Source organism: Eleutherodactylus coqui, chromosome 2 (assembly GCF_035609145.1).
Source record: "Eleutherodactylus coqui strain aEleCoq1 chromosome 2, aEleCoq1.hap1, whole genome shotgun sequence".
In the NCBI taxonomy this organism is placed as follows: Eukaryota; Metazoa; Chordata; class Amphibia; order Anura; family Eleutherodactylidae; genus Eleutherodactylus; species Eleutherodactylus coqui.
The window spans coordinates 117,716,694-117,843,557 of NC_089838.1; the positions used below are offsets into that span (position 1 = coordinate 117,716,694).

General features: G+C 43.0%; 2 protein-coding genes across 2 annotated transcripts; one reads left to right on the top strand and one right to left on the bottom strand.

Annotated features, from left to right (window-relative positions):
* Positions 1 to 8,831: 8,831 nt before the first annotated feature.
* NFYB (nuclear transcription factor Y subunit beta) lies at positions 8,832 to 24,622 on the bottom strand. Its single transcript, XM_066591440.1, has 7 exons — positions 24,471 to 24,622; positions 18,037 to 18,130; positions 16,610 to 16,743; positions 15,190 to 15,387; positions 12,310 to 12,391; positions 10,072 to 10,151; positions 8,832 to 9,255 (listed from the first exon to the last, which is right to left on the bottom strand). Exons 2-7 carry the CDS (start codon positions 18,128 to 18,130, stop codon positions 9,223 to 9,225), a joined length of 621 nt encoding a protein of 206 aa, XP_066447537.1. The 5' UTR covers positions 24,471 to 24,622; the 3' UTR covers positions 8,832 to 9,222.
* Positions 24,623 to 43,968: 19,346 nt separating this feature from the next.
* Positions 43,969 to 116,873, top strand: TXNRD1 (thioredoxin reductase 1). The gene is made up of 17 exons (XM_066591442.1): positions 43,969 to 44,062; positions 64,722 to 64,900; positions 69,960 to 70,020; positions 84,128 to 84,237; positions 86,999 to 87,121; positions 87,236 to 87,308; positions 88,424 to 88,543; positions 91,297 to 91,439; positions 93,522 to 93,637; positions 94,412 to 94,637; positions 96,157 to 96,246; positions 96,436 to 96,512; positions 97,678 to 97,834; positions 99,930 to 100,037; positions 100,491 to 100,586; positions 105,906 to 106,040; positions 114,421 to 116,873. Exons 1-17 carry the CDS (start codon positions 43,984 to 43,986, stop codon positions 114,481 to 114,483), a joined length of 1,956 nt encoding a protein of 651 aa, XP_066447539.1. The 5' UTR covers positions 43,969 to 43,983; the 3' UTR covers positions 114,484 to 116,873.
* The last annotated feature ends 9,991 nt before the right edge of the window (positions 116,874 to 126,864 follow it).

Genomic DNA, 126,864 nt, shown 5'->3' on the forward strand with positions numbered 1-126,864 from the left:
GCGGGATAGCGCGGGATCATATGTGATCTCGCGCTATCCCCAGGACGTACCGGTACGTCCTGTTGTGGGAAGTACCAGGCTCCCAGGACGTACCGTTACGTCCTGGGGCGAGAAGGGGTTAAAGCGACCCTCCGGTTTGGGGACAATTCTGTCCCGTGACAGGAGGGGCTGAGGGGTATATTATCTGCAGTAGTTCTCTGCCACCTCTGACAACACCAGTTTTGGGCCTGGTTTTTGGCCATCCAAGATGGCTTCAGTAATTTTCTAACTACCTAATGCATATACAGTACACTGCTTTCTGATTGGCCATTGCAGATCACATGAGCAGCTGTGGCCAATCAGAAAGCAGTTATAGTGCATTAGTAGCCTAACACTACCGATGCACTGTGGGGATTAGCTAATTTGAAGATCGTGTTGGCCATATTGGAAGACCAGAAATAGGACTTAAGACCGGTCGATCGGAAGAACGGCAAAGAAGAATGATCCCCCCCGTCCGGTCCCAAGACAGAATCTCGTCCCTAAACCCGAGGGTCGCTTTAAAGTTGCATTTGTGAGGTCTTTCTAAAAGCAGCATATTCTAGTGTATTGCTGGTCTGCCCTCCGATGAGAGACCACTATAAAGACTTGGGGCTCTCTTTTTTTACCAGGGCTCAGCTCAGAAAACATTGATAGTCATGGATCAGTGATTTGAAAGTATCTCAGCTGCTTTCTTCTAGAGCCCCTTACCATCATCACCTCTTATAGACCCAGATGAGATCCCATCAACCGAAGAGCTCGTTGATGTGTCAGAAGATGGGTAAAAGTGTAATTTCCCTTTATTTTAGTGCAAATAAGTTGAGCTTCCAGCTGGATACTAACTATGCCTATAATATTCCTGGATTCTCTCATTTGTTCACATTTGCATAAAATATGCATAAAAAATGCTAATGATTCTGGGTGTTCACGTGACTTTCAGCCAGACGAGCCCTGCACATTCTGTACCTCGCCTCCTCTGCATGCTTTACTATACAGGGAATGTAGTTCGCTCCGTGGCACTTTGCTTTTGTAAAATGTAATCAATTTTGCCAAACTGTTAAGTATTTTTCCCATTTAAGCTTGTCACTCGTTTCTTTCGACCAAAATGTGCTTTGCCTATATTAAAATGTATTTGTTCTTTACCTGTTTACAGTAAAATTTACATTTTTGCTTGAACTTTAAATCTTCATTGAATGAAATAAACTTGCATTATATTGTTTAATATTTGTGATGACTGACTTGGATTCCATACTTCATAAATAAAAGTAATCTCAAGACGTTCTACATGAGGAAGCCTTAGTGGGTCAAGACTTCTCACTTTAGCTTATGTTTTCCTTGACACTGGTAATGAAGAGGGCCATATTGCTTCTCATACATACAAGGGCGGTTCAAAGTAAACGTCTGTGTTGCCTCTAGTAATCAATGGTTTTAATTTTCCTAGCTATAGACAACAGCTGTGCTTAGAATAGACTTATGAATAAGGGCCATATTGTAGTTTGCCCCACACCATGTCTGGGCTGGGTATTTATAAGCCTGGTACACTAGCAGCAAAGTGGATGAAACTTTTCAAATCGCAACTACACACTGCAGGAAAAAATATCTGCAGAAAACCTGTGCGGACATTGATTATAACACCGGATTTTTGGTGCGGATTCTCCCTCTTCTAGTGAGGGGGGTGAATTCCGCATGAAATAGTGCGGTTTTTGATGTGGATGAGTCTAGATAATATGGGCACACATTTGTATCTGTGTTGTAGAGGAGTGTCTGACTACAGCATCATAGGAATCTCTGATACGGTGAGTTAAAGTTAGTAGAGCCATATCGAGCCTGGACACTCGTCTGTAATAGCGGTGCACACAGGTGCCTGTAACAGACTCATCTGGAAGTTGCCTAATAGTTACTTATAATATCTTGAAAAATAAGATTGACACTAGCACTACATGATTTTATCGTTGAAGTGAATGTCATCCTATTTCACCACTTTTCTTACCAACTAAAGCCGCCTGCACATGGCAGAGCTGGATTCCGCAGCAGATGCCAGCTCTGACCTTGCTTACCTGTTTCTTCTGTACCGCGGACGCTCACCATCTGTCTTGTATAGAGTTCTCTAAAGGTTTTTCCCACACCGTAGCTAGACGATGCCACATGTACTTGCAATTTTTTTTTTTTTTCCCCCTCACAATTCGTTCCCATGAGTGTGAAGTAAAAAGTGAGTTCCCACTTCACTAACTCCCCTCTCCCACTCTCTGACCACAACTTCCTCTCCTTCTTCATTAGGCACCCTAACATCTTCACAGACCCTCCCACCTCTCGCAGCTCTAGGAACCTCCAGACCATCCACACCCAGCAGTTTGCCGAGACCTCACAGTCTTCTCTGTCCCCGATCTCTCTCCTCTCAAGCCCCAACCTGGCTGCTGAACACTACTCCACAACCCTCAGATGCACCCTGGATAAAGCGGCACCCCCCGTGACCCAAGCCGTCCACTGCAGACAATAACCTTGGCTCACGCCCCAAATGCAGTTCATCTGGCAATGCTCTAGGTATGCTGAATGTCTGTGGCGCAAATCCAAACAGCCCTCAGATTTCACTCACTTCAAACGTATGCTCAAAACTTACAACTTTGCCCTTTACCATGTCAAAGAAGTTTATAACTATCCCACAACCCCAACAGTATCTTCAATACCTTGTACTCCCTCCTCAGCCCCAAAGAACAGGCCTGGTGTTGGAGAGCTAGCCGCCCACTTTAAGGAAAAAAAAAAATCAAAAACATCTGCAAAGAAATCTCCGAATATTACACGGCTAGCCCTGATCCCGGTATCTTCAGCACTGCATTCATCACTCACTCACTATCTATACTAGAACCAACGACAGAGGAAGAAGTCTCCAAACTGCTTTCTGCTGCCCGTCCCACGACCTGTGCTAGGGGCCCTCTCCCCTCACACCTCCTCCGATCCCTTTCCCCAGCAGTCATTACCCACCTCACCACTATCTTCAACCTCTCCCTAACCTCAGGCATCTTCCCCAGCAGTCATTACCCACCTCACCACTATCTTCGACCTCTCCCTAACCTCAGGCATCTTCTCATTCAAACACTCCATAATATAACCTCTGCTAAAGAAACCGACCCTTGACCCAGCCGACGCTGCCAATTACCAACCCATCTCAAACCTCCCCTTCATCTCCAAACTATTTGAATGCCTGGTCTATTCCCGCCTCACACACTTTCTCTCTGAGAACGCTCTCCTCAACCCCCTCCAGTCTGGCTTCCGCCCCCTACATTCGAGCAAAACCGCCCTCACAAAAGTATCAAATGACCTGAGGACAGCCAAATCGAGGGGTGACTACTCCCTACTAATCCTCCTTGACCTCTCTGCATTTGACACTGTCGGCCATGACCTCCTCCTTGCTATGCTTCGCTCCATCGACCTAAAGGACACCGCTCTCTCCTACCTCTCTGATTGCTCTTTCAGCGTCTCCTTCACTGGCTCTATCTCCTCTCCCTCTGGCTGTTGGGGTCCCCCACGGCTCAGTCCATGGTCCCCTTCTGTTCTCCGTCTACACAACCCCAATTGGAAAAACCATCCGCAGATTCGGCCTCCAATACCACCTCTACGCTGCTGACACCCAGTTATACACCTCTTCTCGCGACATCTCTGCACGCTTCCTCCAAAAACTCACCACCAGTCTGTCTGCTGTCTCTAACATCATGCCCTCCCTTTTTCTCAAACTTAACATCTCAACAACTGACCTCTTTGTCTTTCTGCCCTCAAGCAGCTGACCTCCCTCCAACATCTCCATATCAGTCTCTGACACCTCCATAACCCCCTGACAACAAGCCCGCTGCCTTGGGGTCACACTGAATTCGGACCTCTCCTTTACCCCCCATATCCAATCTCTGACCCGAACATGCCACCTGCACCTAAGGAATATTGCTAAAATCTGGATGTTCCCTCCTGTTCATATATCACCCAGCCCGCGCACTCCGAGCTGCTAACACACTCAGGCTAAACACCCCTCTAATTCGAATCCCACATGGTCTCCAAAACTCCACTAGAGCAGCATCGATCCTCTGGAACACTCTACCCCAAAACGTCTGGACAATTGTGGACACATGGAAATTCAGACACGCCTTAAAGACGCACCTCTTCATAGTAGTATACCAAAGCTCCTCATCTAGTCCCCCACAATATGCCTCTTGCCTCTCCCTATGGCTTTTCATTGTTGCCTATCATGTACACTTCCTGCCCCAGACCTCCTGTACTTACCCTCACCCTGTTCGTGTCCTAAAATCTGTGTTTCACATTATTGTTGCATTGCTGTTACCCCTTGCTCCACTGCCTGCCCCTATACCTTCAATACTACCCCACCCCCATTGTCTCCAAATAATTAAATACCACATGTAAGGGCTCCTGTCCACTGGCGAATTTGCACTGCTTTCCTGACGCCGATAATCCGGCCGCGGGGAACGCAGTGAATGCTTTCCATAGCGTTGCTATGGAAAATGCAGTTCCCCTGTCCACGAGCAGAGAATGATAGCAATTCCCCGCTCGCGGCCGGCGAATCGCAGCATACTGCGAATTGCCGCAATTCTCTGCAGTGAGCCTGTCAGATCCGTCAGCTGGCTCCTGCTCCGCCGCGGGATATTGCAATGCCAATGGACAGGCAGCCTCCCCCTTACATTTTGTATTGTTTGTGTTCCCTATGCGCCTCGAAAGCGCTGCAGAATAAATTGATGCTATACAAATAAAGATTATTATATATTGGTTACATAGCATGCCTTGGTTGGTATTTGCTGCAGATCCTCAGTGTGGATTCCCTCGCAAAAATCCGTTTGTCTGTAGTCGGACTTATGAAATAAACTTGTTATTTGAGTAGGGAGTGCAGACAGTTCTAGGTCATTTAACATTTAATAAATGGCTATAAAGGTCTTTTTTTTGTCTACTTCTGAAAAATAATTGCATGGAGATACTATGGGTGGTGTGCTGCGCACATTTGTTCCTATTCCCCTTCCATCAAGCTGTTAAATTGTGAATAGTGTGCACCCTGCTACAAAATACCGCACTGGCCCCAGTTTATTATATTGACAAAGTACTCAGTAGTGGTACTGATCTGGGTAACCTCACCAACCATCTCTGGCACTATTTCTGCAGTCTCGCAGGCCCAGCTTCACTAATAAACATCAAGGTGTATCATAGATGCTCTCTGTTCTGCATTATAGAGGGGTGGACCCCACTATAGAATTTCCATCTGAGCATCTGGACATGGCGTTATCATCAAGAGACCAACCCTGTACAGTACAGTACAAACTGCCATGTTTCAATACCTGAGATCACCAGCCATGTTGCTTTTCGCACTGAAGTCATTGGTTCGTGCTGTATGAATGAATGCAATAAACTGCGGCATGGTATTGCAGCCTTCTCTCTCCTTATTTGTGTCTATATCATTGTCAGACTACAGATGCCCTACCTCTTTATTCACCACATCACAGAGATGGTGGTGGCCACTTTGTTGCCCTGCGGGTTGTTGCTGTGACATGAGCGCCATCTACTTTAAGTCCATATTCTTAGGATTGTTTCACAACTGGGGTTCCCCGCTTTCCTGCTCTGTTTAATAAGCCGAACGGCTCCATCTTACAACAGAACTGAACTGCGCCGACCGGACCCCATTGACTACTTCAGAAATTAACACTAGAGAGGACACGGCAGTTACAAGAGAATCTGGATAAATTGAGGGATTGGGGCAGAAAAGTGGCAAATGAGATTTAACACTGATAAATGTAAGGTTCTGCACATGGGCAGAGGAAATACATGTCACCATTACACACTACATGGGAAACCACTGGGGAACACTGACATGGAAAAGGGCTTGGGATTTAATTAACTGTAAACTTAAAGGGGTTGTCTCGCGGCAGCAAGTGGGGTTAAGCACTTCTATATGGCCATATTAATGCACTTTGTAATGTACATCGTGCATTAAATATGAGCCATACAGAAGTTATTCACTTACCTGCTCCGTTGCTAGCATCCTCGTCTCCATGGATCCGTCTAATTCTGATGTCTTCTGGCGTTTTTAGACGCGCTTGCGCAGTCCGTGCTTCTGGCTGGTGAATGGGGCCGCTCGTGCCGGAGAGCTGGTCACCGCGTCGTCATTGTAGCTCCGCCCCGTCACATGTGCCGATTCCAGCCAATCAGGAGGCTGGAATCGGCAATGGAATGCACAGAGCCCATGGTGCACCATGGGAGAAGACCCGCGGTGCACCATGGGAGAAAACCGCAGTGCATCCCTGGGAAAGGACCGGCAGCCATCTTAGGGAGAAGATTTTTATAACTCCATATTTCGTCGGATCGGTGAGTAGCAAGCGGTTTAAAAACCGCTTTAAATTGCTATTTTATGCCAGGGGGGTGACAGGGGGAATGGGCTAATGTAAAATTTTGATGTTTGCCGCGAGACAACCCCTTTAACTGGAGCAACCGGTGTCAGATAGCTGCTGCCAAGGCCAGTGGGATCATGGGGGCATCAAACGAGGTCTAGGGGCACATGCCAAGACCATTGTTCTTCCTCTGAACAAGTCACTGGTCAGACCACACATGGAAAATTGTGTACAGTTTTGGGGACCGGTACTCAAGGACATATCAGAGCTGGAGCGGGTACAAAGGCGGGCAATAAAAGTACTAAATGGAATGGGCAGACTATAACACCCAGAGAGGTCATCAAAATTGGGATTATTTAGTTTAGAAGAAAAGATAGCTACTAGGTCGCCCTTCAGCCATGTATATCAGGGGACAATACAAAGAGCTCTTCCATGATCTGTTTATACCCAGGACTGTGACTGGAAAAAGGGGGCATCCTCTACATCTAGAGCAGTGATGGCGAACCTTTTAGAGATCTAGTGCCCAAACTGCAACCCAAAACCTACTTATTTACTGCAAAGTGCCAACACATCAGGGGTCGGGGCTTATCACGATGTATGATTTTACCCCCGTCGTTGTGCAGATTTTAACTGCTTTTTGGATGCGGAAATACTGCAGAATGTCCTCAGCGGAAATTTCTGTGGAAAATTCTGCAGCATTTCCACATCCAAAAAGCAGTCAGAATCTGCACCCTGTCTATTTTGAAACAGCCCTGCCCATTTCCACCACATGTAAACATACCTCAGCGATAATAGCGACCCGACCCCCCCCCCCAGCGGCCCCCAGTATAATAGTGACCCCCCCAGCAGTAATATTAGGGACACCCTCAGAGCAGCCCCCCAGCAGTAATAATAGTGACACCCCCCAGAGCGGCCACTGAGCAGTAATAATAGTGACACCTCCCCAGAGCGGTCTCCCCAGCAGTAATAATAGTGACGCCGCCCGATCACTGGTGCACACTGCCGGATACCTCCTCCCCCTGCAGTCGCGGAACCAAGTAGGAGCCGTCGGGGGATGAGGGAGGAGGATCCCGGCTGCACACTGACGTCACAGTGTGTGCTGGGATCAGCGCAGATATCAGCGCGCTAATGAGTGAATGCCGACAGGGGAGCCGCAGCCCCTGCAGGCATTCACTAATGTGGTGAGCGGCCGATGGAGGACTCTGCATGCTGCCTCTGGCACGCGTGCCATAGGTTTGCCACCACTGATCTAGAGGAAAGAAGGTTTCTACACAGACATAGTAGGGGGTTCTTTACTGTAAGAGCAGTGCAACGATGGAATTCTCCACCTGAGGGCCTGGTGATGACAAATTTGATAGAGTTCAAGAGGAGCTTGGACACCTTTCTTGAGCACTACAATATTATATAACAGAAACCAAAAATGGCAACAGCACGCAAAAAAAATTTACTATCAGATGTATACATACATATACAATCAATACTCTAACCACATTAAATAATGCAAGGTTCTTTGTATATAATTTGATCAAATTACATTGGCCCATCCACCAACGTCCAGGTGACCAAGCTTTCAGATGGGTCTTAACGCTAATACCAGGTGGTAAATCTCAACCTGCGAAAGCAGAGTTCCTACCTCTCAGAATGCTTCTCTCTTGGGACTAAGCCTACAACTGAAACCAGGGAAGGTAGGATACCATTCATATGCTCCAGTAGGAGGGACAGAAGGTAAATGGGCAGCAGGTGAGCAAGACCAAGTGAAGGCAGCCAAAACTTAACAATATTTCTCCAAAAAAAAAAAGATCAAATAGGTCAGCACTACCCAGCGTTAGGACCCATCTGAAAGCTTGGTCACCTGGATGCTGGTGGATGGGCCAATGTAATTCGATCAAATTATATACCAAGAAGCTTGCATTATTTAATGTGGTTCGAGCACTGATTATAGGTATGTATACCTCTGATAGTAAATTTATTTTGCGTACTGTTGCCATTTTTGGTTTCTGCTTCTACTGTATGTTGCAGCCATGGTTTAACGTGCACCTATAGATTTCTATTGGGTAGTGCTGGCCTATTTTATCTTTTTCTTTTTGTACAAATATTATATGTTATAGTCATTAATAACTTCAAAAGGGTTGTTGATCCAGGGATTATTCCAATTGCCAGATTGGAGTCAGGAAGAAATCTTTAGCGATCTGGAGGAATCCTTGGGAGAGCAGAGATAGTAACCAAGCCGTAGCTACCTCAGCATTTTTCCAACCTGTCCCACAGACAGGAACGGAGTAGATGAACAGATCAGGGAGTTTCCTGCCTGGAAAGAGGCGGGCTCTCGCATGAGTGTTGGGAAAGTCCATTTATTTTGGGATGGGCTATATTGAGTAGAACGAGAGGTTTACTGGAAGAACTCACAACTCACACATCGCAACTAAGGTAATTTTTTTTTTTTATTTGATTTACAAAAGAAGTTACATGATTCAATATGAAAATAAGAAACTGTCTACAAATCTCAGACAGTAATAAATCATTAATTTACAATGCATACAGGAGTCAGAAGAACAACTCTTGTATAAAAACAAAACCAACTCTAAATGGTTTTAAAATCTAATACTTAAAATCTATGGAGGGGGGAAAAAAGAAACCACAAAAGGTGGTATTTTATCACATGCCCGAGAAAGCTACATTACAGCAACTCAATATACAAAAAATTAAGTTAAAACGAAAATGGAAAGGGGGAAAAAAAACTGAACAAAGAACTCTCACTCCAATGCAATTCAACATAGCATTCAAATATGTATAGCTTTCTTCCTGACTCATGTTTGCAGATAGTACAGGCCATTTATAATCAGGAGAATTGAATCTGTTGAACCCCAGATATCTGTGGAGAGAAAACAAGTATTAAGTTTTAGTGAGAAAATCAAGAGAATATATCGCTAACTGCATATGCAAATCAGCTAAAGTAATGTGAAAAATTCTATAATATAGGTGGCCATCCATTTATCTTGGCTAGATTATAGCGAGGGTCTTTTACACGGCAAGATAATCTTTCTAATGGCTGAAAGATTTAAATATATAGCAATATATTTGCATAAAGTGTGAATGGCTTTAATAATCTTCATTTGCGTATAAAATGACCTTAATCATCTTAAATTTTCCTTCACAAATTATTTGCTCAGCTGGGCTTGTGTTAAACACACCCCCAGCTGAGCAAATATCTGTCTGGCAGATTCCATTGTTCTCCTCCTGGCAGAGTACACCCTGTACTCGCTATGTATGCAGAGTAAACACAATTAGTACACTGTTATACTGCAGTCTTTTAAAAGATGAGCGAAATTAATTCAAATGGAACAAATTTGCTGTCTTTTAGCGGCTGAACGATGAATTTTATGCGGGCTAAAATCCATTGTTCGAGTGAAAAGTGCATGATGCCCGCATTTACATGTAATGATTATCGCTCATTTTTTGGCTGTTTGGATGAATTTTGAGCAATAATTGTTGCATGCAAAAGGGCCTTTAGACTACTTATGTAAATGACATATTGATCTGTTGATGATAATCACAATCATAATGCAAAACAGACATCAGCTTCGGAGAATGGCCTCCCATTAGCAAACGCATATATTTTCCATATGCTAAATCCATTAGTACAAATAAGGGGAAGTAAAATTACTTATACAGAGCTCCTCAAACTTACCTGTTGATAAGAGGTTGTATAAACCATAACATTTTGCTGCTGCCCATCTGTTGTTATTAAGCCAGCTGGTAATTGACCTGCTAAAAAGCAAGAAACACAAATTACACATTACTACAACATCTCAAGGAATGTACAAGCTCATGCAATGCCTATAGATGCAGCAGACCCACAGGTTGTGTGTTTTTAACAAACGTATTATGGCTACCATAGAACCAGTAGTTTCAGTTCCTTAGAATCATGTAGATTCCAGGTGTTGTGGCCATATTAGAGACCCTAAAATGCAAACGTGTGAAACAAGCTGCCTTCCAATAGCTGTATATGCATTGTGCATGAGGACCATTTATATTGTGCTTAAAGAGGGTTGTCCCAAGAACAAGAACTCTGCCATCTCTGACGATCTGAATGAAACGAACGGAGTGGCTGTGTGCACACTTCAGGATGCTGAGCCCTAGTGAGCGGACCACAACCAGTCAGCAAGTTATCCCGATCCTATGGATAGTGGAATAACCCCTTTTAAAGGAATCTGACACCACGAGTCCAACAGTGTATCACCTTCGCTTTGCTATTTCAGGTGCGCCCCTGCTGTCAGTCTGGGCTTCCCTCTCTTATGCTAAAGACAGTATTAAACTGGAACTATAGGCTGTGAAACTTTGATCTCAGTTTCACAAGATTTCTGTGAAAGTTTCCACAAGTCTTTTTTGCTAGATAGAAAATAGTCATCCACTTACTTGTCCATCCTTCTAAACTCCCCCCCCCCCCCCAAAAAAAAAGCACAGACATGGACAGGGGTGGAGCTGGAAGTGCAAGGTGAAAGCAGCCTAAGTAAGTGAATGTTGGATTCAGGGTATCGGCTACTAGCTTATACTTACTTGCCAATATGTAATAGTTTTCATTAAATCACATTATTACTGGTTGTCCCACCAAAACAATTTAGCACCTACTGACAGGATCAGTGAGAAGTATCTGATTGGGGAACGTCCTGGCGTTTAGACCAACACCAATCGTGAGAATTGGGGTCCCAAGTCCCCCTGCCGAATGGAGTAAAGGTTACATGTGCGCACTGCCACGCCATTCATTTCTCTAGAATTGCTGATGATAATCAAGTATAATCTCCAGCAGTCCCATAGAGATAAATGCAGAGGCAGCACATATGTGTGATCGCTGCTTTATTTATATGTGACACTTCAAACCTCTGTTTTCGTGACCAGTGGTGGTTCCAGTCGTCACACTATTAGCAGTCAGACACTTATTACCCATCTATAAGTTGTCCATAGGTGCTAAGTTGTTTTGGAGGAACCCTTTTAATGCCGCGTGTGCACACTGGAGTCCTCGGTATTTATGGGTAGCGGGTTCCCCTTGCTGCTGAAAGATGGACTGCTTCCTCAGCCCAGTATAGGGATAAAGCAGTCAATCAACAGTGGGAGAAGCCTGATGCTCGTAAATACAAAGACTCAGTGCTGCAGCTGATAAAGTGTGATTTTATGAAAACTACTGTGTATCGCCAAGTAGAGCACCTCTGAACTCAGGGTGTCGTCACTACTTTATGCTGCTCTCAGATAAAGAAGCAAAAGCTTGGTGACAGATTCCCTTGAAACGAAGATCAGATCCAATTTTGGTAAAATTGTCCTGCTTCTCTTTAAGGGGAAACAATCCTGTTTAACCTTCTTCCTCTCCTCCACTCTTAGTTTAACACACTAGATGTCTTACAGAATTCTGTAAGAGGAAGAGTCTAAGTCTCCAGTATGTGGCTACTCCCTTCCTAAATTATGTCATTACCAAACTATACGAGTTCTTAAAATAAAATCTCCAACGTCATGGCTTACTTATACGCAAGTAGTGTTTGAATCTTGATGCAGTCAGGTCGTCCCTTGGCATAGAAAGGAAAGAATTTTTTGGGCTCGTGCCTCAGGATTTTTTTTTAACCTTCCTCCTGATCAAGTTTTAAAACATACCCATACACCTTTCTCTTCAAACACCTCCTCTCCCATCCCCTGGTTGGACTTGATGGAAATAAGGCTTTGTTTTCTTCAACTATGCTATGTAACAGCATCTAGCACACCTACCTGTTAGGTAGCTTACTGGGGAGCATATGTATAATGAATATTTGTTCAGTGTAAGGATTCAATGACCACAGGCACAACTTATGGGTATTTGTAGATATACAAACGGAGAAAGAATTGTTTATTGGACATCTGCAGTCTTTAGCCATACGTATACCGTTATTACATATGTACTTACTGAAGGCTTCATCTGTGAGTTCTTCTCCAAGGCCATCTGCTGTTGTAACTGCCCCTCCGATGCCCTTTTCACCTTTCATTGCCTTTTAAAGCAGAATATGGTTGATCAGTGTATGCAGCTTACTACAGTTTGCAAGGACACATTTTAGATACTCCTATTGCAAAAGTTGTAATCTTGGCAACATGGGACAAGAGAAGTACAGAAATCTAATTTATTATGTCCGCCTTCAATTCTTTTCTCTGTATAATCCAAACAGCCTCCTTATCCTAAGCAATGCTGGTAACGGGAGGAGTGCAGGAATCATACCGTAGTCATCTAATGCCCAGCTAATACTGCCATCAAGTCTTCCATAATCACCGATGCCATAGAAGATAGAAAGCTGATGGATCCTTTCTAACTAGTACAGCAGATGAAGTGGACCTAAAGCTAAAGGCCTCATGCCCACAGCCGTGGCAGACGCCGCTAGCGGAATATCGCAGCGGAGTCCGCAATAGCGCCCCCCCAAACTGACCTCCCAAATCCGCGGCGCTATACCTGTCCCTGAAGCCGGTGCGCATGCGCAGTACAGCGTGTGACGCCCCGGCAGTGCTAGATGGTGTGGCCGCATTTTCACGAGATACTTCCACTGTGCTACAGCGGAAGTATAGCGTGACGGCCGGCTTCCATTGACTACAATGGAAGCCCGACACACGTATTGCCGCGGCAATTAGAACATGCCGTGGCTTGTTTCACGCTGCGGAATTCCGCAGCATGGACATTGAGCTATTAGGTTCAATAGCTCCAAGGAACACCGCAGTATATGCAGTTCCCCAATATACCAAAAGGAGGTTCACTCAGGGTAGTGGTACAAGAACAAATTTAAATAATTTCAATCAGCTTTGATTTTAATTAGAATAATCCTGAAATATGATCAATATAGAGAAAATGTATAAAATTGCAGAGTGTGCAAACACGGTGCTGGCCAGGGGCAGACCAAATTACAGACTCAGATTGTGAATACTGGCAAACAGATTCATTTAAATTGACCTAACTTTGTAGCAAACAGAGGTCAAATGCCCCTTTGGTAGTCACGTCATGACATCACTGTCCTCCTTGCTGAGAGGTATGAAGGCTCAGTAGACACAGGGGAGATTAAAGGGGTTCTGTCATTAGAAGAAAAAAAAATAAAAATTCTAAAAATTAACTATTCCTCCCCTGTCAGTCTTTTTACTGCATCTTCTCCTGGCTCCTCCAGTTCCCCTCGGTCACCTCCCCTCCAGACGGTCGGATCCTATTCTTTCTGTGACGTTACTTCCATTCTCAGCAGTCTCCTTCCTGCAAGTCAATGTACCCTACATTGCTGTGCGATGTCTCGTGGCAACAGTATATATAACACTCACGGCAAAACAGTGCACATGCGCAGTCTCGGCAATAGCCTGGCATAGGATTCGGCGTTCCCTGCTAGACAGTGAACGCTACGTCACTAGTGACTGGGTACATTGGCCTGCAGTAAGGCGAATGCTGGCAATGTACACTACATAACAGGAAGAAGAGGATCCGGACGGCTGGAGGTGACATGACCCGGGAGACTGACAGACAGGAGAAGATGTGATAAGAAGACTGCCTGGGGAGGAATAGGTAAGTATAGGATTTTTTTTTTCTTATAAGAGAATCCCTTTAATGAAACAGTCTAAAAACAGAAACTGTCTTGGCTGCTCATAGCAACCAATCGCAGTGCAGCTTTCATTCCTTACAGTGCTCTTAAAAGATGGAAAGTTGCTCTGTCACAGGAAAAAAGTTTTTTCCTCTAGACAGTTTCCATAACTCTCATTCAGGTTAATTTTCATAGTGAACCATACAGAAATGAAAAAGGGAAGAGAAAAAGGGATACATTTCCTATACAGCAAGCATGAGCTATCTGGAGAGGATTAGGATGACAAGGTATAAGAAATAGCTTTTTAAGGACAGTTTTAACCCTTTGCCATCCAATTTTGTATTCAGGGTTTCCTAGGGGGTTTTCTCTTTCTGCCATTATACAATGGCGCCATCTGCTGGCTAGAGCAACTAATGTGGTATCGGACATGCTGGAGAGGCCCTCGACAACAGAGCAGCCAGTAATCTACAGTAAGAATACCCTGCCGGACACCTTCTGACATCGGAGCTGTACAGCCTTCAAATCAGAATGTCTTTAGATGTCAGACAGTGGATTGGAGCACCCTCAAACTACAGTGATATGTGCATAGGTTAAGCAGATGCAGCGTGTAATATCGTAATACTCGCATTCCCCGGCTACGCTCCCGCAAAAGGCTGTGTGACGCATGGAGAGGACTACTGAGCACATGCACATAATGCTGAGGACTACGCCAGTCTTCGCATCAGCCCGCCGGCCGCAGCCTGTTTGGCAAGCAAGTATATAGATCAAAATTACAGACCGGAAGCAAGTGTTCTTTAAACTACTTACTGCAGTTTGGGGTAAAGGGTTCACAGATGGATTCCCTAAATGCATTTTTTATTGTTTTCAGTTTTTTTAATGTAAGATGGGTAGATCCAGATTTGTCCTTTACTGAACCTGTTTTAATATCATCTTTCCATTTCCTATTTAATGCAGCTCTGCCGTCTAGTGAGTGTTCGCAGCATATTTTGGAACACCAAGTCTGTCCCTTCTGCAGGAAGATCGGTTTGCTGGAATTAAACTATCCTTCAGTTTATGGCTCATATATGTTGGTGACAGGAAGCACAAGTGTGCTGCCAGCTATGTGCGTGCCGTACATATTACATCAGGGAAGTATGCAGAAGCGATTAGCACCTGTTACTACGCATTACTCGGCCTCTGTCCACAAGTAAGCCTCCGGTTTCAGTTACACAGGACTTTGCTGTCGTTCACACACGGACAGGACCTACCTCTCTGAATTTCTGAAGATATAACTTTAACGGTTCAACGTAACTATCGAATCCTAAGGTTGACATGGCAAAGAGAATGTCTTCCCCGTTGATGGTCTTCCGCTTCTCTTGATGACACCTTTCACTTGCTTCAGACGTTATAAAGCTAATGAACTCACTCACACATTCTTGCACGCACTCCTTGGCGTCTTTCGCTATCTAATAAAAACGAGAATAGGGAAACTGTTAAGGACTATTTGTAATGTCATGTACAACCTACAAGAGTGCATGGACAATCCTTGGATGAGAAGAAGCATAAGACAGTAGGGGTTTTGTGTTACCGGATCCATTTGCCTAGAGATTTAGGCAACAGGGTCCAGCAGGACTGCTGGCATCCAGAAGAGCGCTCCTTGTGCCATTATAGCTGAAAGATATCATGCTAGTCTTACTCAACCGGCCAATTGCAAGATACAGTCCTCTGGCACCCCAAGTTGTTGGACGTTGCAGCTAGCACTGTGTAACATCCCAGCATTGAACATACAATGAGCTGACTTCTGCAGGAAGCAGACAACTCCATGCTAACTGCAATGACCTGGCTTAGTATAACAGGGAAAGTTCCCATTGAAATGAATGGGAACTTGGCCTGCAATACCGAGCCTGGCCACTGCATAATGAACGGAGCTGTCTGCTTCCTGCAGAAATCAGATCATTGTATGTGCACACCGACCGACTGGTGTCTCGGGGAGCAGACCACCATCGATTTATTATTGATGGCTTATCCTGCTGATAGGCCAGCATTCGTTTACAAGTGGACAACCCCTTTAAATATCTGAATGCTAAAGCAGATTTTTCCCCCCCTACAGATGGTGAAAGGAAGTGACTCTTCCACAGCACAAAGACCATACTTCCATACAGTGAAGTTGTCTTCTAGTTACAGATTCTTTACAGAGCAAGCCATACACTCAGTCTACAAATGATTATGGCGAATGGCCAGCCCACCAAAATATGAGTGTTAGCACAGAGAATAGACTCCTCAGGATTAGAGAAAAGTGAATTAAAATGGATTTTTCATTTGCATTCTATGAACTGCCAATATTCGGAAGCGGATTTGCTAATCGCTACTCATGATGTACTTTCTAGAGACCGTATTGGCAAACTACAAATCTACAGCTGTTTTAAGCCAGTATCTCCAAGTCGGACATAAACCTGCTTTGAATATCATTCTCAGGGCTTTAGTTAAGACCCTGGGAGAAAAAAAGAAAGAAATGCCTATAGCCAAATGATGCCAAAGAAAATACTGAAATGGGAACGGTCTTCTCTGGTAGGGTCTCACAGAAACCACACTAAATATCTTCGCCCCTCTCCTGCCAGAAGCATAGTACTGACTGTGCAGAGTAAGGCTGTATGGTAGATAAGATAACGTGCAGTCTGTGGACATTACCTTTCCTGTTTGTGGTATGGCGTTCTTCATTATCCTTGCCACATTGGCGATTGGAAGGTAAATATCTTGCTCTCTGAAGCTCTCTTTTGAGCCATTTGTGTCGTCTGGATCGTTTAAACTGTCTTCTGTGTCTCCTGAAACAAGTAAGACAAGCCGAGTTAGTAACATTTCTCTAAAAGGCTTCTTTCACATGAGCGCATATCGGACGGCGTTTTCACGGCCAGCCGATATGCGCTGTGATCTGATGCAATGGATTCTAAAGCTTCAGATCACATGGGCGTATTGGTGAGACGTAAAAACACACTCGGCCGGCCAATATAGCGCCAGGCGTTTTTACGTGGGAGCCAAAACCTAGTTCTGGAAGTATGTTTGGGCCGGAATACGGCGACCGCTGCATGGGCTCCTATGGGAGCCCATGGCAGCGGCCGTAGGTGGGAGGGAGTTTAGCAGCGTGGCTGCTAAACTTACCATCTGTTCCCCACTCTCCCACCCGTGCAGGCTTACCCGTATTCCTCCTCTTCGTTCTGTGCAATGGGAGGGGTCGAGACGGGGCAGAGCTAAGTGCTGGTCCACCTCGCCTTCTCCAATTGATGCTATGAACAGGGGGCAGGATGGAGGTGGAGCTAAGTGCCCACCCCTTGTCCATAGCCATCAATGGGAGGAGGCAGGGGGGGGAAACAAAAAACAAAAAAAAAAACGGTGCTTGGCTCCGCCCCCTCCCGTTGCACAGAACGAAGAGGAGGAAGACAGGTAAGCCTGCAATAAAAAGGGAGGGGAATTGGAGATGGCCCGGTGAGGTCAGGAACATTGAGCCATTAGGTGTAAAGCCGCAGATTTCCGGCCCTGGGCATAAGGGCTATTCATTCACTTTGCATTTTCTTAATTGGCCAAAATAAACTGTTAACACTTCTGTTTTTGAAAGCATTCTTACAACGCTGCATTTTTTTCCACGCCTGCTGAAAACTTTTGCACAGTTCTATAGCTACAAAGAATCACAGCAGTGCTTTCTTTTTGAGCAAGAAAAAAAAAACAGGGTATATATGGCTGCTGTAGAGGGAGAAGGGGCTCATCCTGATTTTAGGCCTCGGTTCGGAAGATTCGAATGTATCATGTATTGCAGGGTGCACAATCCTGTGATAGGGTCTCCTTAGGAGCTTCAGTCACAGATTCCACTAAATCTACAGGAAAACATAGCACAGCCAAGAGCACTATATTTCACAGTAAAATGCGAGACCCTCTTATAATCAATAGGTCTGTCAGGCACCACTGGGGTCCAACATATAAGGAATCCGGAACCCCATCATTCATTGTTCTGCTCCTATGATGGAGAAGAACGAAAATGACAAAGCAGATGTGGATTCTAGACTAAAACAAAACCCGCCTGATGTGAAGAAGTGAGATACAGATCATACAGTGTCTAGACTTACCATCATGGGGCTGTATTACATAGTGGCTTCCTCCAATGTAATCAGCGGAAATTCCTAATTGGGACGTATCTGTTGTGGAGTTATCACCATCCATCTGAAAACAGAAATGGAATGGTTAAGATCAATATTTTATATGGGTCAGATCCCAATCATGAGGTCACATATGATATCATATAGACACAAGGTAAGAGAAAGGCAAAAAGAAAAAAAAAAAAAAAAAGATTTTAATTGTAGGCAAAATATTCGAGTCCTGCCCTCTGGTGTACGCCTAGTTGGTCAGGGGTTCATATTACAGCAAGACAATGATTCAAAACATACTTCTAGGTTATGTCAGAAGACAAGAAGAAGCCAGTAGGCTTCAAAGAGTTGAATGGCCTGCACAGTCTCCAGACTTAAACCCCATTGAGCTTGTTTGGGATGAACTGGTCAGAAGGGTGAAAGCAAAGCAAACTACGTGCAGCACAGTTGTGGGAGCTTCTGCAACAATGTTGGGAAGAAGTTCCTGAACAATATCTGAATTTAACTGTAGAAAGAATGCCTGGATTGTGTAAAGCTGTTTCATCAGCCAGAGGGGGTTGCTTTGTATCACCAAATTAAATCTAGAGGTTTGACTCTTCAAAATTAATCCATGATTTGTATTCATCTTCATTTATTTGTTATATTCTTTCATTTCAAAGTACATTTGAGACATTGTCCCTCGTACCACAACTAGGGTTGACCATCGCACCAGCAGTGGGGCCAATGTGCCACTTCACGGCAAAGGCAGGATTGAGGCGCTTATACCTAAGTCTCCAGACATGAACAGTACATATAGTATTATACATATATACCAGGTACACATATCCCTGAACTATACAAACACACACACAGTGCCACATACAGCCCTACGGTACTGGTGCATCTTGTCTCCAGCGGAACAATGGGTGGAGACGTGGGTTTGTCGGGGTGGAGTTATAGGGAACGCACAGAGCTGGCAATTGGCTACCTGGACGGAGGCTGAAAAAAAGTAGCTGACAGCCATCGGGGAACGGGTAGAGAGAGAGCGGGGCCAGCTCCTGGGGCGGAACAGCATGACACATTGCAGCGCTGATGGGAGTCCGGCGGTTAGAGTGACAGAAGGGGACGGGACCGGCCTGGAGTTTGTGGGAAGATGATGGTAGAGCAGCGGCAAATGTAACAGCGGGGTTCGGAGCCAAGATGGCAGGGCCGCGGGGACAGACTGACAGCGAGGCCTGGAGCAGATATGGCAGCCTGGCACAACTACACTGACAGAGCCACTAGAAACACACTAGCAGCTAAAAAATGAGCCAAGTGGAGAGCGTACATGGCAGAAGGGTGACATGCCACAACGCCGGGTACTGTTGTTAGTCTGCATCTGGGCAGGAATGTCAGGTAGCCAATCAACAGCTGTGGGCGTTCCCTATAACTCCACCAGGACAATCCCAGGTCTCCATCCATAGTTCCCGTGGAACTATACATATACCGTATTTCCCCCCCAAAAAAAGACCCTGCCTTATATTAATTTTTGCCCCCAAGGGATGCTAGGTCTTAATTTCTGGGAAAGTCTTATTATGCTTACCTTTCAGGCTCAGTCCAGGTCCCTCACGCTGCTCCGACGCGCTTCTTGCAGTCCTGGGCCGCCTACAGAAGATCACTTCCTGGTTACAGGATTTATAAATCCCGCCTCTAGGAAGTGATTGCTCTGATTGGCTGAGCAGCACTCGAGAACCAATCAATGCAGTGCTTGATGAACCAATGAGATAGCTGTGATTGGCTCATCATTGCTCCGCAGAGAAGTGGAAGGGACCTGGACCAAGCCTGCTAGCTAACACACAAACACACACGGTACATATAGGTCCTGCACTGTATATAGGCTGGGTACATATTGTATAAATATACTGGGTACATATAGCCCTGCATTGTGTATACACTGATATGTACACCCCTGCACTGTATATACACTGATATGGTATTGTATATAGTCACCGATACGAATAACCCTACACTGTATATACACAAGATATATAGTAATATACACTGGTACATATGACCCTCCCCTGTATATACACTGGTAGATGTGGTATTGTATATATACTGGTACGTATACCCCTGCACTGTATATATACACTAGTTAGTAGATATGGTATTGTATATAGTCACCGGGGCATACAGTCCTGCACTGTTTACACGGTATTGTATATAGTCACCAGTACATATAGCCCTGCCCTGTATATACACTAGTAGATATGGTATTGTATATATACTGGTACGTATACCCCTGCAATGTATATATACTGGTACGTATACCCTTGAACTGTATATACACAGGCAGATATGGTATTGTATATAGTCACAGGTATGTATAACCCTACACTGTATATACACTGGTAGATATGGTATTGTATATAGTTACCGGTACATATAACCTTCCCTGTATATACACTAGTAGATATGGTATTGTATAAAGTCACCGGTATGTATTACCCTACACTGTATATACACTGGTAGATATGGTATTGTATATAGTCACCGGAACGTATAACCCTGCCCTGTATATACACTGGTAGATATGGTATTGTATATAATCACTGGTACGTACAACCCTGCACCGTATATACGCTAGACATATAGTAATATACACTGGCACATATGACCCAGCACTGTTTATATACACTAGTGGTTATGGTAATGTATATAAACTGGTAAATATAGCCCTGCCCTGTACATGCACTGGTATATATGGTAATGTATATATACTGTTAAGCATAGCCCTGCCCTGTATATACACTGGTAGATATAAGATTAAATATTGTATATAGTCACTGCTAAATATAGCCCTGCCCTGTATATACACTGGTAGATGTGGTATTGTATGTATACCGGTATGTATAGCCCTGGCCTGTATATACACGGGTAGATATGGTAATGTATATATCCTGTTACGCATAGCCCTGCCCTGTATATACACTGGTAGATATAAGATTAGATATTGTATATAGTCACTGCTAAATATAGCCCTGCCCTGCATATACACTGGTAGATGTGGTATTGTATGTATACTGGTACATATAGCCCTGCCCTGTATATACACTGGTAGATATGGTATATATACTGGTACATATAGCCCTGCTCTGTATATACACTGGTAGATATGATATTGTATGTATACTGGTACATATAGCCCTGCCCTGCATATACACTGGTAGATATGATATTGTATGTATACTGGTACATATAGCCCTGCTCTGTATATACACTGGTAGATATATTGTATGTATACTGGTACATATAGCCCTGCCCTGTATATACACTGGTAGATATGATATTGTATGTATACTGGTACATATAGCCCTGCCCTGCATATACACTGGTAGATATGATATTGTATGTATACTGGTTAGAGATGAGCGAACGTACTCGGATAAGCACTACTCGTCCTGAAAGATTCGGGGCGCTCCGCTGCTGACAGGTGAGTCGCAGCGGGGAGCGGGGCAGAGCGGGCGGGAGAGAAGGAGAGAAAGATCTCCCCTCCGTTCCTCCCCGCTCTCCCCTGCAGCTCCCCGCTCCGCAGCGCGTCCCGAATCTTTCAGGACGAGCAGAGAGGTACTCGGATAAAGCACATTACTCGAGCGAGTAGTGCTTATCCGAGTACGTTCGCTCATCTCTAATACTGGTACATATAGCCCTGCCCTGCATATACACTGGTAGATATGATATTGTATGTATACTGGTACATATAGCCCTACCCTGCATATACACTGGTATATATGATATTGTATGCATACTGGTACATATAGCCCTGCCCTGCATATACACTGGTAGATATGATATTGTATGTATACTGGTACATATAGCCCTGCATATACACTGGTAGATATGATATTGTATGTATACTGGTACATATAGCCCTGCCCATACACTGGTAGATATGATATTGTATGTATACTGGTACATATAGCCCTGCCCTGCATATACACTGGTAGATATGATATTGTATATATACTGGTACATATAGCCCTGCCCTGCATATACACTGGTATATATGATATTGTATGCATACTGGTACATATAGCCCTGCCCTGCATATACACTGGTAGATATGATATTGTATGTATACTGGTACATATAGCCCTGCATATACACTGGTAGATATGATATTGTATGTATACTGGTACATATAGCCCTGCCCATACACTGGTAGATATGATATTGTATGTATACTGGTACATATAGCCCTGCCCTGCATATACACTGGTAGATATGATATTGTATATATACTGGTACATATAGCCCTGCCCTGCATATACACTGGTAGATATGATATTGTATGTATACTGGTACATATAGCCCTGCCCTGCATATACACTGGTATATATGATATTGTATGCATACTGGTACATATAGCCCTGCCCTGCATATACACTGGTAGATATGATATTGTATGTATACTGGTACATATAGCCCTGCATATACACTGGTAGATATGATATTGTATGTATACTGGTACATATAGCCCTGCCCATACACTGGTAGATATGATATTGTATGTATACTGGTACATATAGCCCTGCCCTGCATATACACTGGTAGATATGATATTGTATATATACTGGTACATATAGCCCTGCTCTGTATATACACTGGTAGATATGATATTGTATGTATACTGGTACATATAGCCCTGCATATACACTGGTAGATATGATATTGTATGTATACTGGTACATATAGCCCTGCCCTGCATATACACTGGTAGATATGATATTGTATGTTTACTGGTACATATAGCCCTGCCCTGTATACACACTGGTAGATATGGTATATATACTGGTACATATAGCCCTGCCCTGCATATACACTGGTAGATATGATATTGTATGTATACTGGTACATATAGCCCTGCCCTGCATATACACTGGTAGATATGATATTGTATGCATACTGGTACATATAGCCCTGCCCTGCATATACACTGGTAGATATGATATTGTATGTATACTGGTACATATAGCCCTGCATATACACTGGTAGATATGATATTGTATGTATACTGGTACATATAGCCCTGCCCTGCATATACACTGGTAGATATGATATTGTATATATACTGGTACATATAGCCCTGCTCTGTATATACACTGGTAGATATGATATTGTATGTATACTGGTACATATAGCCCTGCATATACACTGGTAGATATGATATTGTATGTATACTGGTACATATAGCCCTGCCCTGCATATACACTGGTAGATATGATATTGTATGTTTACTGGTACATATAGCTCTGCCCTGTATACACACTGGTAGATATGGTATGTATACTGGTACATATAGCCCGGCCCTGCATATACACTGGTAGATGATATTGTATGTATACTGGGTACATATAGCCCTGCCCTGTTTATACAATGGTATATATGATATTGTATGCATACTGGTACATATAGCCCTGCCCTGCATATACACTGGTATATATGATATTGTATGCATACTGGTACATATAGCCCTGCCCTGCATATACACTGGTAGATATGATATTGTATGTATACTGGTACATATAGCCCTACCCTGTATAAACACTGGTATATATGATATTGTATATACACTGGTAGATGTGGTATTGTATGTATACTGGTACATATAGCCCTGCCCTGCATATACACTGGTAGATATTGTATGTATACTGGTACATATAGCCCTGCTCTGTATATACACTGGTAGATGTGGTATATATACTGGTACATATAGCCCTGCCCTGTATATACACTGGTAGATGATATTATATGTATACTGGTACATATAGCCCTGCCCTGCATATACACTGGTAGATATGATATTGTATGTATACTGGTACATATAGCCCTGCTCTGCATATACACTGGTAGATATGATATTGTATGTATACTGGTACATATAGCCCTGCCCTGTATATACACTGGTAGATATGATATTGTATATATACTGGTACATATAGCCCTGCTCTGCATATACACTGGTAGATATAAGATTAGATCACGGGCGGTTACGCCGATGCGAGGCGGAGAGGGGAGCGGCGGGCGGAGGAGCAGTTTCCCCGGAGCCCCGGGGCCTGCAGACGGCGTATAACGGATCCCCAGCCCGCCCCGCCGGAGACAATAGAGGCCGCAGTGTCGGTGTGTGCCGCCATCACAGCAGTGCTCCGGCCCGGGGGTGACAGAGGGGCTTCCCGCACATCCCCCGCATTCTAACCGCAGCTCCCCAGCACACGCCGCCGCACACAGCGCGCACTGCTGACAAAGGACCGCCGCCGCAGCCGCCCGAGCACTGCCGCTACTGCACACTGCCGGGCGCGTTACTCCGGCGGGCGGCACACACACTGCCGGCTCCGGACATTTCATTTGAGCTACAGGGAGAATCGGTTAGCGATCATTGGCCGAAGCCAGGCACAAACCTCCAGTGCGGCCCTGGTTGGCTCCCTGCACGAATCGGCTGTTTGGTTGGACAGAAAATGGCTGCGAAGGAGCCAGTCCCAGCGCGGAGCGGCGCTTCCGGGAGCCGGCCTCTCCTCCTGCCGCTCACAGGCCAGGGCTGCTGTTCCAGAGATGGGGTCAGCACCCCTCCGCTGCTCTCACTGCGCAGGCGCCCACACTTCCCTCACACATAAACGTCATTGGCCGTAGCTCTTCTAGAAAACATCAACTCCTCCCGCCGTTAGGCTCTTCTGAAGAGTCAGCTTGTACTCCCGCTGCCATTACTCGCAGATACCACGTCAGCACTTTTGAGTGGGGTGGGGGGGCAGGCTCTTCTGAGCAGGACGTTCACCTCCCTCCTCTGCTGCCCTTCATGTCTCTGTGACTGTTGCATCTAAATGTTGCCCTCCCTCCGTGCTCCTTACAGTACATTGTAGGAAGGGGGGCATGAGGTGAAGCCGTGTGCACAGGGAGCTGAGGGCTCCTTCACACCAGCCTAAACACACTAAAGCCCATTTATGTCAAGGGATTCATTCGCAGATATGGCTATTTCATGCGACTTTTGGAAAAAAGCGCAGCATATCCTATCTTGGTACATGTAACGTACTATAGAAGCCCATTGAAATCAATGGGTGTGCATGAATACGCCCGAAATACAGGGGAGCCCTGTGTATACATGGCACTTTTAGGATAATTCCACACGGGCGAGTGCGATATCGGCTGTGAAACTTGGTCCAATATCACGCTCGTCAACATACAATATCCCCACGGATACAAGGGTTTTTTGGGTTAAAAACCATCTGTTGAAGGAAGTAGCGATCCTCCGGCACAGCTGACAGCCGCGGTGGAGGATCACAGAGTGTTTCCCATTGCTTTCAATGGGTAACCCCGCGCCGCGTGCACCTAGCACACCCTGCGATGCTGCCGCCGCCCTGGTGAAAGCAATGGGTGATGCAAGATAGGACACACTGCGATTGTTTTTCCCCGCGTCACGATGCAAAACGGGAAAAAAATTGCTCATGTGTATGACCCCCATCCAAACAAATGGGGTTCACATTCCTGCGAGATTTGTGCATCTCGAAACACACAAATGTTGCATGATTTTGTCCCCCGTGTGAATGCGCCCTTATACAAGTAAAAAGACAGCCGATAGAAAAACTCAGGGCAACAGCATATTCCAGACCATGAATATACTGCATATTCACATACCGAAATACCCATACGCCTGTGTGAGTGCACCCTACATTCTGAGCAATCCATTAGTAACACTTATACGTATCTGGGTGCCCAGTAAGTAGTGGGGTCACCATGTTGGGCAATAAAGTCGTTAACCCCCTCCCTACATTCAAACAGTGACCCCTTGCTGGATGGCGAAGGCCCACTGATCATCCGCGGCACTCATGGATGCAACAGATAGGCAACGGTACCTCCTCCGACATCAACACCGAATGGAACAATGCTCTTGGTCGTGGTCATTCTAGATCAGGGCGCTACGGACCCTCGTCGTCCAAGTGTGATAACTAACTACATTCAAACGGCTATATACTTGCTAACTGCATATGACCTGTGCAGGTAGTGCGTATCTAGCCATCCATAGCCATGTTGTGTATGGTGTAGGCTTGGGAGCCAAACCTTCGCCGTATGTGGTGGGTAACGGCAGACATAGCCACAATCTGAGATGATGCAGATGGCAGCCATTGACAATTCTAACAGCAGCATTTAAATATCCCAAACAGCTTCTTTATAATAAGATCGTGGGAATGCTGTCCAGGTGTCATGGCAGCCTCCATGATTGTCTATTAAAGGGAACCTGTCACCCCCACTATAGCACCTTATGGTGCTATTACAGGAAAAGACAAGGAGCTGGGAGATGTATTTTTTTTATACTCACCCGCGATCTCTCGCGATCCCGCACTGTCACCTGGTGAAGTGTGTGCGCCGCATGAAAATCTGACACTAAGGGCAGGCTCACGCAAACGTAATTTAATAATATGTGACATGCGATGTATGCCCGTATAATACGCGGTGAATAGAATCAATGAAAGTACCTTGATTTTCATTGATCCATTCACACTTGCGTATAAACATTGCGTATAATACACACGTAAAAAAGAACATAGCACGTTCTATTTTTCTACATATTACGCGTGATGCAGCCATGTTCTTCTCTATGGGCGCATAAGAAGTGAGTGTATATGCAACATCACTAAGGATGCCCTCTCACGGGCAAGAAAATCCTGCACGATTTGTGCATTGCGATACACACAAATAAGAACTCCATTCTTTTGCATGGGGTCATACACATGAGCGATGGTTTTGTGCATGGTACCGCATCAGTGGTTCGCTACATCCCTGAAGTGATGCCAGTCTGTTCTGACATGAAAACACCTCGATGGGCAGCACGATACGGGGGTGTGATTTATTGATCATCTTGCCACATGTACAGTCCATGTCGAGCAAAAAATGGATGAATTTTTTCAATGCACACAACGAGCTTGTGGATTCCTATAATGTCCTGGAAAAAGAGGTCTCCCGTTTACGAAAAAAAACATAGATCTTGAGAATGAGTCTCATAGAAATAATATAAAATTTTGAGGAATTCCAGAACCTGAGTACCCTGCTAATCTTCCTCACTACCTACTCCAGCTTGTCCAACACTACTTCTATCTCTATCTCCATTGGGAAATGCTACTGATTGAGCAACCAGGAGGCCTGAATTCATTTCTATCAGAGGAGAAACTCTTAAACGAGCGTAGGCAATGAGGATCTTTACTGGCCCCATATACTGGTATATTAGGGATTCCTGATCTTTCTCCACTGACTCTGCAACTTTGCAGAAAATTTTCTCCAGTTACTTCTGCTCTTTGTGGTGCTAACATCAAATATAAATGGGGCTTCCCTACTGACGGCCCATTTAAACACCACGATTCTCGCTCAAAATTCCCTCAAAGCCATCTTTTGAGCGATAACCGTTGCGTCTAAATGCACGGACATCGTGCAATTTTCGTGCACAGTTCATTCCTCGCTCAATTGTAGTTTTCTAGAATGAACTCTTATCAGTGGTGCAGGCAGTTATCACAGTCAGCTTGTGTCCTATTGGTAGTTCACAGCCGGAAGCAGGCTGTAAGCGTGGAGAATAATGCAGCTGTTTTCTTATGCAGAACAGTTGTATTGTTCGCCGAGTGATAGTGGCAGTGTCCTGCTGTGCCCGCATAGCTTTTTAGTAACTAATTAACTACTGTACACTATGGAAAGATAATCGCTCAAAACTGTCACTCAAACTGTCGTTTGAGTGATTTTTGAGCAATCATCTTTCCGTGTAAATGGGGTCTAAGCTCATTATCCCAAGAAATGTGGAATTCTATGACACAGTGTCTGTGGCAGGTGGTGTACTCCTCAAGAAGTGGGATATTCCTGTTGACCAAGCCACATCTCATTCAACAAGTAGGTCCCCACTTCAGATCACACAAGAATGGTCCTCCATTGTAAAGAATGATCGTCATTCCTAAACTAATAGGTACTTTGACAATGATATTATTCTTTTATGGGGAAAAAAATGCGTTCATAGTCAGGTCTTTAGACCTTAGGGATCCCTTCACCTCTCCCATCCACTTATGAACAGACCGGCAGTATAGCGAATTATAACTGAAGGCCTCGTTGGAAACTTTATACAGTTGGCCAGTAGATTCAAGTTACGACTCTATGTAATTGTAATCCATGTTGCTTTTATACTGCATAGTAGTGGCTCACAATGTTATCTTTCATTTTTGCAACAGGCTTCACCTGAGGTGAGTATAGCGTTAATACGTTTCGCACCTTGGTCTTATGACAATGTCAGCTGCCACACTACTGAGACTTTAATTTGCGAGTAATGGCTTGGGGACTTTGCAGCCAAGACCAAATCCCACTTTAAGGTGTAAGGCCCCCTGTCCACGACCGTGACAGAATATCGCTAGTGATATTCCGCCGTGGGGGAGCAATTTTGAATCCCGTGAATTTTGAATCCCGCGAGCGGAGAATCGCTATGATTCTCTGCTCATGGACGTCGGGGCTGCACTTTTCATAGCAACGCTATGGAAAGCGTTCACTGCGTTACCCGTGGCCAGATTATCGCCGCGGATAACGCAAAGAACTATCGCCCATGAACAGTATCCCTAAAAGGTGAGAACAGCTCTTCAAATGTTTGTTTTTTTAATACTTATTTGCACTTTGTAGCTATTCATGATGTTTACTTATATATCATGCCTATTACAATTTCTTTGCTGAATGTTAAGGGTTTGAACAGCCCATTTTAATGCAGTTTGTTCTGGCGCGAGGCGATGTATTTGTTGCTTAGGAAACACATTTTATAAAGGATAGACACCCTAAGGCCTCATGTCCGCGGGCGCATGAGGATTTCCACAGCGGGAGAACTGCGGAATCCATTTGCGGGAGATCATGGATGTAATGGTTTTTCCGTGCGAATGTACGCGGATGCATTGCAGATCATCCGTGCAGAAAAAAAATGCAACCCCCACCTTTCAGCCTTTTCCCCACCTCCCTAATTGATTTTAACCTTCAAATCCACAATGCATCCACAATTGTATTTGTGGATGCACTGTGGATCGTCAGTACCCATTGACTTCTATTGGGAAGTTCTATGGACTGAGATCGGAACTATTACCTGGTTGGATCACGCCCCAGTGTCTTTGTCATTACACAAAAGGTTTTCTCATTCCTCCTCCTCCCCTTAGAGACTTAATGAATATATTCTTTCCCACCCTGAAAACAAATCTAATCTGAAAATTGAAATGTTCTTTACTCCAGTCCTCATCAGTCCCTAGCATTTTCTTAGTATGGAATACCCACATAGCTTATTTGAGAGGCTTGTTTCTAAAGTATTGTTCCAGGGCTAAGAGAAAAAGAGAGGAGGAGCAATCTCTCCTGACTTCTGACATGAACACAATTGACTCTTTAAATAAAGCCAATCCTATGCCTTATAGAACTGAAGAGATATTTAAATTGCGTGCCAAGCTCCAAAGTCTTATAGCAGTAAAACACAATATTACTTTTCAAACTTTGAAATTGACTGTCAAAATCTGCCGCAGAAATGGACGAGATGCGGATTTCATATGAAAATTTTCTGCACCATCTAGACAAGATTTTTTAATCCACATGGCTTGACTGTAAATGCTACAGTTTTTTTTGCAGTATTTATGGCCAGTGTAAAGGCACTCATTGGTTACTCATGCATGTTGCAGTCGATTTGCTATCAACGGATCACTGCTGATTGCTGAGCGACACCTTGACACATGCAAGGAAGCAGCAACACCATGGTCTAACTACAGTGCCTAATCTGAAGTAAATAACTGGTCTCCCATTATGGGAAAGAGAGATCTCATGTCCCCCATAAGGTTTAAGAGCCTGCATCCAACTGCATTCTCCATACCTACTACAGTTGTGCCCCTATAACTACAATTTTCAGCTATTCTTCCTAGATTATAAACAAATGGATGAGACATGCCGAGCAAAGAATGCAACTTAAAAGCACAGGCCTCAGCCATAACCCCTCTACCCCACCTTTCCATCTCCAACAAAGGCATGTTTTCTGCCATTTAAAGTAGGTAGAAAGAGAGACCTGTGACAGGCCTTAATAGGAAGACATTCAATGTGCAATATACTGCAGTACTAATGTATTGCAGTATATTGAAAATGCAATCTGATCACTAGTTCAAGTTCACCTCTGAAGATATATTTCTCAATGTTTCTATACTCCTATACCATAACAACTACAAGGGGCTGCCAGTAGATAAATCATGTCACTATATACATATCTATATTGTGCTATGCAGCTATTGGCTGAAGGTGCAAGTTCAATATAATTGCACTCAGATGGGCCAGTAATTTTCTATATTATGTAAGACCGAATGGACATGACCAGGTCAGATTCTGCATGCAGGATCCCGCAGCGGAATCCCACCCGGTTTCCATCCAGTGACCCCTGCGAACCCCCTGCGTACCTATCTGTAGTGTCTTTAATCTGTAATGCGAATGTTCCGACTAGGCCAGCCAGCACATGCACAGTACAGATGACATCATGCAGTCGCTAGGTGATGACGCGGATTCCACAGTCCGTCCGCAGCTATCACTGAGGACAGGCCGTGGATCGGACAGCTTTCATTGACTTCAATGGAAGCCATCCGTGTGGAAATCGCCCTAAAATAGGACATGCTGCGATTTTTCCCCCCGCGAGCAGAAAATCACTATTGATTTTCTCGCTTGTGGATATAAAAAAGCATTTTTCATAGCATGTCTGCGGGCAGTATTTACTTCGGAATCCGGAGGTGGATGCCCGCTTTGGATTCCGCAATGCAAATACGCCGTGTGCATTGGGCCTAAGTCAAATATACAGTAATTGTTCTCCCAGCACACAGTAAACTTCTACATTGTGAATATAGTCCCATATGCAGTTCAGCTCGGCCATAGCAACAGTAATATAGAATATTGTTCTCCCATTGCTTTCAATGGGACAGGCGCTTCTGCAGCCCCATTGAAAGCAACAGGCTACCGGCAAGCCCTGCAGGGATTTTCGGGGAAGTGCTTTAAATATAAGCCCTTTCTTGAAAAATCATCCCTAGGATATATTAAAAATAAAAAAAATATATATACTTACCTCTTCGCAGCTGCCGGGGCTCAGGCGTGTCCCGCCGCGTCTTCTCCCTGCTCTGCTCTAAATCTCTTTTAGCTAAGCGCTGCCTGTGATTGGTCACAGCACTCAGCCAATCACTGGCAGCGCTCGGCCATTCATTAAATGTGACAGCTGTGGCAGGGGATTCTTTACTCTCTGCGGGGAGTACCCTTGTCACTGAACACTGTGACAGTACTGTCACAGTTTTCAGTGACAAAGGGACTCCCCGTGGGGAATATTGACATGCACCACGTACCAATGGTGTATGCATGTCCTATGTTTTACAGGTATATGCATTTGCACGGCTGTAAAACACGGACATGTGAACGCAGCATAGGGAACCAATGGTTCTAATAGACGCGTGGTCTTGTGCACACCTATGTATGCACACGCTCGTCTGAAAGCACCCTTACTATGTTTAAATGACTAGTATAGGATAGAAATAATAACAGCTATCAGATTATTAGTAAATATAGTTTATAAATAACTATTGTAGGATAGAAATATGAGAAACTTTTATTGGTAAATATATTGCATTATTGAGTTGAAATGTTATAAGTATTAAGGATTTAGAGAAATAATATCTATTGTTTATGAATAAATAGGTTAAGGTTAGGCCCTGCCAGAAGGGTCTACCTTGGCGTGGTGGCAGGCGTACTAGTTTTTTGGTCAAAGCTTTTTATAAAGGATATGTCTGCTGAGCTGTAGCAGATTGGGGCACTATAGAACATTCTAAGTGGGAAGCAATTGTATGCTTAAAGGAAACAATATCTTATAATTCTTCACACAAAACACCTTTATTATTCACCAGAAAGACAGCATGTAATGGACCTCAGAAATTATTCTGTATCTCTGTGGCATTTCCTGTCCCGACCCCAATCATGATGTCCAGCCCGCTGCACTGACAGTGGGCCGGACAAACAGCTGATCACTGGGGATGCCAAGCAGCAGCTCCCCGGTGATTACCTTTTCATAACTTATCCGGATGATAGGTCTTTAGTAGTTGATTGGTGGGGATCTGTCACTTGGGATCAGCTAATATGAGCACTATTGTTAATATATACAGAGATGAAAGCTGACAGCTCTGTCAGTAGTGCAGCAGCCCAGTTTGGTGTTGCAGGCACAAATCCCACTGAACTTAGTTGGAGCTGCACCTACAATACCAACCCAACTATGAAATGAAGGAATCAGGTTCCGAGAGAGAATAAGGGAGCCGGGTAATTGGAGTAGCCAAGTTTTTCTAATCCTGGAAAACACCTTTAATGCTGGGTTTCCAAGTGGCAGATTCTGCATGTGGCAGATCACCATGTACAGTCGCAAATTGCTTTACATGTAAAAGCTGCATGGCTGAAGACTGTTTTTGCAATTCCAAGGTAAAATGCATAGGATAATAAACTGTGTTTTAGACAGTAATTAAAAATCACATGAAAAATACTACAAAACTGCAATAAAGGCTCAGGACAAACGCCACATGGAAACCTAGCCTTATATGATTGGGCTGTAGGATCCTGATGTACATTGGCCAAATGCATGCAAAAGAACTTCTGTCTGGCACATGATTAAGTCTACGAGCATGTCAACATATACAAAAGATTTTTCCAGTTCCTATACCAACAATAAACCACAGATGTGCTTGAATTGAGCCTTAACCAGTAACTATTGGTACAATGCAGGATTGTCAACTATACAGAAGTTGTATAGTCTGTAAAAACAGGGAACTTTTTTCCAGTATCCGTGAAAGAAAATAGGCGTGTCTGTGGTTTTTTTTTTCAGGCAGTTGGTATTTGAGCAGGTTATTTTGATGGCAATTATCATTTTATCATTTACAGTAAATGCTGGTAAGGCGTTCATACCAGTATCTGACCCATAGACATGTATAACCTTATAATCGTAGTCATTCATTATGGTTTTCCAATGTTTTCGTAAAAAATGCTGGTTGTTCGTGATTTTTTGAGAATTTGTCCAGAAAAAAAGCATTCATGTTGGCAACCCCTGTACCATGGCCTATATATTGCATGTCACATCCACATATTGAAAAGTTACTGACAGCAGGCATGAGGCCAATAGATATATACTTTAGGTTTTAGAAATGTGCTATGTTTCTAAGGCTGCTTTCACATCTGTGGTGGGGTTTCCATTTTCTTGCTTCGTTCAGGAAGCAGAAAAGGGGAATCCCCTGCCCAAACAGGTCTGTCTTATGACGGGACCGAACTGTGCCAAACGGACCCCATTGACTATAACCTTGAACCTGGGACCTCCTGCTCTCTGATCGGCTGCTGATGGGCCATCCAGGCCTTTGTACAAGTTCCCCTGCATACCTTAGCCTCGTTTCTAGATCCTGCTACCCAGTCCCTGTTCTAGCTCCGCCTTGCTTCTGATTAAGCCTCCTATATAAACCTGGCCCTGTTCCCTCCTTCCTTGCATGATTATTGTGCTTCAGCCATGATCAAGCTCCTCTCTTTCTCCTTCACAACAAGCATACCTGAGACCACCTGATAGCGACCTCTGGCTTTCCTCCCGCCAACAATACTTGCCCCCTCCACTGTACTGCAAACCTGAGACCACCTGATATCGACCTCTGCCTTTCCTCCTGCCAACGATACCTGCCTCCTCCATTGTACTGCGAACCTGATACTGACGCCATGCTTCTTCTGACTACTCTCTGGACCTGCATGGTAACTACACCCGTGGCTCAATTTCTATCCAGTGCTAGAAGACGTTACGCAGGGTACGTTCGGTTTCCACTCAGCTGCCCGGCATTTTACTGGGAAAAAAAGCACTGCATACTTACTTTCTAGTTTACAAATCACAGTGGTATGAAGTATCTATATTTTTTATAGGTTGAGGCCGTCACAGATATAGAGTTAAAAAGAATAAATTTTATTAGTAATTAATTTAAAAAGTCAAAGCCTACCAACAAAAAAACAGTCACATAGAACATATAGTGACAGGACAAACAGTTAACATAAAAAGGGAGGATCTTATGGGGGGTAAGGGAGGGGGGAGTATATCTACAGTTCCCGTGTAGCCCTCCAGAGGTCCTCAGGAGTCACTTATATAAGATGGTTCACTATCAAGGTAAGTATTTAGTACTTGAGCTGTTATGATTCGCATCCCCTTGAGATGGCGATTGTTTTTTAGTGCGAACCAGACAGCCCTTTTATTTATAAGGACTCGTATGATTTTTAGTATGGTATTCAAATCAGTGTCGTTTGGTGTATTGTTTACACTGTATCATTTCGTGCATTGTTTACACTGTATTCATATTATTTTTGACTCTCATTTGTTTTTGCTCTACGCGTTTCCCTATCGGGATAGCCGATAGTTCGTCAGGAGCTGGGCAACAATACGCCCCTAGAGAAGTAGGAGAGAGTTTTCTATCAGAAATGATCACCAAAACGATGGCTAAAATGTGCCTGTCACTTTTCAATAAAGAGATTCCTAGATTCCTCAAAATTGCCTCATTTATAAATTGCGCTTGGATTCTATCTGTAGAGTGAATCCTACGTATGCTTGAAACCTATAAGGTCCAGAAAGCTATTCAACTGGATCCTATTGCCTCGCAACTGAATGCCGTATTCGCATTAGATAGTGTAACTCTAAGATAGAGTAAAGTAACTGTGCATCGTGTATTATACACGGCGACGATGCATGTGCAAAATAGCCAGAATTTTGTCCACCTCCAATCGTGTCTCAAGATCCTTGGTGATTTTCGTAGGGTTAACACCAAGAGACCTTGGCTCTTGGAAAAATGACTGTCAGGTTAAACACCTATTAGCCCAGCACAATGATAGCATGCAGGATATACAGCCCCACTTCAGGCTAAGACCTACTAGTAACTGCCACAATGGCAAAAAGCATTTTAAACTGGCTATAAGGCTTGCATTCAGTAAGGCAGAATTAGCTGTAATAGCTTATAGAGCGAGACAGAAGGTATAGAGCAGGGCAAGAGGAGTGCCAGGAGTGATCTCCAGCAGCACCTGCAGCTCTGATGGTGAGCTGTAGGCATCTGAAGTCCATGTGTGTAGGTCTGGGTTATATATCTATAACTCCTCCCAGTGGGTCGTCCTGTCAATTAGCTAGCCAATCCTAGGGGACAGGGTGTGTGTCTATCATTAGTATACACAGGTCTCTTTTAAGCTGGATGGTTACCTTAGTTTATTCCTTCCTAGGTATATACACGTTCTTCTAGGAATGGATAGGGCTATAGATTTCGCCTCCGATCGTCCTAGGAGTACGCACAGGGTGCCGTTCTAGCGACCATCGGGACGGGACTTCCGCGTTCCACAGTGGAACGCAAGCGTGTGACGTCATAACGTCGCGTCCTTCACGTCGCAGCCGGATCAGATGTTACTAGATTCCGGCTTGGGGCGTGACCGTATGACGCTGTGGGTGGAGTCATCGCATCCCGCCCACTCTTTGTTCAAACTGAATGGCCGTATTTTGGAAGCGCTGTCGTTATGCATAGGGATACAACTATAGAGGGATGTGCTCCAGGGGTGTGTCCTCAAATGTCATATGTTGTGTATGAATATATGACTCACTCATGTTCCACATCACCTGCAGTCTTGTATGCAAGGTAATGTATCGCATCGTGCTCCGGAATCTGAGCTGTATTTAGAAGGATGACTGCATTCAAAAATACTTTCGTTGCATATACGAGCACACTATTAAAGAGGCGTGCCTGGGGGCTTATCCTCCAATCATACATAATGTATATAGATGTAGTCCGTCTATTACTGCAATACCTATGGTTGTTTTGTTCATGCATAAGACAAACACCTCTTTCTCATCCAGAGTGGAAGTGTATTACGCGTAAGGGCACATTATTGGAGGGCACATCGTTAAGCGTAAGGGCACATTATTGGAGGGCATATCGTTAAGCGTAAGGGCACATTATTGGAGGAGCATGCCTGGGGGCTCATCCTCCAGTCATGCATAATATATATAGATGTAGTCCGTCTATTACTACAATACCTATGGTTGTTTTGTTCATGCAAAAGACCTCTTCCTCGTCCAGAGTGGAAGTGTACTACGCATAAGGGCACATTATTGGAGGGCACATCGTTACGCGTAAGGGCACATTATTGGAGGAGCATGCCTGGGGGCTCATCCTCCAGTCATGCATAATATATATAGATGTAGTCCGTCTATTATTGCAATACCTATGGTTGTTTTGTTCATGCATAAGACATAAACACCTCTTCCTCGTCCAGAGTGGAAGTGTATTTTATTAATACACAGAGAGTGAGAGAGGTTTGGAGCTTATGAGGCACTTATTGCCCTGATTTATAGGGTATGTCAGCCGAGTAGATAGGATATGTGAAGGCTGATCGTGCATATATACTATCATTCTGTAAATCAGGCCGATTTCGTTATCGCCTCAATTGGCGTCTTTGGAATCGTCTGCTTATTAGCTTTTTAGACCAGGAAGCGGGGAGATTGTATAGTTGAGACTAACCCCAATGGAAGGAAAAAGATGATCCGTATATATTTAGAAAGAAACCACACCTAAAAATAGAGGTGATTGGTTTCTTTAATGATAAGAGATTAATGTCCTACACATAGAAAGAAAATAATTCATTGGTATTTGTTGCTGATGTTGAGATGTAAAGATGCATTAATGATGCAGGTAGATCGTTGAAGAGGGCTCGAGTGAGATCTCTACCATCATGCACATCAGAATGATGACGGTTGCATTTAAATGTGGTAGGGATGGTCCCGATATATCCGATAGATACAAATCAGGATCAAGATTTCATAGTGATTAAAAAAAGAACCGTTTAGTATCACGTCAGTGAAAGTAGCGTCTTGTCCCTAATTCACGTAGTTTTTGCTCAAATGGGACAGCTTCGCTTGTACATGTATAGAATTTAAAGAAAACAATTAAAATTTAAAGTGGCATTGAGGCCTTTAGGAGTCAGAGTGTCCAGACGAAAAATCCAAGATGCCTCCTTTTGTAGGAGTCTTTTGTCGATATGGCCTCTTCTTATATTCGTGCGTATCATTTCGATCCCTTGGAATCTTATGGCATTTTCATCTCCTCCATGGACTGTCTTAATATGATCTGCTAAGGGGGTTGATTCTCGCCGACAGATATTCCCTATATGGCCTAATATGCATCTACGAAATTGTTGCAGCGTCTTGCCGATATAGTTCATCGGGCAGGTACAGGAGGCCATATAGATGATGTTTTTGGACCGACAGTTGATGAAGCATCTGTTGGTATAGGATTTTTTCGTACTGGCACTAACAAATGTATTGCTCTTCAGAATGAAAGGGCATGCTGCGCAATCATGGCATTTAAAAGTTCCCATGGGTTTACTGCTACCCAACCAATTGGATTGTGATACCGGGGGTGCCAAATGGCTTTTCACCAAATGATCTCGTAAATTATGGCCCCGTCTGAAGGTGATTGCTGGTCGTGGTGGAATTACATCAATCAGATCGGGGTCTTTGGTGAGAATGTCCCAATAGTGCCCCAGGATATTTCTTACGTGCTTGTTGCCTGTATCGTAGGTCCCGATAATTCGAGAGATATTAGATGTCTCACGTTGACGAGGAACCAAGAGGGTGTTCCTTGGTTGTTCTTTGGCATATGTATATGCCTTCTCGATGACATCCACTGGATAGTCTCGGTTCATAAAGCGTTGTTTTAATTTGAGGCTTTCCAGTTGGAAGTCTTGTATATCAGAGCAGTTCCTTTTAAGTCTAAGGAATTGCCCTTTCGGGATACCTTGTTTCAGGGCTACGGGATGGAAGCTGTCCCATTTGAGCAAACTATTTGTTGCTGTTGTTTTACGATACAGCGTTGACACAATCGACCCGTCATCCTTTTTATGAATGAGAAGATCTAAGAAAGCTACAGTTTTTTTCATTGATCTCTGAGGTAACTTTCAGATTGAGGTTGTTGGTGTTGAGTACATTGACGAATTCTTGGAAAGACTCCTTGGTTCCCTTCCACAGAATTAGGATATCGTCAATGTATCTCAGCCATAAGACGATATTGTCAGACCATTGGTCGTTATTGTAGATATGTTTTTCCTCCCACCAGCCCAGGTAGAGATTGGCGTACGATGGGGCACAAGATGTCCCCATCGCAGTCCCCCTGAGCTGGTGGAAGTACTTTGTGTCAAATAGAAAGAAATTGTGGGACAAAATGAATTGTAGACTGTCTAGGGTAAATTGGTTATGTAAGTTGAAATGAGAGCCCCGTTGTTCTAGAAAGAATCCTGTAGCCTTAATACCGCCGTCATGCGGGATTGAGCTATAAAGTGATTCGATGTCCAAAGTGCCCAGCAGTGTATCCGGGCTAACTGAGATACCTTCCATAAGTCTGAGGACATCCATTGTATCACGTACATACGACCTCAAGGATAGAACGAACGGTCGTAGAATTTGATCAACGTATATACTCAAATTTTGAGTTAAATTGTTCACTCCGGCACTATTGGGACATTCTCACCAAAGACCCCGATCTGATTGATGTAATTCCACCACGACCAGCAATCACCTTCAGACGGGGCCATAATTTACGAGATCATTTGGTGAAAAGCCATTTGGCACCCCCGGTATCACAATCCAATTGGTTGGGTAGCAGTAAACCCATGGGAACTTTTAAATGCCATGATTGCGCAGCATGCCCTTTCATTCTGAAGAGCAATACATTTGTTAGTGCCAGTACGAAAAAATCCTATACCAACAGATGCTTCATCAACTGTCGGTCCAAAAACATCATCTATATGGCCTCCTGTACCTGCCCGATGAACTATATCGGCAAGACGCTGCAACAATTTCGTAGATGCATATTAGGCCATATAGGGAATATCTGTCGGCGAGAATCAACCCCCTTAGCAGATCATATTAAGACAGTCCATGGAGGAGATGAAAATGCCATAAGATTCCAAGGGATCGAAATGATACGCACGAATATAAGAAGAGGCCATATCGACAAAAGACTCCTACAAAAGGAGGCATCTTGGATTTTTCGTCTGGACACTCTGACTCCTAAAGGCCTCAATGCCACTTTAAATTTTAATTGTTTTCTTTAAATTCTATACATGTACAAGCGAAGCTGTCCCATTTGAGCAAAAACTACGTGAATTAGGGACAAGACGCTACTTTCACTGACGTGATACTAAACGGTTCTTTTTTTAATCACTATGAAATCTTGATCCTGATTTGTATCTATCGGATATATCGGGACCATCCCTACCACATTTAAATGCAACCGTCATCATTCTGATGTGCATGATGGTAGAGATCTCACTCGAGCCCTCTTCAACGATCTACCTGCATCATTAATGCATCTTTACATCTCAACATCAGCAACAAATACCAATGAATTATTTTCTTTCTATGTGTAGGACATTAATCTCTTATCATTAAAGAAACCAATCACCTCTATTTTTAGGTGTGGTTTCTTTCTAAATATATACGGATCATCTTTTTCCTTCCATTGGGGTTAGTCTCAACTATACAATCTCCCCGCTTCCTGGTCTAAAAAGCTAATAAGCAGACGATTCCAAAGACGCCAATTGAGGCGATAACGAAATCGGCCTGATTTACAGAATGATAGTATATATGCACGATCAGCCTTCACATATCCTATCTACTCGGCTGACATACCCTATAAATCAGGGCAATAAGTGCCTCATAAGCTCCAAACCTCTCTCACTCTCTGTGTATTAATAAAATACACTTCCACTCTGGACGAGGAAGAGGTGTTTATGTCTTATGCATGAACAAAACAACCATAGGTATTGCAATAATAGACGGACTACATCTATATATATTATGCATGACTGGAGGATGAGCCCCCAGGCATGCTCCTCCAATAATGTGCCCGTACGCGTAACGATGTGCCCTCCAATAATGTGCCCTTATGCGTAGTACACTTCCACTCTGGACGAGGAAGAGGTCTTTTGCATGAACAAAACAACCATAGGTATTGTAGTAATAGACGGACTACATCTATATATATTATGCATGACTGGAGGATGAGCCCCCAGGCATGCTCCTCCAATAATGTGCCCTTACGCTTAACGATGTGCCCTCCAATAATGTGCCCTTATGCGTAGTACACTTCTACTCTGGACGAGGAAGAGGTCTTTTGCATGAACAAAACAACCATAGGTATTGTAGTAATAGACGGACTACATCTATATATATTATGCATGACTGGAGGATGAGCCCCCAGGCATGCTCCTCCAATAATGTGCCCTTACGCTTAACGATATGCCCTCCAATAATGTGCCCTTACGCTTAACGATGTGCCCTCCAATAATGTGCCCTTACGCGTAATACACTTCCACTCTGGATGAGAAAGAGGTGTTTGTCTTATGCATGAACAAAACAACCATAGGTATTGCAGTAATAGACGGACTACATCTATATACATTATGTATGATTGGAGGATAAGCCCCCAGGCACGCCTCTTTAATAGTGTGCTCGTATATGCAACGAAAGTATTTTTGAATGCAGTCATCCTTCTAAATACAGCTCAGATTCCGGAGCACGATGCGATACATTACCTTGCATACAAGACTGCAGGTGATGTGGAACATGAGTGAGTCATATATTCATACACAACATATGACATTTGAGGACACACCCCTGGAGCACATCCCTCTATAGTTGTATCCCTATGCATAACGACAGCGCTTCCAAAATACGGCCATTCAGTTTGAACAAAGAGTGGGCGGGATGCGATGACTCCACCCACAGCGTCATACGGTCACGCCCCAAGCCGGAATCTAGTAACATCTGATCCGGCTGCGACGTGAAGGACGCGACGTTATGACGTCACACGCTTGCGTTCCACTGTGGAACGCGGAAGTCCCGTCCCGATGGTCGCTAGAACGGCACCCTGTGCGTACTCCTAGGACGATCGGAGGCGAAATCTATAGCCCTATCCATTCCTAGAAGAACGTGTATATACCTAGGAAGGAATAAACTAAGGTAACCATCCAGCTTAAAAGAGACCTGTGTATACTAATGATAGACACACCCCCTGTCCCCTAGGATTGGCTAGCTAATTGACAGGACGACCCACTGGGAGGAGTTATAGATATATAACCCAGACCTACACACATGGACTTCAGATGCCTACAGCTCACCATCAGAGCTGCAGGTGCTGCTGGAGATCACTCCTGGCACTCCTCTTGCCCTGCTCTATACCTTCTGTCTCGCTCTATAAGCTATTACAGCTAATTCTGCCTTACTGAATGCAAGCCTTATAGCCAGTTTAAAATGCTTTTTGCCATTGTGGCAGTTACTAGTAGGTCTTAGCCTGAAGTGGGGCTGTATATCCTGCATGCTATCATTGTGCTGGGCTAATAGGTGTTTAACCTGACAGTCATTTTTCCAAGAGCCAAGGTCTCTTGGTGTTAACCCTACGAAAATCACCAAGGATCTTGAGACACGATTGGAGGTGGACAAAATTCTGGCTATTTTGCACATGCATCGTCGCCGTGTATAATACACGATGCACAGTTACTTTACTCTATCTTAGAGTTACACTATCTAATGCGAATACGGCATTCAGTTGCGAGGCAATAGGATCCAGTTGAATAGCTTTCTGGACCTTATAGGTTTCAAGCATACGTAGGATTCACTCTACAGATAGAATCCAAGCGCAATTTATAAATGAGGCAATTTTGAGGAATCTAGGAATCTCTTTAATGAAAAGTGACAGGCACATTTTAGCCATCGTTTTGGTGATCATTTCTGATAGAAAACTCTCTCCTACTTCTCTAGGGGCGTATTGTTGCCCAGCTCCTGACGAACTATCGGCTATCCCGATAGGGAAACGCGTAGAGCAAAAACAAATGAGAGTCAAAAATAATATGAATACAGTGTAAACAATGCACGAAATGATACAGTGTAAACAATACACCAAACGACACTGATTTGAATACCATACTAAAAATCATACGAGTCCTTATAAATAAAAGGGCTGTCTGGTTCGCACTAAAAAACAATCGCCATCTCAAGGGGATGCGAATCATAACAGCTCAAGTACTAAATACTTACCTTGATAGTGAACCATCTTATATAAGTGACTCCTGAGGACCTCTGGAGGGCTACACGGGAACTGTAGATATACTCCCCCCTCCCTTACCCCCCATAAGATCCTCCCTTTTTATGTTAACTGTTTGTCCTGTCACTATATGTTCTATGTGACTGTTTTTTTGTTGGTAGGCTTTGACTTTTTAAATTAATTACTAATAAAATTTATTCTTTTTAACTCTATATCGGTTACTTTCTAGTTTAGGATTAACTACAACAATCCGAACAATAGCTGAATAATTCGTCGCTGGTCAGATCTTCTGATCTCCATGAGTGGCTGGGTGGTCTGGTGTGCCCAAAGCATCAGTCAAAGCCCGATAAGAATGAAAGCTAATCCTGGAGGAAACAAAAATGAAAATGGCAAGCTGATTGGTTGGTGGTTACACGAGGAAGGCGCAGCTGCACGGCGGGGTCCATTTAAAAGGAACATGGAGACGCCTACATTGTCAGTGTGGATGTAAACACGAAGAGGCAGTGTTGCTGGAGAACTGTGGCAGATGGATACTGTTGCAGTCCATGGTCCACGGAGCTATAGCCCGTATTAGTACCTAGGTGGGATGGTGCCTTCTTACCAGGAGTCGATTTCAGAGAACTGACATGGGAGGAAACAGAGCCAACTGTTGTCTCCTGGCTGTTTTTTCTTATGGGAGTTCTAAGAACTAGTCATGCAGCCTGTGTGTTTCCCCAAGTGCCCACCTCATGAGTTCTGCCCATTTATAAACCGTTAGTGCTCGAGACATAGGTCCTGTTCCTGTTTGCTGGCCTAATGCTTGCCCACTAGCTTGTAAACCAAGACTGTACCTATTGCTTCCTTTAACCAGCATTACTACTTTCCCGTTGTTCATCCTTTATTATTAAAGTTTGCAAGCAAGTATGATGACCTCAATTTTCTATGAAACGTGGAAGCCGTTGGCTGATAGGCTCCATTGTTGGGTTGCACTCTATTTCCTGAAACAAGGAAAGGAGTTGAGCCATCGCAAGGAGACCATGGCGGCATTGCCCATGGTGAGTGCTGTAGTGCATGCAAGAGACAGGAATCTGATACTCAAGGTTGCTATCTTGTCGTTGGAGGGTTCCCCTTAAATAGGCCCACCATATTCTCTCCTGGCTGTAGTCCCCAAAATACCCTACAGCCCTTACATGAACACGGCCTAAAACTGTTATGTGATTACTCAGGTTTTCTTTGTCTAGAACACTTTGTCTAACCTTCAGCTATAACACTAATATATTGTTTAGTATAGAACACGATTTGTACAAAAAGAGAGAAAAAGAGCAGATTCCTTGTATACATTTGCATTGCAATGACCCGCAGAATCCAGCAGGGGTCTCTCTACACAAGAAAATTAAATTATTTAAAATGCTACAAACTATAAAGCCACAGCGCTGAAGACTTTCTATGAATGAGTGATGAAAAGACCTGTATCCTATTCCATGGCACATGCAACAGTGGTAAATGATAAAAGCAACCTTCACAGGACAGTCATTGCAGAACATGTCTGTAGTCAGCTGTAAATATAGTATCCAGATTCTCCAGGAAGTCATCATTACCTCTCTGAAAGTAGTCCTAACAACCGTGCTGTAATATTAGGTGTAAAGGTTTGACATGTAACACTAGAAGGAAGGGAAAGCTTTTGTCTTATTTGCTCATCACTGTGGTATCCAAGGTCAACAAACAGGTGCTGTTAAGAGATGAGAGGCAGCGGATCCTGTGTTCTTCACTCTGGCGCTGTCACCCGTGATGGTTCCACCGCTTCAAGATGGGCAATTCTGTAAGGAAAGGGAAGGTTGTCATTGCCAATGAAAGTCAGGTGAAAAGCTTGCATCTCAACAAGGCAGGTAAGGTGGCACGTTAATCAATAATACCGTAAAATATATATTTCCATGAATAAACTGTGATCCTACCTAAACAATGTATCCTATGATCAGACTGTATGGCTGCGCCTTTGAAGTTGTGGCAGAACAGACACAGCTGCAAGGCTGAAGCCTTCGTTCTTATAATATGTATCATTTATGATATTGCTGAATGTTTCAAATCTCATTTATGATCAGGACTATTATAATGAGCGATTATCGTGTTCGTAAAGATTACGGGGTATCTTCTAAAGATTTTGTATGTAGGTGTTGTTAAACTCTCTGTGTGCCGATGCCCGATTGTATCTTGTGCACAATAAGCAACATTTCCATCTAACATATTTGTCGGCTCTTCTGATCGTTAACAGTTATCATTAGTCTTCATATTTAAAGAGAAACTGTTCCACGTAGATGGGCCTAAGACGTGGTGTTCTGTAAAACTGTTAGGGCTCGTTGACATTAGCACTTTTGGGATCTGTTTTCCTGCTCCTTTATGGAGCAGAAAAGTGGCACCTAATGTCCTAATGGAACCATCAGTTCAGTTTCCGGCATTTTACAGGGCAAAATAGCGCAGCATGACGTGCTATTTCACCCTGATTTTAACAGAATTCAGCGACAAAGGTTTTGAACCTCTGAATCTGATGTCAACAAGCCCTTAGCAGTATTTTGCACAAGGTGATGTTTCCTGTCCTCTCATACGTTGTTTGCCTTTATATATACCTAGTCAAAAAAATTATATTGTTAATAGTGATGAGCGAGCATACTCACTAAGGGCAATTGCTCGACCGAGCATTGCCCTTAGCAAGTACCTGCCCGCTCGAGAGAAAAGGTTCGCCTGCTGGCGGCGGGCAAGGAGCGGCGGAGGAGAGCGTGGAGGAACGGAGGGGAGATCTCTCTCTCCCTCTCTCTCCCCCCCTCCCTCCTGCTCACTGCCGCAACTCACCTGTCACCAGCGCCGGCAGCCGAACCTTTTCTGCCGAGCGGGGAGATACTTGCTAAGGACAATGCTCACTCGAGCAATTGTCCTTAGCGAGTATGCTCGCTCATCTCTAATTGTTATGTTTAAATATTTGAAGTGTCTGATTCCAATTGGGGGTGTCTTTTGCTGGAACTTTGGGATACTGTTGTTTCAGGGGCCCATTATTATGTCAGAACCTTCTGATACTTTGATGGCCCAGTCCAACCCTATCACCACAGGCTATTTAGATTTTCTATGACCGAGTGACATAGCCTGAAGGTACTTGAATGCAATATAATACATAAGCGATTTCCCAGTGGGTAAAACAGACACTTAAAGAAGGGTTTCCTAACTGTCATGCAATCATGGTGTTGACATTAAAAATGTGTAAGTCAAGAGGAAGATTATGTTGAGAAGTGACAATACTTTCAGCTTTATGGGGTAAGTAGTTTTTTTTTTTTAGAAAAAAAATTAGGAGACCTTAGAACTTGAATGCATGTTGTACAAAAGTGGCTATAACCATAAAAAGTCTTTATGCAACAACTTCTCTCTTAATAGGAATGTCTAATGTACTTAATTTTAGTCTCATTAAAGGGGTTGTCTGGTTACAAGTAACTTTTTAAATTTAGAGCCAAATGTGTTAAAACAATAAAACAAAGGGTACTTGCCTGTCCTCAACCCGGCAATCCAACACTGCAAGCCCATAATTCTCCTGGTCTTTAGTGGAAGTCAAGTGACTGCTGCCTGCCGGTCAGAGGCCACAGCATCACCATCCCTTCTCCTGACATCAGTGCTTCCATCCTGGGCGCCGTGATGCCAGGAGTTCCAAAGAGTTTACACCGTGGCCTCTGGTTGGTAGGCAGTGGTCACCTGACATCCACTGTCAACAAAGACCAGGAGAATTATGGGCTCGCAGTGCTGGATTGCTGGGTTGAGCACAGGTAAGTACCTTTTGTTTTATTGTTTTAACCCACTTGACGCTAATTTTAAAAAGTTAATTTGCAATGGGACAACCCATTTAATTAGATATAGTATATTTATTTGGGCAGGCATATTGGAAACAAACACTTTCTTCCTGTATTGTCTGCATCTGCAGCAAACCGGGTGTTTTTGCTTCTTATCAGCTGTGATGAATGGGGGTTCATTGACAAAGACATTTCATAGACTACTACAGTCCCCAGCTCTCTCTACTAGAGAGGTATATGGGAGATGCAATATCTGTGTGTATAATTTTCCTATCCTGCCTCATGAAGACCTCCAGCAATGTGGTTGAGTGGTGATTAAATTTCCAGCCTTCTTCTGACACAGAAGACTGTCCCAGTCTACACAGCAAAGCTGACTAGTGAGCTGCAAAAAAAAGAAATGTCAGCATATTGTGTCTGTTTTAGTGGTCAGTGTGAAAACTGGACAATTTCGATATTCTACATGTAGACAGTAACATGATTTAAATACTATGTAATTTTCTAATTAGTCTTATTATAAATTAGCTTTAAAGGGTTAATGTGCATTTTTTTTATTGATGACCTATCCTCAAGACTGGCAATCAGTAGATGATCAACTTGGGTCTGCCGCTTAGGATCCCTAACCATCATCTGATTCTCAGCTCTCCTGTCAATATGAACAGTGCAGGAAGCAGATTGCACTGTCCGTAGTACAGTGTCCCAGATTGGTATTGCATTGACTTCAGTGGGAGCTGTGGCTGCAGTACCAAACTGGGCCACTAGAATGCTATCAGCGCTATCTGCTTCCAGCACTGACCACATTGACAGCAACATCATGAATCAAAAGATCATTTGGAATCCTGAATAGCAAACCCCCGCTAATCATCTATTAATGACCAATCCTGACTTATCCATTCCATACAAAGGAGATTTCTAAAATCTACTGGAAATGCCACAGCGTTCACTGATTGTGTGAAGGCAGCCTTAGTCATTTTATTTCAATGTAGACTAATTTGGGATGGTGTTCAGATTGCACTAATATGGCAAGTAATATGGCCACGGGGATGGCTTGATAGGCAGTCTGGTAAGGCAGCCCTGGGGTCTTTCAGAAGGCCCCCGGCTATCATGACACCTGCACGGCTCCCTTGATGTTAGCGCTATTGCCCGCGGGTGTCAGCTGTAATAAACAGCTGACGCCCGCACTGTATGAAGAGAGGTTGCCCAGTAACCTCTTTTCATACATACCCCGCCGCTCTATGACGTACCTATACGCCATGGAGCTGGAAGGGGTTAAACACACTGACCCCTAGTGTAAAAGGCTAACAGAGGGAAGAGGCTCTGTCACCCATTGGATCACCACGATGTGATCACGGAGTCCCAATGGGTGGTTATGGCACCCAAAAGCTTGCAGACCTCCAGGTCTGCTAGCTACCGTGGCCTATGAGGCTCAGCCTCTGGATGAGCTTCATAGGTTGATTAATGCACTACAGTACTGATGTATAGTAGTTTATTAGAAGAGTGATAAAAGATGCTGATATTCAATCCCTAATGGGACAAAAATAAAAACGTGGAAAATTCACCTTTCTCCCTTTACTATGTAAAAAAATAAAAAATACAAAAACAGTGAGGTATTGCTGCATTTATAATGACCCAGATAAGAAAGATAGTACCTGCACAGTGCATGTCATGAAGAAAAAAACAACATGTCGAAAATAGTTAATTTTGCCTCTCTTGCCTTACAAAAATCAGAATAGAAAGTGATCAAAACGTTGTATGGATCAACAAATGGAACCATTAAAAACTCATCCCACAAAAGAAAAACCCCTTTTCACAGCACCCATGCTAAAAAAAAGAAAAATGTTAGGGGTGTTTGATTGCAGCGATAAACAAAACATTTTTTTTAAGGGCTTATTCAGACGTGCGTATTTTGGCCAGGTTTTCACGCCCAGCCGATATACACTGTCCCTTTCTGCAGGGGAGGAGGTGGGACGGGCGGGGAGCAGTGCACTGAGCTCCCGCCCCCTCTTCACCCCTCACCACTGTTTGCAATGGGAGGGGTGGAACAGGGGCAGGGCTAAGTTCCGCCCCATTCCCCCCTCTCCCATTGCAAATAGTGGAGAGGGGCGGGAGCTCAGTGCCCTAGCTCCTGGCCCGTCCTGCCTCCTCTCCCCACAGAGAGGGACAGCATATATCGGCCGGGCGTGAAAACCTGGCCAATATATGCACGTCTGAATAAGCCCTTAAAGGGTGAAAAAGTTGCAAGAACAAAAAAAAAAAGAATATATATATATATATAAATTTGGTATTGACATAGTCGTATTGGCCTGTGGAATTAATTTAAGTTATTTATACTGCATGGTGAATGCTATTAAAAATAAAAATAATAAGCGTGTCAGAATTACAGATTTTGTTAATTTTGTCTGTGAAAAAATGGAATAGAAGGCAATCTGCTATATGTTCCCAAAATTAAATAAATGAAGACTAGAGTTCATTCTGCAAAAAACAAGCCCTCATAGAGCTCCATCGATGGAAAAATAAGATTGCTAGGGCTCTTGGAGTGCGGCAAAATAAAAGCTGCACTCCAAGAGCCACAAAAGTAGCAAAACATGAAAAAAACTGTATAAACTTGATATTCCTGGAATTGTGCTTGCCTAGAACGTAATGTTATCACATTAATTATTTTGTACACTGAACGTCGTAAAAATGAAATCCAAAACAAATTGCAGAATTTCTTTTTTCCCCCAATCCGGCTTTGAAAAAATTACTAAAAGTTATACAGTACATTATATGTACCCAAAAATGATGCCATTGAACAACACAACTTGTCCCGCAAAAAAACCTCTCATACAGCTATGTCGACAGAAAAATTAAAAAGTCATGGATCCTGGAATGCGGTGATGAAAATAACTGAAAATTAGTTGGACATTAAGGCGCAAACAGTCTTTGTCACTAAGGGAATGAGGAAGGACACACTCTGGGAGCTGTTCTCTCTACCTAGCAATCATGTGAAGAGGAAAAGAATGACCTATGGACTGTAAGACAAAGAGATGACTCCATGGTTCAGGAAATAGATTTGCATTAAATTTGCATGAATAGCGTATCTTCCTGTAAATGAACTGAATAACCTATATGAGCATTTGGTTGGAAAGGAAAACATGCAAAGTCACTGCATCATAAAATGTATGTGAACCCCCCAGGTGGCTTATGAAATCCCTGCTAGTTTTACCTGGCCAACTGTAGGAGTGCTTGTGGGGTGAGGAAGTCTGGGAAGAGTAAGGCTGGGTTCACACCGGACAGACTTGCCACGTAGATTCCATGCGGAATGTCTGTGCGGCAAATCCGCCCACAACTCCTAATCACGGGATTAGCCAGTCATGTGCATGAGATTTTGCAAAAATCTCGTCCACGCGGGGTGGCCAATTATTCCGCGGCAAAGACAGGCGGAACCGGAGATGCGGCGCGGATTGGACAGCCGCAGCATATCAATTCTTTTTTTCCCATTGCGGCCTCTCTCCTCTCAATGGGGAGAGAAAGCCACAACGGAATGCCGGCGGCCGAGCCGCTCAAAAAACCCCGCGGGTTTTGAAGCTGCGGCTCTCCCGGGGAAATCTTTTCGGTGCGCCCAAGCCGTGGGATTTCCATCCCATAGGAACCCAGCCTAACAGCTATGCTATGAAGCAGTGGGCAGCACAAGATCATACAGACAAGGCTGTTCTCACTTAGCACCTAAAATCTCCTGCTTGTAGATACTCTGTTTAAATGTCTGCCATTGCTTCTCATCCTGATAACCATTTATGCCTGTGTATTCAGAGAACTTTACTGTGGAAAAAGACAAATTAAATAGACAGAAGTCATCTAAACTATTTAGGGTGCATTAACCAGTTCTCGCCCTGCACCATTTACAGTGCTGGTGTTTGATACAAAGCAGGAATGAAGCTGCACCCACCCATACCATCAGCAGCAAGTGTCAGCTATATCTTTCCCCCTAAAACTAAATAAAAAGTGATCAAAAAGTTGTGTGTGCCCTAAAATTATAACAATGAAAACTATAAGTTGTATTGCGAAAAACAAAACCACATGCAGGTCTGCTGATGGAAAAATAAAAATGTTATGGTTCTTGGAACACAGCAAATAGTTACATACCAGTAATATGCTAGGCTGAAAAAAGCCATATGTCCAACTAGTTCAGCCTATTACCCCCCAATGTTGATCCAGAGAAAGGCACCCCAATGAGGTAGAGGCCAATTTTCCTCATTTAGGGGAAAAATGTCTTCCTGACATTTCCAAGTCTGGCACTCAGAATAGTTCATGGATCACCAACCTTTTTGAAGTAATTAGTGACTATAGCATATAATATTATTACATTCAAGAAAGGCATCCCAGGCTCCTCTTGAACACTTTTATTGAATTCACCATCACCGCGTCCTTAGGCAGAGAGTTGCATAGTCTCACTGCTCTTACAGTAAAGAACCCAGTTCTATGTTGGTGTCGAAACCTTCTTTCCTCTAGATGTAGAGGACTCACCCTTGTTACAGTCACAGTCCTTAGTATATAAATAGATCCTGTGAGAGCTCTCTGTATTGTCCCCCTATTAAGGCCAGGCTCACACGGCTGTAAGCGTAAAACGCTGCGTAGGTCACACAGCGTTTTATAGCTTTAGAGCTGGCAATGACCCAGCATACTGCCACGTATGGCGGGGAAATTGTATTGCGCATGACAGCGTATCTCACTCACACTGTCATGCGCAGTCTATCGTTTTTTCTTGTTCTCTATGGGAGCATATATACATGGGCCCATCTCTTAGAAATCCTTCAAACAGTTTACCCACAAAAAAAGGTAGACTTCCAGTTCGCTTTTTGAATATTGGCACCACATTGGCTATGCACCAATCCAGTGGAACAGACCCCGTCACTACAGAGTCTTTAAATAGAAGAAACAATGGTGTATCACATTGCTTAATTCTTCTAGAACCCGGGGGCCTATGCCATTGGGACCCGGTGATTTGTCTATTATTTAAAATCTTTTTAATACGACTCTGCCCTTCTTCCTGGTTAGACTGGTGGCATTTAGTGGAGAGTTTACTTTATCACTCTGCATCTCATCTGACATTTTATTTTCCTCTGTTAATACACTGGGGAAAAACTATTTAATAGATTTGCTTTCTCCTCATCAATCTCTACTATTTTTCCTAAATTATTTATTAAAGGGTCAACACTTTCAGTATTAATCTTTTTACTATTTATATAATTTAAGAACAGTTTAGGGTTAGTTTTACTCTCTTTGGTAATGAGTCTCTCTGTCTCCACCTTTGCGGCTTTTATGTTCAAATAGATTTTATTAAACATTTTCAAGATAAGTATACATTTTCGTAAACGTAACAAGGCTTTTTTAGAGGGGGGGGGGATGAGGGTGGGTCAGGGGAATAAGGAGGGAAAGGGTAGTCATGGCTTATATTGTCCAATAAAAGTGGGTGGATGGGATTATGGGATTGTCCTTTGAGTCTGTTTCCTTTGTTCCGTAGTTCGACCAGTTCACTGTCTCAAGCAAAGCCCAAACCTTAGGCCCCCAGGAGTCACTATTTGCGTGGGGACTTTGTTTTTGCTTTTTCTCGCTGGATGCTATTGGGAAGGCTCCCTGCCTTGAGATGGGGTTGATCCCAGCCTATGGCTCTAGTTAACCCTTTCTTGTCTGCTTTCTATTACCTCATTTCTCTCTGGTATCTTAGGGTAATTCTCCCCTTGTTTTCTTCACACGTTCCTATTTTTTCTATCTGGTCTGGCTTTTGGGCCGGGCTCAAAGCACGTAGATGTGTAAACTCGTAGCAGACCCTTTCGACTCGTCTTATTCCTATGGAGCGTTTTACCTGGGGTTAGACACAAGAGGAGGACACATAGGGATATGGGGGGAAGGATCAATGACTCGTGTATAGGTCAATTTTCTTAAGGATTTTCGTTTAATGCCCTCCACACAGTTTCTTACTAGTTTGCTTTTAGGGGGTCCCGGTTTCCAGCCATTTTATAAATGAGTCTGAAGACCTGAATGTTATCCATGCCTGCCATGTGTGGTGGTACTCCTCTCAGGATTTTGGTTCGTCTGCTCCTATTTCCTCGAAATGCATTAATGTGTGGATCTCTTCCACCCACATTATCCGAGTTGGAGCAACAATTGATTTCCACAGTCTTGGGATAATCCTCCTTACTGCACTGATAAAAAATCAGAGGAGGCCCTTTTAAAGTTTGCTTATTGATCCTGGTAGCATAGAGAGTAGCGCTAGTTCCGGGGTAGGGGACACCTTCCCATGGCAGACATGGTTGTATAGTTCTATCACTTCTTTCCACAGATTTGACACCCGAGGACATTCCCACCAGATATGTAGCATGGTGCTTCTACTGTCGTTGCACCTCCAGCAGGCAGGAGAGATCTGGGGAAACATCCTCTGGAGTCGATCCGGGGTTCTGTACCACCTTGATACTATTCTAAAATTCAGGTCCTGGACTTTACCCGGCGAGGAGAGCTTATGAGTCAAGAGCCATGCCTTGTTCCAGCTTTCCGCTGGGAGGCTTTTACCCAGTGCCCTTTCCCATGCTCCCACGTAGCCAGGGTTTTTGCCCTCTGCCTCCCAAGACAGCAGCATCCCGTAGAGTCTGGAGATCGTATGTTTAGATGTTATGTTGGAAAGGAGCATTTTTTCAAATTCTGTTAGGGGCTTTAACTCGTTCATTCGTGGTGTCAATGTGCTTATAAAACTCCTCAGTTGGAGGTACTGCACACACATCCCTGGTCTAGTCTCGCTGTCTCCCAGGATCTCCTGCATCGACTTCAGTCCCGAGTCTGACATCACATCTCTCACCCTTGGGATTGGGTCGTCTGGTAGTGTCGAGATACGGGAGCCCTTGAAGGTGGCCTCGAATTGGGGGTTACAAATTAAGGGTGTAAGTGGGCCTGGAATTCCCACAAGCCCTTTTGATGCTGCAAACCCTATCCAATTTTCGAGAAGCTGAATACAGAATGGAGATGGGATAGGTAGTTTTTTGATCAGTTTAGAGGGAATCCAGGCAGCTGCCTGTAAATATCCCCCTGCCCCTTCGTGTTCCGCTTCCACCCACAGTTTTGTAGATTTGTGTTTTAGTATGTCTATTATACAGTTGGAAATGTTGGCCCTATAGTAGAGTGTAAAGTCTGGGAGGCCTAGACCACCTAATTCTTCTTTCCTTGTTAGGAGTGCAAAGCGCATGCGGGGTCTGCGCCCTCTCCACACAAACATTGTTATTAGGGTTCTCAATTTTTTAAAATATGCTCTTGGGAGTTTGATCGGTATAGTCTGGCATATATATAGGAATTTAGGGAGTATGTCCATCTTGATCATGTTGACCCTTCCGCTCCATGTGAGGAACAGGGGCCCCCATTTGCTTAGCTCTCTCTCCGTTCTCTCCACGAACGGAAGGTAGTTGAGTCTAAATGCCTCTGAGACATCCTCTGGGAGTTGGATATCTAGGTATTTTATGCTGGTTTTTACGCCAATGGAAGTGGAATGATTTTTCTAGGTGGGACACCTCCTTCTGTGGGAGTGTAATGTTCAGTACCTCAGATTTTTGGGTGTTGACTTTGTAATTGTTGACCTTATTGAATTTTTTAAACTCTTCGAGGAGGACCGGCATGCCCACACGTGGATTGGACATGTAAAGGAGCAGGTCGTCAGCAAAGAGGGCCATTTTATGTTCTGTGTTTCCTATTTGAATACCTTTAATTGACCTATTGTTGCGGATGGAGTTGGCCAATGACTCCATGGTTAGGACATACAGGAATGGTGATAGCGGGCAGCCCTGTCTGGTTCCATTTCTAATTTTAAAGGTCCCCGACAGCGCCCCGTTTACCCTGACTCTGGCTGTGGGGCTATGGTATAGTGCCATTATTCACTGTTTCATCCATTCCCCCAGTCCTATGCTGTCCAATGTGGCAAAGAGGAAGGGGCAACTTACTCGATCGAAGGCCTTTTCGGCATCTATTGCCAGTAGGCATAAGGGGGTTCCATTTCGTTTGGCTCTATCGATTAGGGACAGTGTCTTTATGGTGTTGTCCCTAGCCTCTCTGCCTGGGACGAAGCCTACCTGCTCTCTATGTACAATTCTCGGTATAATACTCTGGAATCTGTTCGCTATGAGTTTTGCAAACATTTTAACGTCCAGATTAATTAATGAGATGGGTCTAAAGTTCCCACAGAGTGTAGAGTCTTTGCCTGGCTTGGGGATGACCGTTATGTGTGTTTGTAGTGCCTGTCGGGGAAAGGGTTGACCCTTGCTAATTGCGTTGAATGCTTCTAGTGCCAGGGGGGATAGTTCCTTCTGAAATATTTTGTAAAACCTGGCTGTGAACCCGTCTGGCCCTGGACGCTTGCCTATTTTTAGGTTTTGGATTATTTCTGTCAGTTCCTGGGTGGTGAAATCCAGTTCCAAGTCCTCCTTCTCGTTATTTAACATTTTTCCTGGGGCGTTGGCTTCGAGGTATGACTCTAACTCTGGGTTTCTGTTTATCCCTTTTGCTTGAGATTCGGGTTCGATAGTGTATAGTTTGCTGTAAAAGGTCCTAAATTCTTCTAGGATGTCTTCTGTCCTATGTATCAGGTGTCCTTGACGTGATTGTAGCTTAGGGACATAGGTTAATGGCGTTTTAGGATGTAGGTTTCTGGCTAGCTGTCTGCCGCATTTATCAGCATATTCAACTGTTCCTCTTCTTAGTTTATCTCTGTAAGCTAGGGATCTCTGATCTAGGATGTTAAGGATTTGCTGTCTAAGGGTCGAGATTTGGGCTTTTAGTGTGTCAGATTGTTGGCGTTTGTTGGTTGATTCTTTGGTGTTTAACTCTGTCAGGAGGGTGGTTAAGGTGGCTGATCTTTCTTTTTTAAGGCGTGTGCCATGGGAGATCAGAATTCCCCTTATGACACATTTTAGAGCTTCCCATTTCACAGGGGACGGGGTGGTGTCGTTGCAGTGTACCTCTATGAAGTCCTGGATTTTGTTTTTAATGTCTGCAATGCAGACAGTGTCTCTGAGAAGGTTATCATTTAACCTCCAAGTGTGATTCTTATGGGCTATTCCCCCTGGGGTCAACTCTCCGAACACAGGGGAGTGGTCTGACCACAGGAAACTCCCGTGTGAGCAGCTGGGAGAACAGTCCAGGAGACCGTGGGAGACCATGATGTGATCTATTCTGCTATAGGAGTTATGTGACGCCGAGTAGAAGGAATAGTCCCTGACCCCCAGGTGAAGTATTCACCATAGATCTACCAGGTGTAGTGCATCTAGTGTTTTTCTAAGGGCCTGAATTGCCGCTCGGGAGACAGAGGACTTACCCGATGACGTGTCGAGGGCGGGATCCATCACCAGGTTGAAGTCTCCTCCCAAAATGATCTTTGAGCCGTCTGCAAATTCAGATAGTTTTCTGAGGATCCTGGAGGCGTGTGGAACCTGGTTCTGATTGGGAAGATAAATATTAGCAGTTGTTAGTATGTTCCCTGTCACTTCTAGTTTAAGAAAGAGGAACCTGCCCTCCGGGTCTGTACAGGAGGAGACCACCTGGTGTTGTAGGGTTCTGTGGAGTGCAATCGACACTCCGCCTGCTTTCCTCGACGGGTGGGGCTCATGAAACCAGTGTGGGTAGTTTTGTGAGTTGCATGCCGGAACTCCTTCCAATTTGAAATGCGTTTCCTGAAGCAGGGCCACCATGACCCCCTTTTTATGGAGGTGGTATAGGATTTACTTTCTCTTTTGAAGGACGTTTAATCCTTTGACGTTAAACGTGCAGAAAGTTAGTGCCGCCATGGTGACCACTGCTCCCGGACCTGCGGTCCAGATGTCCCATTTCTCTGAGCACGACTGGGGTGGGTAAGGGAAGACACACAAGGGAGGGGGAGGGTTGGGTATGGTCTGACTAGGGACAGGGGTGGACATAACCGAATAATCAAACAAGACATTACAAAACACATGGGGCCTGGGCCCCTATTCCTAACTATAATTTGCCTAATCTAGGCGGTTGACAGCTATCAACTATGCTGTCTATCCTAATTGGGTACGTGGAAACCTGTGGAGAGCCTCCCCTCCACCCCCCTGCCCGCTTTGAAGTTAAATTTAAGTTTTTACTAATTACTGCAGCAACCCGTCGCTCAAAGACCCATCTCGTCGTGCTAAACTAGCTATGTAAGAAAGGAGAAGAATAAAAGACACTTCTCTTCTGCAAAGCCACGTTCCAGGGTCAGTCTCCCGTCGGGCTTCTGTGTTCTTCTCTCCCTCTTCGTCGTGTGGCTTTACGTTGCTTGTTCGGCTGTCTTTCCACTGTCTGCCAGTGTTGTCTTGGAGGTGGAATCGGTAGGCTGCACGAGATTGGCCATTCTGGGAGCTTCACCGAAGGAAGTTCTAGTACGCTGAGAAATCCTGGAAGGTCTCCCAGACTTCTGAAGCTTGCTTGTTTTCCGTTTTTGCTGGCGATAAGTTGGAATGGAAAGCTCCATCTGTAGGGAATGTCTCTGTCTTGAAGTAGTAGAAGTAGGGGTTTCAGGGCTCTCCGCAATTGTACGTCTGGAAAGGTCCGGCAGGATCAGGATTTTTGTTCCCTTAAATGTCAGGTCTTTGATTGTTCGGGTTTTCTGTAGGATTAGGTCTTTGTCTTTATAAAAATGTATCCTACAAATAACGTCCCTTGGTCTGTTCGGGTCTGTTGGTTTTGGGCCTAGTGAGCGGTGTATTCGGTCCATTTCCATGGTTGTATCTGCCGGTCTTTTCAGGATGTTGTTGAAGAATTCTCTTGCCTAGTTTTCAAGTTGGTTTGGTTCAATTTCTTCTGTCAAGCCTCTGATTCTTACATTGTTTCTTCTGTGGCGGTTCTCCAGGTCGTCTATCAGGGTGTATAGGTCGGAGATTTGTTGAGATTGATTATGTAGTTCTTGCGTATGTGCATCGACGGTCTCAACTAGCTTCTCCTGTTCCTCTGCTATTGTCTCTACTCTTTGGCCCACTTGGCGGATTTCTTGATGGAGAGCTGCAACGTCTTTTTTGCGTTCTGTTTCCATACGCTGGAATAAGGTATCCATTTCTTGCCTGGTTGGCATGGCCCTCAGATGTTCTTTCCAGTCCCACTCCTCGTTTTCTCTTCGTGGTCGGGCGTTTCGTGTTGTTGTTGTGTCATAGTTGATGGTAGCGCTGTAGGTGGGTGGGCTGTTGGAGCGACTGTTTGGGGTTGTCAAGTGGCTCTGCAGTTCTGTCCGTTGGCGCCATATGCTTTTTTCTTGCATGTTTGGTTCTCTTTCCTCTTGCCTTTGGGAGGTTCGTTGTGGAAGCGGTAGCCAGAATGCTCTGGCAGGTCTCTGTGCTGTGCGTTGGTCCTGACTTTGTGGTGTCTGCTTCCTGGACTCGCTGTCTGGCTGAGGTGGGGAGGGAGGCTCTGGCGTTGGTGGACGGATCTCTGTTCCGGGCATATGTAGGTTAGCTTTCGCTTTTTCTGCTCCTTTCGGCGTTAATGACGATCTGCTGCGGGGGATAGGTTGTGGTTCTGCAGATTGGTTAGGGTCCCCGCTCTTCTTCCCTCCTGTGGATTGTGTTATTTGGGATCTAGCATGATGGGAGCTTTCTCTCCCTGCTGGAGTCTGCCCCTTCTGGATCTCTGCCCCTGCTTGCTGCTCTTGTCCCCTGCATACCTTTTGGTGAGCTGGTGCTATGTCTGCTGGAGGGCTGCTGCGTTCCAGCTGTGATGTAGTGCTAGGGGCTTCCAGGCTCTCCTCTGCTTCTGTCGGAGTATGCAGTTCAGGGGGGGAGGGGGGGCAGCGCTGATGTTTGTCGGGCCGGCAGGCTCCTTCACTCGTGCCTGCTCTCCTGCCTCTCTCTCCCCCTTGCTTCTAGTGAGGCTGCTGCCGCTGGCTTCCCTGATGATTTCTTCTGCCCAGGCTCGTTTGCCGAGCGCTGGGCTTGCAGAGCGTGCACGGGATCTCCGGCTGGCAGCTGTGGGGGAGGTCTCTTCAGCGCTTCTCTCCGGCGCCATCTTGAGAGCCTCCTTGTGAGTGCCGCGGGCCGCCGATCTGTGGAGGAATGCCGACATGGAGCTTGCGGTGCCTTTTTGGATCCCTCCAGGGGTGTCCCTTCTTCTTCCCTTTGCCATGGGGTAAGGATTTAGTGGTCTTTGGCGGGTCTGGGTGCCGTTTTTAGCCGGCTAGGGCTGGGAGCTCGGCAAAGGTGCGACCTAGCTCTCCATAGGCTAGCCACGCCCCCCCACCTTTGCTGCTTTTATCTAAGTTTTTACATAATTTATTTTTTTTCTTATAGGTTTTAAGTACTACTTTGCTGCCTTCTTGTTTTAGTAGTTTAAATGCTTTATTTTTGCTGTTTATTGTCCCTTTCCAACTTTACTGGTTTATTCTATTTCTAATTCCGTTATTCCTGTAAGGTATGAATCTCTCACAGTAAATATTTAAGATGTTGTTAAACATTTCCCATTTATTGTCTGTACTCTTATTTTTGAGGACACTGTCCCAATCAGTAAGGTTAGGGGCATCTCTGAGGTAATCAAATTTTGCCTTTCTAAAGTTTAGTATTTTCAAAGCTCTCTGATAAAACTCACTTTTGAAAGGCAAGTGGAAATGTATTATTTTATGGTCACTATTTCCCAGGTGCCCCCCAATCTTCACCCTTATTATTCTGTCAGATCTGTTGGTTAATATTAGGTCCAAAATGGTCGTGGGTCTAATTGGGTCCTATACAAATTGGGTAAAGTAATTATCTTTAGTTATTTACAGAAACTTGTTATCTTTGTGAAGTCAGCAGGTTTCAGCTTCTCAGTTTATATCTGGATAGTTAGTCTCCCATAATAATTCACTCATTGTGATTTGCAGCTTCAGCTATTTGCCTCAGTAATAGATTTTTTTGGCTTCTGTTATATTTGGTGGCCTATAGAAAATCCTTAATGAGAATTTTATTATTGTTTGTCGCTCTATATATCTCTGTCCATAGAGACTCCACATATTCATCTCCCACATATATCCTCCCATAGTGTGGGCTTTAAACAGGAAGTTTACATAAAGACAAACCCCTCCCCCTTTCTGGTTTTCACAATCTCTTCTAAACAGACTATAACTCTGTAAGTTAACCACCAGTCACAGCTTTTGCCCAACCAGGTCTCAGTTATTGCGGTTATGTAGTTTTCCATTATTACTTCTAGTCTGTCTGTCAACCTTATGAGTCAGATTTCTAGCATTAGTCAACATACAGTTTAGAAAGTTTTGGTTATCTTAAATATATCCCTATAAACTTTTCTGCCAGTTTTAATTGTTCTAACTGTTCTGCCACTCCACTCCATTTTCATTACTTAGTCACAGATCACTGTCTACACTATCTTCCCCTCTATCTCTCTAGTGGCTCTCCCCCCAGTCTCTAGTGTTAATACTTTTCCAACCTTATCTTCTCCCGCAGCACAGCTGCGCCCTCCCCAATGAGATGCAGCACATCCCTATGGTACAACCTGCAGCCAACAGCAAAGACAGCCCAGTTCTCCAGGAACCCAAAGCCCTCCTTCCTACACCAACTCTTCAGCCACTTGTTTACCTCCCTAATCCCCCTCTGCCTTTCTTGTGTGGCACATGGTACAGGTAGTAGTATGTAGAAAATACAACTTTGGAGGTCCTTGCCTTAAGCTTAAATTCTAGTTCACTGAAATCATTTTTAAGGACCCTCCATGCACCTCAAACTTTGTCATTGGTGCCAATGTGCCAATGTGCACCATGACTTCTGGATCCTCACCAGCCCCTTCCAGTAATCTGTCACCCCAATCTGTGATGTGTTAAACTCGAGTGCCAGTAAGACAACACATCGTTCAACGATCCCGGTCTTTGTGCCAGATTGCCCTCCTATTCCCCTTCTTACTAGAGCAGACATCCGCCTGGCAGTCAGAGACCATGTCGTGCTGCAGCAGTGCTAATCTTGTAATGGCAGTCCCCTCACCTGCCAACTTTGCAGACTTGTTGGGGAGCACCTGTTCTGGACTAGCCTCCCTGGATCTCTTCCCTCTACCCCTCCTTCTAACAGTCACCCTGCCAGCTACCTGACCATCCTGCACTCCCATACCACCATGCAGGTTGCCAATGGATCTCAGTGTTGCAAGCTGCACATTTAAATACAGGATCTGGGTTTCCAAATGCGCAACACGCTCACATTTGGTACAGCTGTATACACCCTTGAACTGCTGTTCACGGACTACATACATGGCACAAGATGTACACTGGATGGCATTATCAATAATGGAGCTCATTCTAAATGGGGATCATACAGATTGATTAGATGAAAGTAATATATGCAAAAATCCAAATAGATGAGCAATAACAAATAAAGTGTCTCTTCCAAAATCCCTTAATCCAAAATTACTAATTCAAAATCACTAATCCCAAATCACACACTTAAACAGCACTCTTTAGAAGACAGCCCACTCAGAAGACATCCACACTCACTCAGCTCGCACGCTCACTTATGTTTGCTTTATATGGTACTTGTCTGTAATACTTCAGCTCCTTCTCAGTTTTGGAATCAAAACCTTTCTTTTTAAAGTAGTTTTATTGTGCAAAGTAGTAAAATATAAGAAAACCATATAAGTTTGGTATCATCATAATCATAAAAACTCGCAGGATAAAGTTATGTCTTTGATATTGTAAGGTGAACAAGTAAAAACAAAATCCAAAAAATAATGCAGGAATTGCAGTTTTTTTCCACTTGCCCATATACAATACATTTATGTGTACCCCAAAATGATGCCTTTAAGAAATAGAAAAACAGGCCCTCCTTTGGCGACATTAAGAAAAAAATAATTTAAAAAAATGCTGCGATTTTCGTAATGTGATTGTATGTAATGTAATGTATAACCAATATGGACAAAACATCCAAAGTCACATTAACCCCTTAAGGACCAAGCCCGTTTTTTTTTCCACTTTCGTTTTTTTCCTCTCCCCTTCAAAAAAATTGTAACTCCTTTATTTATCCATCGACGTCGCTGTATGGGGGCTTGTTTTTTGCGGGACAAGTTGTATTTTTAAATGGTGCTATTTACTGTACCATATAATGTACTGAAAAACTTTTAAGAAATTCTAAGTGGAGTAAAATGGAAAAAAATGACATTCTGCCATCTTTCAGTGTGTCTTGGTTCTACGGCGCACAAACTGCAACTAAAATGGCATGATGCCTTTATTCTATGGTCGGTACGATTACTACCTGTAATTACTAAAATTACTATGATACCAAACTAGTATACTTTTTTTACTATACTGCTCTTTTTTTTTTTCAAAGACATTTAATTTTTTTCAATTACTTTCTGCCGCCATCTTCTGAGGACAATAACTTTTTTACTTTTCCATCGACGTAGTTATTTGAGAGCTCATTTTTGCGGGATGTCCTGTATTCCGTTAGTATGAATTCGGAATACATACGACTTTTTGATCACTTTTTATTGCGTTTTTTCTGGGAGACAGGGTAACTGAAAAAGTGCATTTCTGGTGTTGTTTTTTTTTTTTTTTTTCGGCCGACGTTCACCGTACGGGGAAAATAATGTACTACTATGATGGATCGTACTTTTACGGACATGGTGATACCAAATATGTATTTTTATTATATGATTTAGATTTTTTAATTATAGATATGGCAAAAAAGGGGTGATTTAAACTTTTGTAACTTTTTAAATTTTTTTTACAATAAATAAAACTTTATTGCTCTGATTTACACTTTTTTCTTCAGCCCCTCTGGGGGAATACAACATGCGATGCTTTGATTGCTCCTGCAGTATAACGTAATGCTATAGCATTACGTCATACTGCAATTTGACAGGCAGTCTATCAAGCCACCCCACATGCATGGCTTGATAGGCAGTCTGCTAAGGCAGCCCAGGGGCCTTTCAGAGGGCCCCTGGCTGCCATGACACCTGCACGGCTTCCCCGATCTCATCACGGGGGGGTGTGCCGTACAGGGGATTTAAATGCCGCTGTCAAAATTGACAACGGCATTTAAAGGGTTAATAGACGTGATTGGCCGCATGGGACACCTAAGCTCATTATCCTCATGTATGTTTTATTCTGTAATGCAAACTTTGAAGTTTGACTGGGGAGTGAGCTCCAAGTCATGGTGGTGGGCCATGCCAGCCTCTCCCAAACTGCATCATGCAGAGTAACAGCTCTCTCCCCATGCACCGTGTCAGTCCATCTCCATGATTTAGGAGTCAGTTGCAAGTCAAATTTCAAGGTGTGTTTATTCTAAAATGTTGCAGCACTTTAGAATAAAACATATATAGGTAAATGGGCGAACCAGTCTCAGGTTCATGCTGCCCATAGAGAAATTAATGCAATTAATACATTAACTCATATAAATCATCAAGCTCAGTGTCTCCTCCTCTATTCTATGTTGCTCTTAGATAAGGTAGCACAGGAGACCTGGCAGAGTTGATTTAAAGGGCCATTCGATTTATTTTTTTTTCCATTCATTGTGTAGCTATTCCCCCATATATACATGTCAGCTTGTGTTACCTTGATTAATTATTCATTTCTCTGTGAAGCTCCCAGACTCTTTCTCCTCAAGTGGTCATGTGATCTCAATTCAGACCAGCTCAGATCTGCTTGGGGTTATGTGTTCAGTTTCTAGTCAGTTTCTCAGTCAACAAAATATCTGTGTGGTGGACCCTACCACAGAATCTGCCTGGAGGGGGACACAGACTCTCCTATCACAGTTACTGATGATGACACAGCTCCTTCACACAGTTATAATAGAGGAGATTATAGCTCATCCTTCTGCCTGTATACTTATGGTATGTAGCTTATTTAGGTGAATACAGAATGTAATGGCAGTGTACTCCCAGCAAGCAGAGATGGTACAGTCTCCAGCTGATCTTGTGATGCATCATGGGATTGATATGCAAGTGAAAGCAGGGAGAAATCTCTGTATCAACATGGTGCCGGATATGTATTAGGTAGTATGCTGTATTGCATGGGAGTGACTGCAATACACAGAGAAGATGTTCAGTGTGTGACACGCAATCAGGTGAGGTGGGCAGAGATAGAGAAATTTGTTTTCTCAGGAGTGGCCCTTTAATAAATTTACTGCATTTTACAACTCCTCTTAGTCATGTTGCTTTTTCTACATCTTTTCAAGACTAAGCAGGCATATAAATTGTTGAAAGCAATAAATTTGACACACTCCATGTATTTCACATTTTGGAATAGTTTTCCTAGTACATCTACTGTCTTTATTACAAGGTTGAACTTCCAGAGCACTGAGCAGTAAGTATTGTCATGGGGATTTTAGTGCAATCATCAGGCAGTAACCTGAAGCACTGATAACTTCGCTATTAAAAAGCTTTTAGGTTTTTTTTTCTCCAAAAGAGCCCTTTCTGTAAAACTGGAAATTCTTCTTTCAGTAGTGTTTATGAGTATACTTAAAACACTTATTGTATTAATGAAATTCACATCTACAGAATATAGAAAGTGATATTTGTGTTAAAAGCTGTATCATGACAACCAAATAATATGCCTTAGGCAGATAGACTACCCATTCATAAACCATTATGATGAAACTATAACACAACTTAATTATCAGTCAACCACAAGTCTTTATACAAAGTTCTTTATGTAATTACTTGCCAAAGATATTATACAAAGTGCTTACAATGTGGTATTCCGATACTTTGTTAACTTTTTCTATTGATGAGTCGCACACTGAACACTCAGTGACAGCAGCTCTAGGAATCAGCAGATCAATGGGGATCCAAGCTGGGGTGAGACGAGGCTTGGGTAGTCGGTGAGGATGGTGGACCCGTCCAGTGAGAATAGATGGGCCCTTCTTTCCAACATGCAACTGCGATGGCTTAGGCTGCAGGAGAGACCCACCTAGTAAGATGGATGGACCCGCCTCCTGTCTACTACCCATAGGAATTGGTGGTGGTGAGTCGTACTTCAGCCATCAGTGTCTTCACATCATGCTGATACTGAGGATGAAAGGACAACCCCCGGAGATTCTAGAGCACTGCTGCAGACACCTCGCGCTACAGCTGATGGCCTCACCACCACCAGGCAGCAGGCAACAGAAAGAAGCCCCTGACTGCCTCGGCTCCCCTGAAAAAGAAAGAAAAAGGTATATGTTAGCATACATATGCAAGGGTACATTACAATAAAAAAATATATATTTAGGCTCCATTCACATCTGCAGTCGGGGATTCGGTTTTCCTGTTCTGTCATGGGAACAGGAAAACAATGCCAACTGGGAATGTAATCCGACTGATAGAATCAAGCAGCACCTGATGACTCCCTGTGTATGAATCATTATGTTCATACATAGGAAGTCATCAAGTGCCTTTTGGCTCAGGCAGACAGATTACATTTCCAGCTGACATTCTGTTTTCCTAATCACGTGACAGAACGGGAAAATTGACTGGGTGCCATCGGGTTTCCATCATGCCGCCTGGCATTTCCACAGCCAGTTTTTTAGCAGCTTATTTTGTAACTACTGGTAATGTTTACACTTTCAGTAACTGTACTTACAAAGTGAGCCGCTAAAGTCCTATCTGCGGCCCAAAAAGGTTTGGCTATTTTTAATTTTGAGTATTATTACGGATCATGTATAGTTGAATATGTTGTCGTCTGTTACTGAAGTTGTGTTTTACCTGATGTCACTTCACAGTATACAGAACACTGATGACAGTGAGTGACTGAATGTTAACAGCTCCTTTCTTTTACAAATAGCCACAAGAGATCCAGATTTGAGGAAACCAGAAATCAGACCCTACAAAGTAGGTGACAAGGAAGAGAGTGAATGGGGAAAGAACAATGGAAAGTCCTCAGTGGAGACTAAAATCCAACAATACATCAGCAGTAGTGAAGTTGTGATCTTCAGTAAGACTATGTGTGAGAACTGTTCAAAGGTAATTCCTATCCACTCTTGCTATATATCATATTCATTCTGTTACTTGGTTGCCGAGATAAATATATGTCACCACCTTTCCCTTTAAAATAAAGATAATGAGATTTAGGAGTACTGTAGACCTTAGTAGGGTTGGATTCCCATTCATGAACTGTGACAAGCCAGTGCCTCATGCCGGAGCTGAACACAACTGATGCCACTTGGTGCAACAGTTCAACATCTATAGCCAAACAGGAAAACATTACATGCAACATTTTTCTGGAATAGGGAGACATTCGGCATCAAAATTGATGTGGAGGATGCCGTGAACTGTCCCACAGAAGACGATGGAGTTATTTTTGGCATCAGTTTCTCACTCCAATGCTAGAGGCAAAAAAAGCCGATGGCCAGGTATATATGGGAACCTGACCTAAATCTCTTTATATCTACGTGTATGTATATTTCTATTTGCATCTATATGTTTGCTCTGTAGATTTGTAAATAGGTGTGTATATCTATATAGATGTGTGTATATCAGTACATAGTCCTCCACAGCACCGCCCCGCCCTACATTGCTTCCCTTATCTCAATTCACCACCCAGTGCGCACCCTCTGCTCTGCTAACGAAATCAGACTAAGTGTCCTTTTAAGTCAAACCTCTCATTCCCACCTCCAAGACTTCTCCAGAGAAGCACCAGTCCTCTGGAACGCCCTACTAAAAGCTATCCAGGCAATCACTGACACACTAAACTTCAGGCGTGCTCTAAAAATGCACCTCTTCAGGGAGGCATACCACATCCCCTAAACCAAACCCCTCTGTACTCCGCCTGATAACATGCTCCCTGCCCTACCAACTGCAATTCCTGCTAGCCATAATCAACCGCCCCCTGCAGTCATACCGATTCCGCCACTATACGGCCTGACCATTGTCTATGTGTATAGCATCCCTCACTCTCCACCTCACCATACCGCGCACATCTCCAGCCCTTTACCTTCTGTATCACCCCATTATTTGTAGTATGTAAGCTCGTTGGAGCAGGACCCTCCCCCCGACTGTTTCCATCAATTGATTACTTCATGTAACCGTGGTCTGGTTTTTATTTCCCCTGTTTTGTGAGCGCTGCAGACTATGTTGGCGCTATATAAGTAAAGATGATTGATTAATAATAATATATAGATCTGTATATGTCTGTTATTGTGACTTACATAGAACATTAATGGAATGCTGTATGCCTGCAATGGTTGAGCACAAATAGGAGTCTAAATGGCAGCACTAATTGGACATGTATTGCTTGTAAGGGTTGTCTGAAATATTGACATTTTTTGTAATGGGGTATTATAAGAAAAGAAGGAATACTCACCGGCTTGATTCCCCACCATTCTGATCTTCCCTGTCAGACTTTGTCTACATGGTTGCAGTGGTGACATGCCCGAATACTCACATGATCATTGCAGCCAATCCATTGAGTTTGAGCTCATGGACTGCTGCCTCTACATACTCCGGTAAAATGTTTTCATACAGCCTTTGTTTTCTCAATGGTCACAAGACGTCCTGGCCCTGAGGTAGTAAAGCAGCCCCAAACCATGATGCTTCCTCCACCATGCTTCAGAGTTTGGATGAGGTTTTGGTATTGTTGTGTAGTAAATTCTTTCTCTAAATATAGCGTTGTGCATTTGTGGTAAAAAGTTCCATTTTTGTCTTATCTGTCCGTAGAGCATTTTCCAATAACTACTATGGAACATTCATGTGGTCTCATGCAGACTTAAGACAGGCCACAATGTTCCTTCTGTACAGCAGTGGTTTCCTTTGTGGTGTTCTTCCATGAACACTATTGTTCAGTGTTTTTCTAATAAAGTAAACATGAACTGAGGTTTTTGCAGTTTGTAAAGTCTTCTGTGGGTCTGCTGCTGTTACCATTTGGTTATATGAAATATAAGCCCTAACCTTAAAATAAGCCCTAGTTATATTACATAAAATAGTAATATCTTATCTAGCAGGCTTGGCCCAGGTCATTTCTGCTGCTCTCCAGAGCTTCAGCGCAGTTCCCACAGTCGTTGGCCTGTGTGGGCAGCCGATGACTGCGATAACCGCGCCATGGCTCTGGAGAGCTGTGGGAAGGACCTGAGCTAAGCCTGCTAGCTAAGTAAAATTAGACACCCCTTAAAATAAAACCTGGTGCATCTTTGGTGGCAAAAGTTAATATAAGACAGTGTCTTATTTTCAGGGAAACACTGTACCTCTTTAGGTTTACCCATTGTGCACTTAGAGTGATCTTAATGGGACCATGTGAATGTGGTTGATCGCTAGTGGGAATCAATAAGATTCACTAGTGTCCATACATATACATATTCAATAAAAGTAGATGGATGGTTTAACAATGTGAACAGATGCAAATTTCATATGCAGCTAACTTCTCTCCAGACCATGACAGTGTGTTATTGGTTGACTAGAACAAGCGTTGATTGTTAAAGGGGTTGTCCCACGAAAGCAAGTGGGGTTATACACTTCTGTATGGCCATATTAATGCACTTTGTAATGTACATTGTGCATTAATTATGAGCCATACAGAAGTTATTCACTTACCTGTTCCGTTGCTAGCGTCCTCGTCTCCATGGTGCCGTCTAATCTTCAGCGTCTAATCGCCCGATTAGACGCGCTTGCGCTGTCCGGTCTTCTTTCTTCTGAATGGGGCCGCTCGTGCCGGAGAGCGGCTCCTCGTAGCTCCGCCCCGTCACGTGTGCCGATTCCAGCCAATCAGGAGGCTGGAATCGGCAATGGAACGCACAGAGCCAACGGTGCACCATGGGAGAAGACCTGCGGTCCACCGTGGGTGAAGATCCCGGCAGCCATCTTACTAAGGTAAGTAAGAAGTCGCAGCAGCGCCGGGATTCGGGTAAGTACCGGACGTTTTTTTTTTTTTACCCCTGCATCGGGTTTGTCTCGCGCCGAACGGTGGGCCTATTGAATTAAAAAAAACAACCCGTTTCGGCGCGGGACAACCCCTTTAAGGTCTACACGACAAACAATTGATTTGGTTGAAATCATCCATTTTCATCAACTTTGGCCTTATGTGTATGGGCACTTTAAGATTAAGTCTGAGATTTGAGTTGGAAGACGGTAATCTAAGGATACAAACAATTTGTCTGTTGTCCACACCTTTACAGAAATCCAGAATGTCATCAGTTTGTACATGTTAAACAATACTGAATTAATGAACAACTTTCTACTTACATAAACACTATGCCCTCGGCAATTTCTGGCACATTTCATTAGCAAGTTAGTTCTTGCTTACATATTTTTATTAAAATCAATAGCATTCTTTAAATGAATCAAAACACAATGTAAGCAGTAATGTGCTTTGAAATTAAGCATTAATTCCATATTAACAGCTTTGGAATTGCTTCTTACCGCTAACAAAAATTGAATTAAAATTGAGCAGAATTGTCTTCTGTTACAAAAGGGTTCTACAAAATTTTTCAAAGAGACAGACAACAGATGGCAGCAGAAATAAAGCGGAATAATCAAGTTTGGTTGCTAACTTTTTAGGAACAATAAGCAGGCATGTTGTCTGCCCTGCTGTTCCCTAACTGAGTTATTTATTGAGCAAAATGTAACCATGTTGTATTGCAGCTTTATATACTAAAAGCAATCAAAAAGTATTCTGAAAGTCATGAAATGAAATGATCTTTGCCCGTAGCATCCACAATATTTGAGCCCTCCCATTCTAGCGACATTGACCCTCAGTGTTTCATGTTGATGCCCATACACAGTGAAATGAATTAAAACATACACTGATGTTCAGCCCACCCATATCCAATTCATCGCCAAGATCACATGGTGTGCCAGGAAGGATTCAGAGTGCCATATCCAAAGCAATATTGACCAACTACCTTGTTTCCCTGAAAATAAGACCTACCCCAAAGTAGTTCCAGCAACAGGCAATCCAATTAAAAGCTCCAATTTTTTTCATACAGTTGGAAAGAAAGAAACATGAGGCATATCACAACCTGCTATGCTTCCTGGAAGTTTTTAAACTACCTGAATAAAGTTTGAGTTTTTACCAAATTCAAGTGATGTTGGAACTTGTTGTTTTTTAATACAGTAAAATAAATGTGTTGTCAAATTTTGATTATAAGGTTTACCCCATTGTGACTCTTTGATCTCAGGAAACAAATATTTCCCTTTTCCATGTGTAAGGAAGTAGATGAATTTCGAGACATGCATAGTACAGAATTTAAAGGGGTTGTCTCACGCCGAAACAGGTTTTTTTTTTAATTCAATAGGCCCCCCGTTCGGCGCGAGACAAACCCAATGCATGTGTTAAAAAAAAAAAACGGGTAGTACTTACCCGAATCCCCGCGCTGCGGTGACTTCTTCCTTCTTCTTACTTACCTTAGTAAGATGGCCGCCGGGATCTTCACTGTGAGGTCCATTGCCGATTCCAGCCTCCTGATTGGCTGGAATCGGCACACGTGACGGGCGGAGCTACGAGGAGCAGCTCTCCGGCACGAGCGGCCCCATTCAGAAGGGAGAAGACCGCACAGCGCAAGCGCGTCTAAAATCGCCAGAAGAGGCGATTTTAGACGGATCCATGGAGACGAGGACGCCAGCAACGGAACAGGTAAGTGAATAACTTCTGTATGGCTCATAATTAATGCACAATGTATATTACAAAGTGCATTAATATGGCCATACAGAAGTGCATAACCCCACTTGCTTTCATGAGACAACCCCTTTAAGTGTCACCTGAAATGATCAAAATAGGCGACTATTTAATTCTAATAGCTTTCCTATTTTCAAACCCATTTTTGACTAAATTCGTCTTATACAATACTATATATCACTGACTTGATACTAGAAATTCTTTTTGCCATAGTAATTTATATATACAGTGAAAATCCTCCAAAATATCACCCCTTTGGGAAGACCATTGATCTAGGTCAGATTATTCTGTGACAGATTTTCAATTCCATGAATATTGTCCCTACCCCTCTAGAAGACCGACTTTCGCTTCTATTGATGAATAGCCTTCTTCAATCTTTCTACAGTGGTAACATTTAAAGACTGTTTTTCTTTCTAGGTGAAGGACCACTTTGATGAATTGGATATTCCATATTTCGCAGTGGAGCTGGACCTATTAAGTAAGATACAAAATAAGTGTGATGTTTTCGGTTGTTTAAATTGAGACCTGGTGTAACGATGAATCCTTAAGGCCTCCTTCACACGGGCGACAAAGTCACGCGATTTTGTAGCATTGCTACAATGCTACAAATCGCATGTATGTGAAGCCCATGGTTTCCTATGGGTTCCTTCACACATGCGATGTTTTGTAGCATGCTACAAAATGACACACAAACCTCGCAGGTCCGGCGATATGCCCGCGACACGCGAGGTTTTGTAGCCCATGTTTCCCTATGGAGCCTTCCTCCCTGTTGCATCGCAACACACGAAAATGCGGTTTGCATGCGATGCGATGCAACTTTGACAGTAGCAAATGTCAAAGCTTTAATCTAAGCCCTAACTGCCGGAAAAAAAAACCAAAAACACACATACATCACCTTAGACAAGCTGTCAGCTCGGCCGCAGCTTCTCCCCAGGTCCCGGCACTGATCATCTTCTTCTCTTTTGGCCGGGGATTCAAAAATCCCCGCCTTCTGGAAGCACTGGCTGTGATTGGCTGACACTTAGCCAATCACAGCAAGTGCTTGATAAATGGCATGGATTGAACCAATCACAGCCATTCTTCGAGCACTGGCTGTGATTGACTAAGTGTCAGCAAATCACAGCCAGCGATTCCAGCAGCCGGGGGTTTTTCAATCCTCGGCCAGAATATGAAGAAAAGGATCAGTGCCGGGACCTGGGGTGAAGCATGTGATGCTACAAAGTCGCGCAATTTTGTAGCGTCACATGCAACTTTGTAGCGCTACAAAATCGCGGTATTGCTGTGAGAAAATCACAGCGATATCGCTGCGATTTTCTCGCAGCAATGCGATGTCGCCCGTGTGAAGGAGGCCTTAGGCTTTTTTCAGGTAGCAGCATTATTTTGGGATTACTAGTTAAACTGTATATTCATGTTTGTGTATGATTTTAGAGTTTACATATATCATAAATCTAAAAATTTGAGTAAAGCTACAAACATTTGTTTTATTTATTTTGATACACAGTTACAATATAATAACATTACAGTCTGGACTGGCTCTGAGCTATAACATTATAATTAGCACAGCCCAATGTAATCCATGCACATATTTCCAACTTTTCAGGATACTCAACTGGAGCGCTCCCTGCTGCTTCATTTTCTGCTTTAGTACACTGCATTCTTGAAAGTGAAATCTGTAAACTAGGCACCATATACTGTAGTTCTAATTGCTTGATAGGAGCTTAGGTAAGTTTTAAGTGGTGTGCCTATTACTAGTTTGTTGCCCGTTTCCAATGACTATCAGCTAAATTGTGAATGCTCTGTGGTAGAAAATTGCACATTATTTGTAAAGTTACTCGACTGAAACTCCACAAAGCTTATGTATAAATCAAAATGCTTTTTTTTGTTTCACAATTAAGGCAAAACTTGCTTTAAAGTATGGAGGAGCCCTAAGAAACCCCATTAACTCCTAAAATATGGTTTTGCTGTTCAAACACATATAGATCCATCCCAAGATATCTGCCAAGCATCTAACTCTAAAGGCCCATTTCAACACGATTATCGCTCAAAAGCAATCTTTTAATGATAATCATTGTGTGCATTTACACAGCAAGATGATCGTTCAAAATTCGCTTAAATGGAAGTTTGAGTGACAGTTTTGAGCGTTCACTTTGCATAAGCTTTTAAATAGCTAATTAGCTACTTAAGAGTTTATTAGTGAGTAAATGAAGGCTCCCGCTATATACAGAAGACAGCTGGAGCACTGTCTTCTGTATACAGCTGCTGTGTTCTTTGACCGCTGAGCTGGTATACAGCTGAGTGCTCCGAGCATGGTATGCAGAAGACAGCTGAAGTGCTGTCTTCTCTAAACAGCTGCTGTGTTTTCGGAGTTTTCAGCTGGTATCCAGCTGAGAGCTCTGAGCAGGGTATACAGAAGACAGCTGCAGTGCTGTCTTCTGTATGCAGCCGCTGTGTTCTCGGAGTTTTCAGCTGGTATACAGATGAGTGCTCCGGGCAGGGTATGCAGAAGACAGATGAGGTGCGGTCTTCTGTATGCAGCTGCTGTGTTCTTGGAGCGAAATATCAGCTGAAACAATACCATCAGCGGTATCCCACTGAGAGCTTAGCGCACGGTGCTGATAAGGCTCATCGCTGATTTTTAGCTTGCTAAAAGTTAGCGATGAGCAAATGGTGCACGAAAAGTGCATGATGGCCATGCGTTTAGAGTCGACACAACGATTATCACCCAAAAGATGGTGTTTAAGCAATAATTGTTGTGTCTAAATGGGCCTTAAGTAAAATATGCAAAATATGTGGCCAAACTGGACTGGTCCTGTCATTTTTAGCATAAGTTGCTGCATGGTTGTTGATGAATTACTGAAGGGGTTCTCCTGGACTTTTACTATGGATGACCTATCCTCAAGATAGGTCATCAATAGTTGATCAGAGGGAGTCCACCATGCATAATCCTCGTCGATCAGCCGATTCTCGGTACCAATAGTTAAAAGTTTGCCATGGCAACAACATATGATGATGATACAGTAGATTTTGTTTTCTAATCAGAATGCTTGTGAAAATCACAACATGCCACATATCAAGGGGCAACAAAATGAACAAAGCCAAGGGGGCATAAGTAATAAGAAACACTTATGTATAAGTGGAATATGTTATTTTAGACTTTGTGTAACTTCTGAATAAATAATTTCAGACCTAACCAAGATAGTTTAACTATGATATTGTGGACCTCAATTGATACAATAATGTACTGCATGTGACAGAGTTGTTTAATAATGTGGATTTTTATATTCTTTTACGGGTTGCACTTGAATAACTTGTCTTTTTTGAGCCAAACAATTTTTTTAATTATGCAATTATGTAATCAGTGCAGAAACATGTGGAGGAAAATAGCATTTCTGAAAACTATTTGCATCTTTTGTACATAACAGCCTAAAGGGTCTCATTGGGATCATAATGGTTGCTCTACTTAAGAGTTCCATCTTGTCTTCCTGTAGGAGTGTGTGTGGTTTTTTTGTTTAATTTTGGGAATGTTGTTTTAATTGTCTGTTCCTTAAAGGCCAATGTGGAGGGCTTGGGGAGTGGCTAGTTCTGGCGCTGTTGCCACAATTTCTGGTACCCGGAAGTCGCAAAGGCGTGGTGAGATGCCAAGGCGAGAGCAGCAAATGCAGGGTATCTCCACCACCTGTGAGAAACGCAATAACCAAATTGTTCTATGGATTGCCAATAAGAGAGCCTGTTAAAAGCCCTATTGGCAGAAAGACTCTTCCCTCCTCGCCAGATTCTGCTTGCTTCCTGGGCTCCTTCCGCCGAGCCTACCGAAAGAAAGCATAGTCGGCTGTTAAAACTACTCTAACACGGTAGGACTGCGGTGTACGGAATCTCCTGGCAGTGAATATATGTGTTTATTTGCTGTTTGAAATGGACTTTTAGTAATTCCGCACACTCGACCTTTTAAGAAATTGTTTGCATCAACCTGGATTCCATGAGCTATTTAACTTTTGCAGCACATTATGGCCTACTGTATTTGGACATTCATATTAAAGTTTTGTCACTGAGCTTTATGACCAAGAAGACGAGCTTTATTGTGTTTCCCTATAGTTACCAATACTTTGCCATGCCCCAGGAACACTTTTAAGAATATCAACACTTGCCCTATCTTTTGCCGAGGTACGCAGGAAGCTCACATAGACTTCAATGGAAGAGGAAAAGAAAGGGATTGGGAGGGAGTTATCCTGCGTACAGTGCTGGGAAAAGAACACAGCTGGCCTGATTTAAGCATAACTAGTCATTCCGAGCATATTACAGCGATCGATGGTTTTCATCGCCACTGCATATTTTTTTGCCGACACGCAGCACGTACAGGCAAACATAAAAATGCATACAGTCGTGTGAAAGAGCCCTTAGTGTAACATAAACCGTATTCAAAGTAATCGGAATGTATCGGGAGAGGAGGAACAAATAGCACCTCTACCAGGCTGTCTTTCAGACAATTTGCTCCATGGGAAAGTTATGCGGTGGGTATATAAAGTTAGAGGAAAATAAAAGAACCTGCGACCACAGAGTATAGCCGACAGAAAAATGATTCAAGACTCTTGTGATATTGAAGACATCACATAGTAGAGCACACATGACAAAATGATTGCAGAGATCACCAAGTAGAGAAGATAAAAGAAGATCATTGCAGATAACCACATAGCCCAGCAGCTGCAGGGAAACATTCCAAACAATTAAAAGAGTTACAGTTTAAATTACTTTAAACTTTCCTTGTCTGTTGCTCAGATTTCCCCACAGGGTAGGGAGGGGGCAGTGGATTATCTCAGGAGCTGCAATGCATTCCCATAGAGATGCATAAAAAAAACACTGATTTGTACTCTAGGGCTTTTTCACACAAGAGTATATCGGCCGCATATTCACGGCCAGTCGATATATGCTACCCATCTGATGCATTGGTTTCCAATGCATCAGTTCAGATGGACGTATTCCCGATGCATAAAAACGTCTGGCCGGCAAAGATAGCGCATACGGTGCGCCTTCCACTCGGATGTTTTTACTTCTTTGGCTGGAATACGGCGGCCTGCTGCCATAGGCTCCTATGGGAGCCTATAACAGCTGCTAGAGAAGGGAGGTGGAAGGAAGTTTAGCAGTGTGACAGCTAAACTCCCTCCCTCTTCTCTTCCCCCTCTCTGCCCCTTGCCAGCTGTCTGCAATGAGAGGGGGCTGGACAGGGTGGGAGCTAGTGTGCTAAAGTCCCGCCAACTCCCCCTTGCCGGCAGCTCTTATAGGCTGGAGCGGAGAGAGGGAGAAACTACCTCTGCTAAACTCCCACCCCCTGGCTGACGGTATCCCGAGGCTGTGGCATATATACATCGCAGCCTCAGCCGTCTAAACAGGCGTTAAATGTCGTTCATGTGATTTTCTGCCCCGCTGGGGCCGTGACACGGCTGGCTAAAAATCTTCACGCCCCTTAATCTAATGTAATGATCTTTTAGTAGGCACCATATTGAGCCATTATTTAATACATATCAGTGCTATTTCAGCCTTTATGATATATGAAAAGTATTTTGCTATAAATGTAATGTCAGTCCTACTTAAAAAATAGGGTGTATATATATTTAATTTGGGGTGTAGTTTAATTAGAAAGGGTGAGGTCAGTATTATTATGACCATGGTGAAACTACTAGTTATCAATAAAGAGTCGCCAATAAGCAGTAATTACATTATTATTTTCATTAATGATATATTTTTTAAATGTACTGATTCATCAGTTAGAAGAATAAACTATTACAGCAGGAAAGCACCTAGTAAGTCTACTTGGGCACGAGGCCGTCTATTTTCATAGCTTAGGAAAGTACTGAGGTTTTAAATAATAGACTGTGGAATAAACACCTTCAAGTCCACTCACACACAAGTGTTTATAAAATGCAGCATTTTACAGCGTTGAAGCATCGTTGTACTGCAATTTTGTGCAGTAACAATGCAGGCAAGGCGAGCTGATGACGTCACCATTTTTTCTCCCTTCCGATCGCATAGCAAGCAGCGTTAAAAACACTTGAAAACGCTGTACACAGAGTTTTTAACACACCCCTTTCATTTCATTGGGCAATGCAGGGCGTTATAAACACGCTGCAATGCTAAAAAAAAACATACAGCATTCGCTTTAGCGCGCCCTAAACACTCTGCGCTAAAACGCTTGATTGAGAGGCCCCATTAAAATGAATAGAGGCTTAGTGCAGAGTTTTTAGTGGGTGTTGAAAAAGCCCGCTAGACCCTGTAAAAAAAACGCCTGTGTGACAGAGGCCTAACTCTTCGGCCGTTCTCACTCTCACCGATCTTTACCGCGATTACTGCGGTGTCCCGATTTCAATCAGGCTTCACAGACCTGCACTCGAACGTGGCGTTTCCAACGCTGCGATTTTCAAGCACTGTCTGTTCTATTTTCACGCCTTGTAGCGCACCTAATCATCCATCATAACGATGGGTGCATTAAACAGTGCTGTTGAACACTGTACCATGCCTTCAAAAACGCTGCTTGAAATCGTGGTAAAATGACGCGGTTTCGAGCAGCGTTTATCTTAATGCCTGTGTAAGAGTGGCCTAACACCACCTGACTGAGATGCCCTCAATAAGAGAAACAAACGAAGATTCTTGCAGTTACGATACTTTTAAATGGTTAAGTAAAATAAAAGAAATGATATTGTACCAAAAGTTTTCGAGACTAAGATTCTTTTCAACTAACACAGTCCCACATAAATGGCACATTTTTGCGGGCGACCGTGACCATCTGTGGCATTGGTTTCCAATGCAGTCGTTCATACAGATGATTTTACGGCACGTAAAAACGTGGAAACATGAAAACGTGACCGAAATACGCGCAGACGCATATACGTTGGGCAAAAAGATAGTTCTAGAATAGAGATGAGCGAATATACTCGCTAAGGCACATTACTCGAGCGAGTAGTGCCTTAGCCGAGTATCTCCCCAGGGGCCGGCGGGGGCGGGGAGTGGCGGGGGAGAGCGGGGAGGAACGGAGGTGAGATCTCTCCGCTGGAACTCACCTGTCACCCGCGCTGGTCCCCGAATCTTCTAGAACTATGTTTTGGCCAATATACACCGGCAACTATATACTCCTATGAGCAAAAAGAAAAAGAATTCCTCACCTATGCATCAGGTTGTACACGCTCCCGTCTTATATTCAGACTGTATTCTGTCTTCCAGCAGGAGTAACTTTTCCATCCAGTGCCGTTCGATCCCAGCGGCTTTACATTGTAGACAAATACACAGCAGGAGCTTGGATGTTTAAAAGTTAAAAACTCTACTGCTTTTATTTAGTTTGTGCTCGTTACAACAAAGTTACTAAATATGCCTGGAGGACACGTTTCGATCTCCTCTCCAACTCCTATGGTAGCAGGGGAAAAAGGGAGGGGAGGCTGCGAAAAGCAGGTGCCTCTATGTAGGCATTAGAAGTCATTCAGAATAAAGCCAAGCAAAGGTTTTCTGGGGTGTGATGTATTTTTTTCGCTAAAACCATGCTCGACGGTCGTGTGAATGGATGAAAAAACGCTAATTACCCTGGCGGAAAAAAGTCCTTTCACGTGATTTTATGGCACCGGCGAGAAAACGTAAAAACGCATATGCTCATGTTAAAGAACCCTGAGATGCAGAATTATATGTCTGCAGGTTTAATCACATATTCTAATTATGGTATATTGATCTATGTTCTTGAATTACTCTGCCATGGCCCAGGAACATTCACCAAGCCAACATTTATTTGGTTTTGCCTACAAATTCCCACTTTGGTTTATAAGGGCTGATTACATGAAAACAAACCCTGATACCTTAGGATGCATTTATCCACTGTACATACATGGGGAGGTTTAGGCACCTTTAGGGCTTAGTCACACGGGCGCATTGGCATCCATACACGGGCGCCGATGCGCCTGTGTGACTGAGCCCTTACTGCAGGAAGAAGACTGCTGTACTTCCAGACGGACGACTCCCTGCAGCGTTGAAGAAAGAACACAATGAAGCCGGTCACATGTTCTTTCTTCCGGCGCTGCAGAGAGACGTCCGTCCTGAAGTGCGACCGTCTTCTACCTGCAGTAACATGGGCCGATGCGCCCATGTGACTAAGCCCTTATACAGTATACATAACTGAGTTTTTCAGTATTCATATATTAGCACTTAAATAAGCAACCAAACTTGTAATTGTTCTTATAGTCCGAACAGCATGTTTAACTACTTCAAAAGCAAAATATGTGGCCCTTTTAAAAACAAGAACATCTGAAAGGGATTATCATATTGTGTTTTGTGCTCTGTCACTCAGTGCCTCGTGCTCAGAGGTGACCAGATGTTTGTACCTCTAAAATTGCCAGAAAACTAATTATATCCCTCTTCCATGTAATTATGCCCCGGTTCGACTGCTGAGTATTAAAGCTGATCCCCACCTTTATTAAACTTTTGGAAGATCATTATCTGTGCAGTTAATTTAATCAATATAGATGTCATTCAATGTCTAAAAGTTTGGTTAAAGTTTGGGTGAATCATAGATTAGCAACTGCTATCTCTATATATAAGAATGAATAGGACCTCCCGTTTGAAATATTCACAAAAAAAAAAAGAAACGCGACTGGCAAGATGTCATATATTTTTCTGTGTATAACAACCTTTTCTGCCATTGCTCTGATATTTGCATGAGGGAGGAATGTTTACTATCCCTGGTTTTGCAAACATCATGAAAAATACATCACCTAAAAGCGCTGTCCGGCGGCTCTGGCGCTTGTTCTCTCCCTGGCACTGTTCTTTATTTCTTATTGCCTGGGATTAAAAAATCTCTGCCTCCTGGAGGTTCTGCCTCTGATTGGCCGAGCACAAGGACCAATCACAGCCATTCAATCATTGCCGGGCAGCTCTTTTAGGTGATGTATTTTTTAAACTATTTTTTCATGCAGCTCGGGGTTATTTTCAGGGTACGGCTTATATTTAAAGCCCTTCCCCTGCGAGGGTTGCTTTCATCCCATTACTTTCAATGGTGTAGCAGCAGTGCTGTCACAGTGTTCAGTGATAAGGGATGCTTCGTGGAGCAGCTGCTCCAGTGAACGGGCAAAGTTTCATGTGCTGTGCATATGAAACTTTGCCCGTTCACGCGTTTTCTGCTTATGCACGTCGGCATGCAAAAAAAAACACAGTTGTTTTACCTCAGCCTAAGGGGAAAAAATCAGTTAAAATAGTGTGATGAAGTTCGCACAAGATGTGTAAATCCTTGCGTTGGTCCATGGTGGCAGTGCCACTACCAATCTGTAAAATAGATATAATTCAGAATTGTCTAATTCCTTATGAGTAAGAGGGCTAAATAAAATCATATACTGTATATCCCAATACCCATTCAAGGTGCATCTTACATTTGCCATCCTATGTGTCCCAATATTATTCTGGTTATTATAGATTTCACTGCAGGATTGAGTGCAGCAATTTTATTCTTATCTTATTGGTATAATGTCTACCTTTATTATGTAATGTGCCGGCTGTCTTTTTCTATAGACAACCCTATATTGTACTTTGTATTGTATTCCTGATTGTAATTCATATAAGCTGCTCTTCCATTATTTCTCAACACTTTATGAATACATTAATGTTTAAAAAAATACAATGACTTCATAATCGACTGCTTGTTCCTGGCTTGGCATGAGAAATATATTATTACTTGAACTTGCTTGGTTACTTAGTTTCCTCCACATCATACCTCGTATTGTGCTGAGTAAACAACCCAGTCACTTGGACTAATATTAGCTTTATGCTAATTAGGCCTATGAATATAAAAACAGTAGGAATGATACAATTAGGGAAATACTTGTTTGAATGTAATTATTGTGTTTCAAGCTTATACATAAAACCTGAATAAAAAATTAATATATTAGATTTATTAGGGTCAATGTAGTATAAATAATAGTAGCTTCAGATGTGTTCACACATGGCGTTATTGTTGAGGTTGTTAATTACGTTTCTTCTGCTATTAAAAAACGTATGCCGTTTAAAAAAAAAATAAAAATATATATATATATTTGAAAACCGCATGTGGTTTTTTGACACAGTCTTTAATTGAGGAAAAAGCGCAATTAAAAACTGCAACCAAAACAGCATGAGTGAACGCAGCCATATAGTAAAAGCCACGTTTTGGTTAAAAGTAAGGATGGAGCAGGTGAAAATAAACTTCTATGTTTCATTATATTTCGTGTGATTGTTCTCAACAAGAGAAACCAAGTAATCTTGTTGATGGGATTTCCTCTGACAGCCTATGTTCGACAGATCCAACCAGAGAATAAATTACTTGTATAGGTTATGCTCTGCTTGTAAAGCCCTATACACGCAACTGTATTATGGCTCTGACTCTGTATGAAGCTGTGCCATGGTCCATCAGAATCTATATTCCCTGGAAGCAATAATATGGCACCTCCATCCGATGATGCAAATGCAATGGTTAGCTAGGACCACTGGGCAGGGCCAAGCATGGGCGTAACTATAGAGGATGCAGGGGATGCGGTTGTACCCGGGCCCAGGAGCCTTAGGGGGCCCATAAGGCCTCTCTTCTCAATATAGCAAGCCTAGTACTATGAATAAAGCATTATAGTTAGCGCAGAGGTTACAGGTTTTGCCATGGGGCCCAGAAGCTTCAAGTTACGCCTCTGGGGCCAAGCTATGGTGTTCTGTTGTTGGAGTGGAAACACAATGAATGCTCATGCTGTTTGGTTTAGCTATACAGTGTATGACCATACATGCCTTTGACAGAACTTCCGCTAACTTTTTCTATAGTTTCTGAGGTGAAGCTTTCTTTATGCTACCCAAGGCTGAAAATTCTGGTTAAAATTTTGGATGCCTCATGCAAGAATGAAACATTTTAAAAATGTGTGATTGATGAAGAACACGAGTGGACAAAGGGTCCTTTTAGACAAGCCGAAACAAGCTCAACAATACCTGTTGATCAGCGCTCATCACATTGGGCTTAGAATTTGGCCTCTGCATTCTCAGTCCAATGTAATAAGCTTCAGTCTACAAGATTATGGTTCGTAGCTAGAGATGAGCGAGCACCAAAATGCTCGGGTGCTCGTTACTCGAGTCGAACTTTCAGTGATGCTCGAGAGTTCGTTTCGAGTAACAAACCCCATTGAAGTCAATGGGTGACCCGAGCATTTTTGTATATCGCCGATGCTCGCTAAGGTTTTCATTTGTGAAAACCTGGGAAATTCAAGAAAGTGATGGGAACGACACAGAAACGGATAGGGCAGGCGAGGGGCTACATGTTGGGCTGTATCTCAAGTTCCCAGGTCCGACTATTAAGCCACAATAGTGGCAAGAGTGAGACCCCCCCCCCCCCCCACTGTCAGCACAAAGATCGTTCTCCTCTGCCACAGCTGTAACAGCTGTGGCAGAGAAGAACGATGTTAGCCCATTGAATTCAATGGAGCCGGCAATACAGCTGGCTCCATTGAAAGCAATGGGCTGCCGGCGATCGCGGGATGAATTGTCGGGAAGGGGTTAAATATATAAGCCCTTCCCTGCAATTCATCCAGAAATGTGTAAAAATAAAAAATATATATATACTCACCTGGTCCCGGCAGACGGAGTTCAGCGCGGCCAGCGGCAGTCCTCCTGAACTGCTCTGAACAGCTGTGAGTAGTATTCAGCAGCCGGGGATTTAAAATCCCCGCCTGCTGAATGAGCTGCCTCTAATTGGTCACAGCCTGACCAATCAGAGGCAGATTCCACTCACACACCCATTCATGAATTTATGAATGGGTGTGTGACTGCTGCCTCTCATCTGATTGGTCCCGCTGAGCCAATCAGAGGCAGCAGTCACACACCCATTCATAAATTCATGAATGGGTGTGTGAGTGGAATCTGCCTCTGATTGGTCAGGCTGTGACCAATTAGAGGCAGCTCATTCAGCAGGCGGGGATTTTAAATCCCCGGCTGCTGAATACTACTCACAGCTGTTCAGAGCAGTTCAGGAGGACTGCCGCTGGCCGGGCTGAACTCCGTCTGCCGGGACCAGGTGAGTATATATATATATTTTTTTACACATTTCTGGATGAATTGCAGGGAAGGGCTTATATATTTAACCCCTTCCCGACAATTCATCCCGCGATCGCCGGCAGCCCATTGCTTTTAATGGAGCCGGCTGTATTGCTGGCTCCATTGAATTCAATGGGCTAACATCGTTCTGCCGGGACAAGGTGAGTATATATATATATATATATATATATATATATATATATATATATATATATATATATATATATATATATATATATATATATATTTTTTTACACATTTCTGGATGAATTTCAGGAAAGGGCTTATATATTTAAGCCCTTCCTGACAATTCATCCCGCGCTCGCCGGCAGGCCATTGCTTTCAATGGAGCTGGCTGTATTGCCGACTCCATTGAATTCAATGGTCAGTGCTCGTTTAATCGAGACGAGTACCGCGTGGTGCTCGTCTCGAGTAACGAGCATCTCGAGCACCCTAATACTCGAACGAGCATCAAGCTCGGACGAGTATGCTCGCTCATCTCTATTCGTAGCTCATTTACTTTTCATTTACACAAGCTAAGAATCACTTATGGGGATGAACAATTGTAACTACAATCATTTGTCCCCCAAAGACCAGCTGCACATTTTCCCCCACTTACTGCTGAAAATGAATGATCTGCTAATGAGGAAGCATTTGCTCATTTATTGGTAGATTGTTGACCCTTTTACAAGAGGTAACGAACATTTGGATGACTATTCGTGTCAGACAATTAGGCTGTGTAAGAGGACCTTTAGGCTTCCATCTACAGTTCACTCTTCTATGGTGTCCATCAGGGAATCCCATACAAAAATAGCCTTTAAATGGAACCATGAATAACCTCATAGACTTTTGTTACTGAAATAGCAGTTTTGGTGGCCATGCTTCAGCAGATGACTACATTATTCTGACTAACTAAAATGTTGTGAGCTTATTGAAACCTGCTAAAACAGACATCAAAGCTTCCATTTCAGTAATGACAGCCTATGGAGCCAGGATTCCACACAAATGCTATTTTTGCCATTTCTGACAGATTCCCCAGACAGACACCATAGATGGAATGCAGAATGACATGTGTATGAAGCCTAAGACTACTGATGTACACCACCAAGCATACATTTTTGAAGACTTCCAATCTTCAAAAACTGAATTTTCAACCTTGTGTGGCATCCGGTCCAGGAGCATCACCTCAGTAATGACAGCCTATGGTCTCCCTTTAAAGTCAATATTCACCTCCCAATATCATTTTGCTAATCTAGAAGGGGCTGCAATTACAGTATGTGGTTTCTCTCTTATAGTTTTAGGCCAGTTTCATATGAACATATTACAGCCGTATTTATATGTCCATAATATGAACGTGTGTCCTTGCCCGACCTCGGGGTTTATTGACCTGAACTTGGAGTATCATAGATCTCTATGATGTTCCAAGTTCGGGTCAGTAAACCCCACAATTGGGCCATATCACAGACTCAGAAAAACAGCCATAATATTTATAATACTTTTTTGTGAAACTAACCTTATAGGGTATCAAATCTCTTCCATAGACAGGAAGTTTAACCCTTTCTAATCCACTGTCTGATGTCTGAAGACATTATGATTTAAGGCTATACAGCTCCAATGTTGGAAGACATCCGTCGGGGTTCTCTTACTGTATGTTGCCATCCTCTCTGCTGTCGGAGCCTATCCAACGTGTCACGTCATGCAGCACTGGTTTTAGCCAGCATATAGCACCGTTGTATAACGGCAGAAAAAGAGTAAGCCCCCTAGGAAAACCAGGATACAAATTGGATTGAAAAGGGTTAATGATCAAATTGTCTTCCTACAGCCACAGATAGGGGGATTTATGAGCTAAAGGGGGATTCCAAGAGTAATAAATAAATTATATGGGCAAGTAATGCACTAAAATAACAAACGTAAGCCACACCTGTCAGATGTCCTCTTTTAGCCAATGCAATAGCCCTGGTCGCTGGAGAGCCTGTAGTAGTCACGTTCCTTTCATTCTGCAAATGACTGTTCATTCAGTTTACACGTGGTGTTTTGACAGTTTGTAGCTACTTCTAATCACCTGATTGGTGGGGTTCTCAAATGGTGATACCGTTTTAGTGACCTATCCTGAGGATGTGTCACCAGTCATTTTCTACTGGGAAATCCCACCTTTACTTTATGTTGGTCTGTCCTATATAAAGGATATTTGATTTGCAATTTTGAGTCAATGGAGGATCTTACTTTTTTACATGAAAACAAGCATTAAGGGTAATTTTGATTTTCTCCATGTAGTGTCTTCCGAAATGGCAGAATATTTTATTCCCCGCCATACGTCACCTGGACTATCCCTGTTTCCTTTCCGGTACCTGAAAAGTTTGCAAGTCATTGTTACTCACACTTTTGGGAGAGTGAGGCGTCAGAGATGTGAGGAAGTTTTAGAAACTTCCTCACACCTGGTTGAGAAATAAAAGGTTCCACCCTTTTTGGCTCATCTTGGATGCACAGCTTATAAATAAAAATGTCACCTGTGATTTTCTTCACAGACAACGGGCAAAGCCTCGAAAAGGAGCTCTACATATATACCATGGAGACAGCATTACCCAATGTCTTTGTGAAGGAAAAGCTTATAGAAGATTACACGGATATTGTACAGGTACATTTCACTTTATTCTAGGATTATGTTTAGCATGTTATTATAGCAGTTTATTTATGTGTATCTTTATTTAAATTATTGACAGTAAAAAAAAAACCAGAACCCTGCTGGAAACTTGTCAGACCCTATTATAATCCATCAGCATTCGGCAGGAGCTGTTTGAGAATAGACCCAACTTAGCTGTTCTGAATGGAAGCCATGACACTAGTGTGATTCGAGCCTCAGGCGTTCTCTTGTTTTCAACATATATTCATTTACTCTACATGTCCTTTTTGTCAAGACTAGGTAATAGTATAAAGTGTGCTTACATAAGGTAGACATCTAATTAACCAATTACTATAAACAATTTATGGAAATTAAGAAGCTGTTCATTTTCTACTTAAAAAAATCATTATTTTCTGAAAAGGTTTTTTGTAAAAGATAGATATATATATTTGCATTATAGAGTACTTAAAGGTCTTCTGCCAAGATGCACAACCACTTTGAGAATCAGAGCTCGGGGCAATCAGCTAGTAACCCCAAATCCAGCTCTCAGCACCCCCTGCAAACAGTTGATTTCGCAAGGAAACCGCGTCCAGCCTGAACGCTCCCCTGCAGTAGATGCTGCAAGAGAAATGTAGAATTATAGGAGGGCCATTCACATGATTGGCTGTCCTGTAATAACAAGACAGCACTACGTTCAGCAGAAGGGGAGCTGCTCTTGGGTCTGTGTGACACAGATGTATTTTGTACGCGCAGTATGCAGGAAATAGAACCCATTTATTTAATGGGTTCGTTCACAAAAACACTGCATGCTCTACTTTCCAGCACATTTGCTCAAGAAAAAAAAGTATCTCGAACTCATTAAACTCTCATTTCAATGGCTGAGAGCATTGAAGTGTGTTATTTTGCGCACGATTTGCATGCACAAAAAGCACAGTAATAACCACTGTTGCACACGCAAATACACAACCCCTAAGTGCAAAAACATGGCAAAAAAGCATATGCAAATACGCATACGCTTATGTGACACAGGCGTTACTGAGCGATTTCCTGTTCTGGGACATAGAGGGGAGTCCTGAGCACTGCACCCCACTATTTGACGTTCATATGACCTAATAGAGCATATGAACAGAGAATGATGGTTGGGTACAACCTCTTCAACAGTAGATTATGCACAGAATAACCTTAAAGGGAACCTGTTTGGTACTATATAGTATATTTACTAAGAATTCCCTAGTAGGATATTTGAAAATTGGTCTTCCAAACCAGACAAGCCGTTTATTTCAAATGTTTTTTATTGGTTTTAATAAGCAGGATTACACAGTTTGTACAATGAAATATGGACAATACGTAAATGCAGTATTAGTTGTTTGCTTGATGATGCGTTGATGGTTAGTTCTTAGGTTATTGTTGATTCCATATACAAACCACATTCATGTATTTTCTAGTAACAAATTGTTTATGTATGGAATTGTAGGAATGTAAACTAGTAAAACTTTACTTTAACATAAAACGCAGCCAAGGGTTCCACATTTCTTTGGATTTGATTGCCGTTAGCGTTAGCAATAATTGTTTTGTAGATGTGATGGTCAGCTATCATCTCGTGTATATCTTTGGAGCTAGGAGGGTGTTTCGATTTCCATCTTCTAGTAATAGCTAGTTTAGCTGTAAGTAGACAATGACATGTCCATTTCCTGTATCTTAATGGAATTAGGTTACAATTTAGTAATAAGAGGGCTAGGTTAGGCTCAACTTGTAGCTTAAGGCCTGTTACCTCATATATAAATTGGAAGGTTTCCTTCCAGAATATTTGTATCAAGGGACATTCCCAGAAGATGTGAAAAAGTGTTCCCACCTGTCCGCATTCTCTCCAGCATTGGTTATTCACATCTCTGAAACTCCTAGCTAGTTTAAATGGGGTGTAGTACCACCTCGTTATGACTTTATAGTGGGTTTGTAGGAGATTCGCACTTAGCGTGGATCTGTTTGCCCACTCGAAGGAAGAGATCCACTGAGGGATTGGTATGCATTCTCTCAAGTCTCTTTCCCAGTTTAGCAGGTGGACCCTTTTTGTTTCTCCCATATCTCCTGATAAAATATTGTAACATTTTCTTGTTAGGGATTTTGGAGTTACAGGAGTTCTATTCAAAAAAGGGATCAGCTTTGCTGGAAAAGTACAATCTAAAAATTTAGATTTGTTCAAAAAGGAGTGAATTTGGCACCACTTATAGAAGTCATTTGTGGAGATGTTGAATTTCTCTTTAAGGTTTTGGAACGGGGTGATCGTCTAGACAAGCCCTTTAAAGCTTACAGAACCAGGAAAGGGAATTAAATACGAGCATCTATGAATTCCTTGTACATTTTTATTCAATGCAACAGACGGGATTTCTAGAATGAGGAACATTTAACCATTTGTATTTCCAAGAGCAAGTAAAAGTGGATGAAGCTAATGAGTACTAGAAGCTGGTTTACATAGAGCAGATAAGGTCAGCTGCATAGCATACGTCACATGAGGTGCTGCCAGCAATCTACTTTGTTTCACGGTATATAGACACATGGCAGACACACCCAAATGTATAATCACAGCTTTCTCAATTTAGTAGATGTAATCACATTTTTTATTCACATGTTACTTAAGACATTATAACCGGAAGATGCATGAGTCAGCAGACCAGCTTGTGTTTCATTACTAGTATTGTCGTCCCTGGTTACTTGCATGTATAATGTAACTATTAATTAGTATTATAATTCCATATGTATGCATGTTCTTTTTTTGTAGTTATCTAAGGATGGTTTGTTCCAGAAATTGTTAGAAAGCAAAGATGATAAACCAAGGGAGAATACCTACGAATATGACTTGATTGTTATTGGAGGAGGATCAGGGGGTCTAGCAGCTTCTAAGGTACAAATACCTCGATGATGGGCTGGACACCCAGAATCACCATGGTTATTAATAATATGCTGTATTCTCCATGGTGTTGCTAAATATGAATGAAATGTATATTGTTTCTAACAGGAGGCTGCAAAGTATGGTAAGAAGGTGCTTGTACTGGATTATGTGACCCCCTCACCGTTAGGAACCACATGGGGTAAGTTGGAGACTAAATTTAAATACAACTCTAAATAGTATTCTAGTTTAATATATTGTTCACCCATAGCAACTCTACAAAGAATATGGTACAAAATTCAGCTCAAAGAAGAAATATCTATTTCATTGCATCCTTTAACGATAACTAACGACATTGGTTCTCTTGGCCTCCAACTGAGGCCAATGGGATCAATAATAGAAATGTTTCTAGATTTTTATCTGTGAAGGCAATGGAACTGAATAGTATAGAGGAAAAATTCTAGTGTGAATAGTGCTTTATCTATAGAATCATTTTTCGTACTATAATATGTAACTTGTGTCGGTCTGGCTTTTGCTTGCTAGAATTAGTATTATAACCTGCACTATGTGTTTATAGAAGTACTATTAACAAGGGGAAGTGTTGTATATCTTCTTGCCATAAAATGCTTGCATAGATTTGTAAGGGCGGATTCAGACGAACGTGGCTTTGTCCCCTTATGCGGCCATGATCACACAACGGGACACAACAAAATCGCTGATTTCAATAGGATTTCAGTGCTTTCATTTTCACTAGGTCTTCTCTCGGCTGTTAATTGTACGGCAAGAAAAGACAGGACCTGCCTTATCTTTCCTGCACATAGTGAATTCTACATGCGGGAAAGTTCAGGCAGCACCTATCTTTTTGCTGTTATATTCAAACTCCTGCGTGGAGTTTGAAAAGTTGGCGAAGGGGAAGAAATTCCCCCTCATTCAGGCGCAACTACACTCCATGCCGCCAAGCATAGTTTTGCCTACACTATTCTGTAACGGCCAGATAATACAGATCAGACAATGCAGACACACGCACTGTTAACCCTTTGCAATCCAATTTCGGATTCAGGGTTTCCTAGGGGGCTTTCTCTTTTTGCCATTATACAATGGCGCCATCTGCTGGCTAGAGACAGTACTGTGGTATGTGACATGCTAGAGAGGCCCCTGACAACAGAGCGGCCAGTAATCTACAGTAAGAATATCCTGCCGGACATCTTCCGACATCGGAGCTGTACAGCCTTCAATCAGAATGTCTTTAGATGTCAGACAGTGGATTAGAAAGGGTTAATGTTCATTTAATGCTAAATGTGCCTCTCCTTTTTATAGGGCTTGGAGGAACATGTGTGAATGTAGGCTGTATACCCAAAAAATTGATGCATCAGGCAGCACTACTGGGGCAAGCTTTGAAAGATTCCATCAAATATGGATGGCAGATTGAAGATAATGGTATGTGATAATTGTCAATTTTATTTTCTCAAATAGGACTGACTCTTGTGGCTTCCTCTGAGAAGAAGGCTATTGGTACAATACAGTATATGTCTGGATATTTTTGGATATTTTTTTGTATTTCCAGACCTATACTATACATATATCTTAATATATACAGTAGACAAATGTAGTGTACACTTAGCCCTACCTATACACAACTTTCAGATGAGCATATTTGTACTGCATATTTGGTACATACCGTACTACAAAGCTAATCTAAATCTATGTATCTATTTAAATGGCTGTATTTTTCACAGCCGTGTTTTAAAAATATAGCATGCATTGCTTCTATCTGTTTTTGCCTCTATATTTGCAGCCATTGGTATTATTTTCTATTGGGGATATAAGGAACCCTATTTTCCCTGTAGAAAATGAAACTAATGACAGCACAAACAGAGGCAAATACAGATCATACAATGATGAAATTCTGATGACATGCATATTACACATCCATATTATTTAACAATATGCTTGTGTGAATCTAGCCTAAGCGCAAGCATCACACAGAAATTATATATATTCCTTGCATTTCATAGAGTTTTCAAGAATCTTCATTTTATTAGTTAGTTGTTTATATATTTAAGCCCCTAAATTGTATTTATAGAAGCTCAAATACACAGTATAGTACAACTATTCACTTATGTGTAGAGATGAGCGAGCACGCTTGGATAAGGCAGTTACTCGAGCGAGCATTGCTCTTCTCAAGTAACTGCATTCTCGTCCGAGCAGGCTCGGGGGGGGGAGGGGGGGAGTGAGAGAGATCTCTCTCCCCCGCTAACCCCCGCCACCCCCCTGAGCCTGCTCAGACGAGAATGCAGTTACTCAAGAAGAGCAATGCTCGCTCGAGTAATTGCCTTATCTGAGCGTGCTCGCTCATCTCTACTTATGTGCTAATGTTTAGAGATGGAGGAGTATAAAATATTTCTGCTTGGTGCATCATCAAATACTTGGTAAAAAAGAGAAGCCTCTGAAGATGGCTCAATATATCAGATTTTGGCCACCAAGATACACATATACACCCAATCAGCCATAAAATGAAAACAAATTGTCTAAGGACTAATATTGTATAGGTCCCCCTGGTGCCACCAAAACAGCTCTAACTCATAGAAACATGGACTCCACAAGACCTCTGAAGGTGTCCTGTGATATCTGCCACCAAGATGTTAGCAGTAGAACCATTTAGTCCTATAGGTGGTGAAGTGGGGCCTCAATGGACTTATTTTTCGAGCATACCCCAATCAGATTGAGATCTGGGACATTTGGAGAGCAAGTCAGCACTGTCAACTCTAACTGACTTGCTGTCTTCCCATAATGCATGCAGGTAGCAATATCTTTACTAAGGAAGCATTGAACGGGCATCTAGCCGTCTACATTATGTACAGGAAAAAGTGATTAATCAGACTGGCATATCTTTTTCCATTGCTTCATGGTCCAGGTCTGATGCTAAGTTGCCCATTGCTTCCGGTGGTGGCCAGGGGTCAGCATGGGTACTCTAACTGGTCTGCAGCTATGCAGTCCCATAAGCAGTAGATTGTAATACCTTTCTATCATAGCCTACATTACCTTTTACAGGAGTTTGTGCTATAGTTGCTCTTTTTTGGGATAGGACCAGATGGGCTGGCCTTCACTTTCCCATGGGCACCCATGACTCTGTTGCCTTCCTTCGACCATGTTTGGTAGGCACTAACCAGTGAATACCGGAAACATCCCACAAGACCTGTTGTTTTGTGCATGCTTTGAACTAGTTGTCTAGGCACCGCATTGTAGCCCCAGTAAGTGTTGCTCAGATCCTTGCGCTTGCCTATTTTTCCTGCTTGCAACACATCAACTTCAAGAACTGTTCACTAGCTGCCTAATATATCTCACCCCTTGACAGGTACCATGGTTACTAGATAATCAATGTTATTCACATCACATCACCTGTTTTTAATGTTACGGCTGGTCGGAGTATAGATTTTAAACTTTTTTTTATATACATGCATTATAATACAGTATAAATAGATCAACAGCATAAAACTAAATGTGTTTAATATGATAAACGTATGATAACTATCAAAAGGCTATGCAGTAATTAGCCAGAAGCTGATTAGTAATGCATTATTGCTTGCACACCAGTGCGAGAGCTGGAATAATAATAGTAAGTTTATATGCAAATTACACATAACAGAAATAGGTACGCTGCTAAATTGTACAAATTATAGAGTGAACTCTGGGGAAATGATCACAAATTTGCCTTTTTCTGGATCTGTTCACTTTAATTGCTGTGTGACACGTGGTAATCATTTCAGTTGACATAATTGGGCATTTTTCAGGATTATTGTAGCTATAATAAGCATAAAAATTATACAAGCCTTGAGTTGTAAATTACAAAAACATATCCTTGTTATAAAAATCTGCATGTAGCTGCATACAATAAAGACTGCTGTTTTATGGGCTAAACCTCTATACTTGGCTAATTAGATATACTTATTGGCTAAGCCTTTATACTTGCGACATCATCCTTCAATGGGTCAAGCAAACACTAAGCAAGTTATTCACAAGTAGTAACTTATACTTGACATGGAGCCAAGAGCTCATAACTAACCCAGTAGGCAGAAAATAGGTTACAATCTACCCTTGTCCTTAACTTCCTTGTATAAATTCACATCAATTATAGTATTTCTATCACCACTTGACCATTTAAATTCATCTTGTGCTTTTTCTTCCAAAAGTGCAACATAATTGGGATATTATGACCGAATCCATCCAGAATTACATTGGCTCTCTGAACTGGAACTACAGGGTGTCACTAATGGAAAACAAAGTAAAATATGAAAATGGCTATGGAGAGTTTGTCGAACCACATAAGATAAAGGTAAGGACAGAAGCATGCATTCACATAGGTGATTGTAGATATTATGTTCACTCTGTGGAAAAACACTAGTAGAGCCACAAGAATTGCAGAGATAGCAATCACAACTTATAGTCTGCCCATTACAACAGTACACAGTGGTGCCTTGGGTGAAGAGTTTAATTTGTTCCGTGATGGAGCTCTTAAACCAAAACACTCTTATCTCAAAACCATTTTCCCCATTGAAATGAATGGAAAAGCCATTAATCCATTCCGGATCAAGAAGCTCTCCCACTGATTTCAATGGGGATGGCGTTACCCCATTGAAAGCAATAGTACACTGGCATTCCCTGAAATCATCCCTAGCTGTAGTAAAAAATAAAAATAAAATATATACTTACCTGTCTGCCGCCGCTTGTTCTCCCTGCACTGCTCTGAAACTCTTCAGCAGGCGGGGATTAAAAATGCAGGGAGAACAAGCGGCGGCTAGACACACCTGAGCCCCGGCAGCGGCGGACAGGTGAGTATATATTTTTTACTATAGCTAGGGATGATTTTCAGGGAAGGGCTTATGTTTAAAGCCCTTCCCCCCAAAAAACAGCAGGGGTTGTCGGCAGGCCATTGCTTTCAATGGGGCCACTGGCAGCAGCGGCAGCCCCATTGAGAGCAAGGCTCTTAACTCAAGTTTTTGCTCTTAAGTCAAAGCAAAAATTCGGGAGAGAGCCTGCTCTTAAGTCAAAAAGCTTGTAAGTTGAGGCACTCTTAACCCAAGGTATCACTGTACTCAGAATAGATAACGTTATCACAGTATGCAAATAAATGTATTTTATAATGTATGTTATTCTATATGGTCTTTCATTGTCATAATTATATACAATGATCATTGGAAAGTAGGTGTAGGGGCCTAGATGTAGCTTTCGCAACATGGCCCAGTTTATCAAAACTTTGCTTCTCTTGCTGACATACAGATAAATGAAGGTTAGCTTTAAAAGGCACTAAAACTATGCAATTATTTGCATTATACATTTATGGTGGCATGGTCTCCAATGAATCCTGCACTGAGCAGGGGGTTGGACCCAATGACCCTAGAGGTCTCTTCCAACTCTACCATTCTATGATCACCAAACATAACATAACTTTTGCCTACTGAAAGTTGGGTCAGTAAAATCTGTCATTATGAAGGTAGTACAAAAGAAGTACTGTAGTATGTTAAAACTCAACTGACTTTTTTTTACATAGGATATCAGTAAAACTGGGACTCATTTGCTAGAAATACTCATTGATAGCTTATGTTTAGCATAGGACATGAAAGTGTGATCAGTGGGGGTCTGATCTCCAACCACAATCAACAAAACAAAGGGGGTGCTTTAGCCTCTCCAATGTTGTTCCAGATATAACACTATTCTGTACATGCACCTGGTACAGGGACTAATGTTTAACCCCATTCAGTAGTACAGCGGTTTTACACTTTAGCCAATCCTACTCTATTGGTCAAACTTGGTTTCCTGTGGATACATTCTGAATAGTACATATATACCTGTGTGGGTAATATGCATGCACATATACATTACAAGGAGAAGCGGTATATTTTAAGATTATAGTAGCTTTATTAAGTACAAAATTAAAATACGTTTAAGTCTAAATTACAGCTCTTTAAAGAGGTTATCCAATGGCAAACTATTTATCAATAGTAGATCAGCGTGAGCCTACCAGCCGGGTTCCGTGGGTCAGTGTGCTAGTGTAATGAGCTGATTTCCGCAGGAAGCAGACAGCTCTATTTGCACTGCAGCAGCCAGGCTTAGTATTACATTGCAGTGAATAATACCTTTGTGTGTAATACCAAGCCTGCCCACTTAAGTAATAATGGAGCTATCTGCTTTCCTGCAGAAATCAGGTCAGTTTAGGAACGTGAACAGCTGATTTGTAGGGATCCGTGCGGCAGACTGCTACCGATCTACTATTGATGATCTATCCTGCTGATAGGCCATGAATAGTTTACAACTGGGCTACTCCTATAAGTTGTAGAAATATGTACATTGTTGCTGGCATATTTGTAACTGTTACAACAGGATGGCATTCTTTAATGTATTATTTCTCTCTTTAAAGTCTACCAACAAAAAAGGAAAAGTAAAGTTTTATACAGCGGAAAGATTCCTGATAGCTACTGGAGAAAGGCCACGGTACCTTGGAATACCTGGTGACAAAGAATACTGCATTACAAGGTATCAAAAATCATAATCGCTACACTGAGTTGAGTTTTCATATGTTGCTACGTACGACATACAGTATATTTAACAATGTCTTAATGTGAACACAGGGAACAAATGCATGAAGTTTAGCCTAAGGTTACCTTTACATAGGACAACTGTCAGGTGCATAAGTATCCGACTGCTATCCCACATTCAGGAGCAATAATCCTACAGAGAAAGAAGGTAGAGCGGGACGGAATCGTTCCAGATGCCCACCTCCATTCACTGCAAACAGGCAGTTTTTCATAAATTTGCTGTTGCCTGTTTATGTAGGCCATTAGTTGCTTGATTTTTAGATGAGCTAAAATCCATGTGACTTCTACAAGTAAAGGAATTGTCAATCAGTGCCCTGTCTGTGGCCACATGTACATGGGACAACTATCCCCCAATAATCGCCCCATGTAAAGGTACCTTATGGCCTCCTTATGGCCTTGGGTGTTAGGGTCCGCAAAACGACCAATAGCCAAACTTTCCGTATTTGTTTTCATTGTATTTTTGGAGTATTTTTCACAAGTAGTGTATAAAAAGATAGCAATATTTTCTATAGAGACTAAAGCCTTTATTTATTTCCCCTGCTGCAACATAAGCATATTTTTTTTAATGATTGGCAAATCCCTTTTAATTATTGAGTCTGTAATTACTATAAAAAGATAACAACCTAGGGCTGAGCTAATAGTGACACATATGGACATGACTTATATGTGCTCCACATTTTACATTAATCATCTGCTCTCCATTATGTTTCAGTGATGATCTCTTCTCCCTTCCCTACTGCCCTGGGAAGACTCTGGTAATCGGGGCATCCTATGTTGCACTGGAGTGTGCCGGTTTCCTGGCAGGACTGGGGCTTGATGTTACTGTTATGGTGCGCTCAATTCTCTTAAGAGGCTTTGACCAGCAACTGGCTGAAAAAATTGGTGAACACATGGAGGAGCACGGAGTGAAGTTCCTCAAACATTTTGTGCCAACAAAGGTGCAATATAATATCTTATATATTTTCACGTTTATTTTTTTAATTTTCAATTACTAGTGCACAACATATAGACCAACCATTAAAGTGTAACTGCTTTCTAAAAACTTTCAACATGTCATAGACAGAGACATGTCAAAAGTTTTAATTGTTGAGCATCCGGGTACTGAGACCCACACCAATTACTACAACGAGCCAACTGAAGACAAGCCAATAGACTTTCAATTGAGCACATTTACAGCTGGAGATGTGGGTACATATTCTTGGTGAGCTTACCACTGCCCATCCAAATCAATCCACAGAGATTCTAGAGAAAGCACCCTTCATCAAGCACGTATCTATTCTGGACAGCAAAAGAACCTAAAGTGGAAACATGCTGGGAGTCCAGCAAAAAGGGGGACCTTGTTCAGGGCTCTCCTTGCTGTCTGGAACCAATGCCTAATGACGTGTGCTTTCACTCAACCTGTTTAATGAAAAATCTGTACAACATTAGAAAACTGTACACTAGCAGTGTTAATTTGATATGTTAAAATCCATTTAAGCCTTACTTTGATTGGCATGGTGTTCTAAATCTTCATTACTGTGGACTGAGATGGCCCACATTTTCAAGTAGTTTGCCAATAGGTTGACAGCCAATAACAGCAGTTTTAAAATTTACAGATGTTTTTGGCTCAGAAAATGGTGTTGCTTTTCCTGGATTTGGTTAAAAATAGTTTTCCCTAACTGGCGATGTTTTGACACCCTAGAAAAGCTCAATAGTCACTCTGAAAAGAGCGGTACTATGAACAAAGTGCCAAATATTCATCAACTATCTTTGAGCTACAGGATATTACTGTGGTTCAAGTACAATTAATCAACAGTAAAGGATATTTAGTTTGTAAAATCTGAGTCTGCTATCTTGACCACTGGCGTAACTATAGGGGATGCAGTTGCACTCAGACCCACGAGCCTTATGGGGCCCATAAGGCCTCTCTTCTCCATATAGGGAGCCCAGTACTATGACTAAAACATTATAGTTGGGGGCCCGGTTACAGGTATTGCACTGGGGCCCAGAAGCTTCAAGTTATGCCTCTGGTCTTGACCCTATGCAATTATAATATGTCACAAGCCAAAGTCACAGTACCTGAACTAATTGGTGTGAATGAATGTCCTGTGTCCTGCTAATGTAATGTACTGTCCAAATGAAAACTTTTTTAGCCCTCTTTTAAACTAATGAAAACACAGAACGCTTGATGAGTTTTTGATTATCAAAACCGGCGGAGCATATTTTAAAGAAAAAAAAAATAAAGTGAATGTAATTTTAATATTGCAGATAATTTGTATTCCGTACTTTCGGCTTTTTACGAAGATACACTCACACATTAATGTTGACCTGCGCCAGAGAATTAAAGCTCTAGATATAATCTGCTTGCTGGTCTGAGTAATTTGATTAATTCCCCAATTCATTCTTCTGTTTAGGATTAAGATGTGTTTAGTTGTGTTTAGATTGGATTGTGCCTAACATATTATATTTTCTCTGCAGATAGAACAGATAGAAGCAGGGACACCTGGGAAATTGAAAGTTACATCTCAGTCAACTGACGGTACGAAGATTACAGAAGAATATAACACTGTGAGTAATGAATACATAAAAACTACCCCCTCCACTGCAAGAAGTGAAAAGTACATTTTCTGCATCATTTGGAATGTGTAGATTATTTTGCAGAGGGCCAGTGTTAAACTAATTCTGACACCTTTACTCATGCTCTAATTATTGCCTTTATCTTTAATACCTCATTAATCATTTTACAATGCTTTGCAGGTTCTACTAGCTATTGGAAGAGATGCATGCACGAGAACCATTGGCCTACATATACCTGGAGTAAAGATCAATGAAAAGTATGTAGCCCACAATTAGCATATGCATTATGTTTTAAATAGTAGTCATGTACCACTATTTTGCATCTCACAGAAAGTCACTATGGTTCGGGCAACGTGTATCTGATGCTAGAGTCCCTTTAAGTAAAAAATGCCCCCAAAATAGTCAATAGCCTTTAAGGTATATTTTTGATAATGGAAATAAAAAAACCCCATAAAGGTCAACTATATGGCCCAAATGTGTTGTGAACTTAGCCTAGGTCAATATCATAAACGGTTGCAAGAAAAATAAGTGAACCCTTTGGAAATACTTGAATTGTTGCATTGATTACTAATAAAATGTGGTCTGATTGTTTTCGAAGTTACAGTTATAGACAAACACAATCTAATGAAGCTAATAACACCCAAACTGTTGGTATTGGGTGATGCAAAAAGTAATTGACCCAAAGTACACTAGTAAGGCTGCTTTTTACATCTGCAGTGGGGATTCTGGTTTCCTGCTCAGTTCGGTGAGCAGGAAAGGGGAATTCCCTGGCTGAAAGGGTCTGTCTTATGATAACGGACCCCATTGACATGACCTGAAGAGGGCTGCGCAGTTAGGAATGGTCCAACATCCCTCATCATGGAAATCTTATTTGTGGCTACAGGACATTTGGTGGAGATGATTGCTAGTAAAGGGGGATCTACAGGTTATTAAAGGGGTTTCCCTACAACTTGAAATTGCTTTACAACCATTCTGACCTTCCCCGTTGCTGTTGGCCAGGACCTGTTACTGCTGCAGCTCATCGCTGGTGATCTTTGGTAGTTAGTGATTGGCTGCAGCAGCCATATGTTATGGTCAGCAGCAATCAGGAAGGACATAGTGGCTGTGAAGAAGGTCATGGGAAAATCCATTTAAATGTAAGGGTTCACTTACTTTTTCTCATAAGATATGAATGTTATAACTGTTTCTGTGTTATTTTTTAGTTTGATTGATTTTGTCAATAATTGTGACCATATTTTATTAGCAATCAATGCAGGTGATTCCAAGGGGTTCACTTTCTTTTTCTTGCAACTGTATTTCAGAAATATAAGTAGGCAATACATACTGCAGCTCAGTCTGGTTTGCCCTTATAGCAGGTTTAATAAAGGCTGTTTCCTTTTAATAAAAAAATGTAACAATTATCTGGTTTGTCATGTCTTTCAGAACAGGAAAAATTCCAGTTAATGATGAAGAGCAGACAAATGTACCTCATATTTATGCAATTGGAGATGTGCTGGAAGGCAAATTAGAATTAACGCCAGTAGCTATCCAGGCAGGTCGCTTTTTGGCCAGAAGACTATACGGAAATTCAACAGTAAAGGTCAGTTATCTCACTTATGTACATGGTTAGATATGAGACTGCTGCTGCTGATGTCTAGTCATATGATTTGTTTCCTACGTACCCATTATAAGGCATTAGAATTACAGAAAATATGCGAATTCTCAGAGGATGGATCTGATTATTTAGATCTATTATATAAATGAGAAGCCCAATTTCCACAAAAGCCAACATTAAAAATTCTAAAAAGGATGCAAAAAGCATAAAACACAAACCTTTATTCCTAAAATGGACAGCTGTAAATTGTACACATTATCTATATTAACGTTTTTCTCAATTTCAAAAATGACAATTTCAAAATATTGTGTATCCCTGGAGGTGGGAAGGCCATAAACTTTTTGCCCCTTAGGCCTCATGTCCACGGGGAAAATCAGGCCCGCTACGGATTCTCCATGTAGAATCCGTAGCGGGTCCCTCCTGCCCCGCGGACATGAGGGCTGAAAATAGGAATAAATCAGAATTAACTTACCTCTCACACGCTCCGGATACTTCCTTCGCTGCGGCGTCATCTTCTCTCGTCGCGGCCGGATCTTCTTTCTTCGGCTCGGCGGATGTGCATGATGACGTCGGTGACGTGCCCCGCGCATGCGCCGGGCCGAAGCAAAATGATCCGGCCGCGACTGAGAGAAGATGGTGCCGCAGCGAAGAGAAGAACCGGAGCGTGTGAGTAAACTCAGATTTTTGTGTCCCGCGGATCCGGACGGCTTCCATAGGCTTCAATAGAAGCCCGCGGGAGCCGACCCCGCGGGAGACCCGCATGAAAATGGAGCATGGTCCAGATTTTTTCATGCTCCATTTTTTTTAAAATCACTTTTATTGACGATCCGCGGGTATTTATCTACCCCGCGGGTGGTCAATGCATCCCTATGGGGTGCGGATCCGCGGGCAGGAGAAGAGCTAAAATCCGCTGCGGATTTTAATTCTTATTTTGCCCGTGGACATGAGGCCTTAAAGGGGTTCCGTCATTAAAAACAGAATCCTACAGTTACCTATTCCTCACCAGGCAGTCTTCTTACTGCATCTTCCCCTCCCCAATCTTCTACTGACTCCTCTAGTCCCCCGAGTCACGTAACCTCCAGCCGGCCTGATCCTTTCCTTTCTGTTATGTAGTGTACATTGCCGACATTTCACTTCCTGCAGGTCAATGTATGCTATGAGTGATGTAGCATTCACTGCCTAGCAGGGAATGTCGAATCCTTGGCAGCCTGCTTTAGTGCACAGACGCCGGATCTCGCCACTAGTATTCATATAGTATGCACAGCGGTGAGGTCCTGTGCCTGTGCATTGAAGCAGGCTGCCGAGGATCGGCATTCCCTGCTAGGAAGTGAACACTACGTCACTACTCACTGGGTACAGTGACCTGCAGAAAGCGGAATGCCGCAAATCTACGCTTCGTCGCAGGAAAAAGAGGATCAAGCCAGCTGGAGGTGACGTGATCTGAGGGACTGGAGGAACCAGGAGAACATCGGTGAGGTGAAGACCTGGTAAGAAGACTGCCTAGCAAGGAATACGTAAGTATAGCGGTTTTTTTTTGTTTTTTTTTATGACAGAACGCCTTTAAACAAATCTCAAGGTTTAAAGTGTATAGAAAACCCGCAGGGCATCAGAATTTTGTGGGGCTTCCTTACTACTTACATGATTGCCGGATGCCCTCTACCATTGTAGGGCTGCTGGGTCTTAGCTGATCTGGATCAGCTCTGCCAGTAACTATTTCACACTATAGGGATATTTTCCACAGTGGCAGGGGCTCCTATCAATTCTAATCTTATGGATGATTCAGTTATGGTGGAAAACTATGAAATAAAAATAAAAAAATGACAGTGTGAGTGTCCCCCAAAGATCTTATATGACATCACAGGGGGACAAATTACACAATAAAATACAAATCTATATTAAAAAAATGAAAATGACCCACAATTGAGCAACAATTGAAAACTACATAATAGGAAATGTCTATGTCTCAGTCTCACGCCTGCTTTTAGCTAGATATCTACCCACCTATTAGGTGATTAACAAAGCCATTATGCCTTATAATTTACGCTCAGCATTAATTGTATGTATTTCCTCTCTCCCATAGTGTGACTATATAAACGTTCCAACAACAGTATTTACTCCTCTGGAATATGGTGCCTGCGGGTTATCTGAGGAAAATGCCATACTGAAGTATGGAGAGGAAAATATAGAGGTAAGAAGCATTCCGTCTTCACATTGGGAGGTTTATCAAGACTAGTGCAAGGGAACAGTGGAGCAGTGATCCTACCAGTTTCCAGCTCTTGTTTTTCAGGGGCCCTTTAAAAAAAGCAGCGATCTCAATAATTGTAACAATAATGAACAGAGCTGATAATGATTTTGGTTAGACTTTACTGGATGACATGATACACATTTTTCTCATCTATGCATGATGCATATATTATTTTTTTTTCATATATAACTGCGCCCAAAATATTGGTCATATGATCACAGCCTAAGATCATTTACTCTTAAATGATAACATGAGTCATTTCTATTAATTCTATTACTGTACTGCTACAGTATTCAAGAATTTTCACCCACCCATCACATGTACCCTGCACAGTTTATTTTGGCTTTATATTTTATTTTGCTGCCTTTGTCCAAAGTTCATGAATTTTTTTTGTAGGTTTACCACAGTTATTTCTGGCCCTTGGAATGGACTGTTCCGGCAAGAGACAACAACAAGTGTTACGCAAAAGTCATCTGCAACATAAAAGACAATGTAAGTTAGAAAAACATTTTAGCAGTAGCAATTTATATGGGCTTTACAATGTTTTTTTTGTAAGTGTAGCATTAGGCTCCACTGCTTCCCCTCTGTTTTGTACATGAATTCTTCCATTGCCCTGACAGCAGCTATGTTATACCATTCCTGGTCAACCCCTTTAAGACATATGCTGGAGTAAACTAAAGGGGTGAGGGGGTAGAGGAAGGGAAAAGGGAAAGAGAAGAAGGGAATAGAGGCTACCAGACTATTGCAAGAAGGCAACTCTCAGGTCATCTAAATTCTACTAGTCGCTTTATCATTTTTTTTAGTTTTTAATGGAACTGTTTGTCGCCATGCAGGCAATTTTAAAAATTATATTACTGGAGGAGGTAATGCATAAATTGTATGCCGCCATGCACTGTGATCTGCTATACATAGCAAACTATCGTCCTCAAGCACCTACGTAGATCCCAAGTGCAACAAAGGCTTCATATAGCAATTAAGTCCGAGAGATGCGAGATAGTTGTGACTAGAGATGAGCGAGCATACTCACTAAGGCAAACTACTTGAGCGAGTAGTGCCTTATTCGAGTACCTGCCCGCTCGTCTCTAAAGATTCGGGGGCCGGCGGGGGGCGGGGAGCGGTGGGGGAGAGCGGGGAGGAACGGAGGGGAGATCTCTCTCTCTCCCTCTCTCCCCCCCGCTCACCACCGCAACTCACCTCTCACCTGCGCCGGCAGCCGAAAGCTGCTGTTATGGTAAAAAGAGAAGGAACACCATCAAAGCGAGAGAAGTGTGGCATAATCTCCGGAATGGGGTTACCAGGAGAACAATACACCTGTATAATATAATAAAAATGTATTTTACTAGACCTTTCCTTTAAATATGCAAAATCTAGCATCTTGTGTGCTGTGTCCAGTATTGCACTGTGATGCTGCTATGTTTAATTGTCTTTTCATATTCGTTAAATTAATTGCCTAAAAAATGATGAGTGAGTTTATCAACCTTAGAAGCTATGTTCTGATCAAGACTTGTTACATTAAATTTATAAAGCCCTTGAAATAATAATGACTACATTTACTTAAAGGGGTGGTCTCGCGAAAGCAAGTGGGTCTATACACTTCTGTATGGCCATATTAATGCACTTTGTAATATACATCGTGCATTAAATATGAGCCATACAGAAGTTATTCACTTACCTGCTCCGTTGCTAGCGTCCCCGTTGCCATGGTTCCGTCTAACTTCGGTGTCTTCTTGCTTTTTTAGACGCGCTTGCGCAGATGCATCTTCTCCCTTCGGCTGTTCTTGGAAGCATCGGCGTTTTGGCTCCGCCCCCTTTTTGCGTCATCGCGTAGCTCCGCCCCCGTCATGTGCCGATTCCAGCCAATCAGGAGGCTGGAACCGGCACACGTCATGGGGCGGAGCTACGCGATGATGCGTACAAGGGGGCGGAGCCAAAATGCCGATGCTGTCGAGCGGAGCCGAAGGGAGAAGAAGGATCTGCGCAAGCGCGTCTAAAAAGGCAAGAAGACACCGAAATTAGACGGAACCATGGCGACGGGGACGCTAGCAACGGAGCAGGTAAGTGAATAACTTCTGTATGGCTCATATTTAATGCACGATGTATATTACAAAGTGCATTAATATGGCCATACAGAAGTGTATAGACCCACTTGCTTTCGCGAGACCACCCCTTTAATAAATGAGAGATTCATAGTGTTAAAACTATCGTTAAAGTTAATACACAGGCAAGAGTAATAAAACCGATAAGGTGTATATTGAGTGAGATGGATTACGAGGGGGGAGGGGGTTAAGAGTTATTGGCTTTGACTACAAAAAAATGACATAAAATAGTGGAATTTTACAGTTATTGTACATAGTCTCCTCGGATATCAATTCGTTTTTAAGTGCGGTGCTGCAACTTCATCAACCCATCCAGATAGAATGACTTTGCTTGGCTGGCAAACCAAGAGTCAGCTGTTGCAATTGCATCTGAAATGGAGTCAAATTTTGTTCCCTTGAGGTCTTTCTTCAAATTGGAAAACAGATTATAATAAAAACCTCTAAAACAAGTATTGAACACTGTATAAGAGTCCAGAAACAACGTGCTGGTGATAAAACTCCATGTCCTTGGTCTGATTTGAACCTATAACTCCAGTGCTGCAAAGGAACAGTGCTAACCATGCTTCTTCTACCTTCTTCCATCTCTAGAGGAGCAGCAGAAGAATAAGAAGACCACCACTTTCACTATTTAAGGAGTCTTAGACAGTGTTCAGTATTTTTTAGGGGTTTTTATGAACTTCTGCTTTCACTCGAACTACTTCGGAAAAGTTTTTGATGAACTGGTTGAACCAAACTTTTGAAAAGTTTGCTCACCCTTAATGTTGACTTTTGCGGTACCAATAGTCTTAGTAAGAGTTCTCATTCAGTTTTTTTGTGCTTTCCTTTTGCATTTTTCAGCACTTGGACAGCTCAGTAAGAGCTTGGAGTGAATGTTATATGTTATAACAGTAGGTGGTATCAAGCAGAACCATACGTATATATTTACTGCTCAGTTAGGAGCACGGTAATACCCATCCAGCAAAACATTAAAAACATTTTAACCTCTGACTTCCCCCAGCACACCCAACAATGTACTGAATAAGCGCAGGCAATTTATGCCATCTGTAGGTATTTAATTACTTTTTCCTGCAAGACACTCACTGCACGGTAAACAATTCATTGTGTCACCGCTAGTGACATAACCTTTCATTCTGTCTATTCTTTCTAAAGACTAAATTATGTTCTGAGAATGACTATTTCTGTAAGCACTAAAATGCTTTTCCAGTAACTGGCAGCAACTGGCAGCAAGTAAATACATAGTGTTGGTTGTAAAGAAAAAACCCCTCATATCTGACCATAGGATTTCATCAGGACGTAAGCTGGTGTTTTATGATAAGTAGCAATTATTGCTTTTCTCCTCTGACCTGACACATCCCATGAATTAACATAATAAAGGAGTGCTGCTTACGACTTTCCAGCTGTCATCAAAACTGCGCCTGCATTTCCCTAAAGTGCAGGCTTGATAAGACTTAATAAAGTGTGTTCTCCAGTAATGCAGTCTGTAAAATGTGCAGAGATGAGGATAATAAAATGATCTATCCATCATCGTCACTTCTCGCCTCTAGTTTAGTGCCACATCAGATATCCATGGTATGAATTTCAAATTTAAATCAGGAAAAAAAGAAATCAAATTACCATTCTCCTTGGAAGGTGGCTGTCACCTTGCACCACTCACCTGTGTTGTGCTGCCTATGGTAATGTGACAGGCAGTAATCATAAAGATGATGAATTGAATACAGGAGAACAGCATCAATTCTAGTAACCTGACTCGTGAAGGCTATTGACCCTCATAAAACATGCTGACTTATGTGCCGCATGTCCAGGGTAGCGATTGCCTTAGAGATTGGACGCTTGGCACATACTGACTGTTCCTCAGTGATCAAGTTCCTTCGGCACAAAGTGGCAATAATTGTCACACTTAGAAGTAATAGAGGTTTCGGGAGAAAACGCTGACATTTCAATATCTTTCCCGGGAGAGGTAATTCCTCTCTAACTAAATTTGTGTGTAGATCTGTTAGAAACTACAGAATATCGTTATTCTAATATATTTTTTCATTTCTGACAACAGTATTATGAATTTAACATCATGCACCGTTCGCTGTTGGCAGCCAGAACAATCATTGATTTATAATGCTTAATGTGAATGTTGACCTTCTAGGTTGAAAAGTTTGTTCTTATTCATTTCTACATATACCTTTATACTAGTCGGAGGAAGGATTCTGTGATACAGGGCTCCAAATCCCCTGCATAGTCACCAAGTGCTGAAATTCTGATTGCATTCGCCACTAGGGGGAGTTTAGGAGCTCGCTGTATACTGTTTTAAGTCCAGTGTGTAAACAGTGTGCAATACGCCTCCTAGTGGTAGATGAGGAATGCTAGAATTTAATCATCTTACTTGATGTCTATGCATGTGCATCCGAACTTCTGAGTTTTTTCTCTATTAAAAGGAGGTTTCCCAATAAAAATCAGTGGTGGCAGTGGGGGGACGAACCCAAGTCAAATAAAAAAAAAAAAAAAATATATATATATATATATATATATATATATATATATGCAATTATGCATACTCACCTCGCACTGCTCCCGCTCTGCTGCTTACTGCCCCTCTGGTCTTCAGTTTAGATCTATGGCAGCAGTTACATGGGTTGTTTACACACAAGACTGCTGCAGCCAATAGGCAGCTGGTCGGGGACGTCATTAATGAGGTCCCATGAACCTACCGCAGGGCGTCTACATTAGAAGCCCATGTGATAGGTTTACGGGATGTCACCAGGTCTTCTGGCCGTGTGACATCAACTGTCAAATGCTGTGGCACCAGGAGGGGAGGACCGGAACTATGTAAAAGAGAAATTTCAGGACACCCCTTTAAAATATTTTAAGAATTTATTAACCTTTTCCCACTTTGTTTTTCATCTTTGCCTTCCCAGAGCCATAACATTTTAGTTTTTCCATTGAGAGAGCTGTGTGAAAGCTTGTTTGTTGCAGGGTGACCTGTGGTTTTATTGGTATGGTTTTGCAGTACTTTTTGATCACTTTTTGCTCAATTTTGTTGTCAGACAAGACAAGGTGGCCAAAAAACAGCAATGCAGTCAGTCTGTTTTCGTTTTACGGACGAGTATAGATGCAGCAATACTCATTGTGTTTTTCATTGTTTAGGGATTTCTATGTAATAAATGGGAAAAGGCAGTGAGCTTTTAATCTGCGTTTTTGTTTTATCTTTTAATATTTATTAAACTCTTTTTACATTTTTGTTTTACCATCACTAGAGGATTTTCCCATGCGATCACTTCTGTATGGCAGTGTACTGTGCCTGTCAGCATTATACTAATAAGCCCTAGCTTTGACAGGTTCTAAAAGGAGAAGTAAGATTATAGACAAGGAAGCCTTCATTAGCCCCCCGAGTACCATGACAACCTATTGGCACCCCACGAGCGCGTTGTAGGAATGCCGATGGGGATTTTAGCCCTTTTGTCAAACCCCTTAGATGCTGCAGTTTATACTGACCACATCCTCTAAGTGATTAAACAGCTGGAGTTCTCTTCAATCTGAGCTGTTACAGCAGAGTAACAACTGTTATGTACATCTGACATCAATTGTGACCTCAGCTTCTGAGCCCAGTCTAATTGTATGTATACAGTGGATGTGAGGAAGGGGTTCATGAATTAATACATTATTTAATTAAAACGGACAAAAACATAAAAAAATATATGAATTTTCTATATTATTTCTCTACCAGGAAAAAGTGGTGGGTTTTCATGTCCTTGCCCCTAATGCTGGAGAAATTACGCAAGGGTTTGCAGCTGCCATAAAATGTGGTCTCACCAAAGAACAAATGGACTCTACAATAGGAATACACCCAGTATGTGCAGAGGTAAGTGTTGGGAATATGATACTTCATATCATAGATATGCAAGACTACAGGATGCCAGTATGCATGTCACATAACAGTTACCAACAATACAGACAGGCCCTGGAATAGAAATGCAGAACATGTTCTTTATCAAGACAAGCCGGACAAAGCTTAAAAATTATGGCAGTTGCAGTCTCATTAGAAGTCAGCACAAAGTCCCTGCTTAGAAAAAAAGGATCTTGGTTCTAAATTATAAAATGCATCCAACTTTAGAAAAATTAATACTAGTTACGGCAATTTGTAGGATTTATTGAAGATTTCTTTCCAAGGTCAGAACTGACATTAATATACTGAGCAACTTTGCAGAGCAATGCCCAACTTCTCGATTCACTAGGAAGTGCTAAAGCTAAGATCTCTTGTTTTTCACACATACAAATGGACCTTTAGAGTGGAAATAAAGGTTTTATGACCTTACTATACCCATACTGCTTAAATGTCAAGTCATGTGAGTCCATGCTATCATGAAACTGGAACAGTATAACAGTATTCCCAATGTAACAGCAGCTTATTATAGTGAATATGGTCTAGCATGGTGGTAGTTCATAGTACACTCACATATATAATTCATCATCTGGATGGTTCATAGCACACTCATATATGTCATTCATCTTCTTGATGATTCTGTGATGGCGTGGCACCGCTGCCTACCTCGCTACCTACTGCTGGGGCTGCTGTCGGGCACCATTGTCAACCACATGCTGCATGTCACACTCGTCCTTCCACACACGCTCTGTGTGCCAATAGGGGTCACATGCGCTCTTTCTAAAAAATCAGCGTATGCTCCCTAATTCTGTCTCCGTTCAATCCTGTTCCACCTCTGGCTATATTAGGCATCCTCCCTCCATCGAAGATGCCCAAGCAGTTGGTTTCATACCCACTTGTGACAGCCTCTGTTCATGTGTATTCTGATCTTTGCCTGTTCCTTAACCTGCCTGACTTCTGTGCTCCCTGACTTTGGCTACATTTTTTGGACTTTGTTACTTGCTTGCTGTCGCCCTGACCTCTGGTGCACTTTATTTTTGAAGTTGTGCTCCAGTCCTGACCAGTGCTAGTTCGCAGCTACATCTCAGTTCACACCGTCAGGTACTGTGCTTTGGCCCTGTTTAACATCAGCAGCCACACCTCCTAGACTGTCTTTACAAGTAATGACTTGGAAGGGTTAAGGGTGAAAACCAGGGGTGCCCCAAGTGCTGACTCCTTAAGTAGTCCTAAGTCAAATCGGTGAGTGGCAAAATGGATCCACATCCGCCTGTCTGATAGATTTACAGTATACATATCATTCATCATCTGGATGGTTCATAGTTCACTCATATGTATCATTCATCATCTCGATGATTCAAAGTACACTACTATATATCATTCATCAACTGGATAATTCATAGTACACTAGTATATATCAATGGAAGTGTTCAAACAAAGGCTGGACAGACATCTGTCTGGGATGATTTAGTGAATCCTGCATTGAGCAGGGGGTTGGACCCGATGACCCCGGAGGTCCCTTCCAACCCTACCATTCTATGATTTATCATCTGAATGATTCATAGTACACTCATATATATCATTCATCATCTGGATGATTCATAGTGCACTCCCCTCATATATACTGTACTGTATATTAATAATAGAATTGTACACAATTTTTTATGAAACCATCTGGATACATTTCTTTTAGGCCTCATGTCCACGGCCATGCATGAATTCCCAATGCAGAATCCTGCAGCAGTTTCCAGCCGTGCCTGCAGGCATGAGGCCAAAAAAGACATTAACTCACCTGTCCAGACGCGCAGGTGTCCTCCGTCACAGCTGGATCCTCTTTCTTTTTTTTTAAAAAAAGATTTCCTGCTTTTCCCCGGATCCGTGGCACAGCCACAGTGTCATCTGCTGCTGTGTCGCAGATCAGATGGCTTCCATTGACCGTGGAAGCCGTCCGTGTTAGAAAACCACAGAAAATGGAGCATGCTGAGGGTGTTTTCCCGCCTCTGTACGCTGGGAAAGAATGACATCCGCAGGTATTTAAATACCTGTGGGTGCCCAATGATTCCCTATGGGCGCGGATCGCACACGTGGGAGACTTGCGCAGATTTTTAAAATACATTTTTACCGTGGAAATGAAGCCTTATTGTGGGACATGTTATACACGTTCGTGGCAGTAAATGAATGGGTGACTTTCTTTGTTTTGACACCGTAGTACATATGTATTTGTTTACATAGTGAAAACTTCAATGTGCCTCATGAGGAAACTTACATAAAAACACATCAAATAAGCTTGGCCGCCAAACCGAACATCGTGCTTGTCAAAGCAGTACATAATACTCCCACAAAAGACGTCTTTGATACAGTTAATTAAGGTCTTTGAACAACCCCGGACAGACATATTGCGATTTTCTCTAATTGTTCTGTTACAATTACTCTCTACTCTAGTTAATCCCGTGCAGCCAGACACACTGCAGAAATGCATCTTTAACCCTTTCCAATTCAATGTGTATCCTGGTTTTCCTAGGGGGCTTACTCTTTTTCTGCTGTTATACAACGGCGCTATATGCTGTTTAAAGCCAGTATTGCATGAGGTGACACGTTGGATAGGCTCTGACAGCAGAGAGGCTGGCAATATACAGTAAGAGAACCCCATTGGACATCTTCAACATCGGAGCTGTACAGCCTTAAATCATAATGCCTTTAGACATCAGACAGTGGATTGGAAAGGGTTAAATGGATATATCAAATGCATAGCTCAGTCAGTATGTACATTAGCACACATCGTAGGCCTGATTCATACATGACAGTTTAGTGGTAATTGTCTCAGAAGTAGTTGGAGTGCTGCATATACTGTACAGAAGGATGGTAGGGCCGAGCTTGCCAATGCCAATACCGAGTCAGCATTTTTAACACCATCAGCTATAGGGTTTTATATACTTTAAAACTCGCCCATGGTCCAATAGATATAACCCATTTCCTAGTTCCTATTGTCTTTGCCACGAGAACAGAACAGCAGTCCTTTGGTGTTCGGGTAACTTCGGAACAACTGGTCTAGTGAATAGTACTATGTCTATAGATAAGAGGAGTGACTTAAAGCCCCTGACCCACAATGAAAAACCTGTACCAGGGCCCGTCACCTACCAAGTACCATTTATAATACTGGGGGTTTACTATGTGGCAGAAGGGTCTTTGGGCCCCTCCAGACACCAGAGCCCAGTTGTGACTGCTAGTTCTGCAGCTCCAAAGCTAAACCCTTCCTAACAGTAAAGTGCAAGGTGCACATGATGTAACTATAGGAATTGAGTTCTATATGAGCAGCAGGAAATAAACTAAAGGATGGATACATTATGTAGTAGTAATGCTGAGCTAAGCACATTCACCAAGTTTGACCAGACAACTCTTGTGCACAGGGCCCAAAGCTAAAGCAAACCTAGTCTATTGATAAAAGGTATCATATCTACAAGATCACTTGGTTTCTCTCACTGAGAAGAATCACACTTTAGCCTTTTGCTAACACCGTATAAGGATTTAACTCCTTCCCGCTCCAGGATGTATATGTACATCCTGGGTGGAAAGGAGTTTGCGTGGAATGGCATATATTTGCATTATATGGTTGGCGAGGGCTCAGGAGCTAAGTCCACACCATGTGCAGTAGGAGCCAGCTAGGACTGACAGCCAGTTTCCCACTGCAATGGCAAGAACACTGATCCTTCTGTTAACCCCTTACACGCCCCGATAAACATTGATCATGGCATGTATGCAGTTAACAAAGAGAGGGCCGACAGGTCTAAATTTGCCATGTCAGCCTAACAGTGGCTTCTGGGTCTGCCATAGCATTTACTGACAAGGAAATTGTATAATACACTGCAGTACAGAAATGCTGCAGTGTAGTATCTGAGCAATCGTAAGATTGCAGGCTTAAGTCCCCTGATGGGACATAAAAAAGGTGGGAAGAACAGTACAATAATTCACATTAAAACATAAAAATCCCCATTTTTGCACACTTTTCCCTTTAACCCCTTCATGACATGGCCTATTTTGGCGTTGAGGACCAAGCGATTTTTTGGTATTTTTCCATCTCCATTTTTCAAAAGCCATAACTTTTTTATTTTTCCGTGGACGCGGCCGTATAAGGGCTTGTTTTTTGCATGGCGAACTGTAGTTTTTATCGATGCCAATTTTGGGTACATAGACTATACTGTAAAATTTTTATTTTTTTTTTAATGATAGCAGAGAGAGAAAACGCATCAATTCTGCCATAGATTTTTTTATTTTTTTTTTTACACCGTTAATCATGCAGCATAAATGAGACTTTCCACTTTTTCTGCAGACCGGTACGGTTACAACGATACCAAAATTCCAACATTTTTTTTAGGTTTTCCCACTTTTCTGCAATAAAAACCCTTTTTTTTGGAAATCTTTTTTCTATTCTAAATTGCTGCATTCAAAGTCACGTAACTTTTTTATTTTTTGATGTACAGAGCTCTATGAGGGCTTATTTTTTGCGAGACGAGCTGTAGATTTTATTGGTACCATTTTGGAGTACATACGACTTTTTTGATCACTTTTATTGCGTTTTTAGTCAGGCAAAATGCTAAAAATGAGCATTTTGCCTCAGTTTTTTTGCGTTTTTTTTAGTGTTTTTTTCGGTGCACAGTCAAAAGCATGTGCAACTTATTGTACGCATCGTTACGGACGCAACAATACCAAATATGTGGGGTTTTATTTTTTTTTTACCTTTTTTTATGCTAATCTGAGAAAAAGCATAAAAAATGGGTTTTTTACTCTTTTTTTTTTACATTTTTTTAAATTCATTTTTTAAATCTTTCTTTTTTTTACACTATTTGAGTCCCTCTGAGGGACTTTAACCACTGCCCTGATGATCGCTGTTATAAGACATGGCAGAGCTACTGCTCTCCCATGCCTTATCGCTCATACAGCGATCTCAGGCATAGGCAATACAGGACGCCAGTGTCTGGCGTCCTGTTGCCATGGTGACAGGCCGGGCTCTCGCGATGACATCGCGAGTTCCGGCCGGAGACACAGAGGGAGCCGCGCTCCCGCTGTGAACTCTTTCCCTGCCGCGATCTACTTAGATCGCGGCAGGGAAGGGGTTAACAGTGGCGGGCGCATCTCCGATGTACCCCCGCTGCTGCAGCGAGACGCCGGCTGTGACTGACAGCCGGCTCCCGCTGCGGGATAGCGCTGGATTATATGTGATCCCGCGCTATCTCCAGGACGTAAGTTTACGCCCTGTTGCGGGAAGTACCCCGGTCCCAGGACGTAAACTTACGCCCTGCAGCGGGAATGGGTTAATGTTCAAAAAAATTTATAAAAAAGCCATTGTTGTTTATTCGTTCAGTCGCTTCTAACTCTTCGTGACCTCATGGACCAACCCACGCCAGAGCTTCCTGTCAGCTGTCGCCACCCCCAACTCCACCAAGGTCCGGTCATATGCACCCCAAAAAAGCTATACGCACCCCAAAATGGTACCCATAAAACATACAGCTTGTCACACAAGAAACAAGCCCTTACACCGTTCCATCCATAAAAATATAAAAAAGTTAAGGGTCTCTGAATGCAATGATGCATGAAAAATTTTTTCGAAAAAAGATTTTTTATTGTAAAAAAGTGAAAAACAAAAGATAATTTTTGGTATTGCTGTAATCGTGCCAACCCACAGAAAAAATGTATCACATGATTTATACTGCAAGTGAATTCCGTAACAAAAAACAAAAATGAATGATAGAACTAATTTGTTTTTTCACCCCGACCCCAAAAATGAATAACACTTAAACAATACGTGATGTGTGAATCAAATGGTATTCATAAAAACTACAGTTTGCCACCCAAAAACAGGGCTTCATATGGTTATGACCATGGAAAAATAAACACATTATGGCTTTTGAAAAGTAGAGATGGCCGCGTCCTTAAGGGGTTGATCAGGTGTTTTTTTTTGTTTTTTTTTATTATTATTTTTTTGTACTTACAATTTATTATCTTGTATTACTGGAATGAAAAATTGGTTATCCTGTCAGAACAGCATGGATGTGAGAATATTGTCTGCTGAGGAGGCTCCCCCGCAGTGCTGTACCACTGTATGTGTAAATTGAACAAAGCACAGCCCAAATTGTTTATTACTTTACCGGCTCGCAGAGGCTTACAATGTAAAAGGAACAAGACAGGGAATTCTAAGCACACAGAAGACAATATACATGCTGAAAAATATACACATTAAGGCCGAATGCAGACAGATGGGTTGGATTCACATCCTCTTATATATATCACACACATTTGGGGACCTCCCATAGACTTTTATGGGGCCTTTGCTGCACAAATACTCAAAAAGATAGAGCAGGTCCTATTTTTTTGCTCACCCAAGAAATGCATGTGCAATAAAGGAAATGATAACTAACCAATGGGTTCTATTCTATGTGTTTTGCACACGCAAATTTCGCATGTGCAAAGACGCACACAAATACGTGCCTGTGAAGCCACCCTAGAAAAGTGCAGACAAATGTTACTAGCATCAAATTTTATTATAGAATTATTTTCAATGCAGGATTTTTGCTAATTGTAAAATAGTCTTTAGTGTGCATCTCTACAGCATTTTTTTCTATTACCTTTAACCCTTTGCAATCCAATTTTGGATTCAGGGTTTCCTAGGGGGCTTTCTCTTTCTGCCATTATACAATGGCACCATCTGCTGGCTAGAGCCAGTACTGCGGTATGTGACATGCTGGAGAGGCCCCTGACAACAGAGCAGCCAGTAATGTATAGTAAGAATACCCTGCCGGACGTCTTCCGACATCAGAGCTGTACAGCTTTCAATCAGAATGCCTTTAGATGTCAGACAGTGGATTGGAAAGGGTTAATGAGTTAAAATGAAAAAAACAAACAAGTAAAACCTCATTTTACATACAGTATTACAGATACTGAAAGACACATTTGCTGAAAATGAAATAAAGTAAATAAATAAAAACCGCACCAACAACTACAAAGGCACCAATACCAGTTCTTCAGGGCATCCCACTTGCCGGAGGCCTGGAAAAAGCGTCTAGAACCCCAAGACTATTGAACACATTTTAATGAAATTTGGTTAAACCATAACTTACTCAATGAGAATCAGAATCATCAATAGTTGTGGCCTGGAAAATTCCTTTAAAACATTATTATAGGGCCTCAACACATATCTATTCAGTGTGTATGAACTGCCCTCCCTAACATATGGCTCCTTCGTACGGACTCATGTTCTTTCTATTAGCAATACTTCTAGGGAACAATACTTAGTGATGGAATCCATGCCCATTTTTATGCCCATTCCTGCGGGTTTTTGTGCACGTAAATATCCTGCGAAACAAAAGGCAGGAGGGCCATTGATATGCTGTGCAAATACTCAGTAAATGTATCACCATAAAATATACGCATGCAACGCACATTGATGTCAATGGGTTCGTTGTCATAAACATGTTTTGGATGATCATTTAACGCATGCGGAAAAAAAATAGGACTTGCTCTATTTTCCTGCATATTTGCACACTAAAGGCCCCATAGAAGTCTATGGGAGGTGTGCAAATGCGCACTCAATATGCATCCAAATGCGCCATACGTTGCACCGTGTTGTGAAAAAAAGAACACATTTGAACCTTTCTGGGCTAAAAAGACTTTAAAATCACAGCTGGGTGGGGAGTGTCGTGCGTGTGAACTGGTATGCACAAAAAGTACAGTACTATTTGTTGATACATGTGCAAATCGACCTCCTCAAACCTCATTCACGGTGTAGCGTGCGCATTTGAGTTTACGGCTGTCTGAAGGAACCCTTAACTTCGTATTTGTGCTGGCTCAGTCACTTCAGTGGCCTATTTCAGTGCATAATATGAACCAAATTGGGACATACTGTGTGTTTTTTACACGACTGATTCTATTTACTGCATATTACATGCACAATACACTCCGCAAATACGCTTTTGTGAATGAGCGCCCTTAGGGGGCATTTACACGTATCTGATTTGTTGCAGATTTTCTCATGGTAGATCTGCAGCAGATTTCACCCCTTTAATCTGAATTCAATTGAAAGGGTGCCCGTGTTCAGTGCTATGCGAGTTGTGTGCGACAATCTCAGGCTCGACTCGCTATTGGCTGTATAAATACGACCTCAGACATTTCAGAAATTGGCACTCATCTCTGCGAGCAGGAAGGGAAACAAGGTGTAGTTGCTCCAATCATGCACTATGTCTGTCTTTGCATACACTAAATTTCCAGAAATGTTACCTTTTGTATTCGTCGCTGCATTTAGAAATAATCATAGTGCCTTACTAAGAAAAAATCCAAGTATTCTAAATAGCAACTAAATCTTTGCTTTCAGATATTCACCACCCTGAGCGTGACAAAGCGGTCTGGAGGAAGCATTATGCAGGCTGGATGCTGAGGTTAAACCCCGCTGTTTGTTGCTGTTGCCATTGTCTTACGAAGCAAGTGAGCTAAACTGTTAGAGCCAGAAGACAATGCCAAGAGAAGAGAAGAAGGAACATCTACGCAAGCGAAGAACAAGAAGCTCATTAGCTTTTGACTGGCAGCGAACAATACAGCAAGATTACTGGAAATAAACTACTGCAGTGCACTCAGTGCTTTTGTGACGTCATTACCCAAAGCCATTTTTGGTGGGCTCTGACTGAAGAACTGCAAGCTTGGTTTATAGATACTAGGGGTACGTCCCTACATTTTCAGTGAAATTAGAACATTTTAATATCACAAAACAAGAACTATTTATGCATGAATATATTTAATAATTCTCAAAGTTAGTAAAGTCTATACATGATTTTTTTAAATGTTATTGATCCCATACAAGGGACCCCTCTCTATTAACTCAGAATGCCCTTATAGGGTATTTGAAAATGTACCCACACATTCAGATGACTTTTTAGAATAAGTTGTGATGTGTGTAATACACTATTCCTGGCCATTAAATGACTTGTATATGGCATTTTTTCTTACCATTTTCTCCTCTGCAGGCTGTGTAACTAATTTTCAGTTCTCTCTGAGCTGGTGGGAGGAGACAGCTGCAATGATATATCCCATACACTGCATGTGGAGAACACAGCATATTCTGCTTTCTGTAACACACATAATTAATGTAATTTTCTGACAACTACAAACATAGGAGGCAGTGGGGGGACACAGTAAAATATATTTTTTAAAAGGTACTACCTTCCCTACGCCGTGCTGCTTCCCCACCACCACTGTGTTCTTCTGTTTTCTGCGGCTGCAGTGGTCACTTGGTTGTTCACTCAGGTGACCTCTACAGCCAATAGAATGCCCAACAATGTGATGTCCTGAAGCCCACATGACAGACTTATGGAATGTCACCAGGCCAGGAGACCCAGTGATGTCCCCTGTCAAATACTGAGCCCAGGGAGGGCCAAAACAATGCTCCAGCACCACTGTAAATATATTGCTTTTATACAGTTTAGGGCACATGGAGCCCAAAACTATATAAAAGAATAAAGTCAGAAAACCCCTTTAACTACATCATGTAGGACATTATACAGACATACTGAGCAGTGTAGATGTGATTTTATGAGCAGTGGGACATTAAATAACTTATCATTAGCAGCAAGTAGCTTGTCTGTATGAGTCTCCCCCATATAGTTCCCTCCCTCTCTCCTCCCCATAGACTTTTATGGGCAGTATGAGTCATCAGCCTCTTCCATGGCCTGTTAGTCTTGTTACCTCTGTTACTAGAGATAGGTTTCACTGGACAATGGGGAGGGGGTAACAAATTAGAAGGAAGGAAGTCCCCTAGTGGACATCAATTTAGAGAAATTTTTCAGCACAAAACATTATTTTAGGTAAATAAAGTAATTTGCATTTATGCTACTTATCACATTAGCCATCATATAACCACAAAGTTGTGATAAATTGGCATTTGCTAAGTCATTTTTATCCAAAGGTGCAGCAGGCTAAGATCACAGATGGCAGTTGTATAGTAATATAGAGTCACCAATGTAGCTCTCCCCCATGGAAAGTAATGACAAATGCTTAAATCAGATGATCTAGTAGCAATGAGCAATACACCTATATACAGTAGTTCTATGCAGCATATTACATCTTGTCTCAACCACATAAAGGACATTTGTGAAACCTAATGTAAATAATTCCTAAACTCATTGCATTACACTAAAGAATTGCTTTTAGGGTCTAAGGTGTATTAGGCAATTACAATTAGTTTACTCCTCATGCCTTTTATATAGGCATGTGTTATAGTTATGGTTTTAGTTCTCCTTTAAGCATTGTTTTATACTTGTAGCATTATTTTATTCGTGTTATGTTTATAGATTGCACTTCCATGCTGTGGAAAGGTCATAGCAAGTTTTATTGCTTTGAACTTTTTTTTTATTGAGTGATTTATTTTAATTTATCAACTCAGTGATGGAAAACATTTAAGAGATGAAAGGAATATTGCTTCTGGTCCTACTGTAAATGAGGCACAACAGGACTGTGGGCACCAGTCCAATAACCCAGAGCTGACATTAAGTTTAGTTTGAAATTAGGAAATTACCTGAGATTACAGAATATCTCTTTTTATTGTATCTAACCCCATTTATGTACATATGTTAAAGATGACATTAAACTTCACTTAGTCACTGTGGAATTGTAATGTTGTAGCACTTGCATCTACAGTACTGCATGGGGCAGTCCATTACTTTGTGTATGTGTTTTATGTCTTTATTAACACATGAATATTTGTAAATTACAGTCCTATTTTGTGAGATGGTAATCTAACTAGTTTGAAATAAAATGTGATTTTTGATAACTATTGACCACTTGACTTTATTGAGAAGCGTAAAGTTACATAAGGTTAATGGGCCGCAGAATTCCCCAGCTTCTAAAAGCATTTTAGCTGATATTTGTTTCAAAGGAACACACCAAGGACGTGTTTTTCATTATAGTCAAACCATATGCACAGTGCTATTCCCTACAGTTAAAGATTTTTGCACAATTTGCTCAGAGGACAGTTTCAAAGGCAAAGGAGACAGAATTAAAAGTGTTACATACCATCCAGCAATGTTTAATACTGGAGCGTGATCAATCAGTCTGAATTGGATATACTGAGAGTGCACAGATTCACCTGAATCAAATATTACCGTACTTAATATTTATGTGGAAACTGATTTTATACTACTGAAGTATTTAAACAAGTTATATCGGCCTTCGCGTTCTCACATAAATTACCCCTAGCCTGCGCTGCTCAGGAGAAAAACTTTAAGCTCCTCTCCAAGTGGTATAGATGCCCGGATGTAATCCACCGCATCTTTCCAACAACTCCAGATGTGTGCTGGAGATGTGGGGCCGTGCGTGGTACCATGCTACATATCTGGTGGGACTGCTCACTCATCAGGCCCTTTTGGAACAAAGTATTCGAACTGTACGAAGATGCGTCACACTGCACGGTAGAGGCCACCCCACAAATGGCCCTTCTATCGATCATTCCCGGCCCATTTGCCACTATTAAAAAGGGCTCCTAAGACACTTTCGTACTGCAACCAAATCAGTCATCCCACGTCATTGGCGTAGCAACTCGGCCCCTACCATTTTGGAGTTCGTTCAGGAATTAAACCAACTAATGTACATGGAGGAACTGGGCGACGAAGGGACCGACGGTACGGGTCACGGCATCCAGACCTGGGCGATGTGGAACATATACCGGGACTCACAGCAGTTCCAGCTGAGAATGGGATGGTGAGGGGACAAGGGCTGAGAAGTAAGAGACAACATGGATTGTGATGTAGGCGTGGGGGGGAGATGGTGCCGCCCTTCCACCTGTTCTTACCTGGTCTCCCCCAGTGGAACCCCAACCCCTCTTGCTCTCCCACACTTCATTTTCAATTCTGTAGTCAACTTATAACCCCTCTCTTTCCCTCTTCTCTTTTTTTTGTCTACCCAGTATTGTATACTGTGTTGTTGAGTTAGGCTTAATTAAAGGGGTTGTCCCGCGGCAGCAAGTGGGTCTATACACTTCTGTATGGCCATATTAATGCACTTTGTAATGTACATTGTGCATTAATTATGAGCCATACAGAAGTTATAAAAAGTTTTTTACTTACCTGCTCCGTTGCTAGCGTCCTCGTCTCCATGGTGCCGACTAATTTTCGCCCTCCGATGGCCAAATTAGCCGCGCTTGCGCAGTCCGGGTCTTCTCCTGTTCTCTATGGGGCTCCGTGTAGCTCCGTGTAGCTCCGCCCCGTCACGTGCCGATTCCAGCCAATCAGGAGGCTGGAATCGGCAATGGACCGCACAGAAGAGCTGCGGTCCACGGAGGAAGAGGATTCCGGCGGCCATCTTCACAGGTAAGTATAGAAGTCACCGGAGCGCGGGGATTAAGGTAAGCGCTCCGGTAAGCTTTCTGTACGTCCCTGCATCGGGGTTGTCTCGCGCCGAACGGGGGGGGGGGGTTGAAAAAAAAAAAAAAAACGTTTCGGCGCGGGACAACCCCTTTAACAAAGAAATGAATCACTCCAACAGGTATGAGTAAAGATAGAAGCAAGGACTCAAAGTAATGTCATAATTTAATGTTCCATGTTGATATTATTCCTTCTCTTGCTGACGGAGGTCAGTCCACAGAACTGTCGGAAGAGACCCACAGATGTTGATACAAATGTCGATACGGTTTATTGACCTCACTTAGCAGGAGCACTCCATAAATAGTTCGCTTGTCAGGCCCTGCGTGGCCTATACCAATAAGTGCCTAAGTTCTTAGTATATGTGTTTTGTTATGTATCTGTCCACAATAAGTAAAAACAATAAAAACATATTAAACATAAACAAGTTATATCCCAGCCATTAACGTATCCATAGTCAAAGCCATTATATTGCTCAAAATTTTGCAATAACATGCAGGTTAAAGGGAGTCTGTCAGCATGAGCATGCAAAAAATGCAAAAAAATTATGCAGCCATTTTAAAGGGTTTGTCCCAGAATTAACATTTATCATCTTTTCATAGGATAGGTGATAAGTGTCTGATCTGGGGGAACACACTCCTGGAAGCATCACCAATCACAAGGATAAGATAGGCAGTCAAGCAAGTGTGTAGCCTTTCTATTCAAAGTCTACGGAATTTACAACAAAAGTTGAGTTCCATTGTAGGCTATATTCTCCAGCCCATTAGATTTTAAATAAAGGGGCAGGGCACATGCACAACCACCACTCCATTTAAAAGATCAAGGACCACCCTTTCTCGCGATTGGAGGGAGTCTTATTTTTGCATAATAATATCAAACAAGGGTAAGCATTCTATAGATACAGACCATGAAGTTGCTAAAGGGGTTTTCTGAGCTCCTTTTTTTGTTTTTTGACCTACCCCCTATGCTGCCAATAGCAAGTTTGTAGATGTGCCAATTCATCAGGATGGTGGTGTGTCACATGGCCTGTGACATCATCCCTTCATCTTTACCCAGTGACGTCCCGTATACAAGTCCCAACTCCTGTTTATGGGATGTCACTAGTGAGTTTCCTTGTGGGGGCGTTATCTAAAAGCTCTAAGTGCCATGTGTGGTCCTAGCTGTGATCCCCAAAGGCTCTGTGGTAGCTGTGCCAGACACTGTACAGAGTGGGCCACCAGCATTTCAGGACCCTTTTACATGAGATGACAACTTATTGACAATTCGTCCCAGCAATAATCATTCATGTGCTTTTACTCAGTAACAAGCATTACTGAATGAATGGAGACAGAGTGGGCCGGGAATCTTTCCAGACCTCCCACTTCCATTTATAATAAACAGGCGGTTGATCATAAGTAAACAGCTGCCTGTTTACACTGGCCAATGCATAAACTGAACTACAAAAAGATGTGAATAGAGATGAGCGAGTACCAAAATGCTCGGGTGCTCGTTACTCGAGTCAAACTTTTCGTAATGCTCGAGAGCTCGTTTCGAGTAACGAACCCCATTGAAGTCAAAGGGAGACTTGAGCATTTTTCAAGGTGACCAATGCTCCGCATAGGGGAGGTTGTGTGAATCACCTGAAAACATCAGAAAGTTATGAAAACACCACAGAAACGGATAGGGAACGGCAGGGGCAGCATGCATGGGTGCATCTGAGGCTCCCAGGTCCCACTATTAAGCCAAATTGGGGGCAAGAGCCTGGCGGTCACCCCCCTAACAATTTACTTTGGACAAACCCTCATTAGCAAGGCACATCTTAGCTAAGCACCACACTAGCTGCAACCAAGGCCAATCACTGCCTGCGGGTGACACCACTGCCTCTTCTCCTGAGTTACATGCTGGCATTGATGTCCAACTCCCCGCATGAGCCTGCGTCCACAGCACACACAAAATTTTCCCTGAGCAGCGTTCAGCTGCCCTCATGCCACACGCTGGCTTGATAGCCATACCACCCTCATGTCTACTTATAAGTGCGTCTTGGATGAGGAGGAACCAGAGACACACACTGCAGAGGGTTGGCAGGGCCTGGCAGTGACCCTCTTTGAAAGTGTGGATGATAGCCCACAATGCTGTTGAGAATTGATGATAAATTGACATATGATCATAATTCCAATCCCGTGCCACCTCTGTCACAAAATTGTCAGGAGCCGCAAACCTTGGCATAAAGGGGACTCAGATGCCAGTACTTTTACACATCCCCACAATGCAGCAGCGCATACTAACACCAAAGATTGGTTTGAAGCAGGAAGTGTCGCAAAAGCAGCCACCACAGGTATACAGTGACACTGTGAACGTCTCAATAAATCAGTTACGCTTCCTGTGAACACTCCAATCCAGTATCTAGGATAACTGTGGTAACACGAAACATGAGAGATAATACATGCCGACCAGCGCTGTTCCCAAGACCCCAAGGAGGAGGAGGAGGCATAAGCAGGGACAGGCTCGGTTCCAGCCTCCACCTTGTGTGACCCAAGGTGCCATGAGTTACATAGCTATGGGAAACCCATGTGTCCACACACAATTCATTCTGTGTATGTGTCAGATAGCTGAACATCGCAATGGGAAAGTCTTCTGCACCTTACCTAAGTCATTCAGTGTATTTGTGCCAGATAGCTGAACACCGCGCTGGGAAGCCTTTGTGCACCTACAGCACAGATGAGCCCCTGGAACCCGGGGACAGTATTAAATATGAAGAAATCAGAGTGCCCCAATATGGCAGAGTTTCACCCCACCCAGGACATCGGCCTCTGCCCACACTTCTGCCCAATTGATTCTTTGTATGTGTCAGATAGCTGAACACCGCAATTGTAAAGCCTTCTGTGCCCTACCCAAGTCAGTCAGTATATTTGTGCCAGACAGTTGGACACCGCGCTGGGAAGCCTTTGTGCACCCACAGCATGGGCAAGCTCATGAAACCCAAGGACAGTATTAAACATGGAGAAATTACAGTGACCAAACATGGCAGAGTTTCACCCTGCCTAGGACCTCGGCCTCTGTCCACACTTCTGCCCAATTCATTCTTTGTATGTGTCAGATAGCTGAACACCGCAATTGTAAAGCCTTCTGTGCCCTACCCAAGTCATTCAGTGTATTTGTGCCAGATAGCTAAAATACCGCGCTGGGAAGCCTTTGTGCACGCACCCACAGCACAGGCGAGCAAGTATATAGGTGGACCCCTGAAACATTTCTGTAGCAAGAGTATAGGCAGATCCCAGAAACCTTTCTGTAGAAAGTGTATAGGCGGACCCCTCAAACATTTCTGTAGCAAGTGTATAGCGGAACCCTGAAACATTTCTGTGACAAGAGTATAGGCGGACCCCTCAAACCTTTCTGTAGCAAGTGTATAGACGGACCCCTGAAACATTTGTGTACCAAGAGTATAGGCGGACCCCTGAAACATTAGTGTACCAAGAGTATAGGTGAACCCCTGAAACATTTGTGTAGCAATAGTATAGGCGAAACCCTGAAACATTTGTGTACCAAGAGTCTAGGCGGACCCCTGAAATAATGGTGTACCAAGAGTATAGGCGAACACCTGAAACATTGGTGTACCAAGAGTATAGGCGAGCACCTGAAAAAGTACAAGTACAAGTGTACCCCTGAAATATTGGTTTACCCCGAGGGCGGGTGAAACTCATTAAGATTTATTAAAGATAGAGGTTGGTGTTGCTTAATTTGTAACAGAGCCTGGAGGCAGCCCTCCGAAAAATTTGATTTTAACAAGCCTTTTGGCCCGCAGAAAAATTGGCAGTTCAGCGTGATGACATGCTGTTTTAGTACGAGGAGGAGGAGTAAGATCCGAAAGGGACAGACCAAGCTACTTCTTCCATTTTTTGGGGTTAGAGAGAGGATGCATATTTCTCCTGTTGCAGCTAAAAGAATCTTTAGGATCCGCTGCTTTCCACCAGTGGAGAAGAGAAGTCTGGGGAAATCCAGCCTTTGTTTATCTTAATCAGTGTAAGCATGTTGGTGCTGTCAGTTGACAGGCGTGTACGCTTATCCATGATAATCCCCCCAGCAGCACTAAACACCCTCTCTGATAAGACACTAGTGGCAGGGCAGGCCAGCACCTCCAGGGCGTACAGCGCAAGTTTCTGCCATGTGTCCAGCTTTGACACCCAATAGTTGTATGGAGCAGAGGGATCACGGAGGACGGTGGCACGATTGGCTATATACTCCCTCACCATCTTTTTACAGTGCTCCCTCTGACTCAGCCTTGACTGGGGAGTGGTGACACAGTCAGGCTGGGGAGCCATAAAACTGGCAAAGGCCTTGGAGAGTACTGCCTCTGCCCCCCGTCTCCCCTGCTAGTTGGCCCTCTGAACTACGTTTTCTACCGCTAGCGCTGTCAGATGGGAACTTTTGCATCAGTTTTTCCACCAGGGTCCTGTGGTATTGAATCACTCTCGTACCCCTTTCCTCTTCGGGAATGAGAGTCGATAGGTTCTCCTTATACCGTGGGTCGAGAAGGGTATACACCCAGTAATCCATGTTGGCCAGAATGTGTCTAACACGAGGGTCACAGGAAAGGCAGCCTAAAATGAAGTCAGCCATGTGTGCCAGAGTCACAGTATGCAACACATCGCTGTCCTCACTAGGAGGATAACTCTCAGGATCCTCCTCCTCCACCTCCTCAGCCCATACACGATGAACAGATGAGAGGGAAGCAGCATGGGTACCCTCTGCAGTGTGGCCAGCAGTCTCTTCCCCCTCCTCCTCCTCCTCTTCCTCCAAAACGCACATGATACAGACATGAGGGTGGTCTGGCTATCAAGTGACATACTGTCATTCCCCCTCTCCTGTTCTAACTGCAAAGCGTCGTCCTTTATGCTTATCAGCGAACTTCTCAGCAGGCAAAGCAGCGGGATAGTAACGCTAATAATGGCCGCATCGCCGCTCACCATTTCTGTAGACTCCTCAAAGTTTCAGAGGACCTGATATATGTCTGCCATCCCTGCCCACTCCTCTGTAAAGAACTGCGGAGGCTAACTACCACTCTGCCGGCCATGTTGCAGCTAGTATTCTACAATTGCTCTACGCTGCTCGTAAAGCATGGCCAACATGTGCAGCGTAGAATTCCAGCGCATGGGCACGTTGCACAGCAGTCGGTGCTCTGACAGCTCGAACCAATGTTGCAGTGTCCTGAGGGTGGCAGCATCCATGGTGGACTTGCGGAAACGTGCGCACACGCGGAGCACCTTGCCGAGCAGGTCCGACAAGTGGGGGTAGTTTTTCAGAAACCACTGAACTACCAGATTGAACACGTGGGCCAGGCATGGCACGTGTGTGAGACTGCCAAGCTGCAGAGCCACCACCAGGTTACGATGTTGTCACACACGACCACGCCCGGTTGAAGGCTCAGTGGTGAAAGCCAGAGGTTGGTCTGCTCGGTCAAACCCTGTAACAGCTGTTGGGCGGTTTGCCTCTTGTCACCTAAGCTGATTAGTTTCAGCACGGCTTGCTGACACTTGCCCACCGCTGTGTTGCCGCGCACTACCGACTGCTGGCGACGTGCTCACACTTCTTAATTGAAAGGTGGAGGTGGTGTAGGAGGAGGGGGGGTTTTGGAGGAGGTGGCATAATACGACACAGAAACCATCACCGAGGTAGGACCCGGTGGTAGGTGTGGGTAGCACGTGAGCGGTCCCAGGCTCTGACTCGGTCCCAGCCTCCACCAAGTTCACCCAATGTGCCATCAGGGAGATGTAGTGTCCCTGCCCGCCAGCACTTGTCCACGTGTCGGTCATTAAGTGGACCTTCCTAGTAACCGTGTTGGTGAGGGCATGGTTTATGTTGCGGGAGACGTGCTGGTGTAGGGCGGGGATGGCGCACCGGGAAAAATAGTGGTGACTGGGTATCGAGTAGCGCAGGACCGCCGCCACCATCATTTTGAAAGCCCCTCTTTCGACTAGCCTGCATGGCAGCATCTCCAGGCTGAGTAATTTGGCAATGTGCATGTGTAAAGATTGTGCATGTGGGTGGGTGGCGGCGTATTTCTGCTTTCATTCCAATGCTTGTGTTAGTGACAGCTGAACCCTGCACTGTGAGACATTGCTGGAGGCAGTGGAGGACCGTGGAGGTGAGGGTGTGGGTGCAGGACGGGAGGTGCTCGTGCCTGCATCCTGGGAGGGGGATTGAATCTGTGTGGCAGGTTCTGGCACAGGGAAAGAGGCAGTGGTGTGACCCGGAGGCAGTGAATGGCCTTTGTCGCCACCTCGTAGGGTGCTTGGCCATCATATGCCTGCGCATGCTGGTGGTGGTGAGGCTGGTAGTGGTGGCTCCCCAGCTGATCTTGCTGCAGCACAGGTTGCACACCACTGTTTGTCAGTCGACCGTGCTCTCACTAAAAAATATCCACACCTTTGAACACCTAGCTCTCTGCACGGAGGCTTGCCGTGAGGGGGTGCTGTGGGAAACAGTTGCGGGATTAGAAACAGTTGCGGGATTATTTGCTCTGGCCCTGCCTCTCCCCCTGGCCACCCCGCTGCCTCTTTCAACCTGTCCTGCTGCTGCAATTGCCTCCCCCTCTGAAGCCCTGTCTTCAGTAGGCTTAGCAAGCCAGGTGGTGTCAGTCACCTCATCGTCCAGCAGCTCTTCCTCTGAATCCTCTGTGCCCTCCTCCCTCGGACTTCCTGCCCTTACAACGACCTCACTGAGAGACAACTGTGTCTCATCATCCTCATCCACAAAAAGCTCTTGAGACAGTTGCTAGAACTCCCCAGCCACATCACCCAGACTCAAGAAAATTTCCAAATGTTGGGCATCAGTCACGACAAACTCCTCAGGTGGGTGAGGAACCGTTTTTTCCCACTCAGGGCAGGGACCCGAGAACAGTTCCTGGTAGTCTGCCTGCTCAGAATCTGTCATTTTCCTTGAGTGACGAGCCTGGGAGGAAGGAGGAACAGCCAGAGGATTCAGAGGTGCAGTCCCTAGCCTGGTACTAGTGGACTGCCTGGAAGACTGGGTGCTTGATACATTGCTGGACGCGTTATCCGCTATCCACGACAGGACCTGCTTGCACTGCTGTGCTTGTAATAAAGGTCTACCACACGGACCCGCAAATTGTGATATGAAGCTGGGGAGTCGAGAGACGCTTTCCGAATCCCTCAGCAGCTGGCTCTGATTTACCCCGCCCAGGACCTCGGCCTGTGCCCACACCCTCACTTGGACGCCCGCATCCGCGTCCACATCCTCGACCCTTACCCCTACTCCTCATCATGTCGGATAAAGGATACAGCAGGGCAATTGGGGCTAATTCACTGCACACAGAGACTTGTAGATACCGGAGGCTGTATGGTGGGACAGAAAAACTAAAACCGCTGTCTTGCGCTGATAGCTAGGGGTAATTTACCCTCACAGAGACTTGTAGATAAGAGAGGCTGTATGGAGTGGCAGAAAAAAGTAACCTAGTGGATAGTGCTGATAACTGCGGCTACTTCACCGCACACAAGGAAAGGGTATTGTGAGATGCTCTGCACAGGGACAGAAAACTATTAACCTAGTGGATAGTGCTCATAACTGCACCTACTTCACCGCTCACAAGGAAAGGGTATTGTGAGATGCTCTGCACAGGGGCAGAAAACTATTAACCCAGTGGATAGTGCTACTAACTACTAATTCACCACACACAGCAAATGGGAGATGTGAGATGCTCTGTACTGCCTCAGAAAAAATTAGCGGACTTTTTAGCAATAAGAACTCTGGCTAATTCACCGCACGCAGCAAATGGTAGATGTGAGATGCTGTGCACTGCCCCAGAAAAATTAGCCCACTGTTTAGCTATGAGAATTACGGCTAATTCACCACATACAGCAAATGGTAGATGTGAGATGTTCTGCACTGCTCCAGAAAAAATTAGCGGACTGTTTAGCGATGAGAACTCTGGCTAATTCACCGTACACAGCAAATGGTAGATTTGAGATGCTCTGCACTGCCCCAGAAAAAATTAGCGGACTGTTTAGCGATGAGAACTCTGGCTAATTCACTGCGCACAGAGAATGGTAGATGTGAAATGCTCTGCACAGGCCTAGATGCTTGAAAAAAAAATTGGTGCACTACTGCTCCCAGCCAGCCAAAAAAGTAATGCACACAATGAGGAGTAGCCCTAAGAAGGTCTCTTGTGTTCTTAAAGACAGGATCCTCCCTACGCTAACACTTTCCCTATCTCAGCAGCAGCTCTTTCCCTAACCTCTGCCAGCATGCGTCTGAGGCGAGCCGCGGGCGGCAACAGCTTTAACCCCTTAACGACTGCCCCATCGGGAAACTACGTCTTCAGCAAGTGGGCTTTAATCCTAGAGGACGTAGTTTTATGCATCCTCTTTGGATTAATGCCCACTTGCCTGAGAATGTGACAGCTCCATGCTGTCCGT

What these genes read in the sequence shown, in the direction of transcription:
- TXNRD1 (XM_066591442.1), top strand. Translation starts at nt 43,984, where the DNA reads ATGGGCAATTCTGTAAGGAAAGGGAAGGTTGTCATTGCCAATGAAAGT. An exon ending in TTACAGAAGAATATAACACT is followed by an intron (nt 96,247 to 96,435) that starts GTGAGTAATGAA and finishes AATGCTTTGCAG; the next exon opens with GTTCTACTAGCTATTGGAAG. An exon ending in TACACCCAGTATGTGCAGAG is followed by an intron (nt 106,041 to 114,420) that starts GTAAGTGTTGGG and finishes CTTTGCTTTCAG; the next exon opens with ATATTCACCACCCTGAGCGT.
- NFYB (XM_066591440.1), bottom strand. Translation starts at nt 18,130, where the DNA reads ATGGATGGTGATAACTCCACAACAGATACGTCCCAATTAGGAATTTCC. An exon ending in CCATACCACAAACAGGAAAG is followed by an intron (nt 15,388 to 16,609) that starts GTAATGTCCACA and finishes CGTTTTTATTAG; the next exon opens with ATAGCGAAAGACGCCAAGGA. An exon ending in ATACAACCTCTTATCAACAG is followed by an intron (nt 9,256 to 10,071) that starts GTAAGTTTGAGG and finishes TTCTCTCCACAG; the next exon opens with ATATCTGGGGTTCAACAGAT.